Raw genomic sequence first — 141,875 nt, 5'->3', positions numbered from 1 at the left:
TGTGGTAGTCACTGCCCAGATGACATCGCATTTCCTTGTAGTGCACAGGAGAGTTCCTGAAGATGTAAAGGAAAAATCAACTGAAAAATGATATCTGATGCTGGCAGTGAAAGATGCTTGCTTGGATGGAGGTGAGGGGTGTGTGTGTGTGTGTGTGTGTGTGCGCACGTGTGTGTGAAATAATTTTATTACATCCTCACTAGATTTGATGATATAATTTTTTTTTTTTTTGACAGTCTCATTATGTCGCCCTCGGTAGAGTGCCATGGCATCACAGCTCACAGCAACTTCAAACTCTTGGGCTTAAATTATTCTCTTGCCTCAGCCTCCCAAGTAGCTGGGACTACAGGTGCCTGCCACAATCCTGGCTATTTTGTTATTGTTGTTGTTGTAGTTGTCATTGTTGTTTGTTACGCTGGGGCTGGGTTTGAACCCACCAGCTCCAGTGTATGTGGCTGGTGCCGTAGCCACTGAGCTACCGAGCCTGATGATATAATTATTGTTGGATTTTTAAAATTTACATTTTCCTATGGGTAATACATTCACCTGGTCAAATATCAAAACAATATAAAAAGGTTTATGTTTAGATATCTTATGCCCTCACATCACCATCTAGCCCCAACCTTTTCTTTTCTTTTGTAGAGACAGAGTCTCACTTTATTGCCATTGGTAGAGTGCCCTGGCGTCACATGGCTCACAGCAACCTCCAACTCCTGGGCTTAGGCGATTCTCTTGCCTCAGCCTCCTGAGTAGCTGACACTACAGGCGCCCACCACAACGCCTGGTTACTTTTTTGTTGCAGTTTGTCCAGGGCTGGGTTCGAACCCGCCACCCTTGGTATATGGGGCTGGCACCCTACCCCCATCCTTTTCTACTTTACCCTCTGCAGAGAAACACTTTAGTCATTAAATGTGAATCTTTCCAGTGTTTATTTATGTAAGAGAAAATATCCATTAATACATATTCTTTTTTTTTCTCGAGACAGAGTCTCACTTTGTTGCCCTCAGTAGAGTGCTATGGCATCACAGTTCACAGCAACCTTCAGCTCTTGGGCTTAGGAGATTCTCTTGCCTCAGCCTCCTAAGTAGCTGGGATTACAGGTGCTTAGTACAACACCCGGCTATTTTTTTGTTGTTGTTGCAGTTTGGCCGGGGCCGAATTTGAACCTGCCACCATTGGTATATGGGACCAGCACCCTACTCACTGAGACACAGGTGCCGCCCCATTAATACATATTCTTATTTCCACCTGTTTCTTATTAAAACAGGTAGCATGGGTTTTTTTGTTTGTTTGTTTGTTTTTGAGACAGAGTCTCACTGTGTTGCCCTCATCACAGCTCACAGCAACCTCCAGCTCTTGGGCTGCAACAACAAAACAGCCAGGCATTGTGGTGGGTGCCTGTGGTCCCAGCTACTTGGGAGATTGAGGCAGGAGAAACCCAAGAGTTTGAGGTTCCTGTGAACTGTGATGCCACAACACTCTACTGAGGGCCACACAGTTAGACTCTGTCTCAAAAAAAAAAAAAACAATCTTATAATAAATATACTTTATCTCATAGTAAATAAAGTATAATATAGTAATACAGTAAATAACTTCATCAGTAAATAAAATTTTTAAAACCAAATCATATAGTAAATACACATCATTTTGTCCATATTCAGGCATATCTGTCAGATACATTCTCAGAAATCATATGTACATTTGTAATTTTAGTGGATTTTTCCAGATTCCCTTCTATGGAGGAGGTGCCATTTTGCACCCAGACCAGCTAAGTGGGAGCATGTCTGTTTTCCCAGTCTCAAAGAGTATGTTTTCAGCCTTTTGAATTTTTGCCAACCTGATAAGTGAGAAATGTGATTTCAGTGTTGTTCAGATTTGGATATTTCTTATTATGAGTGAAGCTGAACATTTTTTCATATGTTTAAGGGTAATTTGTGTAACTTTTCCTGAAAACTATGTGCATGGTCTTTTTTGTACTTGTCTATTGAATTACTGGACTTTGACTTCTTCTTTTTTTTTTTTTTCCGGTAGAGAGTCTCACTTTATGGCCCTCGGTAGAGTGCTGTGGCCTCACACAGCTCACAGCAACCTCCAACTCCCAGGCTTAAGCGATTCTCTTGCCTCAGCCTCCCAAGTAGCTGGGACTACAGGCGCCCGCCACAACACCCGGCTATTTTTTTTGGTTGCAGTTCGCCGGGGCCGGGTTTGAACCTGCCACCCTCGGTATATGGGGCGGCGCCTTACCGACTGAGCCACAGGCACCACCCCGGACTTTGACTTCTTGATTACTGGAGGTTCTTTGTTATTAGAGATATTGACCTATGTAATAGGAATTGCAAGTATTTTCTAAACAAATTTGAGAATGCAGTAATCAGTTTAATTGAGATAACATTTACATATAATAAAAAATACTCATTTTAAGGGTACAGTTAGATGAGTGTAGAGGAATATGTACACACTTGTAACCAGCATCACAATTAAGATGTATAGTATTTTCTTTTTTTTTTGTAGAGACAGAGTCTCACTTTATCGCCCTCCGTAGAGTGCTGTGGCGTCACAGCTCACAGCAACCTCCAGCTCTTGGGCTTAGGCGATTCTCTTGCCTCAGCCTCCTGAGTAGCTGGGACTACAGGCACCCGCCACAACAACCGGCTATTTTTTGGTTGCAGTTTGGCCGGGGCTGGGTTTGAACCCGCCACCCTCCGTATATGGGGCCGGTGCCGCCCTGTTTTCTTTTTTTTTTTTTTTGAGACAAAGTCCCACTGTGTCACCCTCAGTAGATTTCTGTGGCATCACAGCTCACAGCAACCTCAAACTCTTGGGCTCAAGCGATCCTCTTGCCTCAGCCTCTCAAGTGGGACTACAGGCACCTGCTCTAACACCCAGTTATTTTTTGTTGCAACCTGGCCCAGGCCCGGTTCAAACCTGCCACCTTTGGTGTATGTGGCTGGCGCCATAACGACTGTGCTACAGGCACCGAGCCTGTTTTGTTTTATTTATTTATTTATTTTTGAGACAGAGCCTCAAGCTGTCGCCCTCGGTAGAGTAACGTGACGCCACAGCTCACAGCCATCTCCAACTCCTGAGCTTAAGCAATTCTCTTGCCTCAGCCTCCCAAGTAGCTGGGAGTACAGGCGCCCTGCTATTTTTTTTTTTTTTTTTTGTAGAGACAGAGTCTCACCGTACCACCCTTGGTAGAGTGCTGTGGCATCACACAGCTCACAGCAACCTCCAGCTCTCGGGCTTACATGATTCTCTTCCCTCAGCCTCCCGAGTAGCTGGGACTACAGGCGCCTGCCACAACGCCCGGCTATTTTTTTGTTGCAGTTTGGCTGGGGCTGGGTTTGAACCCACCACCCTCGTTATATGGGGCCGACCCCCTACTCACTAAGCCACAGGCGCCGCCCACGCCCTACTATTTTTTGGTTGTAGTTGTCATTGATGATCGACAGGCCCAGGCTGGATTCGAATCTGCCAGGTCTGGTGTATGTGGCTGGCACCTTAGCTGCTTGAGCTATAGTCGCGGAGCTGCTATTTTGTTTTCTTAACAGTATCCATTAAATGACAGCTTTAAATTTTCCTAAAATCCATTTTATAATTTTTTTCTTTTATGATATGTGCTTTTTTGTGTCTTATGTAAAAAGTATTTATCTACAGCAAGGTTGTAGGTTTCTTTCTATGTTTTATAATTCAGCCTTTACATTTAGTTTATTATCCATTTTTAAGTAACGGGCCAGCTATTGAGAGATCATTCACATACCATAAATGTCACCATTTTAAAGAGTACAATTCAATGGTTTTAGTATGTTCAGAGAGCACACTCATTTTAGAACATTTTTGTCATCCTAAAAATAAACCCCATACTCATTAGTAGGCACCCAGCTTCCCCTCCCCCTAGCTCATGCAATCACTAACCTGCTTTCTTTCTTTTCTTTCTTTCTTTCTTTTTTTTTTTTTTAGACAGTCTCACTTTGTTGCCCTGGGTAGAGTGCCATGGTGTCATAGCCTACAGCAACCTCAGATTCCTGGGCTCAAGAGTAGCTTACAGCAACCTCAAATTCCTGGGCTTAAGCAATCCTCTTGCCTCAGCCTCCCAAGTATCTGGGACTACAGGCACCCGCCATAATGTGTGGCTACTTTTTTTTTGTTTGTTTGAGACACAGTCTCACTTTGTTGCCCTGGGTAGTGTCATGGCCTAATAGCTCACAGCAACCTCAAACTCTTGGGCTCAAGCGATTCTCTTGCCTCAGCCTCCAAAGTAGCTGGGACTACAGGCGCCCACCACACCCAGCTATTTTTAGAGACGTGGTCTTACTCTGGCTCAGGCTTGTCTCAAACCCATGAACTCAGACAATCCACCCACCTCAGCCTCCCAAGTGCTAGGATTACAGTCATAAACCACCATGCCCGGCCATACTGGCTATTTGTTTTAGAGATGGGGTCTCACTCTTCTTTTTTTTTTTTTTTTGTAGAGACAGAGTTTCACTTTATTGCCCTCGGTGGAGTGCCGTGGCATCACACAGCTCACAGCAACCTCCAACTCCTCGGCTTAGGCGACTCTCCTGCCTCAGCCTCCCGAGTAGCTGGGACCACAGGCGCCCGCCACAACGCCCGGCTATTTTTTTTTTGTTGTTGTTGCAGTTTGGCCGGGGCTGGGTTTGAACCCGCCACCCTCGGCATATGGGGCCGGCGCCCTGCTCACTGAGCCACAGGCGCCGCCCGAGGTCTCACTCTTGTCAGGTTGGTAACCCACTTTCTCTGGTGATTTTCCCATTCCAGACAATTCATAAAAATGGAATCATGCAATACTCATATGTAGCCGACTTTTTCTCTTAGCCTAAAGTTTTTGATGCTTTCCATGTAGCATGCATCAATACTTCATTCCTTCATTCATTTTTATTGTTGTATAATATTCCATTGCATGGATGTACTATATCTTGTTTATCCATTCATGAGTTGATGGACATTTGTTTCCACATTTTGACTGTTAGGAATCACCTATGAACATTCACGTACAAGTTTTTGTGTGACCATATGTTTTAATTCTTCTTGTACATACAAGAGAGTAGAATTGCTGGGTGAAATGGTTGCTCTATGTTTTACTTTTTGAGTGACTGTCAAACTGTTTTTCACAGTGTCTGTACCATTTTACATTCCCATCAGTAAAATGCAGTACACGAGGGTCCAATGTCTTTATATCCTTGCCAACACTTGTTAGTTACCATTTTAAAAAGTCTCAGCCATCATAGCGAGTGTGGGGCAGTATCACACTGTGGTTTTGATTTGCATTTCCCGGATAACTAACGATGTTGAGTGTCTTTTCACGTACTTATTGGCCATTTGTATATCTTTGGGAAAATGTTTCTTCAAGTGTTTTGCCTATTTTTAAACTAGTTTTTTATTATTAGATTGTAAGAATTCATTATATATTCTGGAAATAATCAGCCTCTATTAAACATATGATTTGCGATTATTTTCTTCCATTCAATGAATTGACTTTATACTTTTTTTTTTGAGATAGAGTCTCACTTTGTTGCCCCAAACTGGAATGCCGATGCATCACCCTAGCTCACAGCAACCTCAAAATCCTGGGTCCAAGTGATCCTCCTGCCTCAGCTTTCTCAGTAGCTGGGACTACAGGTGCCCACCACAATACCCAGGTAATTTTTCTATTTTTAGTAGAGACAGGTGTCTCACTCTTGCTCAGGCTGGTCTCAAATTCCCAAGCTTTAGGGATCCTCCTGCATCAGCCTTCCAGAGTGCTAGGATTACAGGCATGAGCCACTGTGCCTGGCCAAGAATTGTCAATTTGGATGATAGTTTCTTTTTTCTTTTTTCTTTTTTTTTGAGACAGAGTCTCACTATGTTGCACTCAGTAGAGTGCTATGGCATCGCAGCTCACAGTAACCTCAAACTCTTGGGCTTAAGCAATTCTCTTGCCTCAGCCTCCCAAGTAGCTGGGGCTACAGGTGCTCTCCACAGTACTCGGCTATTTTTTGTTGTTTTTGCAGTTGTCATTGTTGTTCAGCTGGCCCGGGCTGGGCTCAAACCCGCCAGCCTCAGTGCATGCGGCTGACGCTGTAACCACTGTGCTATGGGTGCAGAGCCTTGGATGATATTTTCAAAGAACCAACTTTTGGTTTTGTCGATTCTCCCTATTATTATTATTATTATTATTATTTTGAGACAGAGCCTTATTCTATCTCACAGACTATATTGCCATGGCCTCAGCCTACCTCACAGCAACCTCAAACTTTTAAATTATTTTTTATTAAATCATAACTTTGTACATTGATGCATTTATAGGGTTCAGGGTACTGCTTTGATATACAATGTGAAATGCTTACATTGGACTAAGTAACACATCCATCACAATTATACTCATTTCTTTTTTTTTTTTTTTTTGTGGTTTTTGGCCAGGGCTGGGTTTGAACCCGCCACCTCCGGCATATGGGACGGGCGCCCTACTCCTTGAGCCACAAGGCGCCGCCCCTATACTTATTTCTTAATAGGTTAGAAAAGTACCATTGCATCATGTACATTAGGTGAGGTCCCCCCAATACCCTCCCTTCTCCCATATGCCCCTCCCATGCCCTCTCTCTCCTCTTCCCTTCTACTTTTGGACTATAGTTATGTTTTGCCATTAGTATGAGTGTGTAGGTGGTTATATATTGATTCATAGTAGTATAGAGTACATTGGATACTTTTTTTTCCCTTTTTTTTTTTTTTTTTTTTGCAGTTTTTGGCCAGGGCTGGGCTTGAACCCACCACCTCAGGCATATGGGGCCAGCACCCTACTCCTTTGAGCCACGTTCTTGAGATACTTTACCAAGAATATGTTCCAGCTCCATCCAGATAAACATAAAAGATGTGAAGTTTCCATCTTTTTTATGGCTGCATAGTATTCCATGGTGTACATATACCACAATTTGTTAATCCATTCATGGGTTGATGGGCACTTGGGCTGTTTCCATGTCTTGGCAATTATGAATTGGGCTGCAATAAACATTCTGGTACAAATGTCTTTGTTGTAAAATGATTTTTGATCATCTGGTTATATACCTAGGAGAGGAATTGCAGGATCGAATGGTAGGTCTACTTTTAGTTCCTTGAGTGTTCTCCAAACTTCTTTCCAAAAAGGTCATATTAGCTTGCATTCCCACCAGCAGTGTAGAAGTGTTCCCTTCTCTCTGCATCCAAGCCAACATCTGTAGTTTTGGGATTTTGTGATGTGGGCTAATCTTACTGGAGTTAGATGATATCTCAAAGTGGTTTTAATTTGCATTTCTCTGATGATTAAGGATTATAAGCATTTTTTCATGTGTTTGTAGGCCATGTGCCTGTCTTCATCAGAGAAGTTTCTGTTCAAGTCCCTTGCCCACACAGAAATGGGGTTATTTATTCTTTTCTTATTGATTAGTTTGAGTTCTCTGTAGATTCTAGTTATCAGACCTTTGTCGGATGCATAACCTGCAAAAATCTTCTCCCATTCTGAAGGATGTCTGTTTGCTTTACTTACTGTGCTCTTGGCTGTGCAAAAGCTTTTTAGTTTGATCAGATCCCAGTAATGGATTTTTGGTTTTGCTTCAATTGCCTGGGGGGGTTCTCCTCATAAAATATTCTCCCAGGCCACTTTCTTCAAGTGTTTTCCCTGCACTCTCTTCTAGTATTTTTATAGTTTCATGTCTTCGGTTCAAATCTTTTATCCAGTGAGAATCAATTTTTGTTAATGGTGAAAGGTGGGGGTCCAGTTTCAGTCTTCTACAGGTCATCAGCCAGTTCACCCAGCACCGTTTGTTAAATAGGGAGTCTTTCCCTGACTGAATATTTGTGATAGACTTGTCAAAGATCAAATGGTGATAAGTATGGGTGGCGCCTGTGGCTCAGTGAGTAGGGCGCTGGCCCCATATACCGAGGGTGGCAGGTTCAAACAAGGCCCTGGCCAAACTGCAACAACAACAACAAAAAATAGCTGGGTGTTGTGGCAGGCACCTGTAATCCCAGCTACTTGGGAGGCTGAGACAAGAGAATTGCCTAAGCCCAAGAGCTGGAGGTTGCTGTGAGCTGTGATGCCGTGGCACTCTACCAAGGGCAACAAAGTGAGACAGAGTCTCAAAAAAATGGCGATAAGTAGCTGGTTTCATTTCTTGGTTCTCTATTCTGTTCCATAAATCTACTGCTCTGTTTTTGTGCCAGTACCATGCTGTTTTGATCACTATACATTTATAGTATAGCCTAAAGTCTGGTAATGTGATACCTCCTGATTTGTTCTTATTTCTGAGTCGTGTATTTGCTATTCGAGGTTTTTTCTGATTCCATATACAATAAAGTACTATTTTTTTCAAGTTCTTTAAAGTATGACAATGGTGCTTTTTTAATTTTTCTATTTTTTGTAGAGATGGGGTCTTTTTTTTTTTTTCTTTTTCTTTTTGTAGAGACAGAGTCTCACTTCATGGCCCTCAGTGGAGTGCCATGGCATCACACAGCTCACAGCAACCTCCAACTCCTGGGCCCAAGCCACTCTCCTGCCTCAGCTCCTGAGTAGCTGAGACCACAGGCGCCCGCCACAACGCCCAGCTGCTTTTTTTTGGTTGCAGTTCAGCCGGGGCGGGGCTTGAACCTGCCACCCTAGGTATATGGGGCCAGCGCCCCACCCACTGAGCCACAGGCGCTGCCCAAGAGATGGGGTCTTGCTCTTGCTCCAGCTGGTCTGGAAATCCTGGGCTCGAGTGATTCCCCTGCTTTGGCCTCCCAGCCTCTCTGAGCCTGGCCTTTTACTATTTTTCTTTCCTTTTTTTTTTTTTTTTTTGAGACAAAGTCTTACTTTGTCATCCTTCGTAGAGTGCTATGGCAACATAGCTCACAGCAACCTCAAACTCCTTAGGCTCAAGTGATTCTCTTGCCTCAGTATCCTGAGTAGTTGTGACTACAAGTATGCACCAAGACTTCAGATTAGTTTTCCTGTTCTTTTTTTCTTTCTTTCTTTTTTTTTTTTTTTTGAGACAGAGTCTCAAGCTGTCACCCTTGGTAAAGTGCTGTGGAGTCACAGCTCACAGCAACCTCAAACTCTTGGGCTTAAGCAATTCTCTTGCCTCAGCCTCCCAAGTATCTGGGACTACAGGTGCCTGCCACAACAGCCAGCTATTTTTAGAGACGAGGCCTCACTTTGGCTCAGGCTGGTCTCAAATTTGTGATCAGCCAGCTCAGGCTGGTCTCAGGCAATCCACCCACCTTGGCCTCCCAGAGTGCTAGCATTACAGGTGTGAGCCACCGAGCCTGTGCCCTAAAATGTTCTTTTTCTAACCCTGGGTGGGGTGGCTCACACCTGTAATCTTAGCCCTCTGGGAGGCTGAAGTTGGTAGATTGCCTGAGCTCAGGAGTTCATGACCAGCATGAGCCAGAGAGAGACCCTGTGTCTAAAAATAGCTGGGCATTGTGGAGGGCACCTGTAGTCACAGGCTACTGGGGAGGCTGAGGCAAGAGAATCTCTTAAGCCCAAGAATTTGAGGTTGTTGTGAACTTTGATGCTAGGGCACTCTACCAAGCGAGACTCTTTAAAAAAAAAAAAAGCTATCCTGGGGACTGCATTTAATGTAAAACAAATCATTTTGAATTAATACCAACTTAATTTCACTAACATGTAACAATTGTGCTCTGGTAAATCTCCAGTCCATCTCTTATCTTTTTCTTGTTTTTTTTTTTTTTTTTTTTTTTATGAGACAGAGACTCTGTCACCGTTGGTAGAGTGCTGTGGTGTCATCATAGCTCACAGCAACCTCAAACTCTTGGGCGCAAGTGATCTTTTGGCTTCAGCTTCCCAAGTAGCTGGGAATACAGGTACTGAGTTTGAACCCGCCAGCTCTGGTGTATATGGCTGGCGCCCTAACCGCTGAGCTAGAGACGCTGAGCCTTTCTCGCTGTTCTAATACCAGGGTCCCTCCTCCATGTCCCTTAGCTAAGTGTTGTTAACGAAGACAAAGAGCACCCCGGAAGGCCCTCGACGCACAGGCCCACCCTTCTGCCACCTGGAACAGAGTCTCTGCAGGCAGCCCTCCTAGGGACTCTGCAAAACCTCCCTGGGCACACCTCAACCCCCACCTACCACCTCACCCCAGCGCAGGACGCCCTGGGAGTTTGCGGCATTAGAGCTATCTGAACTCATACAGCAATATTCAAATGTCGCCTTTTCCCCTGGGCCCCTCGGTTGGAACCAGTTATTCCTTGCACTTGGAGAAACTAATTACGTCTATTGTTGGAACGATTAATTTGTTATCCATGTGACTGTTCCACTGTGGATTCCTGGAAGGCAAGGACTATTTCATGTACCTCTTTCCAACTTTAGCTCAAAAAGCAACTTGCTCCGAAGGGGAAGCGACTCCCCTCCTCTCACCAACCCAGCCTCGACCCCGCCGGGACCCCCCCCCCCATCCCTTGATCCCTTGGCTGGGGCAGCTTCCTTGCTGAGGCGGTATCTTCTTCCAGAGGCGCCGCAGCGCCGCCCAGCGGCAAGCTGGCTGTACAAGGCTAGCCGCGGAAGGCCCTTCGCCTCACGCTCTGCGGGTTAGGACCACTTAACCCAGAGGTTGAAGAAGACTAATAATGTCTCACTCTTGTACTCCACAGTCAAGGTCAAAGTGGGTGGGAGAAGCACGCCAGTGCTTTTGGGGGTTTGGGGCACAGGGGAATCGTCTGAATGTAATGCGATATCTGCCTGATGCTCGTGAGATTCCTCTCCTTGTCTTCTGATCTTCTCCCTTCCCAATCTAAATCCACTTCCCAGGCTCAGCTGGGACACCACCTTCTTCCCTCACCTCTGATATATACACACCCACAACTATCTAGTTTCTGAAGCTCAGATTCAAGCCTCACCCTTGCACATATCTGCGGTGAGACTGTGGGCTCGTTATTAACTTCACCCTGCTTTAGTGTCTCATCTGTAAAATGAGGGATAACAATAGTACCTGCCCCAGTGGGTTGTCAGGAATAAATGAGTTCACCCAGGTAGAGCACGTGGAGGAATGGTGCCTGTTTAGTTTCTACTGTTATTCCTTGGTCAGTTACACTGTCTGGTGTCTGGGCCATGTTGCATTTTATCCTCACTGCACTGGCCATGGTAGGAACACAAAAGGCATTGCACCTGCCCAATACATGGGGACCAGCAGCCCTTGATTTGGGTCTCAGGGGGACAGTGGGGAACAGGACAGAGCACACAAGATCTGTCATGAGAAGACCCTCATCCAAGTCCTGGCTGAGACACTTTCTCACTGTGTGACCCAGGGCATGTCCCACTCTTTTCTGGTCTCAGTTTCCTCATTAAGAAGTCCAGGGAGCTGGGCTAGACAGTTACAAGGCTGTTTTTATCCTCCTGGGGCTCCAGGACTCCTGACCTCAGAAGATGACCTAGTTTTTCCTCCCTGGGCCTCGTCCTCAAGCCTTTTCCTCAGATTGGCAAGCCTTTTAGTTGCAGGATAAAGCTTCCCTGTTCAGGGAGACAGATAAGAGCTGTGTTCCAGTGTCCAGACAGGAAACAGTGCTGTTGGCCTGAGAGCAGGAGGAGCCACCGTGGGATGAGAGGCAGGGAGGGAGGAGAACTTGCTTCCCCAGGAAGGATGTGCCCATCATAGGGTAAAGCCATCCAGCAGGGACATCTCAGGCCTGGCTCAGATGGAGAGCAGATAGGAGGTCCCAGCTCTGCAAAGAGGGAGGTAGGGCCATCACTGCACACCAGGGGAGACTGATGGTGAGAGGGGAGGGCAGCAGGGACACTGTCAGCTTCCTGCTTTTGCATCTGAGTCCAGGCAACAAATATGTGCTATTGTTTGTTCCCAATAGTGTGAGAAGTGACTTTGAAGACAAGAAATAAGCAATTCTTCTCCAGGGGAGGGGGGCAGTCCTGCTCTCTGGGAAGAATGCCAGAATATCAAATAGGAGTGAAAAGGCTTTCAAACTAATAAATCTAGAATTTTAATAAAATTAACAACCAAATATAAAGTTCGGCCAGTTCTCTCAGAGTTGCACAAAAGCTGGAGTGAGAAAGTACTATAGTACGGTCCTTGGTTTAAATCTGGAGAAGAGTATAAATTGTCATTGAGTTCACACCTGTAATCCAGCACTCTGGGAGGCCAAGGCAGGTGGATTGCCTGTGCTCAGGAGTTAGAGACCAGCCTGAGCAAGACTGAAACACCTGTTTCTATTAAAAATAGAAAAACTAGGCTTGGTGCCTGTGGCTCAAGCAGCTAAGGCGCCAGCCACATACACCTGAGCTGGTGGATTCGAATCCAGCCTGGGCCCACCGAACAACAATGATGGCTGCAACTAAAAAATAGCTGGGTGTTGTGGTGGGCACCTGTAGTCCCAGCTACTTGGGAGGCGGAGGCAGGAGAATCGCTTGAGCCCAGGAGTTGGAGGTTGCTGTGAGCTATGATGCCATAGCACTCTACTGAGGGCCACATAGTGAGACTTTGTCTCAAAAAAAAAAAAAACACAAAAAGTTGTCATTGGGCCCCTGGACTTCCTTGGCAGCTGCTAAAGGCCCACAAGAGTGTGGTTGGAACAAGTGATGTGTGTAGGTTGGCAGTCCATATTAGGGTCCAAACTCTCACTGCTCTGTGAGGTGGCCCTTTGCAATGATGCTTGTGCTTATCTTAAAAATTTCACTTTTAAGACTCTCTCCTAAAGAAATAACAGTGATTGGGTGGCGCCTATGGCTCAAAGGAGTAGGGCGCCGGCCCCATATGCCAGAGGTGGCGGTTTCAAACCCAGCCCAGCCAGAAATTGCAAAAAAAAAAAGAAAAAGAAAAAACAGTGATTATCATTATTGCTCAATAAAAAAAAAGAAAACAATAAAAAAATAGAAAGAACAGTGAATGTGCACCAAGATTTATTTATAAGGGAATTTAGCACAGCCTTCTTGGTGATGGTGAAAAGTAGGAATTCCTGGGAAGGTATTAAAATGGAAGTGAGGAAGAATTGTATGGGGAGTTTGCATATGATTTGGTAGAAGGTCCAGTGACCTTTATTTGCTTATTTGTATTTGTTTGCCTTTCCAAATTTTCTGCAGTAAAGATAAATGATTTTTATGATCAGGCAAATAACTTATTTTTTTAGCGATCTTGCTCTTTACCCAGCTGGAGAGCAATAGTGTGACCAGAGCTCATGGCAGCCTCAAACTGCTGGTGGGGGGAAGGTTAAGTGATCCTCCTACCTTAGTATCAGGCTCCCATAGCTAGGACTACAGGTGGCACCATCACATCCAGCAATTTTTTCTTTTAGAAATGGGGTCTCCGGTGGTGCTTGTGGGTCAGTGGGTAGGGTGCCTGCCCCATATACCGAGGGTGGCGGGTTCAACCGCAGCCCCAGCCAAACTGCAACAAAAAAATAGCCAGGCTTTCTGGCGGGCACCTGTGGTCCCAGCTACTGGAGAGGCTGAGGCAGGAGAATCGCCTAAGCCCAGGAATGGAGGTTGCCATGAGCTGTGACGCCATACCACTCTACCGATGGTGATAAAGTAAGACTCTGTCTTTAAAAAAAAAAAAGAAAGATAGCCGGGCGTTGTGGTGGGCACCTGTAGTCCCAGCTACTCGGGAGGCTGAGGCAAGAGAATCGCTTAAGCCCAGGAGTTGGAGGTTGCTGTGAGCTGTGTGAGGCCACGGCACTCTACCGAGGGCCATAAAGTGAGACTCTGTCTCTACAAAAAAAAAAAAAAAGAAAGAAATGGGGTGTCACTATTTTGCCCAGGCTGATCTCAAACTCCTGGTCTCAAGCAATCATCCCTCAATAGCCTCCCAAAGTGCTGGATTACAGGCATGAGCCACCACACCCGCTAGGCAAATAACTATTATTATTATTTTTTTTTAGTACAGAAAGAGTTTCACGTTATGGCCCTGGGTAGAGTGCCATGGCATCACACAGCTCCCAGCAACCTCCAACTCCTGGGCTTAAGCGATTCTCTTGCTTCAGCCTCCCGACTACAGGCTCCCGCCACAACGCCTGGCTATTTTTTTGTTGCAGTTCGGCTGGGGCTGGGTTTGAACCCGCCACCCTCGGCATATGGGGCCAGCACCTTACCGACTGAGCCACAGTTGCCACCCAGCAAATAACTATTAAAAATAATTTACCTATGGCTAATGTCAACCAATCAAGAATGTAATTAAGCCTTACCGAAAAAGCTCATCATTAAATTATCTGTAATTCAGATATAACAAATATCCAGTGACCATCCTAGGGACCAACTTGCTTTTTATCTACCCTCTCCTTTTATTCTCACATACTCACCTGAGGTTGGTATTATTATTTTCAATTTACCAATGAGGACTCAGGCTCAGTGAGTAAATGACTTGGCCAAGGTAATGTGACAGGTTTAAGGGAGAGAGACAATCTTTTGTCAGTGAGTTGAAGATTTGGACCTGAACTTTTGAGCAGCAGAGATGTTTGTTAGAAGAGCTTAGGTGCATCTGAGAACATTCCAGAAAAATAAAAAGAACCTCAAGCATAATGCAAGCATATTCCCCAAATAGGGCGGTTTCCAAGGTGTTGGCAGTTTCCAAGGTGTCCTGGGTACATTTGCTCTAGCGCACTGGGTGTGGCACCAGTAGTTGCCCAACAGGGAGTGTTTTTCTTGCACATTTGAATATCATGAAAGTATTTATTTTCCCAGCTCAAATGCAACATGATCTGTCATTGCCTGTCCTCTTTTCTACCTATGCCTTCTTTCATCACAGACTACATTGATGTATCCAAATGAGAGGTCAGCTCCATAACCAAAAATACGAATGTTAAAAATTTCTGTTCATGTGTTAGTTTCAGGTGGACAGGCTTGACTTGGATAAGGCAGAAGGAGACAGAGATGACTCTACAGCTAAAAACAGAATGACAAACCCTTGGGAACCATCTCAAACTGCATTCCCTACACAGTCTTTAGACTTCAATAAAAGTAAGTGTGTGAGGGTGGCGCCTGTGGCTCAGTGAGTAGGGCGCCGGCCCCACATGCCGAGGGTGGTGGGTTCAAACCCAGCCCAGGCCAAACTGCAACAAAAAAATAGCCGGGCGTTGTGGCGGGCGCCTGTAGTCCCAGCTACTCGGGAGGCTGAGGCAGGAGAATCACATAAGCCCAAGAGTTAGAGGTTGCTGTCAGCCGTGTGACGCCACGGCACTGTACCCAAGGGCAGTACAGTGAGACTCTGTCTCTACAAAAAAAAAAAAAATAATAATAATAATAATAAAATAAAAATAAAAATAAAAAAAAAGTAAGTGTGGGAGCTCGGTGCTGGTGGCTCAAGCGGATAAAGCGCCAGCCACACACACCTGAGCTGGCAGGTTCGAATCCAGCCTGGGCCAGTCAAAGAACAATAATGGCTGCAACAAAAAATTGCCGGGTGCTGTGGCAGGCGCCTATAGTCCCAGTTACTTGGGAAGCAGAGGCAAGAGAATCGCTTGAGCCCAGGAGTTGGAGGTTGCTGTGAGCTGTGATGCCACAGCACTCTACCCGGGGCGACAGCTTGAGGCTCTGTCTCCAAAAAAAAAAAGTGAGACTCTGTCTCAAAAAATAAATAAATAAATAAAAATAAACTAAGTGTGTGGGAGAAGACATTAAGAATATTTGTTTAGGTGAGAGAGGAGAGGAGAAAGCCCTATAAGATGAAAACTGGTGGGACTCCCTCCTGGCAAATGCCCAGTCATTGCAGAGGGCTGATAAGGGGACAGCTGAGTTTCTCCTGGAAACCAGAGTACATAGATATAGTCCAAAGTAGCATTTCTGATGCCTTTGTTTAAATTCTTTTTTTTTTTTTTTTTTTTTTTTTTTTTTGTGGTTTTTTTTTTGGCCGGGGCTGGGTTTGAACCTGCCACCTCCGGCATATGGGACCGGCGCCCTACTCACTGAGCCACAGGCGCCGCCCCAACCTTTGTTTAAATTCTATTTACTTATTTATTTATTTTGAGACAGAATCTTTCTTGCCCTCAGTAGAGTGCCATGGCGTCATAGCTCACAGCAACCTCTAACTCTTGGGCTCAAGTGGTCCTCTTGCCTCAGCCTCCCAAGCAGCTGGGACTACAGGTGCCTGCCACAATGCCTGGCTATTTTTTTTTTTTTTTTTGTAGAGACAGAGTTTCACTTTACTGCCCTCGGTAGAGTGCCGTGGCATCACACAGCTCACAGCAACCTCCAACTCCTGGGCTTAGGCGATTCTCCTGCCTCAGCCTCCCGAGTAGCTGGGACTACAGGCGCCCACCACAACGCCCGGTTATTTTTTTGTTGCGGTTTGGCCGGGGCTAGGTTTGAACCTGCCACCCTTGGCATATGGGGCCAGCGCCCTGCTCACTGAGCCACAGGCGCCACCCAGTGCCTGGCTATTTTTTAGAGACAGGGTCTTGCTCAGGCTGGTCTAGAACTCTTGAGCTCAGGTGATCCACCCACCTTGGCCTCCCAGAGTGCTAGGATTACAGGCATGAGCCACTGCACCCAGTCCTTTTAAATTTTAAGATACATTTTAAATAATGTATTTTATGTAAGCATATAATCACAGAGTCAAAAAGTTGGAAAATAGAGAAAAGAAAAATCACACACACAATCCAATGCCTAAAGTAACCACTGTTTACACAAATTAGCATTTTTTTTTTTTTTTTTTTTTTGAGATAGTCTCACCTCATTGTCCTCGGTAAAGCACTATGGAGACACAGCTCACAGCAACCTCAAACTCTTGGGCTTAAGTGATTCTCTTGTTTCAGCCTCCCAGGAGCTGGGACTACAAGTGCCTACTGCAATGCCTGGCTGTTTTTTTGTTGCAGTTGTCATTGTTGTTTAGCAGGTCCAGGCCAGGCTCGAACCCGCCACCCTCGGTGTATGTGGCCAGCACCCTACTCACTGAGCTATGGGCACTGAGCCACAGTATTCTTTCTTTCTTTTTTTTTTTTTGAGACAGAGTCTCACTACATTGCCCGTGGTAAAGTGCCATGGTGTCACAGCTCACAGCAACCTCAAACTCTTGGGCTTAAGTGATTCTCCTGTCTCAGCCTCCCAAGTAGATGGGACTATAGGTGCCTGGCCACAACTCCCAGTTATTTTTTGTTGCAGTTGTCATTGTCATTTAAGCTGGCTCGGGCTGGGTTTGAACCCACTGCCCTTGGTGTATGTGCCCGGCACCGTAACCACTGTGCTGCAGGCACCAAGCCCACAATGTAGCATCTTAACAGCCAAACATACCTATTCCTGTTCCCCCGTCGTGGTACCTGGGTTTGAAACCAGGCTCTGTTACTTACGGGCTGCATGATTTTGGATAGGTTATCTCATGTCTGATTTCTGGCAACTGTCTACTGAGATTGTGTGTCCTGTTCTGGCTGGAAAGAAGTGAGATAGGGGTGGGGAATGCCCTGGGGGTGGAGGCAACCAGCAGGTGTATGATGAGGGAGACCTGCGTGCAGATTGTGGAGCTGCCATGTATTACCAGTTGGTCTAATTTAGGATGCTCAACCTTAGCACTATTTATATGTGGGGCTGGATAATTCTGTGCTGTGGGGGCTGTCTTGTGCCTTGTGGGATGCTTAGTAGTATCCATGGCTTCTATTCATTAGATATCCATAGAGCACCCCTTCCCCAGTAGTGACAACAAATGTATCTCCAGTCATAACCGAATATCCCATGTTTGAGAACCATGGGTTGAGTGGTAAGATTGTGAGGTCTGTTTTTTTCTTTTTTTCTTTTTGTTTTTTGAGACAGTCTCACTTTGTCACTCTGCATAGAGTGCTCTGGCATCATAGCTCACAGCAACCTTGGATTCTTGGGCTCAAATGATACTCTTGCCTCAGCCTCCCAAGTAGCTGGGACTACAGGCTCACCACTACGCCTGGCTATTTTTAGAGACAGTCTCACTGTTGCTCAGGCTGGTCTTAAACCTGTGAGCTTAGGCAATCCACCCACCTCAGCCTCCCAAGTTCTGGGATTACAGGTGTGAGCCACTGAGGCTGGCCTGTGAGGTCCTTTTTTAAGTGGCCATGCAAGGATGGAAAGAGCATGGTGACAATGACCATATTCAAGAAAAGCAGCCGAGGTGGTGGATTGCTTGAGCTCAGGAGTTCAAGACCAGCTTGAACAAGAGTGAGACCCTGTCTCTAAAAATAGTCAGGTATGGGCAGCGCCTGTGGCTCAGTGAGTAGGGTGCCGGCCCCATATATCAAGGGTTACAGGCTCAAACCTGGCCCTGGCCTAAACTGCAACAAAAAAATAACTGGACGTTGTGGCGGGAGCCTGTGGTCCCAGATACTTGGGAGGTTGAGGTGGGAGAATCACCTAAGCCCAGGAGCTGGAGGTTGCTGTGAGCTGTGATGCCATAGCACTCTACCCAGAGAGACATAGTGAAACAGAGTTGTTTTTCTTTTTTACCAAAAAGAAAAAGAAAAGCTGCTTGAGGCACGTTTTCACTCAGGCCATTAATGACAAAACTTAGACCCTTAAGAGCACTTCCCAAGAGGACTATTCTGGTAGCCCAGGGACTACAGGTCAAGGCAGAAAGAAATTAAGCACATACTCCTCTCACTGAGTGGGAGCAGAGAAGTAACCCAATGAGAACTCTGCAGGGATCTGCAAGTCTGGTGGCACTCCCTGTTCCCTGGATCCCTTTTATGTTCCCTCTCTTTCCCTTGAAACACTCTCCAGGCCCAGAGCTGAGCAGGAAGGAGGAGGCTCCCTTAGTGGTGAGTCAATACCCACTCTGAGCAGGAGTAAGGGCTGCTCCCTGCACTCCTACCCGCTTCTCAGGGTATCTGCAGCTCCCACTGCCAGCCCTGGGAGTGAAGCACAAATCCCTTGATAGCTTCACCTGTCAGGGGCATATGACTTCTTCCCTGATGTCAGCCATGCCATGCGGCACTGGGGGTTTTCCAAGTGGATGTTTCTCCAGATGGGGAGCAGGGGTCACTCCTCTGGTGGACTCCAAGTGGGTAAGAAACCAGGGACGGGGTGAGACTGTTGAAAAGATGAAGAGTGAGGTTGGGGGTGCGAGTCGGGAAGGGCACCTAGATAATGAAGTCACATGAGGTAGGGCTGGGGTTAGGACCCAAGCTGTGCTCGGGTGAGGGTGGCAGGACCTGGCTCTGACGGGGCGATGTCAGATCCTTGGGGAAGGCCAGCTTTACCAAGAGACCCCCAGGGTGCTGGGTGCCAATTTGCCACTGCTTTGAAAAGCGCCGCTTCGTTGGGGTGCAAAGTTGGGAGGCAGAGGGTGGAGCTCCCTCTCACACTTCCCTGGGCTACCCTTCTCCCGAAAATCTCAGGGTCCAAGAGCAGAATTTCCTCCACCGCTCCAGGTTGGGGCTGGCCTTTGTATCGTAAATCTGTCTTTTCAGGGTTGGGCTGGAATGGGCGCTAGGAGCTTTTGAATGCCTGTGCGCGGCCCGAGCTCAGAGTCCCCAGGCGCTGCGGCCGGCGCTCCAGCGCACCCTGTGGGACAGGGCACCATTGGGTTGCTGTCGCCCCATTCCCCCAGCCCACTTCACGGTCCTCGCCCCGGCCATGAGTGTGCAGGTGAAGACCATCCTCCCCGGAGACAGGCGTAGCCGCCCGCAGCCCTTCCAGCAGTGCGAGGTGCTGTCCTCGGTGGCGCGCCGGGAGGTTGGACGTTCACCGCTTCCGCCACCGGCCCTGAGCGGTCGCCTTCTGGCTGAACGACGGGAGCTGGGGGAGCGACGCTGGCTGAGCGTCCCTCTCCACCACCTAGGGCCGGATCTGCGCTGGTCTGGTCTCGGACGTGAAGTTGCTGAAGACCGAAGAGCAGCGACGCGCGCGAGCCCTGGACCGGAGCAGATGCGCGCTCGCCTCACTCGGCTGCAGCTGCTCCCCTTCTCCATCGTGTTCCTTACTTGGACTCCCTCCAAGGCACCGTGGTGCTGGTTCCGCTTTTATTTTGTCTTGTTCATGAGAAAGATGCGGGCTCACAGCACAGTGATCAGAGAGTAGAAATTTGAGGGACAAAGACTCTTTTTTTTGACAAAAAATGTCGATGCTGTAGCCACTGAGGAGCTGCTGAGGGTCGTGGGGGAAAGTATTTGTCCTGAAAGAAAGATGTCTTTGGGCGTATTAATTGCCCTGCCCAAATGTTCTCATTGCAGTGTGACCACATCACCAGCAGCTGTCTTCTGTGTTGCTGTCTCACTTACCGAAATTCAGAAGTGCTTGTATATTCAAGACATTCCCAATTATAAGATTTTTGGCTGATGGAAATACATTAAATTTCTTTTCTTTCTTTCTTTCTTTTTTTTTTTTTTTTGAGACAGAGTCTCAAGCTGTTGCCCTGGGTAGAGTGCCATGGCATCATAGCTCACAGCAACCTCCAACTCCTAGGTTCAAGCGATCCTCTTGCCTCAGTTTTTCTATTTTAGTAGAGACAAGGTCTCGCTTTTGCTCAGACTGGTCTTGAATTCTTGAGTGCAAGCAATCCACCCACCTCAGCCTCCTAGAGTGCTAGGATTACAGGCATGAGCCACCATGCCTGGCCGTAAATACATTAAATTTCAGGCCTGGCATTAGTCAGAGTCCTGGCAGGAATAGGCTGGTGCAAACTGGGAAATTTGAGGTGACTTTGATCAGAGACTGTTTAGGAAGATTCGAAGATTCGGGCATGAGTTGAGGAAACCAGCAAGGACAATTGCAATGTGTTAGGTGCTCTGCTGGGATTCCGAGGAGGCAGCTATTGGGAGGGTTGGGGGGATGCACAGCACCCTGTCAGTGCACATGAGAGTGCCCTCCTTCCCTTCTACCTCCTTGGCCTGGAAGGGTAATAGGGAAGTGGTTACTGTGGTGCTGACTCCCCTGCAGACCAGGCACTGAGGGACTGAGAGTGTAGATTGGCATCTGTTGCAGTAACCTGAGGCCAGAGTTTAGAGGGACTCCATTGCGCCTGCTCTGGGGTGCAGTGCTGAAAGCAGCTCCCTGATCAGTTCAGAGGCCTGTTGTGGTGGAGGAGTCCCCTCACAGTTTGGGTTTCACACTGGGGGAGCGTGGAGTCTGAGGGATCTCTTTCCCAACCCTTCCCCAAGTCTGAGGGCTTTACCCTCTCCCTATACCTTCTGATCTCTTGAATGGATCACTCTGCTTATTTCCCCCCTGCTTTGGGTGTCTCTGGTCACTTCTCTGATGATTCACAATGTTTTCTGTGTATGGTACCAGTTCAATCTTCTTACCCAGTATTGATCTGTTCAAGATTTTTTTTTTTTTTTTTTGCAGTTTCTGGCCAGGGCTGTTTGTTTGTCTAAGAAAGACTTTATTCCCCTTCATGCATGAAACTTATTTTTGCAGGATACTAAGTTCTTGGTTGACAGTTATTCTGTTTCAGAACACTGAAGATAGGACCTCAGTCCCTTCTGGTTTGTTTAATTTCTGTTGAGAAGTCTGCTGTTAGTTTGATAGGTTTCCCTTTATAAATTATTTGATGGCTTTATCTCACTGCTCCTATGATTCTTGTCTTTCAGGTTGAATTTGGCTAGTCTCATGACTACCTGCAACAGCAAAATCATTTTTTATTTTTTTATTTTTTGACACAGAGACTCACTATGTCACCCTTGGTAGAGTGCCATGGCGTCACAGCTCCCAGCAACCTCAAACTCTTGGGCTTAAGTGATTCTCTTGCCTCAGCCTCCCAAGTAGCTGGGACTACAGGCCCAAATAGCCCAAAACAACACCTGGCTATTTTGTTCTTGTTGTTGTCATTGTTGTTTAGCAGACCTGGGCTGGGTTCAAACCCGCCAGCCCCAGTGCATGTGGCTGGCGCCCTAACCACTGAGCTATGGGCACCAAGCCAGTGATATCCTTTTTGCAATGAGCTTCCCAGATGTTCTTTGCACTTCTTATATCAGATGTCTAAATCTCTAGTAAGACCAGGAATGTTTTCCTCAATTTTTCCCTCTAGAAGGTTTTCCACACTTTTTACATGTTCTTTTTCTCCTTCTGGAGAGGGAGGTTTGTATGTTTTATTTAGTCTCATATTACTTGGAGACTTTGTTCATTTCTTTTAATTGTTTTTTATTTGTTTTTGCCTGAAGGGGGTCAATTCCAAAGTCTTGTCTTCAAGCTCTGAAATTCTTTCCTCTGCTTGGTCTAGTCTATTCTTAAAACTTCACACTACATTTTATAATTCCTTAAATGAGTCTTTCATGTCTGGAAGTTCTGTCATTTAAAAACACCTATCTCTTTAGTGAATTTATTGTTCATGTCCCTAATTATATTTTTCAGTTTCTTTGTGTTGGTTTTAGCTTTCTCCTGGATCTCATTAAGATTACTTGGAATCCATATTTTGAATTCTTTCTCTGTCATTTCAAAAATTTTTCTTTTGGTTGGCAGCTATTGCTGGAGAGCTTTTATGATCCTTTAGGGGTATCAAAATAGCCTGATTTTTCATACTGCCTGAGTTCTTATTCTGGTTCCTTCTCATCTGGAGAAACCATCAATTCTTATTTTTGCATTTACTTTTATTTGGATGGTATTTTTTTTTTTTTTTGACAAGGCCTCGCTCTGTTACCTGGAGTACAGTGTTATCATAGTTCACTGCAACTTCAAACTTCTGGACTCAAGCAATCCTCCTTCCTCAGCCTCCCAAGTAGCTGAGACTACAGGTGTATGCCAGTATGCCCAACTAAATTTTGTGTTTTTGTAGAGGCAGGGTCTCACTAGGTGCTCAGGCTGATCTTGAACTCCTGGCCTCAAGCAATCCTCCGGCCTTAGCCTCCCACATATTACAATTACAGGTGTGAGCTGCTGAGACTGGCCTGGATGGGGCTATTTTATTTTTCCCCTTGAGGGTGTGAATATAATATGTTATGATTGGTTGTTTGGCTTTTATTTTGGATGCTTTCAAGAGCCTAGACTCTGTATGTGTTTCTTGGTCATAGATAGCCTTTATGTGCTGGCTTTCTCAGATGTTCATTGTCATAAAGATGTCCTGGGCATAGGAGTAGACTCACTGTCTTCTGCAGTACTAGCATTGCAGAGGCCTCAGGAAGCTTGTCTCATTCTCCAGCATTAATAGCAGGTATTAAAGTGGGTTGTGCAGGGCCAGTAGGTGACACTTGCAGGTAAGAGCCAGCTATAGCAGAAACCAGTGAGTATGTGTTTGAACTTTACCATGAAGAATTCTCTGTTGTCTCTGGCAGCTGACTAGTCTATGGCAGGAAAGCAGTTTACTTCCCTATCACACCCCTATCCTAAGGCTATGACTCCCAATTCTGTCAAACCCTGAATCTACCTCCAGATCACAGTGTCACTGAGATCTGCAGAAAAAACACCTTTCTGATAGCCCTCTACATAAATGATTTCAGAGCAGAACCTCTTTCCTCAGCAAAAAGAGATGGTTTTGCAGCTTGACTGTTCTCCTCTGTTGGGAACACAAGCTGCTCCATGCAGAGAGGGAGAGGTACACTGCCTTTCATCTCATGCAGGTGAATACCCACTGCAGTGTTGCTGGGAATTTGGGTCAGCTGGACCTCAGACCCCTGCAGAACAGTTCAGAACAGTTCACAACCTGGCATTGGTTGTGGAATAGGTTAGGTAATCCTGAGTCCCCAGGCCCCCGGATAGTATGCTTAAATCCTAGGGGGATCAGATTGAGAATGCACTGGTGAACTTGTCCTCAGGCTTCCCTGAGTTCAGGTGCTGCCTGTGATAAGGAGAGGCAGGAGGATCTCCTGGCCTGGCAGAATTAAGCCTAATGTTAGTTGGAATTTTACCCACTTCTGGTAATGCTAGGACCTTATACTCTTTTAACTTCATTTATCACACACACACACTTTCTGTGCTATCATTGTGATATATTTTAATTCTACATTTCTTTTAAAACCCATAAGACATTAGTAATGTGGTCTTTTAGTTTCATTAGAATTACCCACACAGCTTCTATTTCTCTGCTTTTCATCTCTTCCTGTATCTCCAGTTTTTCTTCTGGAATCATTTTCCTCTATCTGAAGTGCACTGTTCTTCCTTCAATGTTTTCTTCTGAAAGCAAATTCTTTTGTAGTTGTTTTCCTAAAAATGTGTTTATTTAACCACCATTCTCTGTTTTTTCTTTTTGGGGGGGGGGACAGAGTCTCACTTTGTTGCCCTCAGTAGAGTGCTGTGGCATCATAGCTCACAACAACCTCAAACTCTTGGGCTTACGCAAGTAGCTGGGACTACAGGTGCCTGCTGCAATGCCCAGGTATTTTTAGAGATAAGGTCTCGCTGTGGCTCAGGCTGGTCTTGAACCTGCAAGCTCAGGCAATCCACCCATCTGGACCTCCCAAGTGCTAGGATTACATGCGTGAGCGATCGTGCCTAGCTTATCCTTCATTCTTGAAAGGTATTTTTACTAAATGTAGAATTCTACACTGCTAGTTCTTTTCTTTTATTTTTTTCTTTCTTTTTCTTTTCTTTTTTTTTTTTTTGAGACAGAGTTTTGAGCTGTCACCCTGGGTAGAGTGCTGTGGTGTTGTAGCTCACAGCAACCTCCAACTTGGGTTCAAGCTATCCTCTTGCCTCATTTTCTTTTCTTTTCTTTTTTTTTTTTTTTTTGAGACAGAATCTCAAGCTGTCGCCCTGGGTAGAGTGCCGTGCTATAACAGCTCACAGCACCCTCAAACTCTTGGGCTTAAGCGATTATCTTGCCTCAGCCTCCCAAGTAGCGGGGACTACAGGCACCCACCACAACGCCCAGCTATTTTTGCTATTGTTGTTGTTGCAGTTGTCATTGTTGTTTTAGCTGGCCCAGGCCAGGTTTTTGTTGTTGTTATTGTTGTTGTTGTTTGCAGTTTTTGACTGGGTTTTAACCCTCCACCTCTGGCATATGGGGCCAGTGCCCTACCCCTTTGAGCCACAGGCACCACCCCCAGGCCAGGTTTGAACCTACCAGCCTCAGTGTATGTGGCCTGTGCCCTAACCACTTAGCTATGGGTGCCTCCCAGTTTTTCTATTTTTAGTAGAGACAGGGTCTCCCTTTTGAGGCTGGTCTCTAATTCGTGAGCTCAAGCAATCCACCCACCTCAGTCTCCCAGAGTGCTAGGATTACAAGTGTGAGCCATTGAGCCCTGCCTGCTAGTTCTTTTCTTTCATTACATTAAAGATAGAATTTCACATGTATTGTGTGTTCTTTTTTTTTTTTTTGTAGAGACAGAGTCTCACTTTATCACCCTCAGTAGAGTGCTGTGACGTCACACGGCTCACAGCAACCTCCAACTCCTGGGCCCAAGCGATTCTCCTGCCTCAGCCTCCTGAGCAGCTGGGACTACAGGCACCCACCACACGCCCAGCCATTTTGTTGTTGTTGTTGCAGTTTGGGTTTGAACCCTCAGCCCTACCCACTGAGCCACAGCACCACCCTGTATTGTGTATTCTTTATAGTTCCTCTTAAGACATCAACTGTCAGTCTGTTTATTCCTCTGAAGGCAATCTATTTTTTCCCTTTACTTATATTTAAGATTTTGTCTCTATCTTTGGTTTTCTGTACTCTTACAATGAAACATGCTGCTATGATTTATTTTAACCCTATAATACGTGTGATTTGGGAGCTTGTTGAACCTTTGAATTGATATCTTGCAACATCATTTCTGCATCATGTCCTTGCATTATCAGTTCTGGAAGTGTTATTCATTCTCTCTCCAAATATTGCTTTTGCTCCTTTCTTTCTCTCTTTTTCTGAAATTCTTTTTTTTTTTTTTTTTTTTTATAGAGACAGAGTCTCACTTTATAGCCCTCGGTAGAGTGCCGTGGCATCACACAGCTCACAGCAACCTTCAACTCCTGGGCTTCAGTGATTCTCTTGCCTCAGCCTCCCGAGTAGCTGGGACTACAGGCACCTGCCACAACGCCCAGCTATTTTTTGGTTGCAGTTAAGCCGGGGCCGGGTTTGAACCCGCCACCCTCGGTATATGGGGCCGGCGCCTTACCCACTGAGCCACAGGCACCGCCCCTCTTTCTGAAATTCTAATTAATGTTTAGTTCTTACTGTGTCCAGTATGTCTCTAACTCTCCCTTTTGTATTTGTCATGCATTTGTCTATCTGTGTACCATTCTGGATGAACTCTTCTAACTTCTACTCTGCTTTTAGATTCATCCTTTGAGTTCTTACTTTGTGTTATTATATTTTTCAGTTCCTGAATCTTTAATTTACGTTTTTGTAATTATATTTTTTTTGCCAAAAATTTTAAGTTTAGTTTTTATCCCTATGAGCATAGTAAGATAATTTTTTTTTTTAATCTATGAGTGGTAGTTCCATTATCTGGGTATTTTGGAGTCTCCTTCTGTTTTCTATTGGTTATGATGACTCTTGTTCTTATTTTTTTTAATTTATTTTTTATTTCAAATTAATCTGAGGGTACAAATTTTTAGGTTACATTGTTCTCGCTTCCAGAGTAAAGTTGTTTGTAGAGCCCTTCACCCGGGGGCATGTTATACACCCTCACTAATTATTTTATCTCCTCTTATGCTTGGTTATCTTTGATTGTGTTGGAAATTATATTTGAAAAATTTATTGGAGTAATTTTAAGATGAGGGTGACATCATCTGTCCTCTGAAAGGATATAATATATAAGAGTATTAACAATCCAGGACCACTGTAATCCATTTTAGTATTTGAGGTTTTGCTGAATCACCCAGATTCCTTGAAACTAGACTACAGTAAAGGGGAAGGCAAGTTTACTTTCAGTTTACTTTTGCTTGCAAGATGCAAGCAATTAGGATTGTCCAATGGGGTGTTTTTTCAGACTTAGCTCTGCCTTAGAAAGCCCTAGATTCCAATTTATGTGCCCCTAGACGCCTCCATCTTTTAACCACCTCTTTTTTTTTTTTTTTTTTTTTTTTTGGTTTTTGGCTGGGGCTAGGTTTGAACCTGCCACCTCTGGCATATGGGACCGGCGCCCTACCCCTTGAGCCACAGGCACCGCCCTTAACCACCTCTTATGTTTGACAAAACTGACCCAAATGTTGACTTCTCCTCTCTGGACTGAGAAGGGGAGGGAAAGAGTAGAACAAGGAGTTCAATCTGTAACTGACTGTGAGCGATCCAGTGAGATAACTCACTACCTTCAGATCAGCCATGATTTTTATATCTTCTATATTTCTATAGGCCCTTGACGATAATTGGCAAAATAATTCCCTGCTATTTATTAGTTTTTGATGTTTTTAGAAAGACGCTTTTTATATTCCATATGGATTATTTTAGTTGTCATTGCTGGGAAGGTAGTTCTGAATTATCTAGTTTACCATATCTGATTATGAACTTTCTCTACTACCTTTAAAATGAAACTATACCTTGGTATCTCGCTAGAGGATTGATGAATTCAGGAAGACCGATAGAATAGATAATCTAAAATCATAGATTACAAAATAGACTGATTTTGTGTATTTTTCTTGTAATTCAATACTGTGGCTCTTAATTTTGTACATAATCCTTTGTTCCAGAATTTCTGTTCCTAGAAAGCTGGTCTATGGTAATAATTTAATTATGGATATTTGAAATTATTCTTTTTTTTTTTTAGTAGAATCTTTTTTAGTCAGAAAAAAAAAAAAAACTCCAAACAAAAAAGTTTTCCAACCACACACAGCTGTTCATCCAGCCCCCACCCCCAGCCCATGTGGTTTGGCAGCAATAAGGGGTGTAGGGTAATGGCCCCCCCAATAAAAATGGTGTATGTGTGTACAGGAAGGAGAAGGGTGCAAAATCTGTGAGGAATGGTGGGGGAAAGGGACAGACAGTACTGGGAAGGCCGCAGGTGGGAGGCCATTTCGTAACATTTCTTTTTTTTTTTTTTGTAGAGACAGTGTTTCACTTTATTGTCCTCGGGTAGAGTGCCGTGGAGTCACACGGCTCACAGCAACCTCTAACTCTTGGGCTTAGGCTTCTCTTGCCTCAGCCTCCCGAGCAGCTGGGACTATAGGCGCCCACAACGCCCGGCTATTTTTTTGTTGCAGTTTGGCCGGGGCTGGGTTTGAACCCGCCACCCTCGGCATATCGGGCCGGCGCCCTGCTCACTGAGCCACAGGCGCCGCCCTTCATAACATTTCTTGTTAATCATACCGCCATGGACACCTTCTTTGCGCACCAGCAGGACTAGCGTCTTGGCAGTCATGGTGACACCGGTGCTCTTGGTATGAAGATCCATGGTAAATTCCCCATCCTGCAGCAGCGAGTCCTGGATCACAGAACATTTCTGTCCCCCAGTGTCAGCCCATTCAAAAAAAACTTGACCGATCTTTGCCAACCAGAACACCAACCTCAGCTGGCGTGATGTGGACGAAGGTTTTCCCAGGGACCGCGGCCCAAACAAGGGCCAGTCCTTGTAGCCCATGATGGCTGCGTCCTGACAGGTCCCCTCCGCCACGTGGTTGTCGATGTAGGCAGTCAACCTGGCCGTGGCGCTGCTGTTGGGGCCATGGGCTGGACTCGGGCTGCCTGGTGCTGGCAGGTGGCGGGGAGGCAGAGAGCTCAGGGCATGGTCTGAGGTCGGAACCACGGTTCTGCTAGCTGTGCAGCAGCCTTCGCTCCGCCACCTTTTTTTTTTTTTTTTGAGACAGAGTCTCACCCTGTGGCTCCGGGAAGAGTGCTGTGGTGTCACAGGTCACAGTAACTTTAAACTCCTGAGTTTTGGGGATCCTCTTGCCTCAGCCTCTTGAGTAGCTGGGACTACAGGCACCTGCCACAAGTCCCGGCTAGTTTCTCTTTTTCTTTTCTTTTTTCTTTTTCTTTCTTTCTTTCCTTATATATATATATATATTTTTTTTTTTTTTTTTTTTGAGACAGAGTCTCAAGTTGTTGCCCTGGGTAGAGTGCTGTGGCGTCATAGCTCACAGCAACTTCAAACTCAGACTCAAGCGATCCTCTTGCCTCAGTTTTTCTATTTTTACTAGAGACGGAGGTCTCACTTTTGCTCAGGCTGGTCTCAAACTCGTGAACTCAACCTATCCACCCACCTGGGCCTCCCAGAGCCACTGCACCTGGCCAGTTTTTTCTTTTTCTTTTTCTTTCTTTTTTTTTTTTGAGACAGAGCCTCAAGCTGTAAGCCTGCGTAGAGTGCTATGGTGTCACAGCTCACAGCAAGCTCCAACTCCTGGGCTCAAGTGAGTCTCCTGCCTCCGCCTCCCAAATAGCTGGGACTATAGGCGCCCGCCACAATGCCTAGCTATTTTTTGGTTGCAGCCCTCATTGTTGTTTGGCAGGCCGGGCTGGATTCGAACCCTACAGGTCAGGTGTATGTGGCTGGCACCTTAGCCGCTTGAGCCACAGGCGCCAAGCCCAGTTTTTCTTTAGTAGAGATGGGGATCTCACTCTTGCTCAGGCTGGTCTCAAATTCCTGAGCTCAAGCAATCCACCCGCCTCAGTCTCCCAAAGTGCTAGGATTACAGGCAAAATTATTCATTTTTAAGTAAATTTGTAATAGAATTGATAATTAATAGCAGACTAGTTAAAATAAAATACGCTTTCCCCATAGGATATTGTCCAGTCATTAATAATATAGGATAATGCCTAATGTCACAGAGAAATAGTCACACTGTATTGAGAAATGAAAATGATATGACTTTTCATATATTTACATACTCTAGAAATATCACCAGAAATATATTCACTAAAATGCTAAAAGTGGTTATCTCCAGGTGGTGAGATAACTAGTGATTTTATCTACTGCTTTTTGCTTTTCTATATTTTTGTAATTTTCAAAAAAATAAACATTCATTGCTTTTGTAACAGAAAGTGAATTACAAAATAAAAAGTTATAAGTGAAACCAAATGTTTATATTTTTGTGTTAGAAAGTTTATCAATATAAACAGCACAATTTAGATTGAAGAAGTATTTGTGAACATCTAGTACATGTCAGCCTCTTTCATGCTATATTTTCATTCATGCTTATAAGGGCTCAAGGTTTGGTCACAAATGCAATAAGGGAGAGCAAAAGCAATCTGGACTCTGTTCAGAAAGAAGTCAAGTGAACAGATTGATTGATTCAGGGAGAATGATGTGATTTTTATAGTCAGCAAATCCCTCCAACATACTAAAGTCCAGATAATGGACGAGGTAAGTTTCCCCTAGCACTGTAATTCCCCCTAATGGGATGAATTTTGAGTTATAAAAATGACACAAATATTGTATAAAAAATGGGAAACTTGAGGATGGGAAAATAATAGCAATATTCATATACTCTACTACAACAACAGTTAATTTCTTGGAGTATATCACAGCAATATTCATATACTCTACTACAACAATAGTTAATTTCTTGGAGTATGCAGGCAATTGGATTATTGATCTCAGCTATCTGCTTTCCGTCTTTCTCTGTAAGAGGATAATACATGCTCTCTGCACTGTCTTCCCAAAGGTAGAATATAGCTCCTTGACCTCCTCGGGCCAATGGAGTGTGGACAGGAGTAAAATAACACCATAGCTGAGTCAAAATGTTAAGAAACATTGGATGGTTTGGTGCTTTTCTTGCTTCTTTTTCTTTGCCATAAGAACGACATGTCCTAAAAAGAGGCTGCTCCTTCAGCCTAGTCCTAGAATAAGACCATGCTGGAAGCAAAACTACCACCACTGATTCACAGATACCAACATGCAATGTGAATGAGAAATAATGTATATTAAAGTAAGCTGGGGAGATTGGGAGGGATGTTAATTATCACAGCAAAGCTGAAATCATTTCCTCAAAAATACAATAGCAACTCTCTTAACTAAGCTCTATTTAACCGACTCTCCAGTTGACACAGTTGTTCTCTTTTTTTGTTTCCTTAAAATATATTGACAATGCCCAAGGTACACTGATCATCCAAGATTTAGGTAGCCAAGTCTCCAGCTTGAGTGCTCACTGCTGTCTGATTAACTGACCAACTACAAGTCCTGATCCAAATTAAGACAAATGAGAGGGCTGTGGTATAAGTTAGTTTGAGGTTCTGAAGTGGTTGGCTGTGCCTCAGTATCACGTACTTGTCAGGGGAAGGAGCTTGGGAGGGAAGCTGCCAAAGACCAAATCCCTACTATTTAGTATATATGTGACTTTGGCCCAATTACTAACACAGACACCAATATTTGGAATGCAGTAGTGAGACACCAATTATTAGTTTTCAGAGAATCTTTTAGAGAAGAGGAATCTAGTCCTTACAATGCCTCCCACATTATAGGATGTTCTCTAAATTTCTCAGTTTCAGAATCAAATTTTGCAAATATTTAATTTTATTTGTTTTGTTTTCTATTATGGAGGATGTGTACTTAAAAGTAGAGGGAGTGGGGCGGCTCCTGTGGCTTAATGAGTAGGGCGCTCTCCCCATATACTGAGGGTGGCAGGTTCGAACCCAGCCCCAGCCAAACTGCAACAAAAAGACAAAAAGTAGCCAGGCGTATAGCGGGTGTTGTGGCGGGCGCCTGTAGTCCCAGCTGCTCGGGAGGCTGAGGCAAGAGAATCGCGTAAGCCCAAGAGTTAGAGGTTGCTGTGAGCTGTGTGACACCACGGCACTCTACCCGAGGGCGGTACAGTGAGACTCTGTCTCTACAAAGAAAAAAAAAAAAAAGTAGCCGGGTGTTGGGGCAGGCAACTCGGGAGGCTGAGGCAAGAGAATTGCCTAAGCCCAAGAGCTGGAGATTGCTGTGAGCTGTGACACCACAGCACTCTACCGAGGGTGACAAACTAGACTCTGTCTCTCAAAAACAAAGTAAAGAGAGTGGTATAACCCTCTACACGACTGAATAATTATCAATGGGGTCAACCTTGTTTCCTCTTTAATGTCCCCAGGTCCCAAGCACATGTGTACTTTCTTCCTGTCCTCTCTTCAACACCCGTACTGGATTATTTTAAAGAAAATACTAGACATTATATAAATGTAAGAGAAGGACTCTTTTTAACATAATCACCATACTATTATCTCATTTTAAAAATAAACGATGATTCCTTAAAAACATCTAATAACTAGCCAGGTATCAAATTTCCCAAATGTTGGTTCACGTCACACATTCCGTTGATATGACTCTTAAATTTCTTTTAATTTATCAGAGTTCTCCTTCTTTTACTTTTTTCTTTTTTTTTTTTTAATTTTTTTTATTGTTGCAGTTGGCCAGGGTTGGGTTTGAACTCACCACCCTCAGTATATGGGGCCAGCACCCCACTCACTGAACCACAGGCACTACCCATTCTTTTTTTTTAACATGAGCAATTCATTCAGATCCTTTGCCCATAACCTAATCTTTTGTGACCATGGCGTGAATCCAAGGGTCATTAGCTTTTCTCACCCTTTAGTGAACAGCACTTTGGGTGTCCCCTTGGTGCTACACCAGCCTCACGCCTCCACTGAGTGGTCGAGCAGATCCCCATTTCCACCTGCAGTAACTGTGCCATCTGAAAGTTTATTTCCTTGAGACCTTTGTGATTGTAAATAGGGAATTGGATTTCTCCAAGCTTTTTGGTCTTGTTGTTCTTCAGAAATGCGTTTTTTAAAAAACATGTTGGATGACTCAACAAGAGGCTCTAGGAGTGATAAAGACACTGGGGTCCATGACCTATGTAGAAATTTTAGAGATAAAATTGTTGCAGAAAATGTGGAATGGATAAAAGCAACATGTATAAACGGAAATATTATTTCTACATGTAGTCGAAAGTGTAACTAAATTCATACATTAGCTATACAAAGATGTAATTACTTCTTCTACATCTCATAAGTTTTGCATATTTATGAGAAACTAATTAGACAAATACAGTCACTGGGTTCTGTAAGGTGCTTTCTTTCCAGTTACAGGACAGCTTTGTACTGAAATGAGAAGGCCCTGTCTCCCCCGTCCTCCTGTATTTTGTCTCTGATTTTGTGAACTCACTGTACCTCCTACTGCCCTTGATCAGGTCTCTCACCTGTTCCACACAAAGATCTCTGAATATGCTATGGATTTGTCCCTTGTTGTTGGCAATCCCTAGGTACCACCAGCCCCCCTCTTATCTGAATCTCTGCCGGCTTCTTACTGATTCACTTTCCCTGGCTGCACAAACCCTTCATGCCACATGGGCACAATTGCTGACAGGTAAATACAAGTGAGGAAGAGAAGGCAAATACCACTCCTGCCACCTCAGACCTTAAGAGTCAGGAAATTAAGCTCCTTTTCATTTCCTCCCTTGGCCAGGAGTGATGCTCCAGTGGCTTCTGCTTGGTTTTTCCTCTTAGACTTTTTCTTTAAGTCAGGGAGCAATTCCAGGGCCATGAGGCCATCTGTTCCACCTACACATCCAGAAACTGGGGAGATGACCCTGATGATTTCTGCTCCGTTGGGCCTATTGTTGACTTGAGTCAAAGCTTCTATTGTCAGACCAGGTGCAGGGGCTCATATCTGTAATCTTAGCACTCTGGGAGGCCACAGCGGGTGTATTGCTTGAGCTCAGGAGTTCGAGAACAGACTGAGCAAAAGAGTGAGACTCCATCTCTACAAAAAAATAGAAAAATTAGCTAGGTGTGGTGGCATGTGCCTATGTCCCAACTACTCAGGAAGCTGAGGCAAGTGGATTGCTTGAGCCCAGGAGTTTGAGGTTGTTGCGAGCTATAATTAAAACACCGCACTCAGCCAAGGCAACAGAGCAAGACTCTGTCTTAAAAAAACAAAATGAAACAAAAACCTTCTGTTATCACCTGACGCTGTCAAGGCCCTAACTGGTGGGCTAAGTTGGGGTGGTCTGGGTATCAAGGAATTTATCTCAGAGCCAGGGTTAATTGTAACAGAAAATTAGGGGGATTACTCTTTAACTGACACAGTTACCTGGCAAAATCACCATAGGTTCCTTTGTTGGCAACTAGGACAAAGATGTACAGTATGTATTTGTGCTGTTAAAGCTCATCAGGGTCATGGCCGGGCGCAGTGGCTCATGTCTGTAATCCCAGCATGCTGGGAGGCTGAGGCAGGTGGATTGCCCGAGTTCACAATTTCCAGACCAGCCTGAGCTAGAGCGAGACCCCATCTCTAAAAACAATAGCCAGGTTTGTGGAGGGCACCTGTAGTTCCAGCTACTTGGGAGGTTGAGGCAAGAGAATCTCTTGAGCCCAAAAGTTTAGGTTGCTGTGAGCTATGATGCCACAGCACCAAGGAAAACAAAGACTGTGTCTCCAATAAAAAAACAGTGAGACCCCATCTCTACTGAAAATAGAGAAATTAGCCAGCCATCATCACCAGCACCTTTAGTTCCAGCTCCTCTGTAGGCTGAGGCAGGAAAATTGCTTGAACTCAGGAGTTTGAGGTTGCTGTCACGGCGCCTGTGGCTCAGTCGGTAAGGCGCCGTCCCCATATACCAGGGGTGGCGGTTTCAAACCCGGCCCCGGCCAAACTGCAACCAAAAAATAGCCGGGCGTAGTGGCGGGCGCCTGTAGTCCCAGCTGCTCTGGAGGCTGAGGCAGGAGAATCGCTTAAGCCCAGGAGTTGGAGGTTGCTGTGAGCTGTGTGAGGCCATGGCACTCTACCAAGGGCCATAAAGTGAGACTCTGTCTCTACAAAAAAAAAAAAGAAGTAGCATCTTGCCACTTCTTTTTTTTTTTTTGTAGAGACAGAGTCTCACTGTACTGCCCTCGGGTAGAGTGCCGTGGCGTCACACGGCTCACAGCAACCTCTTAACTCCTGGGCTTACGCGACTCTCTTGCCTCAGCCTCCCGAGCAGCTAGGACTACAGGCGCCCTCCACAACGCCTGGCTATTTTTTGGTTGCAGTTTGGCCGGGGCTGGGCTTGAACCCGCCACCCTCGGCATATGGGGCTGGCGCCCCACTCACTGAGCCACAGGCGCCGCCCGCATCTTGCCACTTCTTACTTCCACTGTGGTCTGCTGATACCATGGCATTCAAGCCTAGGCAACAGAGTGAGACTCTAAAAAAATCATTCAACTGGGTCATAAAATATTCTTGAATTTTTGTCCATGCTTTGAGGTGATAGTTGAAGGAATTGATTTTGTCATCATGTTCTAAGTTACACATTTGGAAGCAATGATCCTATCCTGGGTTGCCTGAATTCCTCACACCCCTCATACCAATGTATGGAAGATAATGTTTTCTTCTAGAATCTTGACCTCATTTGAACACTTAATTTTATTTGGCTAGAAGCAAGAACTCAATCAACTATTTTGTAACTAGATACAAAAAGATGCTAGATAGCACCGTGGAATATGAATGAGAATTTCACTGCCAGATTATCATGGCTACATGATTGCGGAAAACTTTCTCTTCCTTGGGGTTCTTGAGCCCTCAGCCCATTCTTTTTCACCCTTTCTGTGTCATTTAAGATTCCTAGGCAGCACCCGTAGCTCAGTGGGTAGGGCACCAGCCACATACACCAAGATTGGTGGATTCAAACACACCCGGGCCAGCTAAAACAATGACAACTGCAATAACAACAACAACAACAACAACAACAATAGCCTGGCCTTGGAGTGGGTGCTTGTAGTCCCAGCTACTTGGGAGGCTGAGGCAAGAGAATCACTTAAGCCCTAGAGTTTGAGGTTTCTGTGGGTTGTGACTCCATGGCACTCTACCCAGGGTGACAGCTTGAGACTCTGTCTCAAAAAAAAAAAAAAAAGGATTCCTAGGCACAAGAAACAATAGCCAACTCTGGATAATTGAATCCAAGTATATTTACTAATTGTAGGGATAATCAATGCTTTCAAAATAGATGTGTTTGTGAATGGAAGGGACCAAAAGAGCTACGGAGGATGAAGAAGGAAAGAGGAAGTGTAGCCAAATGTCCACTGCTGCCACAGCTAGCCTGGCTGTGCTTACAATACCAGCTGCATTTTCAGGCTCAGGATAGAAACCTGATTGATTGAACTGAGGTCCTATGTCCAGCATCTTAATCATAATTTTTTAACTTTCATTAACAGAACAAAAACCAAATATATTTTCTATAGGCATCCAAGAGCCCTTATGCCAATATGCATAGTGACTCTCTGAGAGACAGAAGTGGTGTCTGGCATTTCCCACACTTACGAACAGGTGGCAAAACTGAAGTGAGGAAGTAATTAGACTTTTCCTTCCACACTAGGCCTCTCTCTAGATGCCTCCCTACATGGAATAGTTCTGCCCAGCATGCACTTGCAGAACTGTCAGGAGGTGCAGAAATGAGCAATGGATGCTTCTCCCTTTAGCTTATACAAGTGTCCCACATTTCCTAAAATGGGCTCCCATGCCCTGTGGAGGCCAGCATTCATCTAGGACAAGCTGTTCTGCCCCAGATTATCCAGAATCCTTGCCCAATTCTGATACTCTGGCTTCCAACCTTGCCACTAGTCTTTCCTTAGCCTTATCTCACCCCTTATAACTGAGACTTGAAATTGAACTTTTCACTTCCACGGTGGTCCATTGAATAACTAGTCCCAACTCTTCAACTATTCCTGCATCTATATTCCTGCTGGGCCTCATTTGGAGGAGTTAAAAATCTCCAAATCTGACTGTGGACTTATCTGTCTCCTTTATTTCTGTCCTTTTGTTTTTGAGTCAATATGTTTTGAAGCTTTGTAATTAGGTACATATATATTTAAGATTGTCACATCTTCATGATTAATTAACCATTTTATTTTATTTTATTTTTGAGACAGAGGCTCAAGCTGTCGCCTTTGGTAGAGTGCCATGGCATCACAGCTCACAGCAACCTCCAACTCCTGGGCTCAAGTGAGTCTCCTGCCTCCCCCTCCCAAGTAGCTGGGACTATAGGTCCCAGCCACACCCCCGGCTATTTTTTGGTTGCAGCCGTCATTGCTATTTGGCAAGCCCGGGCTGGATTGGAACCCGCCAGTTCCAGAGGTACGTGGCTGGTGCCTCAGCCACTTGAACCACAGGCGCCGAGCCAATTAACCCTTTTATTAATGTGAAATGTTCCTCTTTCTCTATGGTAATACTCTTTATCCTAAGATCTCTTTGTCTGATAATAGCATAGCTATGCCAGTTTTTTTAATGATCATCAGGGTGTTTTTTTTTTGTTGTTGTTTGTTTGTTTTACTGAGACAGTCTCACTTTGTCACCCTGGGTAGAGTGCCATGGCATCACAGCTCACAGCAACCTTCAACTCCTGGGCTCAAGCGATTCTCTTGCCTCCGCCTCCCAAGTAGTTGGGACTACAGGTGCCTGCCACAATGCCCGGCTGTTTTTTGGTTGCAGCAGCCGTCATTGTTTGGCGGGCTCAGGCTGGATTTGAACCGCCAGCTCAGGTGTCTGTGGCTGGTGCCTTAGCCGCTGAGCCATCCTTTTTTTTTTTAAAGCAGCTGCGCTGAGAATGAGCTGCGTGTGGTTGGTGCGCTAAGACACACACTGCCTGCGTAACTACAGGACCTGACGGATGACGCCCTCCACACCACGCTGCTTCTTGGCGGGTTTTAATAGTGAGAAATGGATGGATGTCTACGTTTGTGTGCATGCAGCACTCTCTGCCCCAGGTCCAGGGACTTTCCCCTAGGCAGAAGAACGGGTTCTCTTTTGTTGAGTCTCCATATCTCTCCTGAATTCCTGTCTCTTCCCTTTTTATAAGTGCATATTTATTTTTTCCATACATTTTTTACTATGTTTATAGTACTCATTTTAAATTTATGAAGGGCAGCATCATCTTCCTCATGCCATCTATTCCTCTTCAAAGCCCAGCCCCACTCCCTGCTCCTGCAGACCCCTGTCTTTGTGGCATCAGCAGTTACTGAATTGAAGAGAGACCCCTCCCCTTTTATGGACTCAGAGGTGCCTGAGGCTCACGTCCAGGCCCTGGATCCTAGCCTCTCTGGGGTACTATGCGGAGGCAGGGGCAAGAACACCCATGAAAGAGAGAAATGCAGTCCAGCTTTCTTTCATAAGATTGAAAACAAAACACTCTGCTTGGCTCCTGTAGCACAGTGGTTTCTGTGCCAGCCACATACACTGAGGCTGCCGGGTTCAAAACCGGTCTGGACCTGCTGAGGCAACAATGACAATTGCAACAAAAAATAGCCGGGCATTGTAGTGGGCGCCTGTAGTCTCAGCTACTTGGGAGGCTGATTCAAGAGAATCGCTTAAGCCCAAGAGTTTGAGGTTGCTGTGAGCTGTGATGCCACGGCATTCTACCCAGGTGACAGCTTAAGACTCTGTCTCAAACAAAAAAAAAAAAAAGGAAAGAAAGAAAACAAAACACTCAGGGCTCCCAGGCCTGGATTCTTACTCACAAGGAAATATCACCTGTGCACAGCAAGTCTATAAAGATCAGAAACCTGAGCCCAGGGAAGCTCTAGTTCAGGGCTGGGCTGTTGGGGAGAGGAGCCCAAAGCTCCAATTTGCTTTTCAGTTAGTCCTGGGATTTGGGGAGGGAATGGGGTATGCTTTAAAACTTTTAGATTTTAGGCTCATGATCAAATAATGTGTTTCAAGTCCCCAATTAAGGACATGTGTTCTAATTTGGCTTCTGCTTTTCCCTTTAGTGCAGTCTAAGCTGCTGCTGAACACAGGGGCCGTGCTGGGTGGAGGGACTGCCCTGTGAGGGGAAACTGGGGAGAGTGGGAAAGATCAGCCTCAGAGCAGGAATCCAGACCCCCTGGTAGGCTCATGCCCTGATGCCTGCTGCAGGCACTTTGGAAACCAACTTTGATGCATGAAAGTGTTTACGGAGGGACTCCCAGGTCATGGATTGCTGTAATCAATGGAACCGTCTTCATAGACACTCCCTCACCCAGTCACTAATAAAGTGGGCCACAAAAGCAATAGTAAAAATTCAGCCTATTGATTAATTAACCATTTTTAGAAGACAAAGCAGAATGCAGATATCCCACAAAGACTGGCAGCACTGCCTGGGATCAGCAATTCCATACATTATGCCAAATGCTGTCCCCACCTTTGCTTCCACAGCATTTAGAAAAGGGGAAAGACCTTAAAATACACAGCCTCCTATTGCATCTCAGTGGAAAAAAGAGTTTTTCCTCTGCTCTCACACACAATCAACACAAAAGATGTCTCTGACCAAAAGATGTTCCTCCACACACCAAGCAGGAACCAATTCTGTATCGTAGCTGCCAGCTGGATGTCCTCCAACCACTCTAGAGACAGCAGATTCCCATGGGTTGAGGGCTCAGTCCTCCAAGACTGCCCCCTACTTCCAATGTCAAGATGTTTTCCCTGTGCTTCTAACTGGTTAGCTATAAATTAGAACTCCCACAACCCCCTGCTTGAGTTTTCCAGCAGCTTGAGTTCTGTTTGAGCTCACAGAACTCAGGGAAACACTTACTTACATTTACCAGTTTATTATAACAGCTATTACAAAGGATACAGATAAAGAGATCTACAGGGAGAAATGGGGGCAAAGGGAACAGAGCTTCCGTGACTGCCCAAATGTGCTTCCCTCCAGAAACCTCCACACATTCAGCTACCTGAAAGATCACCAAACCCGGTCCTTTGAGGGGGGGGTTCTTATGGAAGTTTCATCATGTAGTCATGATTGATTAAACCACCAGCCATTGGTAATCAACTTAACGTTCAGCCCAAGGATTAGGGGAGCGCAGCTGAAAGTTCCAACCTTCTAATCCCACCTTGGTCTTTCTGGTGACCAGCCCCCATTCTGAAGTTACCCAGGGGGCTGCTGTCCACCAGTCAGCTCAATACTATACATAAAAGCATCACCTTGGAGATTCCAAGGATTTATATGGCTGGAAAAAGGATGAAGACCAAATACGTATTTCACAATATCATAGTATCTCAGAGCAACAACCAAAGTGGGAACTTCCGGGTTAAAGTGGCAGATGGAATGTACATATTTAACTTCGTTCTCTTTCAAAAATGTCCATTAAAATCACAGTTAATAGACCCTTCTAAGGTATAATCCCCCCCCTCAAAGGTGGGGAGAACAGCCGAAGAAGCAACACCAGAACACATCTAGATTCTAGAAGTAGGCTGTTAAGTGAAAACTAACTCAGTGTTCCCAAGAGAGCCAAGTCCTGTACCAGCAACAGGAACAACCACAAACCAGCTGTAGTCACCAAATGAAGAGGCAGGGTCCTCCCTAGGCTGAGGGGAGGGAAGAAGGAAGCCTTCCCAGCAACTATTTAAGCAGCAGCTCAGTCCCCAGACATCCTCCCCATCCCAGTGGAAGATTGCTGGCTATCCTCTGAGGAGGATAAATTAGGAGGTCTCTGCTCTGGGGGACATCAGAGAAAGGTGAGCAGAGGGCGCTGAACCAAAACAGGGGGTTTATAAATGCCGAGATACATCCCTCCCCATTTAGCTCTGCTGTGGAACACGGACATCAGGGTCCCCCAACGTAACCCTATGAAGAAGTGAGGACAGGAGATTCACCCAATGCCTAGCTCCACGGGAGAACAGTACCAGCACACTCCCCATGACCACCGGGGCCCCATGTGATGGGGTCCAAGGGCAAGTTTGGGCTCCCCTGAGGTTGTCTGGGAGGGCTTAGGCAGTGGTTCTCAATCTTCCTGATGCTGCGACCCTTTAATACAGTTCCTGTATTAAAATACGCATTTTTCCCAGAACATGGGGACTCTTAAGCATCTTGACTTCTGCTTTGGAGCTTTAGCTGGCAACAGGAAAAGTCCATTTCTACATCTTCTAAACAAGATTTGGCAGCATAGTCCTTTTATTTATAATTATGAAGATAAATAGCAAAAGAAATACTAATGGGTCGGAAGCAGTCTCTCCCGAGAAGTGCAACTGGAAAGTGGGAGAGAGGGTATGGGGAACTGGTTTTCATGTAAGCCTCTCAATGCTGTTTTATTTTTATAGGATGTGCTTGGGGCCAGGTGTGGTGGCTCATGCCTGTAATCCTAGCACTCTGGGAGGCCAAGGAGAGTGTATCGCCTGAGCTCACAAGTTTGAGGCCAGCTTGAGCAAGAGTGAGACACCCACCTCTACTAGAAATAGAAAAACTAGCTGGGTGTTGTGGTGGGCACCGTGGCGGGCACCTATAGTCCCAGCCACTTGGGAGGCCGAGGCAAGAGGATCACTTGAGCCCAAGAGTTTGAGGTTGCTGTGAGCTATGATACTACAACACTCTACCCAGGGTAACAGAGTGAGACTCTGTCTCAAAAGAAAATAAAAAATAAATAAATAAAGGATGTGCTTGGACCAATTAGATTACAAATAAAAACTACAAAACAAACCCAGAATTCCCTTCCCCTAACTCGAGCTCCTTAAGCCCATCACATGGTAACTCATCCCTGCCCAGGATACAGAGTCTGGGTGGGGACACCTGGGCAGGGGCTGTGGGAGTGGTAGCTCTTCACATTCAGGTGAAGTTGTAGGCTTCTGGTCCTTGAGAGAAGCTGTGAAATTTTTGCTACCAGAATGAGGATTCCAGCTCGGCGCCTGTGGCTCAAGCGGCTAAGGTGCCAGCTACATACACCTGAGCTGGCAGGTTCCAATCCAGCCCAGGCCCGCCAAACAACAATGACGGCTGCAACCAAAAAATAGCCAGGCATTGTGGCAGGCGCCTGTAGTCCCAGCTACTTGGGAGGCAGAGGCAGGAGAATCGCTTGAGCCCAGGAGTTGGAGGTTGCTGTGAGCTGTGATGCTACGGCACTCTACCCAGGGCGACAATTTGAGGCTCTGTCTCAAAAAAAAAAAAGAATGAGGATTCTAGGAAGCTTTTAGGGAATCAGAGAAAGGTGGAACCTCCTGGTGGGGATCACAGGCTCTCAGCGTGAAGACAGCAGAGGGCAGGGCTGTGCTGGAGGGTCCACATTCTGGGGCTGAGTTGGGCCTCCATCCTCTTTGTGTCAAACTAGGAGGGGTAGCCCCAGGCATTGGAAGTCACCCTGTGCCTGGGCAGCTGCTTCTTGGTCTGTGTTTTCTTGGCCCCGCTCAGCCTTCTGGGTAGACTCCCCAGGCCTGCAGTGAAGACTGCTCCTGTCCCTCCAAGGAGGCTCTGTCCCATTCACCTCACCAGCTCAGGCTCTGCCTTGGGGGGCATGTGCCATCCTCCAGGGTCCCTGGTCTCCAGACTGCCCAGGCCTGCTACAGAGTCTCTGCCCCCACAGGATATTGGTCAGCTCTGCTAGCTGCATGGAATTGCAGTTTATCTGGGGAAATAGAAAGGCAGAAGTTACAGCCAGGTCCCAGGGCTCAGGAGTCTGGAGGGAAGATGGGGCTTCAAGGACCAGGCAGGTCTTGTCACACTCAGGTAGCCTGGGGCTGACTTGGGGGACCTAAGCAAAGCCAAGCAACTGGGCTTGCAGGCTGGAGTCTAGGTGTGGAAGGGGCAGGTCTTAAGACACCCCCCACTCAGGCAGCCCTTGGGGGAACACAAAGGATGCTACGTCCAGCCCCACCCCAACTGTGGCTCTGAACATCCCCCTGCCTCATTCTTCTATGAGCTAGAAACTCAAAACCTTTTCTGTGCCACAGACCGCTTTGGAGTCCTGTGTGGCCTAAAGGGACCTTTCCAGGTGTACTCATGCATAAGGTGAAATAGATAGGACTACAGAGGAAATCAATGACATTGAAATATCACTACCAAAATAGTAAATAGTTAATTTGTGATTGAGCATATATGCTTCTTCATTAATAAATCAACCACAGAATCTGGTGGCAGGTCTAAACAGGACTATGATTTTGAAGTGGTGATAAAATAAATATAGCAAATTATCTGCAACAGCTCTACCACCATATAGAAGTAATAGCAATTTCCATTGGTCACAAAGTCATGAGTAATACTTCTATGGGGGGGTTTGCTCACATTCATAATGAAGGGAAAAGCTAGATTTCAGCTAGAGGTTAGTGGGAATGACAATATCGTTTTTTTCTCTCCCAAGTTCATGGATTCCCTAAACTCTACCCAGAGACCCCAGGCCTCACTTGGTCCCTCCACCTCATGGCTTCTGCTCTGATTCTTCTCTGCCTATACCACCAGGAGCCTGGATCCCCCATCACCACCCCTTTTCAGGGGCTCAGACAGACCTGGCAGAGGCCTGAATCCAGACCATGGTCCTCATGGAAGGTGGGAGAGCTTGTGCCTGGGCTCAGCTGCAAAGCAGCACTAACAACCAGTACAGAGATGGAGCCAGGAGCCAAAGGACCAGAAACAAGTGGGAGTTGGAGTGGGGAAGCCCTTGCAGGTCTGTACAGGTGACAGGTGTGTGGGCAGCCAGGACTGGCATAAAGATGCAGGTCAGGTGCTTGTGACTTTATGTTAGGCAGCTTTTAATAAAAATCCCAAGGCCTAGGCCACCCCTTAGACCAAATAAATCAGAGTCTGGGGGTGGGCTCTAAGTGCTATAAATTTTTAAATTCCCAGGTAATCACAACAACCTGGGCGGGGGGGGACGGTGTTGTACAAACATCAGAGCCTCAAGCTTCCTTGGGAAGATGTTGCCTCTCTGGATTTGGCAGACCCTACAAGTTTAGGTGAGGTCTGGACACAGGACTCTATACGCTATTTTTTTTTTTTGAGACAGAGTCTCACTGTTGCCCCCATTAGAGTGCTGTACTGTCACAGCTCAGAGCAACCTCAAACTCATGGGCTTAAGTGATTCTCTTGCCTCAGCCTCTCTAGGAGCTGGGACTACAGGCACCCACTACAATGCCTGGCTATTTTTTTTGGTTGCATTTGTCATTGTTGTTTAGCAGGCCCCAGCTGGGCTCGAGCCCACCGGCCTCGGTGTATGTGGCTGGCGCCCTACTCACTGGAATACAGGCACCGAGTCCTTTGTACGCTTTCTTTTGGAGCCACTGGGAGCCCTGTGAAGCAGGTTTTGATATTTCCCCCTGTGGATGAGGAAGCCATCTCAGAGATGTATGGTTATTTATCACTTCCTGCCTCCCTGCAAATAGTGTCAAGGCTGGCATACCAAGCAAGGTCAACCTGACCATGGGAGCCCTGAAGGGAGGTGGGATTGGCACTGTTTACAGTTTTGGGGTTTTGCCCACCAAGCTGACACGTCTGCCGTTGCAAATTCAAAAGCAGGACTTTCATTCAGATCTCTGTAGCACCACACAGCCATGCTAATATAAACGAGGGCTTGTGGGGTAGTCACAGAACAGACCCTGAGACACAGTACTGTACCAGAATTGGTCTTCACTAAGAATGTCTCTGGTGTTGGCTGTAGATTTCCATCCTGCCTCATTTGTCTTTTGTATCTTTCCTGTCTGAGAGGTCACACATTGCTCTGGGCTGTCATAAATAGAAGTAGGTGACTTCCTCCCTTCCTCTCTCCCTCAGACAAATGTCCCACTTTGTAGGGAATGACTCAGACAGTTGGTTACAATCAGATAAAACATTCCGAGGAAAAAAATTGCTGTTTCAACATGTTGCCAAAAGGTCAAGAAAGTATCTAATCACTGGGCCTATGCACCTCTCTCTGTGTACCCTAATTATCTGTGCACAAACAAGGAAATGTCAGAGGCTCTAAGGAATGAATTTCTTTTTTCAAGTCCAATAGCAAGCATTCTGCTGGGAGTGCCCAAGGTATGTGAAATACAAGACCACCCACTTGCTGGGGTTTCTTTTACACCCACATACCTCTCTTGGGTGTGTAGTCAATTTTCAAGTTAAAAGTTTGTTCTTTTGGCCTTGCTCATGTATATGATGGCCTTTCTGTTTCCTAGTTCCTCTCTCTCATCTGATGCCCTTAAAGAAACTTACTAAAGGCAGAATACAAATGTCTACATACAATAACTAAGAAAATGCCATGAAGGCTACGTTGAACAGTTTGATGAGAATATTTCAGATTGTATCTGAAACCAGCACATTGTACCCCTTGATTGCACTAATGTACACAGCTATGACTTAACAATAAAAAAAGAAAAAAGAAGCTTCCAGCAAAGGGAGGAACAGGCTGCTTACTAGAGCATGACTGTGTCATCCGTCTTGATTATACATCAAGCTGGCCGAGGGCAGTGGCTGTGTCTAAGGCCAGCTTGGGGTATGGCATGCTGCTGCAGGAGTATAACAAATGCATGTCACTCAGACGGGTATGACACTGGTGCCCCTCAGACCAGACTCACTGAAACCCCATATGGACCAGGCAGGACAAGCAAGAGTCAGCCCTGGGTGCCCAGAGTCAGCACCCCAGGCCAGGAATTGAGGTGCCACGGTAGGAAACTAGGAGGACCATAGGTGCCCAAATAGGGCCATAAAACGTCCTCGTCATGCTGTGCAGACTCTCTGTCCCAGTATCTGTCCTCCTTGGGACCATGCCCCCCTCCCCACCGTCTGGCCCCTCTGGTAGTGCAGGCTGCGTGGGACCGAGCACCCCCTAGTATAAGTGAGGATGGGGAGGAGCCATGGAGAGGAGAGTTAGGCCATAATGGGCATGGGGGCGGGGGCGATGGCTTCCCCAGGCCCAGAGCAGGGAAAAGGACAGAGCTGTAGTGCTGTTCCGTAGAGTAAAGCAGCAGCAAAGTAAGGATTTTCTGAGTTTCTGTGTTTCCAACCCTTCTCCCCAGGCCAGGGAGCAGAGGGTCCCATCAAGAGGGTTTGCCAGATGAGGGAGGCCCCAGGTGAGCTGTTGGCCTGGTGCCCATAGAACTATGCTTGTCGAGACATTTAATATTCCCCTGGTACCAGCTCCCGGGAGTTTCCCAGGAGTCTCTGGGTAACCTGATAGCCTCTTCCAGCCCCAGGATAAGGAAACTGATGCTCAGAAGTGGATGGGATTGGTGTGGTATGGGACTGGCTGCAGTGCTGCCTGCTGGGATGGGCTGGGCCAGAGGGCAAGGGCACCTGCCTCCCTAGACCTTGGGTGCTGTGGCTGGAAATACAGAAACACGGGGACCAGGAGCCTTCTGCCCTCTGGCTTTTCTATCAGCTTTTTTTGCAAGGGCTTTCAGGGGTTTTCTACAAACGTCAGGAATTCTGGGGCTTGTAGGGCCTGTAAGTAAAGGCACCATCAGTTGTGCGGGGGGCTAGGGGTGCCCTGAGCAGTGTCCATGATGGCTCGTTGGTTCCAATCTCCCAAAAGGTGGCTATGTGTCTGCTGTGGGCTCTCCACTGAGAGTTCCTAACTCCTGCCTGGTCTGACATTAGACAACTCCCTCCCTGCTCCCACCAGTTCCTCCCCCGTCTGGCCCTCCACCTTCTGGGCAGCTCTGGAGCCGCCTGCTGCTATGGCCTTGCTGCTCCCCTGAGGGTGAGGGGCAGGAAAGCTTTTCCCACCTTCAGCCTTGCCAAAGAGGTGCAAAGAGCAGGCAGAGTCAGGGCAGTGCTATGGGTGAGGACTGTGGGAACAACTGTGTACAACTTGGGCCTCTTAGGTCTCCTTGGAGTGGCAGGTGGGGGACAAGTGTGATTACCCATAGACTCTTAGGCCGGGCTGAGCAGAAGGGTGGACACCATAAAGGCTGGCCAGCAGAGAGGCACCACTGCTGCCCACACAAGAGCACCTGCAGGTGACCTGAGTGGGCTGACCTGCAGGCCACGGTGCAGGGGGTGTCCACACACTCTACTGGCTGTGGTAGTAGGTGGGGATGGTAGAGGGAAAAGCTTGTGTGGGGGGACATGTGCTCTGTTCCCCATCCCCTGTTCTGCCTTCTGTCACAGGGAACTGCATCTCTCCAGCCCCCATAGGGGGCTTCTAGGTGGGCTGGACCATGGGGAGGCACCTATAGAAAACAGAAGGCCAGAGAGGGGACAGTGTGAGCCCTGCTTTGCTCACCACATGCCTTTCTAGCAGCTGTTAACCCTTGTGAGGGCCCTCCCTCTGTGGCACCCTGCTGGACAACCCCAGCCCTGAAATCACAGCAACCCCTTTATCCTGTGGCCATTCCAGCTTGGAGGTGGCTGTGTCTCCACTGTCATTAATCTTTGTGTTGCCTCAGTGTTCCCTTCAAACTGGCTCTCCCACCACCTGTTACCAACAACGGAAGTCCTAAGGAGAGTCTGGACCAGCTCCTCTCCCCTATATTATGCAGATGGATCCCCTGAGTCAGTAGTTCTGGAGACTCTGGAGCTTCTAGAAAAGCTCCAATTGACACTGATGTGGCCAGTCCTTAGACCACACTTTGAGAAGCAAGAACCGGGGAGATTTTGATTTTCTTAACACAATGTGTCAGGCACTCTGCTGCGCAGCGAGCTGCAAAGGTGAACAAAACAGACCTATTTGCATTCCAGGGAGGCACACAGAGAGATGACAGTCACTATAATGGACATCATTGGTGACTGTTCCAAAGGATGGCCAGAATGGTCTTCACAAGGTAGTGTTTGAGCTGAGACCCAGAGCAGGGGCCAGGGGAAGGTTTCAGGGGCAGTGTGTAATCAGAGGGACCGTGTGCTTTCAGTGGGCTGAAAGGAAGCCAGCCTGGCCACTGCCACACACACACCATCTAGTGCTCAGCATGACTGCTCATTCCTAGAACAAGGGCAGGTCCCTGGGGGACCCTTAGTCCCAAAGAGGGGTCCTGCCCCATGCACATGAACACTAAGAGGGGATTGCATGCCTCTTCCTGTTAGCCCAGCCTATTTTAGTTTCCATTCCATAGTCCCAGATGATGTTGTAATGTCCCCTTCGCCCACTACCCACACTAGGGCTCTGGCTTTGCCTTCAGTGTGGGGTTCTCTGACGGGAATTTTTGTTTCCTTTAGGGCTTCAGCAGGAGCAGGAGCTGCAAAGGAGGGACTAAAGTAAATGGGGAACCAGGGAGAGAGAGGGGTGTGGGTGCCCCACCCTGCTCTCAGAAGGGGGTCTCTAGGACTGTAGGACGAACTGGCACTGAGAGCTCAGGTCAGCCTGCCCTCAGAACTGGACTGGGAGAGGAGGAGATACCCAGGTCTGTCTCTAGGTACTGGCTGGGGTGGGCACTGGCTAGGGTGAGGGCTGTGAGGACCCCTTCCCACCTGTTCCATTGCTAAAATTTGTGGATGGCACAGGCCCATGGGACAGTCCTGGGGTGGTCAGGAAGGGCATGAAGAGGCTGCTCCCCACCCTGGGCCAAGCCTGGAGGAGAGCGGGAGTGTTTGGGGAAGAGCCACTGGTGCCTTGGAGGACAGGAGCTGCCTGGTCCAAGGAGTGTGATGGAAGGCCACAGGTTTCCCCACCTCAAACTGGCTTGTATCCAGGATAGCTTAGGCAGCAGTGGCCGGGGGGGGGGGGGGGGGGACAGTTGGAAGCTGAAGATGCCTGTGCAGCCCTCCTTGCTCATTTGGATGGCATGCTCCAGGCAAGGGAGCTGCCAGGCAGCGGTGGGAGCAGAGGTGGGGAGTACAGGGCCTTAGGGGATCTCCCAGGAGGAAGCATTGAGGAGATTTCAGTATCACCTGTCGCCCATGACAGATCAGTATCAACCTGTGTAGTATAAGCCGTAGAGAAAGGACACTATCAAGGGAGCCTCGGGCCCCTGAAGGCGCCAGGTGCAGGAGACTCAATTCCTGGGGCTTTGCTGAGGTGCTGCATTGAGGCTCGTGGCCCCCTGGATGTGTGAACTCCCTCCCCATCTGTCTACCTCACAAACACTTCCCTGGACTCCCTGCGCCATCTATGTCACCTGCATCTTCTCTTAATTGGCAGATCATAAAGTGGAGTTAGTTGTTAGACAGGACTTTGTATCAACTCAGAATTGCTCCCAGCAGAGAAAAACTAGAAAACTCTCATATTCAAAAGCAAGCAACTGGCACATCCACACTGACCTTAAGGGCACGAAGCACGGCCAATCCCTCAGCCTTACCCAGCCCTCAGTGTGAACCAAAGGCCTGAAATAAAAGAGGCTCAGGAGCAAATTTATCTGAGGGTTGGCATTTGCTGGGAGTGCTACTTCCCCTCTCTGAGTGAGGTACCCCCCTCTCCAGTCCTCCTGGGGCTCTAGGAGAACCATCCTACTTGGGAGACCCCTAGAAGAGGAGCTGGCTTGTCTATCCACTCGAGGGCTCCACACATCTCAGCACTGTGTCTCAGTACACTGCCCCCAAGTAGGATGTCCCTGGAAGCCCCACAGACCCCTGCCCAGTCAGCCTCCCTCCTCCTGCAGGCCTGCAGCAGGCCCAGCCAGAGCAGTCCCCCCTAAAAAGAGTGTGCCCAGCTGAGGTCAGATGGTCCTTGATTGAACTCACAGAGATGTCAAGGGCATGGTGAGCTCAAGCCCTCTCCAGCTCCAGGCTCATTGCTTCCAGCTCCTGCTGCCTCCTGTAATAGAGGTATGGGCCCAGGCATCCCCTCTCCCTCTGACATTCAGTCATCTGCTACCAGGCCTACAAGATCTGGGTGAGTTCCTAGGTCTCTTCCAGTGTTTTGGGGTTTTATTTTATTTATTTGTTTTATTCTTTATACTTCAACTAAAAAGTTAACATAAAAAAAAACGGGAAACAAAAATTGCCTCTTGATCTGATCTCACCCTGACTAATCCTTTTCATTTGTGAACGGGGTGACCAGCCTCGGTTCTGTGCAGGGTGGTTGTGAGGATTCCATGGACAGGTGTGGGAAGGGACAGGCTGGGCTGCATAGGCCTGCCTATCCACAGACAGATGAAGGGGACCGGGGGTGGCCGAGGCTGCTTATGATGAGCTCAGGAAACAAACAGAGCAAAGACTGGTCAGAGGGGAGGGTGAAGTCTTCTACCCAATGTCCAGGAGCCCAAGGCCAGCAATGTCCCCTGAAACACATTGGCATTTGCTGGGAGTGCTACTCTAGCACACTCTGACACACACATTCACACTACCATCATCAGACCTTTGTGGACAGACTTTTGACTGAGCATGTGCAACTCCCGCGCCACTACTTAAAGGTAGGGATGAACCCGGTGGCTGTGAGTCACCATAATTGTGACACTCCTTTGCACTTCACTGGACACAGAGCTGCTCTAGGCTGGGAGCAGGCAGTGGGTCGAGCAGGGAGCTGCTGATGGAGGGAGGGCAGTAGTCTGTGCACAGCTGAAGTCTTGAGCTCATCATGCTCTTGACTTCTCTGTGAGCTCAAGCAAGGACCACCTGACCTCAGAATGAACCTTCCTTCAGCACCAAGAGTCCCACCAAGCCCAGCACAGGCATCCAGCTGTGTGGCCACCCCAGCCCCACCCAGCAGGTGGGACAGCTCTCAGACCAGCATCTCCAGCGTGGGCCAGCTGCAGCCAGTGAGCCCCACGGTAAGCTTGGGCAAGCATTTGCATGCACAGAGCCTTCCCTTTCCCCTTCCTGGTCCCTACCTTGGGCATACACAGGGACTTTGACAGAGGGATGGGAAAGGGCTGAGCTTTGCGTGGGGCCCTGGGCACATTAATGGGCCTCTCTGAGCCTGCCCAACACACAGAGGATGACAGAAGAGAGTGCAAGCAATGTCTTTCCCGCCTGAGAGCATCCAAGGACTAAAAAGGCCAGCCCTAAAGACAAGGACTGGAATGGGCAGACCTTGGCTGCATCCATTCCCTTCAGAGGTTGGTCGGATGCTCCCTGGAGCCTTTCGGAGAGGTGGGCATAGCCTAGGCCTCTGGATTTGTCAAGTCCACAGTGAAGTGCTAAGTGAAGTGCAAAGTGCTGATCCTAACCAGGAACCAGGCCATATACCATCAAGCCCACTGTTACCTGAGAGAGCTGAAGGCACCCTCAGATCCTGCGTTGTTGCCCCAGGCCTTGGACAGTATGAGAATTCTCCTGTAATTATAGGAGTCCCTAGGGCGGAACAGAGACCAGGCTATCCTCTCTTCTCCATTAGGAAGGAAGAGTAGGAGAGGTCATTAAATACCTTTTAGCACCTCTTTAGGTCATAACCTCCCTTGTGTGACCCTGAGAGGCCTAAGCTTTCTTTGTAAATGTAATTCTTTCCCCCTCTTATCTTAAGCATCAAGGTTAGCTATACTATGGGGAATGCAACCTTTCCTTTAAAGCTTGGTAGGGGATGGGACTCTTGAAAAGAGAGGCTCCCCCCAACTCTACCACCCCAGTGCATCTAGAGAGGCCCTAATGCCATTGACTATCTTAGGCATTTGGAATGGGGAGGATGCACCCAGGAGCATCCTTGGCTCTGGCTTGTCCCCAAGGAAAGATAGGGTTACCCAAGCCATGCCCCTGCTTGCCAGGCACATGTCTGCCCGTCCACTAGGCAGGATGGGCAGACTTCACTAGCTGATTTGAATCCACTCCTAGAAGCCTCATGTCTCTGTGCCATTGGTATAGGAGCTTGGGATCAACTTTAGAAAGACCTGTACTTCCATTCTGCTTGGCCACGTGCCAGCTCTGTGGGCGAGTAGCTTTGCCACTGACGGTCATTTTCCTACCTGCCCTAGGATTCCTGTTGGGAATCCTAACTCTGCTATCTCAGGTCTGTTTGAAGGTGACAAGGATAATGCCATTCCTTCATTTCTCTGTCTCTCCACAGGCAGCTGGGGCTCAGGCTGCCAGTTGGATCCCCTTCCCCACGGTTGATGTTCCAGACCACGCCCACTATACCCTGGGCACGGTGATCTTGCTGGTGGGGCTCACAGGGATGCTGGGCAATCTGACAGTCATCTACACCTTCTGCAGGTGGCTTGTTGGTGTCTCTGGGCCCAGGGCATTGAGGGTGGCAGCTATGCCAAGACAGGGCAGAACATAAAATACCAGCTCTGGTCATGGCACTGTTGAGGCCAGATGGGGAGGGCTGGGCCACACCAGCAATTGTCTCAGGCCTAGGTTTTCCTCAAGCTGGAGAAAAGGCAAAAAAAATGGTGCAGGAAAGCTTAAATGGCACATCCCAGTTGGGGCCCCAGCACACCCTCTGTGGAGGGCAGGTGTCTGCCTATCTGCCCTGCTCTCACCTGCCCTGGGGGCATCCTCCCTCTGCCTTGAAGACACCCTTGGGTACTAGGATCCTTAAGGCCCTCAAACACCCCTGGCAACCACTCCACACTGCCCTCCCCTCTGTCCCCCTAGAGCAGTGATTTTCTTTTTTTTGTAGAGACAGTCTCACTGTACCGCCCTCGGTAGAGTGCCGTGGCGTCACACGGCTCACAGCAACCTCTAACTCTTGGGCTTACGCGATTCTCTTGTCTCAGCCTCCCGAGCAGCTGGGACTACAGGCGCCCGCCACAACGCCCGGCTATTTTTTTTGTTGCAGTCTGGCTGGGGCTGGGTTTGAACCCGCCACCCTCGGCATATGCGGCCGGCGCCCTACTCACTGAGCCACAGGCACTGCCCAGAGCAGTGATTTTCAAATGATGTGCCGTGGCATACTGGTGTGCTTTGAGAGGATCTTAGGTATGCCACGAAAATTTTTAAAGATCATTAATTAAATTATTTTTGAAAGAAGTTCAAAACACAGTGAGTATAATCTTTTTTTCACCTTTTTTTTTTTTTTTTGCAGTTTTTGGCCAGGGCTGGGTTTGAACCCCAAAGGAGTGTGGGGCCAGTGCCCTACTCCTTTGAGCCACAGGCGTCGCCCTCACCCTTTTTTTCATTAACATAATTTAAGTGTGCTGTGGAAGTTTAAGTATTAGTTCAAGTATGTCATGAGATAAAAAAGTTTAAAAATACTGCCCTAGATGCAAGCGGAGAAGTGAGCACAGACCCCAGAGCGCCACACACCTCAGGGTCACACAGCCTCCAGCTCTACCACCTACTGGTTGAAGGATAGGCACCTCATTTCTTTGAGTTCACTTTTCTTATCAGCGAAAATGGAGCTGTGATCTGTGATTTACTTCATGGAATCACCGTGGTGACTCAGTAAGTTCACATATGCGCATTGCCCCGAAAATGAGTATTCCCATCCTTGCTGTGTCACTTACTGAGTTTTATGAGCTGAAGCAAGTCACTTTACAAGGGGGTGGCTCAGGAAAGGCTGGAGAAAAGGCAATTTTCTTATCTGGAAAATGGGGACCTTGGTGTCTCCCTCAGGAAAAAGCAAAGATGGATGATGACAGGAGACACAGTTGGTGACAGTACCTTACCTGAAGTACACCATTGTCAGCTCCTCTGCTCCTTGTCACCCCCAGGGGTGAGGACTGCAGAAACAGCTGTGCTGGGCAGGCCCAGTCAGATGTGACTCTAGAACAGTGGTTCTCAACCTTCCTACTGCCGCGATGTATTTTCATTGTTACAGAGGGGTCGGGACCCACAGGTTGAGAACCGCTGCTCTAGAAGATGGAGGCGGGAGGGGTGCCTGAGAAGGAGGCAGGCATGAGAAGAGAAGCCTCTGGAAGGCACAATAAGGGCACACAGAAGAAGGAACCTGGGGTGATACCACTAGGGAGACTGTGACCTGGAGTTATTCTGTGAAATGAGGTTTGTCCAAGGATAATGGGTGATTCTCGCAGAGAGCATCCCAGGGCAAGAAGAGGATATGGCCCAAACCCAAGAACCAGGTTTTGGAGAGGCAGTGTGGTCCCACTTCATTCTGAGGGACCGCCTTAGAGACACCTTGGGGGTTCTCAGCCCACACCTCTGGGGTTAACAGTTGTTTAGCTGCTACCTGCTGGACAATGAGACAAGTCTGTGCCCCAGCAACTCGTGTCTGTCTGCATACATGTGTGTTTAGTGCCTGTGTATATGCATGTGTAGGCGTGTGGCACATGTGTGCACATGTGTGGCTGAGGGGTGAGAAAAGCTCCCTACAGCCCCAGAGGTGCTAGGAAGCACCTCCTAACACCTTCCAACTCTCACAGGAGCAGAGGCCTCCGGACACCTGCCAACATGTTCGTTATCAACCTCGCAGTCAGTGACTTCCTCATGTCCGCCACCCAGGCCCCTGTCTTCTTCGCCAGCAGCCTCTATAAGCAGTGGCTCTTCGGGGAGACAGGTAGATATGTGGGGCTCCCTTTAGCTAGAGAGAGAAGAGCTTTGATGGGGGTTTCCACAGTGGAGGGTGGCCCAGATGAGGGGATTTACTCTTCTCAGACTGTGAGTGGGTAGCTGCCTCAATCATATGAGTGAGCAAGAAGGGAAAACTTGGGTTCTGGTCCTGAGGCCTCCACCAGCCTCGGACAGATGTGGCGAGTGGACAGGGTGGAGAGTGCTTGGGCCCACTCTTCCTGCGAGGTGAAGGCCAGAGCTGAGTACACGCCATCCCCAGACCCAGGCTCCAGAGGACTCAGGGCCGGGGCTGTGCCCACAGGCTGTGAGTTCTATGCCTTCTGTGGAGCTCTTTTTGGCATCTCCTCCATGATCACCCTGACGGCTATTGCCCTGGACCGCTACCTCGTGATCACGCGCCCGCTGGCCACTGTCGGTGTGGCGTCCAAGAGGCGGGCAGCACTTGTCCTGCTGGGTGTCTGGCTCTACTCCCTGGCCTGGAGTCTGCCACCCTTCTTTGGCTGGAGTGAGTGGGCTGGTGGAATTGGGAGAGGGGAGGGGAAGCTGGGAGGGGCATGTTGAAGGGGAAGTAGGTAGATGAGGGTCAGCCAGCTGGAAGGGGGGCCCAGGGACCACCTGAATCTCAAGTCAGATAGATATTCAAGGGACAGGACTGGCAGCAGGGGCAACTGAGGCTGCCCTCTCAGGGTCCAAAGGATCACCTTGGACAGACAGTGTCCAAATACAGAGGGTTTCTGTGGGTGGGATGAAGTGACAAAGTCAGACTAAGCAGAGGCTGGGGTGTGAGATCTCCAGAAAGGTGAGCAGCAAGGTGCCAGCTCTTCTGGGGCAAGCCAGGCCGCTGGCTGAATGCTCAGTGAGCCTGACTCTGGGGTTCTGATGGGGTCCCTCCTTCAATCCTGCAAAAATGCATGGCAGTGGGCTTTGCCTGCAATCTCCTGAGCTGGTGCCCATGTCAGAACCAGCTTGGAAAGGTCCTTCCATGTCCCCGAGGCTTCCTCGCTGCACTGGGCAGGGTTGGGGCTTGGGCCAGGGCTTGGTTTGGGCACGCCAAATCCCACATACAACAAAGCCCCTGTTGGATAAGGAGCCCTACTCAGCGCTGCCCCAGAGACTGAGTGACCCCCTGGCTCCCAGGCGCCTACGTGCCCGAGGGGCTGCTGACATCTTGTTCCTGGGACTACATGAGCTTCACGCCGTCTGTCCGCACCTACACAATGCTTCTCTGTTGCTTCGTGTTCTTCCTCCCCCTGCTCATCATCATCTACTGCTACATCTTCATCTTTAGGGCCATCCGAGAGACAGGACGGTAAGAGTGGGCTTGGAGGAGAGGTTAGGCAACCCCTGCCCCACCACTCACATCTGAGCTCTCTCCAGGAGAGCACAGACAAGCTGGGATGGGGTGCCTGGGGAAGGCTCAGGACACAAGGCCTTCCAAAGGGGTGCTATAAGGCATGGCTGAGAGGAGGCAGCTGAAGCCCAATGTCATGGAGAATTTTCTAGAAGTTAGAGCTGTCGGTGCTGGAAGGAATGACCCCCTCCCCAGAGTGCCCCCAGGGATGGTCCAGAAAGGCTCCACAGTGGTAGCTGTGACCCTGGCACTCCCTGCAACCCGAATGGGGTCAGACCCAGACTATGTGCCCTTTCTAGGGCTCTCCAGACCTTCGGGGCCTGCAAGGGCAGCAGTGAGTCCCCGCAGCAACGGCAGCGGCTGCAGAATGAGTGGAAGATGGCCAAAATCACACTGCTGATCATCCTCTTCTTTGTGCTCTCCTGGGCTCCCTACACTACTGTGGCTCTGGTGGCCTTCGCTGGGTAAGAAGAGGCTAAGGGGCAGGGAGGTGGGAACACTGGGCAACTTCTCCTTCCCAGCCCAACCTAGACCAGCCACCCTCATACCCTAGCTCCAGCCTCACAGCTTTTTTTTCTTTGGGTAAGATGCCTGACCCTAGGGTGGGAGGCTGCCTAGTTCCCAGAGGCTCTAGGCCACAGGCAGCGGGAGCGCTGGGCCATGCCTGGATTTGGCCTGAGGACCTGCCAGCCTCCTTGGGAACACACAGTTCTCCCATGGTTTGGGTTCCCTATTTGCCCGGACTGTGGGCTCAAAGCAGGGGTGCTGCCTACCCCCAGGAGTGGGTCCCCAAGAGTTGACCTCTCATCTTTTGTGAATTGAATCTGGGGGCTTTGACAACTTTGGCAGCAGAGATGTAAACTAGACTTCAGCAGCACTTCTAAGACAGTGAGAGTTATTAAACCTTTCAGATACTTGTATAGGAAAGCCTCTCCCTGTCAGGCCCTGCTGTGGAGTTTCTGTACAAGCCTCCGGGGAGCAGTAGGCTTCAGGGCTGGGGTGGGGTGTGGGAAGAGATGGGCAGAGTCCAGGGCCATAGGGGGAAGGGGAGGGATTGCCAGAAAGACAGGCTCCAGGGGAGAATGGACCTGGCCAACCTTCCCCAGGCCTGGCACATCTTCCTCAGAGCAGTGCCCTCAACCACCCCCACTTCCCTCCTCAGATTGTAACTTACCCTGTCCTCCCATGGGGCTGACTTAGCTGTGCTGATATGGGCTGGGCCAGGGTTTAGGCCTTGGCAGGGCCTGGCCCAGAGGAAGAAGGTTTGTCGGGAAGGCCAGCTTGTCAGGGGGACCACACCTTCTCTGCCTAGGTATGCACATGTCCTGACGCCCTACATGAACTCTGTGCCAGCTGTCATCGCCAAGGCCTCTGCCATCCACAACCCTATCATTTACGCCATCACCCACCCCAAGTACAGGTGGGTCACTCTTCTAGGCTCCAGGGCCACACCCCCTTCTGGGGGTGGAGGTTGCCAGCCTTCCTATCTATCTCTTGCACGTGTGGTGAGTGGTAGCTGCTAGCAGCTGGGAGCAGCCAGAGGCAGCTGGTGGGGTCTGGAGTTCCCAGGTGGCTCAGCCTGGAGAGACATCAGGCTCCCTGGGCAATGTCCATCCTAACTGTGGGCTCTTTGGAGCCAGGGTGTGGGACAGCCAGGATGGCTGATTAGCAGCACTGACCATATAAAGTCAAGTATGCCAGATGGCAATGATATCCTGGAGAGATCGCAGCAGGGAGCACTTGGCTGTGCCTCAAGGGCCCTGGTGGAGCCCTGCAGTGGTTCTGGGCCAGTGCTCACTCTGCTGATGACAATCCAGCAAGGCCATCTCTCACTCAGTTCTTTCTTTTGCCTGGTGGTGTCAGTCACTCACCACCCTCCAGAAAGCCAGCCCACACTGAGGCTGCTCAGGAGCGTCCCTGGTCTCTGGTCATTTCCTGAGATATGGCTTGGGTCAGCCACTTGAGGGCTGGAGCTGGCATCCACCTGGCTAAACTCATTACACAGGCTGCCCTCTATTCCTAGTGCCCAGCATTCCAGCCTTATCACTTCCCTCAGCTCCCAGTGTCTTTCCATGTCCTTAAAACCCTAGAGTTTGGAAACTCCCCTCGTCCCCAGGGGCTCTGTCTCCCACATGAGCCTCATCTCTGTCTGTCCATCTGTTCCTACTCTCTATGGCTGTCACCCTAACCTGATGTGTGGACTTTGCAGGGTAGCTATTGCCCAGCACCTCCCCTGCCTAGGGTTGCTGCTGGGCGTGTCACGCCAACACAGTCGCCCTCATCCCAGCTACCGCTCCACCCACCACTTGACCCTAAGCAGCCAGGCCTCGGAACTCAATTGGATCTCTGGATGTAGGCGCCAGGAGTCACTGGGCTCTGAGAGTGAGGTGGTAAGGATTCTGGGCCCTCACAGGCTCACCCCTGACCATGCCTTCCTCAACTGACTCCCAGGCTTGGGGATAAGAGGCATGGGCCTGGCAGGCTGCCTCTACAACTTGGGGATCCACAGGACAGTGGGCCTCTAGCAGAAAGAGCTCCTCCTCACACCCCATGGTGATTCCCACCTTATCCTCTTCCCCAACAGGAGCTGTCACTGAGACTAGAAAGAGCGGGGTGTGGGGCAGGGGAGGGCAGGACTGGGGCTTCTTTAACTCCAGGCCATCTCATTTCCATGCAGACATTATCCTTACAGCCACAGCCTGAAAAGATTAGCGTTTCTGGCCCTAGATGGACCTCAAGAGACACAGGCAAAAGTTATTAATAGCTCAGGGCCCCTCGTTCTCAGCATTCAGTCCCCTCATCCTGGGAGCCTTAAAGGGCCCACTGGATGCAGTATAAGGAGGGTTGTCCCTTTAACCTCAGCTTATGGCATCCTCACTGTGTGAGCTTGGGCAAGTCTCTTACCCCCTCTGAGCCTTCATGTCCTTCTCTGAAAGGGAAAACATTTGTCTCTACATCTCACTCTGGACAGGGGTCAGTGTGTGTGTATCCATGGATTGGTGCTGACCCCACAGTTGCTATTAGCCCTGGGACCCCCCAACCTGGCAGCCCTCCCTGGGCCTGCTGCTGCCCCCAGATGTTCTCAAGAAAGCTCCCTGCACCATGGGCACCTATCCCCAGCCACACTCGGGTTCCTCCATTGTTCTGCCCACTCGCACTCTAGGGACCTCACCAAGAGCAGCTGCTGACTGACCGCCAGTGATCTTCCCCCTTAGCCCCCATCCCTGGAGGTCCCAGTTGAGAAGCTGAGGCAGGAGCTTTCAGGGGTCCCTGAAAGTGAACGATGAGGAGTAAATCTAATTTGTCGACAAAGGCCTCAACCCTCATGAAGACCATCTGTCTACCAAGAAATATAAACATCCTCATAGTGGGGGGGGGGCGGTATGTGCAGGTGTGCGGGCAGGCACATGAGTGCACACACACACACCCTGGCACAGTCATGCACAATTAGCAGGGCTTCCGTGCAAATGATGTCCTGGGCCTCCCGGGATGAATTATCTATGGGGAGGATAGAGCTTTCAAGTCCATCGGGGGAGTGGCAGGAGCAAAGCTGGGGGTTGTCCCCTCACTTCACAAGTACTCTCCACCTCCTCTAGGGCTGGACAGACATGGAGGCAGCAGCTACATGGGGGGCCGCCTTGCAAGTGAGTGGGCGGTGCCCCTACGGTCAGGGCCTGGAGGACATGGAAGGCAAGAGCCCTCTTAGGCCTCAGGGACCAGAAACCAAGACTCCAGGGAAGGTGATTGGGCCCAGGGCCTGCCAATCTGTAAAGGGGTGGGGAATAAAGCAAGTAGCCCTGGGAGTAGCCAGGAAAGGAGGGGTTGTTCCTAGTATCCTCTGGGTATCGCCCCTTCTCCTCCCCTTGCCCACCTGGGGAGCTCTGTGGTTCCAAGATGCGGGACCTGGGTATGGTCTGTGACTATCTTGGGTGTGTCTGTGTGTGACTGTGTGACTCTGACAATGCATGCATGTAGCAGGTGGTACTGTTGGCAATGTTGTACCATGACAAATGGACAGCATGTGTGTGTGTCCCTGGAGGAAGTATGATCTACAGCCAGTGGAGCATAACCCCTGTATGTGTGTGACCATGAGACTCACATACACTCTCTGTCACCGTGACATCCTAGGACATGTGACCAAGCATGCCCCAGTGGGTCTGCTCTAAGCTGTGAATGACTGAGTGAGGGTGTTGTGTGCCTCTCTGTGTGATTTCAAAGTTGGATATTCCTGGAGAGGAAGGGTCTACAAGCTGTGTGTGCTCACCATGAATGCCCTGTGATCAGGATGTCACCCAGAGTACTTGTGGCTATTAAAAGAAGGCCAGCTGTCAGCCCAAGTGCCTATGGAATGGAATGTTGATGGCGATTAGAGAAGGCCATATTCTGGAACACTGGAAATGCCATATGCACAGGCCCCAGGCAGCCTTTTCCCTCAGCTGATAGCTCCTCGCCCTACTCCTCCTCTCACACCCACACAACATCCTAGGTCAGCTTCTGGGCTCTCACTCAGGCTTCCCCAGCCAGCCTGAGACCAAAGGCACATTCCTGCCTTCCTTCCCTAGTGCTGTGTCCCTGTGTGTTTAAGAGAGGGGGACTCTGTTGCCTGAAGCTGGGGAGATTTTGCCTCTCCCAGTGTTCTCCCCAGGGGGCACTGCTCTCTGTTCTGGAGCCTGGGCACTATGCACAATCACTAAGTCCAGGACAAAGGCCTGGCAATGACCTCTAGGCTGGCCAGGCAATGATGAAAGGCACAGTGCTGGTCCTGGAAGAGTGCTGGGCTGGGGCAGGACATGGGCAGGGAGGGCCACCCATCAACAGTCAGCAGACATGTGTGGTAAGCACTGCCATGGGGTGGGGGATGAGCACACAGGGTCCTGAAGGCAGAGGCAAGTCCCAAGGCTCCCGAGGGGCGGGGGAGGTGAAGGGGCAATGGAGGTGCGGGTGGGGTGGTGGAGTATTGAGTCCTTCGAGCCAAGGAACAGCCTGTGGGAGTGCAGGGGACACAGGGAAGGGTGATCAGCATGTCCCAACATGGGATGTCTCTGTGATCCTGGGGACTGGCAGTGGAACATAGCAGAAGGGAAGAAGGCAGAAAGTGGTAGGAGCAATCCCAATCGCTGACTGGCCTGAGGGGTTTCCAGACCTGACCTGGGACAGGGAGCCCTGCCAGGGGTTGAATCAGCTTTGCAGGGTGAAGACCAGAGGAAGCTCATGCCCTGACACAGGCAAGGAATGACTCATTTAAGGGCAGAGGAGAAGCCAGAAGATTGGATGGTAGGGTAAGGGTGAATTCAATCCAGACCCCATGAGTCCAAAAGCCTGAGACTCGTACCAGGGGACACTTTGCAGGCAGCTTTGGGTATTGCTGGCTCCTACTCCAAGATGTGGTCTCTGGGAAAGCCCATCCCAGATCCCACATGCAACCTGGCCCTTCCACACAACTTCCCTTCACCTCTTGGTGACTCAGGGTGTGGCAGGTCATCAGGAGGCTGCTCCCAGTGGGGTGATCCTCAGGCTAACCAGACATGTGCTGTTTGTTTGCAGACCAAGGGGCTGCTCCCCAGCCTGGACCCCAGGATGTAGGATACCCATTGGTTCCTCCTTGCTTCTGGGACATGTCCAGCACCCTCATACATGCAGACCCAGAATTACCCTGTAAGTCTTCAGACCTTGGAAGTGGCCCTGTTACCTGTGCTGTGCTGGACTCACGGCCCCAGTCCCATGTCCTCTCCTAGCTGGCTACGTGCTCTGCACCCACCTCCCAGCTCAGCAGCTGCACCCCAGGCTCAGCGCACAGGGTGTGTGCCCAGGCTCTCCCTCTTCCAGGAGTCATCTGCCCCTCCTCAAATACTGTGTGCTGCAATTGTCCAGGCAACAACAATGGTGATGGCTCTGGGGGACACACCAGCTATTTATAAGTGAAGCATCTTGGCCAGCCTCTGTGCCCAGGCTGGGCATGTCACTGGCACAGGAAGGCCAGTCCTGTGTCTCTCACTGCCAGAAGTTGAAGCTGAGCACAGACCTCACTTTGTGCACTGGAAACCCCCACCTTGGGCTTCTTCCCTCAGCATATGTCCCCACTGCAGCCCACACTGCTGGTCCTGTAGCCATTTGTAGCCACACACTCCCATAGGCACCTATTTATATGCACACCCCGCACATGCATCTGTAATTTGTTTCAAATTCATGGTTGAAATTGATCCCAGGGCTGTGTGGCTCTGACAGGGCATAGGAAAATAAAAAACAGAGAAGGTCTCCTTGGACAAACATGGCCTCTTCCTGTTGGTGCTACCATGGGAGAGAGACCCAGACCTAGTCTTCAATGCTTCCAGCAGCTTTGCTTCCTCCCTTTCCTCTGTCCCCTACCTTTGGACTCTCACTCTGAAAACCCACCTCAAACTGCAGAGGGCACAAAGAGAAGGGAGAAAAGCCAGGTTGGCCCCTATCCCCACTTCCCAATGAGCTGCCGAGCCACGCCCAGCTGTGGGTACCAGCTGCTCTCTGACTGGCCTTGGTCTCCTGTGGGAGGCAGATGGAGGGAGGCCAGCCCTCCCCTTTAAGAGCATCCTCCTGCTACCCCTCCCTTTCCCCAGAGGTGAGCATTAGACAGGGGCCAGAGTCCAGAGAAAGAGCCTGCAGCTCCAGGTATGGCCTTCCCCAGTTCATTCTCCCCACGCAGTCATGCCCTGCTCCTAGGTATTCCCCAGCCAACGGGACAGGCACCCCTAAGACAGGGGATAAGGCTGGTGCTAGGAATGGATGGCAGTGGCCTTGCAGGGGGAGTCAGGGAATGGTTTGGGGGAGGGACATGGGTGCTTGTCCTGAGCTGCTGGCTTCCTGAACTAGGACAGACTGGGCTGCATGACGCAGGACAGAAGAGGTGGTGAAGTGAGAGAACACAGGTTGCTCCCTGCCTGCTTCCACTTGATATTTTTGTGACCTTGGACAAGTTACCAAATGACCCCATAATTTGGGCTGTCCTGCCACGCACCTTATGTGTACCAGGACCCAGTTATGAGGCTGTAGAGCCGGCAGCTGGGAAATTACTCACAGGCCTTCACTGACTCCTCAGGGGCCAGCAAGCAGCCAACCCAGTTGCCTTCCCTGAGCCTCAGTCTCCCTAGCCAGGGAGCCAGGGTGGGCCTTGATCTATTTCTGTACCACACAGGGACTGAGGTCTTTCTTGGGAAATGGCTTGATCCAAAGATCACACTAGCAGGAGTCCTGAGGGGCTGGGGCTCCTACCCACAACATGCTTGTCTCTGGGGTATGGGTTGAACATGCCACACACTCTTTCCCCTCCCTGCCCCTTCTGGCCTCATATCCTAGCAGCTGAGCAAATGGCATCTCCTTCTCTCCTCCCTGCCCCTGCCATTCCTGCGCAAAGGGCACAGGGGCCTGGCCTGCAGCACTGGCAGCTGGAGCTTTCCATGCTGCTGTCAAGTTTTCCAGGGCACAAATGAGACAGGAAAGCCAGGAATAAATGGGCTAGGCGTCCAGGAGGTGGGGGAGGTAGCAATGGACCTGTCCCAGACCTGTCTTCAGACCCTGTGCCAAGGGTGTAGGCAAGGGCCCAGTCCCCTGGGGCCACAGCATTGGGTGGTATGTGCAAACTCCTGGGATCCCATTATCTGGCATGAGTTCCATAGGAAAGAGCCTGGGTCCACCCCCCCGTGTGACCTGGGGAAAGTCAGTTAACCTCCCTGAGTAGTCTCTTGCAGGCCAAGGAGGCAACCTCTCAGGGTTCAAAGGGATAATGACATGAAAGGCTCCACACTGAACTTGGCGATACCCAGAGCTTATTGCTATTATACGATCATTTTTACAGCCCCAAAACTCTGGGCCAATCACATGTCTCCTAAACTGAAGACTTTTCCAGAACAGCTGGAGGCTCAGCTCAATCCTAGACACTTTCAGGGTCTCACATGGATAAGGCACAACCTCTGAGTTCTCATCAGAAAGCACAGGGCAGAAAAGCCCCTCCCTGGGGGCTCAGTGCACCATCTTCTGGGCAAGGTGATGGGTACCACTGAGCAGAGGAGCAAGTATCTGGGCTCTCCAGAGGGCAGAGGGGACCACAGCATTGTCACCAACCTGCCCGGTCCCCCCTGCCTACCCCCTAGGGGGTGCTGGGTGCTGGACACTCCTCCCCAGGGGCTATATTAGCCATGTGAGTCACAGTGGACGGCTGGGAGGCTGCGGGCGGGCGGGGACAGTGTAGGGTTACAGTCCATTTATGGGCGCAGCCGAGGGCAGATATCAGTGTCGATGGCATTCCCTCCCAGCTATTCTTAGGAGCCTCTCAGGAGCTCCACACAGCCTGGTGTGCAGCAAGGGACTGAGCAGGCAAGGCTGGGGGTCTGGGGAAGGGGCAGAGGTGTGGGCTGGGGTGACGGGGTGTGTGAGTGCCCTCTCACTCAGCTCCTTCTATCCTTTGTCCGCAGAGGCGGCCGCTGTCAGCACCAGTATGTCTTACAGTGTGACCCTGACTGGGCCTGGGCCCTGGGGCTTTCGTCTGCAAGGGGGCAAGGACTTCAACATGCCCCTCACTATCTCCCGGGTGAGTGCACACTGCCCCACAGCCTGGCACCTGAAGGGGTGGGGCACGCTCAGAAGAGGGCGTGTGTCTGTCTGTCTGTCTTCTCTGAGGCTCTCAGAAAGCAGAACATGCCTCATCCTCAGTATGGGGGCCAGGGCCGGGCTGGTCCCCTGGTCTCAGCCTCAGCTGCTTGCCCACCTGAGGTAGCTGGCCTGTTATAAGTGCCAGACACCACGGGCAGGTGGCCCGTGTTTTGAGCAGAGAAGGAAATGTTTCCAGCATGGGCAGACAGGCAGCTGGACAGAGAGCATAGCACCTTCCTAAATCCTTCCCTGGTAGGGTGGGCTCAGGGTGCCCCCAAGCCTGGAGCATCTCCCCAGAAGTGGGAAGCTGCTTTGGGAAGAGAAGATTTCTAACATGGAGAGGGCAGGTGACGGGCAGGTGAATGGATGGACACCTGGCTGCCCTGCTGTCGTGGTGTGGGTCTGGGCTGGGCCGGTTACTGGGTTCCAGCACTCACTCCAGCCCAGACCTCCTCCCGCTGCTGAGGAACCTACACTGTCTAGCTCACGAGTCTGGGCCTTCCTCCCTGCCCAAACTCCTTCTAATTCATCATAGCTTGCTTTGCCAGCCTGTCTGTCTCATGTCTTGTTCCTACCACACGGGCCTAGGCACACGGTCTGTGATTAGGAAACAGCACTGCCTGACTGGGATCCACAAGCAGCTGGAGATGGCCATGCCCAGAGAGGCAGGAAGTTAGACATGCTCAGGAAGGAGCTCTCTGGTGTTCAAACCACCTCTGCAGCCCTAGCACCTCCTAGACCAGCGGTTCTCATCCTGTTCCCCTTTGTTCCATTTGTAACAACGCGGCAATTAAGAAGGTTGAGAACCACTGTCCTAGACCATAGTAGGTACTCAGTCAGTGTTTGTCAAAAAAGGAAACCCCCCTGCAGTCACTGGCAAGCTGGGGCTGAGGGCTCTGAGTTTCAGGGTGAACTATGGGACACTCAAGGGGCAAAGGCAACCCCTATCTGGCTGCTGAGCCCTGGCAGTGCTAGTCTGGGCACAAGGGGACAGAGTGAGGCCCCCAAGCTATAACTGGAGGGTGGTAAGTGTGGCAGTGGTATCTGGTTACTGCCCACCAAAGGAACAAGGAGACAGTTTCTTCCCCAGGGCAGCAGAGACTGGACATGGGCCTGGGGCCTGAAGGATGGTTGTTGGGGAAGGCAGTAAGGTGGATGGCAGGCCTGGCCTGGAAGGTGCTTGGCAGAGGGACCAGGGAACCGGGCAGAGGGGCCAGGGAACCGGGCAGAGGGTTAGGGGCCAATGCCCCCACTGGAGGAGCAGTCTTGGCTTTGGAGTTTGGGGTTCCATTTATACTTTGGGAGACCCCAAGAAGTGAATGTTCAACCAAGGGATGCCTTGGGAGCCTTGTAACAGCTATAGGGGCCATATTCCTCCAGGCTGGGTGCTGGTCTGGCCTCTACTCTTCAGCTGGAGGTATGTCTCCACCCCTCTAGAAAACACAAGGTCCCATACTAAAAGGACACCCAGAGACTTGCACACTTTGCTTGGTGATGGTGACATGTGGGTGTTTGAACTCCACTGGATACTCCTCACCCTGCACTCCCCAACCCTGCACCTACAGGTCTCCTGCCTGTACAAGGCCTCTACCTTCATTCTCACAGGTCCATGACCTCCTGTACTTGGGATTGAACACACCTCTTCTCCAGCCCTACTGTCCTTGAGCCCACCTGGTGCTCCCTGCCCCATCCGTGTGGGTGCAAATTAGCCACCGGGCTCAGTGGCACTCAGGATAGCCAGTGACCTCACTCAGGGCCTATGTGCTATCTGGCCCCAGCCAGCCAGGGGCTTAAATGGCAGCATAGAGGCCTTAAGCTAGATAGCAGAAGGAATGTCCTTACTGAGGGACCGGGTGTGTTGGGATGTACTGGATCCAATGACTGGGGGGAACTTTTAAAAATAGAACCTGAAGCTCAGGCAAGGCACTGGGGGATGGGCGTTAGTGCCTCTAGGCTTCTCTCAGGGACACGCCCCAAATCACCTAAGCAGGCTGGGCTGACTACTGGAGCCCTTCCTAGGACTTGGAGCCCCTTGATGAATTCCTCTGCTGGAGCCACTAACACGCTGGGCTCAGACGTCCCAGGCTTGGATGTTGTTGTCCAGGCAGGCCCCGTGGATAAACAGGGATAACAGGCACTTTCAGGGCTGTGATATTTCCTAAAGGGGCTCACAAATTCTCCCACAACAGGGACATCCCTCTCAAGGGAGTGTGGGACCACAGCTTTCTGGAGGACCCCCAGCTTCTACCTCAGTCCCTTTCCACCTACCACCTCGGGCCAAGCATCCTGCCTGAGTCTGTGTGTCACAGGGCACCAGAGGCAGAGGTACTGTGATGAGGGACTAGCAGAAGCAGAGCTTGTTCCTTCTCAGCGGGATCCTGCTGCCCTGGCTGCAATCACTGCAAGTCTGAGAAGGGGCAGAGACCACCAGAGACCATTGCCCCACTGAGCCCAGCAGCCCAATGCTCACGTTTGCTCAATTGAACAGAAGTGGCCATGGGTGGAACTCCTGTGTCCCTCTCACCCCTCTGACTCAGAACTAGGAGAAAGGCACTGAGTAGGACCTGTCCCCTTTCAGGAGCTGGCCACCTCCCGGATGTGTGGCTCCTGTACCTAGCCCAACCCTCCCATGGCTCATGGCATCAACTGTGGGGCAGTGGTAGCCCCACAAATTTTCCCTTCAGTGGGTCTCAACTGGAGGGCACACATACAAGGGGGCTCAGGAAGGAGACTGGGAGCGGAGGGTAGAGGGGAAGGGCCTTTATTTATCCTGGACAGGTGTGGCTGGGCCTGCAACATGAGCTGCCCTCTCATCCAACCTCCCCCACCCTGCTAGTTCTCCAGGGAGTGGGGAGGTTGGGAGCAGCTTCAACAGCCCAGACCCCACCTCCTTTATGGAAGAGGCAGGTACTTTTGTTCAGTTCTGTTACTTTCAGCTGCATCACCTTAGACAAGTCAGTTTACCTGCTCAGCCTTAGTTCTCTCACCCTTAACATGAGGGTGGTCCTCGTGCGTCAGAATGCTGACAGGCACCTGTGGGATGCGATCCCCCTGCCCTTCACGGGGCTGTTGTGAGGTGGGGGGAGTGATATGACTGAGCCTAGGCCCAGCCTGCCTCTCCTCTCTGCTGGGGGCCACCACCCTCCCTCCTCACCAAGCCTACCACTGCTCCTCTGCTGGTTCTGGTTCCAGTATTTATCAGACTCTTCCAGGTACAGTGGGGACAGAGGGTCTCAGGGGTGGGGCGGGAGGGCAGGCATAGACTATTCTGGGGTAGCTGTGCTGGCAATTCCTGGAATTTTAAGGCTGCTGGAGCACAAAGTGCTGGGTTTTGGGCAGCACTTAGCAGTGCTGACAGGCCGTGCTGCTGTTTATAGCCCCACTGAAGGTCAGGCAAACCTCTGAGGGCTCCGTGGTGCCGGGCCTGGTCTCCCCCCAGCATCCATCTGTCAGCAGGGGAAGATAGCAGGCAAGGACTCACAGCTGGGAAATGCATTACTAGAGGTCCCCCAGGCCAGGTCCTCCCTACTGCCAGAGCTGTCTCTGACCCTATGAGGGCTCTGATGGGAGCAGACTTGAGGCTAGCTGGGTCCTCAGAGGCCCCTGGGCCAGGATACAAGGCAAAGGCAGCTACAATGGCAGCCCCAGCTCCGTGGACTGAAGGCACCATGGGGCAGCCTGGGAGATGGCCCCTCAATTCCTTGAGTCTCCTTCCCCGTCTCTATGGGCACCCTTATGTGGGGGTTCCCCTGACCACAAAGGTCCCCCATCCCACTCCCCAAGCCTTCCTACTCCCAAACAGCTTCTCTGCCCCTTTGGAGCCAGGCTCCACCACTACCCAGGAACTATCCTAGTGGGCATTAAGTGGGCCTCGCTGGGGCTCCCTGAAAGCCAGCATCTGTGAGGGCATTTTACTGGCCACTCTCAGGACACAGCTGGGACTATGGTCCTAGACAGGAGGAGGAAGGCAGTAGAGACTCAGAGGGCGAGGTGAGGTGTGACCAGCTGAAGAGGGGGCCATGACCCCTGGCTTTGGACACAGGGATGCTGTTGCTATGTGTGGAGCGATGGGGGCCAAAGGCAGATGGATGCATGTGAAGGCTGGGGAGATGGTAGGAGCAGGACCTACAGGTCACTTCTCAGAAAGATCTGGAAGCAAAGAAAGGAGAGAAACACAGCAGGAGCCAGTTGGAGCCACCGTCAGGAAGAGGCCTTTAGCTTATTTATTGGCCAGGGGAAGACAAGATTCTAGTGAGAGGGTGAGAGATGGGACAAGGCCTCAGGGGAGGCCAGATGGGAAGGGAGCAAGCCTGGCAAGAAAGTAATTTAATCATGTGATGTTAAAATGCACTTGGGGCTCCCCTGGGGTGTCAGCCTAGGAGGGAGAAGGAGGTGCTGAAGATGCCCCCAGCCTGAGCATCAGCCATCTGCCCTTAGCACCCACCCCCACAGCTACACTGGCAGATCTAGAAGGGATAGGCAGGCAGGGGCCTGTCTGGTTGGGAGGACCAGGAGTGACAGAGCTATACTCCCTGCTGCCAGAGAACTGGGGAAATAAGAGCTGAGGGCATGGGTGACCCTGGAGCCCCCACTGGTCCCCCCTGGGACCCTGGGCAGAAGCTTTCTTCCCTCCCCCTGATACTCAGGCCCCTCAGACAGCAGTCTGGCTCAGAACTGGTTGGTCAGGGCTGGCCCCTCACCTTCCATCCTCTGCCAGCTCCGGATCTTGTTTCCTGTGGAGCCTGGGGATGTGACCTGCCAATCTCAGCCCCTCTGGCACTGTCTGAGGGTAGCTCTTTCACTTCCTTGGTTTGGAACTTGCCTGAAACTTTCTCAGCCCCACACCCTTCTTATATAATACCCCATTTAATAGGGTAATCCCCACAATCCCAAGAGAAAGGCATTGTGGCTCTTTTGAGACTAGAAAGCTTAGAGGCTAGCACTGTGACCTGAGGTCCGGCTCATGTCAAAGTCCACACTCCTCCTTTGTTCCCTGCTGAGCACACATAGGTGACTCTGGCACCAGCTCTCTCTGGACCAACCTCTGGGGTACCCTAAGACTGGGGCCCAGCAAGGCAGAAAGGCTCCTGGGGGTCAGGTGGTCAATCCTGGCTTCCAAAATCCTGGAACCTGTCTCAGGCATTTTGGAGATAGAAGCTTAGCATCCTGTGAGGATGAAAGGGGACCAAAGTTCCCAAATGAAAGGGGACCATTTAGCTGGACAAGACCAAAAAGTGAAGCAGGAACGCAACACTCATTCAAAAGAAATATTTAAGGCCAGGTGGAGTTGCTCCTAGCAGGAGGCCAAGACAAGTGGATTGCTTGAGCTCAGGAGTTGGATATCAGCCTGAGCAAGTGTGAGACCCCAACTGTAAAAGTATCTGGACATTGTGGCAGGCGCCTGTAGTCCTAGCTACTCAGGAGGCTAAGGCAAGAAGATCACTTCAGCCCAGGAGTTTGAGATGGCTGTGAGCTACTATGACACCACGGTACTCAACCCAAGGGCGACTAAGTGAGACTCTGTCTCAAAAAGAAAGAAAGAAAGAAAGGCTCGGTGCCCATAGCACAGTGGTTATGGCACCAGTCACATACACTGAAGTTGCCAGGTTCAAATCTAGCCTGGGCCTGCTAAACAACAATGACAACTGCAACAACAACAACCAAAAATAGCCGGGTGTTGTGGCAGGCGCCTGTAGTCCCAGCTACTTGGGAGGCTGAGGCAAGAGGATCACTTGAGAGCAAGAGATAGAGGTTCCTGTGAGCTGTGACGCCACAACACTCTACCAAGGGCGTCTTAGTGAGACTCTGCCTCAAAAAAAAAAAAAGAAAGAAAGAAAGCAAAAATGAAAGAAAGAAAAAGAAAAGAAAGAAAAGAAAGGGTAAAAAAAAAAAAAACGGGCTAGGCGTAGTGGCTTATACCTATAATCCTAGCACTCTGGGAGGCCAAGGTAGGTGGATTACCTTAGCTCAGGAGTTTGAGACCAACCTAAGCAAGAGTGAGACTGCATCTCTAAAAAATAGCTGGACTTGTGGCAGGTGTCTATAGTCCCAGCTACTTGGGAGGCTGAGGCAAGAGGATTACTTGAGCCCAAGAGTTTCAGGTTGTTGTGAGCTGTGATGCCACGGCATTCTACAAAGGATGACAAAGTGAGACTCTGTAACAACAACAACAAAGCAGAGACATTTAAGTGCTCAATATGGACTAGAATAGAAAGATCTTTTAAAAAAGAAAAGAAGAGAGAAAAGAGAAGAGAAGAGGCAAAACGCTTCCAAAGATTGGGATACTTTGGATCCTTTCTGGGACACCGCAGACAGAGAGAGGAAGATAGGGTCTGTCTGATGCTATCAGGGACATGGAGGCATCATGTCTGGTCTGCACTTTTCATGAGCCCTGGGCTCTGGGCTAGGGTCTGAGGGTACTGACCCTGACCTCTGCCCTAGCCCAGGCAGACTGTTCCTGCCATGGAGGGAGGACATCTGATGGCCCTTGGTCATCCTTAGGGTCTCTGCCTTCCTCCCTATAAGAGGATATCAGCATCCCAGCCCCCACCCCGAAGGGGTCAGGCCCTGCTCAGGACAGCCAAAGGCCAGGCCAGCCAAACTCTGATGAGCAGACACAGCTGTAGGGGAGGTGACAGGGGCAGGCAGGAGCTTGGCAGCTCCCTTCTGGAAGGTTTGGCCACTGACCAGGTACTGGGAGGCTGAGCCCAGTATCACCCAGCCCACACCTGAGGATGACAGGGACCAGAGACAAGGATTGATGCTACCTGGCCCACAACTGAAACATGTCCCTGAGGCAGCTCCAAAGGGGGGTCATTCAGATGGCCCCATAATAACCCCTCACTGATCTGGTTCCAGACTCTGTTGACCATCATTCTGGTCCCCTTGCTCCCCCTTGTCATCATGATCTTCTGGGCACAACTCCTCTCCTTCCTGGCAGTGTCTCCTCTGTGGCCAAAGACTCCAACCTTCTGCAGCAGCCCACCTAGCTTGTGGGCCAGGGTGACAACCTCTTCTTTGCAGATGGGTAGAATCCTCTGGGGGTATCCTGCTGTGGGAAGCCTTGTAGTGGGGTGTCTTGATGTGGGCTTGTTCCACCATGGGGCAACCTGTCATGGGAGATCCCTGTGGGGCATTCACTAGGACAGTACAGGCATTTGTTACAAAATTCACCCTGACTGCGAGCACACTAGGTTCTCCAGCTTTCTTTGAAATACCTTCGAAAGGCTGGGTGTCCATAACTCACTGGTTAGGACACCAGCCACATGCTCTGGGGCTAGAAAGTTCGATCCTGGCCCAGGCCTGCTAAACAAACAACAACAAAAAATAGCCAGGCGTTGTGGTGGGCACCTGTAGTCCCAGCTGCTTGGGAGGCTGAGGCAAGAGAATTGCTTGAGCCCAACAGTTTGAGGTTGCTGTGAGCTATGAAGCCATGGCACTCTATCGAGGGTGACAAAGTAAAAAAGAAAGAAAGAAAGAAATACCTTCAACATGAGATAGATTGATGGGTGCACAGGGGAACCCATGTGTGATAAACAAGTTGAGTGATATATTATGATACAACCATGTGGTGGGTATTTGGGTATTCACTTTAGAATTCTTCCAACTTTTTCTGTTTGAAAATGTCTGTAATAAAATGTTGGGGTACAGGAAGCTACAGAAAGGGGATTTTCTGCAGACAGGCCTGGCTGGGCAGCTCAGCTTGCCCTCAGGGGTCTCTCAGCCTTGAAAAGTGTTGTTTTCCTTTAGTATTGTAATTTCTTACCTTTTGTTCAACCTCTACACTCAAAGACAGCAACATACTCCTGTCATCAGTAAAGGTCCATATGGCGATGAGTTTGGGATAAGGGATATGTATATTTTGAGAAATCCCAAGTAGCTCTAAGATGCCCCTATAGAACTGGGAGAGCAGGCTGGACTTTGCAAGCCACACACTGTGGCTTCCTGACAATTCAGCCATTTTCTCACCTCATCTCAGAAAATTCAGGGGCTGGAGGAGGGGTGCCCTGAACATAAGGTATCCAGCATTTAAGAGGGTACCACAGCCCCTAGGGCTGAAACATCAGGTTGATGGCAATGGAGAGGGCTCGCCTGGTCTTGCCATTGGTCACCCATGTAGTACAGGGCAATATTGCTGTGACTGGTAGTGCAGTCACACAGAAACAATTTAGTTCCTGCCCCCCTCCCATAGAACCCCTCTGGGAATGAACAAGAGACTGGTGACTATAGGGTATCCTGGTTTGAAAGGGGGTTTCCCCATGAGGGGCTTGGCAGAAGGCTTCTGTCCATGTCTGTAAGTCCAGGACCTGGCCACGGGCTCACCCGGGCTTGACACCTGGTGCAAGGGACTGTCCCCAGGTCCTTTCTAGGCTCCTTCTAGGACAGCTCTCAGGCCCTGGCCAAAATCTGGCTTCTGCCAGCATTAGGAGCTGGCCTGGTCCCTGGGTCATAGCCAGAAAGATGACTGGGATGTGCCCAGAGAAGCCAGTACTTCTGGCTTCTCTGGGCACATCCATGTTGGAGCAGCAAAGCCAAGGGACACTCTCTAGCCACAGTGTGTGGGGATGCTCCACAGCCTCCTCTTTCCTATGATGTCCCTGGGGGTGGATCCTGGGAGCCTGCATAACATTCCTTGTGATGTTATGGGTGGGGGCTCCACTATGATGTGGTGAGGTCAGGTCATAAGATAGTTCTAGGTTTATCAGCAGGGCTGGGCATTCCATGCAATGTCAGAGAGGGTAGGTCAGGAATCTCCACAACACTCTAGCAGGCATCTCTAGGGGTGGGGCTGCTAATGTCACTAGCGGAGGCCATCAAACCATTTTCAGATGTCACTAGGCCCTTTGGAATTTTGCATCTCATATGATATCGCTGTGGGCAGGGCTATTACTGGAAGCCAGGCATGCAGAATTTGGCATTTGTGAATGATGGCAATGGGAGTTGCTTCCTAAATAATGTCCCAGGGGTGTGACCTTCCTGAGATTTCATAGGAAGTTCCCAGGGTGGTGTCTCAATGGCATTCTGTATAATCACACTGGAAATGGGGACTTCAGACTCTAACATTCTGTAATGTCATCAGGGTGCAAGATTTGGAAGCTGGTCCCCAAATCTGTACTTTCTCTTTTGGAGGTATGAAGCTGGCTACAAATTCCTAAGCGCTGCCCCAGTTCCCAGCTGACTTTGCTCATCCAGGGAGGGTTGTCAGCTCCCTCAGCCCTCTGCACACCTGCTGCGGTAGCACAAAGCACCTGGCACTAGGGTGCTTTTGGGTGGGTGCATTTTTCCTGCCTGCAATTGTCTCAGGGGTGTGCTGAGTCTTAGCTTCTGTGTCTCCCTTACCTCCCTGGGTTTGCAGGGTGCAGGAGTTATAGTAGGCTAACCAGTGTTACAAACAGTCCCCAAATCATCATGACTGAGCACAACAAAAAGTACTTATTCATGCAATGTCCAAAACAGTTCTTAATTACTCTCCTCTAAGCAGTGACTCGGGATCCAGGTCCCTTCCAGTTCTAGCAACTTAGCTGTCTTCCTCTTTCTGTTCTGCATCCAGTCAGCCAACAAGCAGAGAGTGCGGGATCACAATGATGATTGCTAGGGGCAGACCTGGAAGTGGCATGCGTTGCTCCCACCCTCATTCCACAGAGCTAGTCTCACAGCTGCAGTCAAATGCAAAGTGCTAGGAAATGTGGTTGCCATGTACCAGGAACTAGGTTTGGTGAGCAGCTGATACTGGCCATAGTGAATGGAGGACAAAATGACAGCCTGTATTGGATGCTTGCCTGTGACTCTTCCCTAAGGACTGTCTGGTCCTCAGGACCACCTCCTTATGCTTACCCCACCTCTGCTGTCCAATCAGATCACTCCAGGCAGCAAAGCGGCTGAGTCCCAGATGAGCCAGGGTGACCTCGTGATGGCCATTGACGGCGTCAACACAGACACCATGACCCACCTGGAGGCTCAGAACAAGATCAAGTCTGCCAGCTACAACCTGAGCCTCACCCTGCAGAAGTAGGTGGGAGCTCTCCAGAGCAGGGGGCGGGGGATCGGGTGTGGGTTTTGGGGGTCCAAAGCACAAGTTGTCTCATAGTAGTTGCATGGGCTTAGCCCTGTGCTGTAGAACTGTACAAGAAGGTAAGGACAGCCCTGAATCAAAGGCAGAACCAGGCCCAAGTCATTGTCAAGCACCTAGAAGCAGATGTTCCAGCCTCACTGTACAGATGAACTTCAAATGAAGCTCAGTGAGGGTGAGTGATGCTGCCAGCATGTTAGGCCTAGAAGCCAGGGTCCTCTTGCTTTCTCTTTGCCCAAGCAGCCTCCGAGGGACATGGCAGGGCCCTTAGGTGTCAAGCAAAGTGCCCAAGAGCCATTTCTCCATCCTGGTCAGGCCCAGGGTCTGCTTGAGAGACCCAGCCCATGTTCTTTCTCTTTTCTTGCCAGCCTGCTCAGGCAGGAGTTCCTAGCCGTGGGGGAGACCTCCTCACTCAGTCCCATTTTTGGTTTCTCTAGGTCAAAGCGTCCTGTTTCCATCTCCACAACTGCACCCCCGGTCCATTCCCCTCTGCCGGTGATCCCCCACCAAAAGGTAGGTGCTGACTGTCAGGGATGGGGTCCACTCTGAGCAGTGGTTCCTGGACTGCAGCCTGTGGCCTGCCTGCCTGATCTTTGGCTAGCCCAACTGGGATGACACGGAGGAATCAGGACTGCCCTATCCCTGTTCCTGTAGTGGCTGACTCTAGGGAAGTGGCACAAGCCCTCAGGAGCGGTGTTCAAGCCACCCATGAAACACTGAATGTGGCAGTTCTTGCCTGGGTGCTGGGTTAATAGGAAGCCAGCATGGACAGCGCTATTCTCAGGAGAAGGGTTGTCCTCCTGGCCAGGCAGGGGATAAGCTCCCAGAAGGCTCTGACCCTCATCTTCCCACAGGATAGAGGGAACCCCACAGTCCTTTCTCAGGGATTGGAGCCAGCAGGCTTGGCTTGGCTTCTGTTCAGAGCTTTGCATTCTGCCCAGCTAAATGCTAGCCCCCAGACCAATAGCTATGAGCCTCCCCTATTTCTCCAACAGCACCCTTCCCCTCTAGGTGCTCCATCCAGTGCCTATGGGGACAGGGAGTGGCTAAACATTCATACTAACGCATCTGTTTCAGATCCATAGAGAAGCACCGTGGCGCGTGAGGCCTCTAACTACTCTCTTCTCTCTCCCCTGCATGGCGCTGCTCTGTGCCAGGACCCTGCTCTGGACATGAACGGCAGCCTGATGGCATCCAGCCCCAGCCCCGAGGAAAGGGCCTGCCCAGGCACCCCAAGCACCCCGGAGCTCAGACCCACCTTTAGTCCTGTCTTCTCCCAGCCCTGCACCTTCTCCTCACATACAGAGGCTTCTGACCCCAGCCCTCCACGGGCCACCCTGGAGGCCAAGACTAGCCTGGAGGGGGCCCAGGACCCACTGGGCCCCAAAGTCCTACGGGGCTCAAGCCAGGCGAGGCAATATAACAACCCCATTGGCCTGTACTCGGCAGAGACCCTCAGGGAGATGGCTCAGATGTACCAGATGAGCCTCCGAGGGAAGGCCTTGGGTGCTGGACTTCTAGGAGGGTAGGTAACAGGCACGCAGCTCTCCACTGGTGGTCTAGGGCCACCTGGGTTCTTGGTGCTCAGCAGAGGCCTGGTCAGGTAGTCAGAATGAGGAGCTGGTACCAATCCAGCAAGGCCCAGGCCCAGGTCCAAGAAGAGGCACAGGCTCAGAGCAATGGGAACAGTGATCCTACCAACATTTGCCTTGAGCTGAGCAGACCATTGCTTCACATAAGCACCCTGGGGTGACGTGTGGGATTTTGCAGAGGAGGAAACTGAGGCTCAGAGAAGGTTAAGTCATGGTCCAGTTGTCTGATTGCTAAGTGGCCAAACTGGGCCTGAGTGCAGGAGACTCTGGCTTCCAAATGTTTCACACTAGGTCCCCCGCTTCAGGAGCTGTGGGGCAAGGACACAGGCTGGAAGGGCAAGTTCTCTCTTGGACTGGGAGTAGTCTGGGAAGGCTGCCTAGAGAAGGCAGTGCCTGCACTGTGTCTGGAAAGACTCAGCAATGGTGTCAAGGGGGTGGGCTTGTAGGACTGACCCTGGTCAGAATGTGGCAACAGAAAAGCAGGGCCCTGAGGAGAAAGGGACTGTGGAGGACAGCAACCGTGCCCCTTGCAATCTAGCTGCTGGGACTCTACAAGCACGGGAGTTAAAAGGACAAGAAGCCACCTGTGTCTCAGTGAGTGGGGCGCCAATCCCATATACCGAGGGTGGTGGGTTCAAACCCGACCCCGGCCAAACTGCAACAAAAAATAGCCAGGCGTTGTGGCGGGTGCCTGTGGTCCCAGCTACTGGGGAGGCAGAGGCAAGAGAATCGCCTAAGCCCAACCTAAGCTGGAGGTTGCTGTGAGCTGTGATGCCACAGCACTCTACTGAGGGTGACAAAGTGAGACTCTGTCTCTACAAAAAAAAAAAAAAAAAAGGACAAGAAGCCAGGGCATCATGAGAGCCTGAGGGAAGGGAGCCCCACACTGAGCACGTCTTAGCTTCTAAGTACTTCCCACTTGTCTCGTTTTAACTTCTACTATTGTTCTGTGTAAACCGCATGATTATCTCTGGGTGCTAAGGACAGAGCAAGCTGAGTTCAGGCACTAGAGCCTAGTTCAGGGCTCCTCACTTGTACACTGGGAGAAATCACACTGCCCACGTGTCAGGATTTGGGGAAGGATAAAGAAGACAGAGCACGTAAAGCACTGAGTTCTATTCTGTCAGGCGGTGTCACATAGAAGAGCCAGAGGAGGGACCTGGTCATGCTGAGCCAAGTCCACACCTTTCCCTTCACCCTTCAGAGGCTCCTGTGCCCCCACCAGGTCACTGCTCCCTAGAGATCTCCTGCTTCACCAGCTCTTCAGCTTTTGGGGGGCCCTTGAGTAGAGCAGGCCTCTGGCACTCCAAGGCATCCCTGACCCAAGGTGGCAGAGCCATATATATCCTTCCCTCTAGGGTTCCCTAGTGAAGGGCTTTTGCCAGAAACTTAGGGAATGGTGGAACGAAGATGGCTTCTTTGTCCTACCTCTCTTGGACTGTAGGTCTTCCTGGTCCTTTCTGGGACTGGCCCAAGGTAGGGATATTGGCCTCTGATGGCATGGCCACCCATGAGGACCACCTGCAGTGATGATTAATGGCTCCCTTTACTAAGCCTTTACTCTGGGCTGGGGGCCAGCTAACAGTCCACATGCTTTAACTCTCAGCAACTCCAAAAGTGGCCCTTATTTCCCCTGTCTTTCAGCTGAAAAGTCTAAGCTCAGAGAGGGTGAATGATTTACCCAAGATCACACAGTTAGTGGCAGACTAGACTAGTGCCTGACTCCACCCTGCATTGAGACAGGGACTTATCTACCTGCTGGGGAAGTCAGGGGCCAGCCCTACTCCTAGTTCCCATGACTCCTGCGGTACGTTCCCACTGGTGCCCGGGCTGCCCAGAACCTGATGAATGTGTAAATTATTACCTGAGAGAACAGCGGAGTCCAAGTTTTATCCAAGGGACAATCGGAGGGAGTGCTGTGGATGTTTCTCTAAAGTAAAGGCTGATGTTGCTGTCCCTGGGCAGTGCTGGCAAGAGGGGCTGGGAGCATTTAACCTGGGCTAGCCCAGGGCAGCCTCTGCTGGGCCAAGGCCACCAGGCCACCACCTTGCAAGTCTAATCCCCATATCTGTTTGTGGAATTTTTATCCCGTGCTGAGGGCTTTAGCCTCAGGATCCCGTTTATCTGCACAGTCCTCCTGTGCGGTGAGCACTACCATCTCAATTTAATGAATGAGGAAACTGAGGTTAAGACAGGTGGGGAAGTTGTCCAGCACTGTGGAGCTAGGAAGATACAGGTCAGAATTTGAACTCTGTCCTGTCTGTCTCTAAAAGGAAGCCCCTTCCCCTCCTCTGTCTCCTGGGCACCTTGCAGCACAATTCTTTGGCAGGTTATATCCTCCTGGGAGGGTTGGAGAGGGACAGATATGATACAATGGCCTGGGCAACCCGGCAACCTCCTTCTCATCCTCTGGGGCCGGCGTCAAGGGGTGGGGTCCCTCAGGACACTCAGTGCAAGGGCCACTGGGCAGGTCTCACATCTTGGGTTCATCTTCCTCAAGACCTGGGCACTGTTTCCTCTCTGAGATGTGTCTACTGCCACCATCCCTGCCCTGGGTCTCAGGGTGGAGAGAGGAGGCTGAGCTGGGGGCAGGAATCAAAACCAAAGAAGGAGCTAGCAGCCCCCTCCGGCCAGGCCAACACTGCCCTCTGCAGGGGGCACTGGGCTGGGCTGGACAAGATCTGACCCTGCAGCTGTCAGCGCTGGCCAAAAATGGAGAAGGAATGATGCTCCATGCTGGCCCTGTCCTAATATAGCTCCACTTGCAGCTATTTTGAGCCTGGGAGCACAGAGGGAATTTTATCAGCTCTGAGACAGTGGCAGGTCTGGGGCCAAGCGGGGCCACCACACAGGTCTCTGGAGTCGGGGATCCCTGACTTTACCTCAGCTCCCAAGGGTTCTGGGTGTGGGACAGCCAGATCCAGGACAACTGGGGCTCAGGCTCCCTGACCCTAAGCCCATGGTAAGCAGATCCCAGGAAGGTGGCAGGGTTTGGGATAGAGCCCACCACCTTCCACATTGTCACTTTCTCAGGCTTCACGCAGGCCCACTGGCCATAGAGTCTGCCACTGCAGGGAATATGCATTTAAAGAAACCTGTACATATATGCATATGTACAGACAAGGCTTCCCCCACGGAGTCTGTGTTCCAAGAAGCTTTGTCTGAGATGAGAATGAGAGGCAGGGTCTCTCTGTGGTGTCCAAGCTGGGCTGCCTCTGCTGACTCACACTTCTCCCTGGGCCTCCTCTCTCCTGCTTCCTGCCCCACTGCCAGTCCACAGGCCTTTAGGAGTGATCCCTGGGGACTGCACCACTGCCTACCCTTGTGCCCCAGGACGAATGGCCAGGGCTTACTGCCATGTACCCCCAGCACTACTGCAACGCCTGCTCCCGAAGCAGAACTCCAGAGCTGCTCTCATGAAACAAGGATTAAGTCCAGAGTTGCTGTCTGCAGAAGGCACCTGGGTCCCAGCCCTCTCCATAATAGTCACAGGCGGTCCTGTCCATCCCCAGCTTCCTCTCTGGGGCCTGTAACTGGCTGGATGTGGAGGATTCATGTATGCAGTGGGAATGCCCATGAAGATGGACAAGAAAACTCTTTTCTCTGGCAAAGCTGAGGATGCTAGGGGCTGCCAAGGGTGAAATGCTGCTGTGTCAGATGGAGAATTCCAACTCTGAGCTGGGTCCCCTCCTCACTCCTGACTCCCTAGCCAGTGCTGCGTTTCTGCCTCCATAATAACCAGTCTGAGAGCTCAACCTGCCCCTAGCAGGAGCCTTGCTCTGATCACCCTGTCTTCTTTGCTCTTTCTCTCCTCCCCAGGTGGTAGCCAACTCTCCAGCCAAGTTAGTATCAAAGGACAGCATGTGTGTGCGCTTGCGTGCCAATGTCAGCATGCATCTGCGTGTGGACAGCGTGTAATGTTGGCATGTGTGTGCCTGAGTGCATGTGTGAGTGGGGGTGTATTTGTGCCCCTGGGTAAGCCTGCATGTGTGTGAAGCTGGAGTGTGGAACAAAGGCATTTGGGGGTGGGAGCGGGGGCCCGAGTGGATGATTTTATTCCCCAATTCCTGCTGTTGCTGCTTTAAGGCTCGCAGGCTATGCGGTGGGAGACACGGGACACGGTGCTGCCACTGGGCCTGTATGAGCCTAAAGTCCTTTCTGTCCTGGCAGGACCCCTCAGAAGGGCTGCTCCTAGCCAGTCATGGTGGCTTATGCCTATAATCCTAGCACTCTGGGAGGCCAAGGCAGGTGGATTGCGTGAGCTCAAGAGTTCGAGACCCCATCTCTACAAAAAATATAAACACCAGCTGGGTGTTGTGGCAGGCACCCACAGTCCCAGCTGATACTCAGGAGGCTGAGACAATGATCGCTTGAGCCCAGGAGTTTGAGGTTGCTGTGAGCTATGACACCATAGCACTCTACTGAGGGTAACAAAGTGAGACTCCATCTCAAAAAAAAAAAAAAAAAAAAATCTTGTCTTGCCTGGGGGCACAGCCACCCATGGGGAGGAAGAGCCTCCTGTGAGTAAAGTCTGGTGGGTCACACAGTGTGCTGAACTTGGGGGCACTGGGCAGCCACAGTCCCGCTTGGAGGAAGAAGCATTGAAGTGCCCTGAAGCATCTGGAAGAGCAGAGCCCCAGGCCACAGAGGGGGTGGGCTGCAGGAAGGGCCCCTTCTTGGAAGAACCTCGCTCAGAAGCCCTGCAGGTGCCCAGTGAGGCAGCTTCTTGCCTTCCCAGCATTATGGACTCAGCTTTGGCTGCCACAGCCTCTCACACATGGCTCAGTGCCTGTCCTGATCCCCAACTCCCCTTCTTCCCCTGCTGTGTGTGTGGGGAGAGATCTCTCCATGCCTGCACCCTCCTCCCCTGTAAACACCCTGGGAAGCAGCCCAGGCTGAGCCAGTCCCCACAGGGGACCTGGGAGAGCCCAGCTGGGCCACAAAAGCCTCCCACACTGGGCTATGGGGAGGGTGCTGAGTGCTGAGGGTTTTTCTGACCAGCCCAGACCACCCAGAGTCAGCAGGGGTGCCTCAGGTACCCTGTGTGGGATCGGGGCCATGGCTTTGGGAGATCTCTCTCAAAACCCACCACCAGCAGCCCTTGCCTTGACCATCCATGTAACCACCACCTGTGTTGCCCTTTTCTTCTCCCCGTCCTTGCCTATCCTCACATGCCCCTCCCCAGTGCCAACTACCAGGAACGCTTCAACCCCAGTGCCCTGAAGGACTCAGCCCTGTCCACCCACAAGCCCATTGAGGTGAAGGGGCTGGGCGGCAAGGCCACCATCATCCATGCACAGTACAACACACCCATCAGCATGTACTCTCAGGATGCCATCATGGACGCCATCGCTGGGCAGGCTCAGGCCCAGGGCAGTGACTTCAGTGGGTAAGCACCTCCCCATCTGCACCATGCTGAGTGCCTCTGCCACACACCGGGGCTCATCATCTGCAGAACCCAGGCGACCAGGCCATCAGGACCAGCTTTCTTCCCTCACCCTGGGCCTCCTAGAGGCTCTTGGAGGGGAGCCAGCCTTTGCCAGGGCCTTCCAGAACATGACTGTCCTCTCTTCAGAAACTATCTTATGGTCAGCTTTAAGAGAAGGGTGGAGAAACATAGAATATGGTGGTGTTTTTCACAGCCTCTGCACTTTCCCAGGCTCTGTGAGGGGGCTGGCTTAGGAAGAGATTTCAGCAATTCTCTTAACAGGGATCACATTCTGGAAGCCCCCATCTTCTCACGACTAAGCCCTTCTTTAGGGAAGGCTGGGGGGTTGCCATGTTTTTCTTGCAATGACAGTCCATTCAAACATGTGGCTGGGTTTCTGGTTTGGGAAGGGGCCGAGGACTAACCACCAGAGGTGCTATTGGCAGTCAATCCCACCCGTGGGTACCTCCCTTCTCTTGATCCCAGGAAGCCTGGCCTCAGGGCAGTGGGATTTAAGACATCCTTGGTTCCTGAAATTTGCCCTTTAGCCATGGTTGGGGAATTGAAAGAGTGAGTAGGATAAGAGGAGGCTGAAAATCATTTGTGGATGAAAAATGCTAATAGTGCAAACATTAATGGGCCCTCTCTCTGTCTCTGCCTTCCTCCATGTCTCTCTCCCTCTGTCTGTGTCTTCCTTGTCTGTCTCTCTTCCTCTCTCTCTCAGCTGTTTCCTCTCTTACACACACACACACACACACACAGTCCCTTGCTGTTTTCTACTGGGAAAGCATTGAATTGCGGAACTGGCATCTCTTTGGGCATTACCTTATCCCTGTGTCAGGATCCCCAGCAAGTCAAGGCAAAAAGTCTTAAAATGACAGCTATACTTTTTTTTTTGAAGCTAGGCGGACAGATGTTGTAAGAGGGATAGAGGGTTAAAACGTCACTGATAACCCCTACCATGCTTGGCCATTCCAGAACCAGGCATTATGGCCACCATGCTGCACACAGGTTCTAAAGGGCAGACTCCAGAGGCCAAAGGATGAAAGGTGGGCGTGGGCTTCATAGGCGGTCTGTCCTGGGGAGCCTGGTGCCCTGTTGGTATCGCAGTACTACCTCACGGCCACCAGGGGGCAGAGGTCACCTGTCCTGGAGCCCCACGTCTCAAACCCCTCGGGCTTTTTTGCGTAACTCTGGGCGCTGTGGATTTATTTAATTCCATCATTCAAAGCAGGAAAAATGACCGCGCAAGCGCAAGTTTAAAAACTCAGCCATTAGCTGGTATGTACCCAGAATAACAAGGGTGCCTGACTAAGCCCAAGAGCTAACGGGGATTTCCTGTTGACATTTCTTTGCCACGTGTGCTCTTAAAAGTGGTTGCAGTCGCCAAAGAGAAGTTCAGAGGGAAATAATGGAAGAATTACTCTTCACTAACTATATTTGCTGCACCATGAGAAGACTGCAATCATTTGGTTTTACCATTTAAGTCTTCTCAGAAGACCTTTCCCGTCTCCCTGCTGTCCCCTACCCTTCCTTCCGTTTACCCTTCCCTTGCGTGCCAGGAAAGGGTCACCCTTTCCCCTCCCTTTTAATTTTAGCAGCCATGCTGGGTTGCCGCCGCGGTGCCAGTGGGTAACCTTCTTGGCCATAACGCGCTCCCGGTTCTGCTGTTAATTTCCTTGGTTCCTTCCTCACTGACAGTTTTCTTTTTCTCTTTCTCTTTTTCCTTCACCCACCCCACTCCCATAACTCATTTCTGATCCTAACCCTGCTCTCTTGTGCGCGCCACCCTCTGCCATCCCATGATGGACGCGCACTCACGGCTGGGTTTCCCTCTGCTTGGCAGGGCGTCACCGCTGGCGTAAGTAGACCGCGCGGTGTGTGTCCCATCGTCCGTCGTCTGTCTAGTTGCGGGATGGTGTGTGGGTTTGGTGGGATGTGTCTGAGGATCCGTGGGCTCTCCACGTTTTTCCTCACACCCACCTCACAGCCAAACGCCACCCCCTGCAGCCTGTGCAGGCAAGTACTTGTCACTGTGGCCGCAGAGATGGCAGAGTAACAACACTCACACTGTCCTCCCACCCCCAGGCTGGGTTTGCATCCCTGTGTTCTCCCTGTCATGCTTCAGAGTGGGTTCCTCTAGCCTTTCCCGTCTGCGGGGGACAGCATAGACCTGAATGTTAGAATCCACACTTGGCTGTTACTCAGGGCTAGAGGCTGACCAGGTGACCTCTGAGAGGCCACTCCCCAGAATCCTCACAGGAGGTGAACATGTAGGAGCCAGTGCCTACCATGGCCACCCACCAGAGGTGAAAAATGAGTCAGATTTGGGGGCAATGCATAGTGGTGACCTTGCATTGCCCCCAGTGGGAATGCCAGAGTTGACCTTGATGTTGCAGTGACCACGGAGTGCTTTCTGTGGCAAGAAGAACAGGCTAGGAGCAGGTCCAGAAAGTGGCCTCGACCCGGGGTTCCTGGACTCTAGAGCCTGTTTCATACTCTCCTGACATGTTCTCCCTAAGACTCGGGGACTTGAAAAGATAGTCCCTCACTGACTCCCAGTCTCTGCTGCACCAGCAACACAAGTCCTTGGCCTTTGCAGTTTGTGGGAAGTGATTCCAGCAATTTTGACTCCCAAGGGACTCAGTCCAGGCAGCTTTCTTGAGCCCTTGGAGCTGAGAAAGGCACAAGCAAGCTCCTCCTGGGCATGTCCCAGGGAAATGGTCTGCTCTCTAGGTTACAAAGCCCAGAGTAGATAGGCTCAAGGGTAGGGCTTGGGACCACACTTTTCCTCTCACATGGTATAATCAGTGCTCCTCTTCCCTCTCTTCCTGGTGGGCCAGGAGCCAAGACCAGGGATATCAAGTTGTGCCTTCCTTTTCCATCTCACCTAAAGACCTCAGAGCCCCTGGGACTACTCCCTATACCAAAAATGGCCTCCCCCAGCAAGAGTGAGTTTCCTCCCTCTCCTTTGCTCCTCCCTGGCTGGAATCTGCTCGTTTTTCCCTTCTGATCCCAATCACAGGCCGCCAGTACCTGTAGCTCTCTAGGCCAGGGTAGAGCCTTTGGGGACATAGGGACAGCTCTACCCAACTTGGATCACCTTTCTGTACCTCTGTTCTTATAGCCCATCCTGAGCCAGACACAGGACACCAGTCCTGGGAGATGAGGCCAGTTGTCTGTCCAGCTCCTCCTTAGATGGTAGAAGACATGGGCACTGGAAAGATGTCTCTCCCAGCCAGCTGGCCCTCTGGAGAGCAGGGGGAGGCAGGCAGGAAGATGCTGGACAGGATGGATCTGGGCTGGGCCATGTCACAGAGCATCTGGATCTTTGTAAGGCCCCAGTGGGCAGAAATGGCCTTCTTGAGCCTTTGCAACTATGGAGAGCCTGATGGAAAAGAGAGTAGCCTAAAATCTGGGAAGCCTGGATCTAGCTCATTGGGACCCCTACCTGCCATAACCTGGACCTAGCCGGCTAGTCTCTCTGAACCTCAGTTTCACTATGTATGTTATTTTTTATTTTATTTTTTTATTTTTTTTTTTTTTTTGTGGTTTTTGGCCGGGGCTGGGTTTGAACCCGCCACCTCCGGCATATGGGACTGGCCCCCTACTCCTTGAGCCACAGGCGCCACCCACTATGTCTGTTATTGCTGCAAGCTTTGCCCGAGCTTTCCATAACCTTTGAGAGGGTGGATTGGGCAGCCTAGATCCTCTGGCCCCCATGGCCAGGATTAGTGGATGTCTATGAAGCTTTTGACCATTGTGCCCTACTGTCTGATCAGGCTGGGAGGTACTAGACTCTAGAGACTTTGGGGTCCCACAAGCTCTGATCTGAGATTCACTTATTCAGCTAAGAGTTTTGAGCACCTAGCATGACACAGACCACGGGAGTCTAAGAGAAGGTCAGGAGCCCCCTCAAAGACCATGCTGCCCTGGGGCAGAGGACCAGTGGCCATCTCTATGGCTCCACTCCCTACTCCCCCAGGACAGAAACCCCACTGTTCCTCTAGGCCACACTGCAGGCTGCAGGGGCCTGGCTGCAGTGTCTCCCACACTGCCTCCCAGCGGTGTCTGCCAGCTCGCAGCTGAGCCCAGAGCCCACCGACCTCATCCAGGACAGTCATGGCATTGGTAACTCCCTGTTTGCATCCACAGGTGTGACAAGGGCAGGGGATGGTCCCTGAGGAAGCCTCTGGGTCCCCCAAATGGCCTGTTCTCACCCATATCCACACTCAGGGCATACTTAGAAAGGTCAAAATTACTTCAGGAAGACCTCTTTGGTTTCCTCCTTCCTTAAAGGGAATCCAGGAGTGGGGGTGTCTTCAGGTCTGGGCCTGGAGTAGTTCTGGGGAGGGCAGACTGGAGGGACTTGAGGCCCCAATCCTCTGGGGGTGAGAGGAATCACTGCCTCACCGGGACCATCCCGAGCACTGAGAACCCAGGCCTTGCCCACGTCTTGGGTTCTCAGATAGTAGCGGGTAAAGGCCAAGTGGACACAGAACCCTGGGGGGCACCAACAGTCACGTGTGGGCCACGGAACACAGTGGGGGAGGGCCGGCTCCAGTCTCACCCTCGCCCACAGCCTCATCTGCATTGCAGGAGCCTTCCTGTCAAAGACCTCACCGTGGACAGTGCCTCTCCTGTATACCAGGCTGTGATTAAGAACCAGAACAAGCCAGAAGATGAGGCTGACGAGTGGGCCCGTCGCTCCTCCAACCTGCAGTCTCGCTCCTTCCGCATCCTGGCCCAGATGACGGGGACGGAATTCAGTGAGTGAGGGCTGCTTGGGATGGGCACAGAGTAGGGAGGGGTGAGGGTGGCTTGCAGGGCCTGAGCTCAGCTGCTCAGTTTTGAGGCCCATGGAAGCTGAGGAGTCCAGCAGCCTTTTGGGGTTGTTAGTGGCTGGCAGAGCTCCTTTGGGCCCTCGGGCAGGCGGGTGTCCAATGACAGCAGCCATCTACTGCAGTCCCACCCGTACCAGTGGGCAGCAGGCTGGGGGTGCAACTCCCAGAAGAAATGACTTCCTGGGGCTGAGATGAGAGGACAGACCTCTGACCCATCCCAATACCATGGCCCCGGCCCAGCTCATGGCCTCTCCTGTCCACAATTGACAAGCTGGGGGCAGGGACTCCTGGGACTGGGTTGCTCTGTCAGCTCTTCCCCATGCCCCTGCTGGTGCCCTGACTAGCGCCTTTCTATCCACAGTGCAAGACCCGGATGAAGAAGCTCTGCGGAGATCAAGGTAAGTGCCTGGACTCGGGCTCTGTGGCCTTGCCCTCTAGCCCCAAACTTCCCCAACCAGCCCCCAGGCCACAGGCCTCATGGAAGGAGCCTCTCAAGTTCATGGACTTGGAAAGCCTGGCCCGAAAAGGGCCCCAGCAGATGCTGGCTTGAGGCAGCCATCCTGGGTCAGTGAGTCTCTATGCCCCTGCCCCAGGCTACAGGAGTGAAGACTCTGGGCTCTCCTGGCTCCCTCCCCGGGCAGGGGGCAGGGCTGCTTTGACCTTTGCTGGGCTGTTGAGAATGAGGGCATCTCTCCCTGTGCAGGCACCAGGCTGGCCACCTTGCCTGCCCACTCATCTCAGGGCCTATCCCCCTGTGAGTCTAAAGGCTGGGCACTGGGAAGCAGGCACATGGGAGGCCATGCTGGGCATGGACACCTGACCCCTGGACTCACCTGTCCAGACCTCCATTGAGGTACCAGTTCTATAAATTGCTCAAAGCACAACAGCTGCTGAAAGGAAGGACAAGCCCTCGACATGAGGAGGGCTTGTGCAGAACTGAGGGTGTCAAGGAGTGGTTTCCCCATCAGTGGCAGGTCTGAGGCCACAGCCACTAACCTACCATCATAGCCCATCAGGTGCTCATAGGTCTGGGCATGCAGGAGGCATGCTGCACTAGAACCCACTGGAACCCACTTGGGCCTTCCATGGTGAGGCAGGGCCTCAGTGTGATTGTACATACACTTCCAATACCAAATGTCTGCATGCTCTTCCCAGCAGAGTGTGTCTTGGGCCAGCGCTTCCTGGGGCAGCCTCTGTGTGAGGGGCTGGGGCTCAGAGGTGCTCTCCCACCCTGGGCCAAGCTTTAAGTACTTGCTAACCAGCGCGTAGTGGCCACAGGACATGCAGAGAGTAAGACTCGAGCCAGCTTGGTCTTGATGTAGATCTTATTTTTGAAACTGTGTTTTTGCCAATCTGAGTTGCTGGGCATCCAGGCCTAAAGTGTGATCCTCCCAGGCCTGCATGGAGTGGCATGCAGCCCCAGCAATGGTTCTTAACACTTCAGCGCCTGCAATGCATCTAAACAGAGTCGGAGATGAGATGATGTTTGATTTATCGCAAAAGCTAAGATCTAGCTATTTTAAGTGAGACCGAACTCTCAGCTGCCTCTGCTCCCATGCCGCGCTGTACCTACGCGCTATTCCCCTATTTGTCTGACGCTCCTCTTTGAAGCCACATGTACACATGCTTCTGTGAACAATGTAGATATTCCCAAAGATTTGACAGAGGGGTCTTGACATCACACACCCAGAGCAAAATGGCTTTAAAAACCCAGGTCCCTTCCACTAAGTGCTCAGGCAGGGGCCTTTCTCCTCTCTTCCACGAGATAAGAGCTTTGTTTTTCTGGACCCATCTACCCCCTTCTGGTTGCTTCATGTTCCTCTTCCCTTCAGTGTGCAGGGTGGTCCCACTAAGCATAGGTCTCATTACCCAGATGTCATTAGAAGACATGGTGTGGGTAGATTACTGCAAAGTTATTAAGTGAGGAAACAGGAGGACAGCATGAAAGGTAGTCTCCAGGCCTCCTCTTGGCCTTCCTCTTCCCTCCTTCCAGAAGCATCTCTTGAAGCTTGTTTGCCTGATCTGGTAGATATGTGAAGGGAGGGGAGGAAAGTCCTTTCTGCAGCCCCTAACTCCATAGGAGCTTGGTTTGGCCCCTAACTCCACAGGGGCAAAAGGCAGCAGATCTTGAGTACTCTGGCGCAACTTTCATAGCCTCTCCCTGGCTACTATAGGGTTTCATCGTAAGAAAATCTGAAAAGGTGGCCTAAGAGGAGGCTCTGGCCTCCTTTCTCCCTCAGGTCCAGGTAGCTACATCCCCCTCAGCCCCTCCCTCTGGGTTCTGGGGCCCTGCAGTGGAGGCTCTGGCCAGGGATGGAGAGGCTCCTTTTCCTGACTTTAATTTCTGGAGAGGTATCCTCATAGCAGAGCCACCCGTGTCATGAATCCCCAAGCAGCCAGTTCATGGACCTGGGGTGGGGGTGGGGTATGCAGGGGGTATAGGAGTTCACTTCTGTTTGTGATTAAAGCCTGAAGAAAGGACTGTGGCTACCCGCCACACCTGGGGCCATTGAGCAGAAAGAAGCACCCTTATTCCCCACCCTGGTCAAGGCTGGTCAGGGCTCTTGCTCCTTGGGAGCCTGACCACACTTCTATTAGTCCCCAATCCCAAGCTGGAAGTTGCACCCCACATCCTGCTGACCCTCTGGCTGCAATACTTAGATGCTGGCTCAGGGCCCTCCCTGAGATGGTACTGCCTCTTTCTCTTTCTCCTCCTAAATTAGCATCACTCCCAGTGAAGGTTTTAAGGGCTTCTCATGAAGCTGAGTTTCCCCAGGGAGGCTTCCCTGCAAACTCTTCCAAGTCTCTTACTCCCGCACAGCCTGAGTTTGCCAAGCCTGTGCATGGGGACAGCCTCAACAGTAGTCTCACGCCCATGTGGAGGTGCATTCCCCTTCTTGTTGCTGTGCAGTGAGAAAGTTGTCAGGAATGTCAAGTGAGTAGTGTCAGGCATTCTATACCAGGCAGGGGACAGGTGACGTCAAGGACAGGTGTGAATCTGCATGTCAAGCAGACCTTACAAACTCTTACTTCTGTCAGTGCCTTGCCCTCAAGTCCCACCTCTGCAGAATCTCAGAGCTGCTCACAGCCCTCCTGTCCTCTAGGGTCCTGGCTCCCAGTGGTGTCCTTGGTGTCTGGTAGCATGTAACTTCCTTCTGAGGCTCCAGTGCCCATCTGCTGGCCAGCCCAAGGCAGAGTCTAATCTCCAGGAACCCTGTCTTTACAGGTAGGGGGGACTTGAACAGCCCAGGCATCTACCATGGACTAGGCTGCCCTCCCTAGAGGCACCCTGGCACCTTGGGAAACGGGGCTAGCTTGAATATCAGCCTCCTGTCTGTTTCCACAGGGGAGCTCCTCCAGTAGGTATAGGTGATGCTGTGGCTCCCAGGTGCCATCTCAGGTAGCCAAATTAGTGCCTCCATCCCACGAACAGAGCCCTTAATCTCAGACTGGTCACCACCACTTCACTCCAGCACCCTGATGGCTCAGAAGGTTGGACCCATGTTGCATAGCTGTGATACAGATAGGGATGAGGCCAAGCCTGGCTCTGTCCTTGGCAAGACTTGAATCTGCAAGGCATCTGGATCTCACTGCTTGGGTGTACCCATTCTGGAGGCCCCCAGTGTGTGACCTAGACATGCACAACTGCCTACAAGTAACCCAGACATGCACAACTGCCTACAAGCGTGCTCACCTGGCTAAAGAACTCTGCATGTCTCCTTCACCCCAAGTGTTGAGGAGCAATGTTAATTTTAGTGAAGAGTTCCTGGAGGAGTTGAAGGTGAGGGCTGCTTCATCATACCCTACTTCCAGAACAATGTGAAGATGTCCCCACGTCCCTTCTCTATCTGGCAGCAATGGAATGCTGAGGCTCGCAGGCTCCTCCTCCCCACAGCCTTACTGGGGGCATCCACACCCTCTTCCCTCCAGAATGCATCCTCTAGGGCTGCCCCCCTCTGGCTGCAATACTTAGATGCTAGCTCAGGGCCCTCCCTGAGATGGGACCCTGGTAAAAAGGCAGTGACAAGGGTTACCTGTGTTTTGTAGATTTTTAGCTCCTGGTATTCAGCCCCACTAGCAAGTTTTAAAACCACAACTAGAGGGCGGTGCCTGTGGCTCAGTCGGTAGGGCGCCGGCCCCATATACCGAGGGTGACGGGTTCAAACCCAGCCCCGGCCAAACTGCAACCAAAAAATAGCCGGGCGTTGTGGCGGGTGCCTGTAGTCCCAGCTAGTCGGGAGGCTGAGGCAAGAGAATCGCGTAAGCCCAGGAGTTGGAGGTTGCTGTGAGCTGTGTAAGGCCACGGCACTCTACCAAGGGCCATAAAGTGAGACTCTGTCTCTACAAAAAAAAAAACACAACTAGAGAGCCCAAGACACCCCAGCGTCACCACCTGACCAGCCCTCACGGGGACCGAGGGTTTTCTTCCTTTCTCTGGCTCTCCTGTCTCTCCTTCCCTGTCTCTTGTGCCTTCCTCTCCTTGCTCCTTTCTTTAGCTAGCTAAGGATTTCTAAACAGCTACACGCAGAGCAGCTTATGAGACTTGTCAGCTGTTCCAGAATGGTCCCCGACCCTGTCACTAAGCACTGATGACAACTGTCACCCAGCCACCACAGGCCTCACTAGGACTGAGGATTTACAGGCAAACTGGCATGTCTGATCTTGCACTGTGCCCTGGGTAGTCTCTGTGGGATGTCAAGACTGTAGAGCCGTCAACAGGGTAGTGCGGACCCTGCCATGGGTCTTTGCTCATGTTGTCTCTACCCCTTCACGCCAGCCTCAGAAAGGCAGATATGTGGCAAGGTAAGACGGTACCTAGCACTTAGATTGTGGTCCTGTTGCTGAGTTTCTGTGTAGCTTTAGGCCATTCATGTGATGTTTCTGGGCCTCAGTTTCCTTCTGGTATGAGGAAAGGTCGGATTAGATCAGTGGTTTTCAAATATGTTAGCAATGGGCCCCTTTTGTCAGTCTCTCACAGAGACATAATATGCAAGGAGTAGAGTGAGGGTCTGGCTGGTGACGCAGATGCAGGAGAGTGGACCTCTGTGTGTGTGGGGATGCAGGAACCGGTCCCTGATGACTGTGACTATGCAGAAATGTAAGACCAGCACTGCCACACCTTCTGATCTTCAAAGGCCTAAAGTTAATCTTCCTGATTTTCATATGCTGGCAATTCTTTTCTTAATTAAATGTCTTATTTTGAGATAATTCCACATTCACATGCAGTTGTGAGAAAAACAGAGAGATCCTATGTGCCTTTTACCCAGTTCCCGTGTGGTAACATCCTGCAAAACTAAAACACAGCATCTCCACAAGGATGTGGATATTGACACAGTCAAGACACAGTACATTCCATCAGCCTCAGCATCCTCCCTGCTGCTGTTCCACGCCCCCCCCCTCCAGTGTTTACCCCCTCTTTAACCTCTGACAGTCACTAATTTGTTATCCATTCTCCATTTCTATAATTTCATCCTTTCAACAATGTTACATTAATGGAACCATGCAGCATGTAACCATTTTAGATTGGCTTTTTTCAATAAGCATAATTCCCTTGGGGATTCATCCAAGTTGTTGAGTGTCTCAACAGTTCATCTGTTCCTTTTAATTGCTGAGTAGCATCCCATAGTATGGATATAGTAATTAATTTTCTTTTTTTGAGACAAGCGTGTCTCACTCTGTTGCCCAGGCTAGAGTGCTATGGCATCGACCTAGCTCACAGCAATCTCAAACTCCTAACAAGCAATCCTTCTGCCTCAGCCTCCCGAGTAGCTGAGACTACAGGCCCCCACCACAGCGCCCAGCTAATCTTTTCTATGTTTACTAGAGACAGGGTCTTGCTCTTGCTCAGGCTGGTTTTAAACTCTTGAGCTCAAGGGATCCTCCCACCTTGGCCTCCCAGAGTGCTAGGATTACAGACATGAGCCACTGCACCCAGCCAGCAATTAATTTTTAAATTGAGTTTTAAACACTGTACAGGTTAAACACATTGTGCGTGTGGCTGGTTGTGGCCCCTTGGCTGCCAGGTGACACCTCTGGTATGGAGGATCTTGGCAGCCCTTTCAGCCAGAGCAGCTAGGATTCCGGCGTTGGCGGCACTAGCCTTTCCCAGGTGCAGTCTCCTCCGTTTCACGTGTCTGCCGCTGCTTGTCTGTTCTTTACTTGCCCTCAGCCGAGCAGGTGTGGGTTGAGCCCCCAGAGGTCCCACTAGCAGGAAGCAGCAGAAAATCCTGGCCCTCTGTATCTGTGACAATGGTCCTGTGAGTATGTGAGTGCACGCATGTGCCTGGGCTGTGCTCAGGCCTGGGTGGGCTGGGGCAGGCAATGGTGTGAGAAGACTTCTCTCTGGGGACAGTGAAGGCTTGGCGAGGCCAGGGCAGCACAGGAAGGTGGCAGGTCTGCCCACTAAACCTTGTCACAGGACGTAGGCGTTCCTCCTTCTCAATGCCCAGCTAGGGGACAGAGATCATTCTAGGTACACCTGCCTATTTGGTTCAGTCCTGAGAGCCCACAGCCAAAGCAGCTCTGCCCAGCCACATGGGCCAGGGAGCCCCATCTTTGCCCAGCCTGCCCCCATCCCCATTAGCCAGGCCCCTTTTCCATAGCCCCTACTCCTTCAAGGAATGGGCTTTAGTCCCTTCATCCTGGTCCCTGGGACTCTGGCCTGACCACCTAGAAAGTACCCCCTGGATAGCAAAGTTTCTCCAGGCCCACGTCCTCCCTCCCATGTCCTCCACCCCAGCTGCTTTCAGACAGGGGAATGGTGAACACATCCCCTAACCCCTTTCATTCTTCCTCTTTTCTCTGTCTTTCTGTCTCTCTCTGTCTCTGTCTCTTTCTCTCTCTGTGCCACAGGGAAAGGTTTGAAACGGAACGTAACAGCCCACGTTTTGCCAAATTGCGCAACTGGCACCATGGCCTTTCAGCCCAAATCCTTAATGTTAAAAGCTAAAAGGCTGCCTGGAATCTCCCCACCCCAACAGGCTGGACTCCCTCCCTCCTTCCCCCCACACAGATCTGGCATGTGACCCCCACGGTGATGCTTGACGATGTATAGCTGTGTTGGGGGTACCTTTGATAGCCAACTGCAGCACCCTGCCCTCACAGGTCTGATGCCAGGGCCCAGTGACACTGAGCTCTGCACCACCACCACCACCCCACAGTGCAACCATCATTGCTTTCAAATAGCCAGAGTTCCTATCCCCTGCACAGAGACTTAGCTGCAGATCAGAGAGGGCATGATGGGGTTTGCTGGTTAAACACCCCAGAACCAAGGGAAATGGAATATGCTGCTGCCAAATTTCCCACCACCCTCAGCTTCTGGCCTTGTGCCATCCTGGAATGAGTTGCCCATAGATCAAGGCCCTGGGAAGAGGCCAATCCCTGGCCCCCGGAACCCAAGGCAGCCTGGAACAGGGCTCTCTGCAGAGTAAGTGGAAGCACTAGGGTAGAAGAGGCAGAGACTCCTCCTAGCTGTGGTGAGATCGGGGCATGTGCCTTCCTTTCTGTACCATGTGTGCTGGCTCCATAGTTCTCTCTCCTGTACATATATGCATGCTTGTTCTGAAATAAAGAGGATTTGAAGTGAACCAAACCAAGCCCTAGTCATGCTGTGCCTGCGTGTGTCCCGCCCAAGAGGGGCTGTGAAGGTAGCATCTGGGACCCAGAGAGGACAGGCACCACCAGTGGGGGGCAGCAGTGCCCACCAGGCCCCAGACCCAGTGCCGTTCTGCTGCTTTCCTACCCTGCAGGGAGGGATGGCAGGTGCGAACCCGAACCCACGTGGCCTGCAGGCAGCCTTAGTCTCCTACAAGCAGTGAGTATAGGGGATACCCGGATGTCCCCTCTTCTCCTACACCCAACCAGCTGCCACCACCAAGCCGAGCCATCATCCTTCAGAAAACACGCTGCAGGCCCCTTTCCCAGGAAGGCGCTACTTATGCTCAGTCCTGGTCCAGGAGGTGAGAGAAGGTTTTTCTTGGGCACACCTAGGCAGACCTGGCAGAGTCTTTCTCAAGCAGCAGAAGGCCTTCCACTGGGTCTTGTTCCTTGGCCCACCTCAGCTTGTCCTAGTAAGGGTTAGTCAGGTTAGCAGTGGCCAAAAAGATTCCAGCCAGGCTTGCTGAGCTGTGAGCCACTAATTAAAGCTCCATCCACCTGTCTACCTATCAACCTGTCCCTGATTACATGGAATCGCAGTGAGAATATTTGCACTTAGCAAATAAAAGGCAGATGCTGAGGCCCAATCCCCTGGATTGCCTTGCTTCCTCTGTGGCTGGACTGGGCCAGTGCCCTGCTCCCACTCCTGCTGTCTGGGCACAGCTTTCTCTCCACCTCCAGGAGCCTTAGTTCTCCTACCACCTGAGAATCCACAAAGAGAAATAAGGGTGCACCTGCTTTTGTTTAGCATCCTAGAGCATACCCATATTCAGCTGACCTTTTACTGAGGACTTGCAAGGCCCAAGGATGGGTGTGGGGCAAGAGGATGCAGACAGAGACAGTTCCTAGGCAGTGGGTACCCTGAGGATGGCAAAGGACCTGATCCAAGCACTAAGAGTTGGTGGGGTCTCAGACCCCTGTCCCCAATCCCTGGCCCATTGAAGCCTGCTTGGAGTCATCCAGTTGGAGCCCTAGAAGGCTCTGGTTTGCTTTCTAGTCTACATGGTGCCTTCCCAGTTACCCTAGGCCCCTGTATGTAGTGCTTGGGTGCCCCCAGGCAGGGGGCCCATGGAAAGTCCTCAGTGTAAGCAGAAGAGATGTCCTCACTCAGCATCCCATGTCTGTGGGCATTTGTTAAAACACCTACCCTAGTCTGTGAGTACTAAAAGTACCATAAAGGGCTAACGTGGCTGTGACCACAATGCAAGGTCAATCTCATAGGGTACAGAGACAGGGAGTATCCTTCCAGCTGGAGGATTGGAGGCTTCCAGGAAGAAAGATTAGTGTGTTTGATCTTTAGGCATGGTAAGAGTTGGGGTGTGTGCAGATAGGGAAGGCTGGACAGACACTCAGCGCAGAAGGTACAGAGGTGCTGATGAGAAGAAGTACACCGAGTTAATCATTTTGGTTGGAATGGAGCGAATGCAGATGATGCCATGACGGTAGTGGACCAGATCTAGAACTGTAGGCCATGGGATTTTTTTTTTTTTATTGTTGGGGATTCATTGAGGGTACAATAAGCCAGGTTACATTGATTGCAATTGTTAGGTAAAGTCCCTCTTGCAATCATGTCTTGCCCCCATAAAGTGTGACACACACCAAGGCCCCACCCCCCTCCCTCCGTCCCTCAGGCCATGGGATTTTGAATCTATTCTAAAGTCAAAGTAGAACAGGCAAAAGTTGAAAGGCATCGTCCACACTGCAGTTGATGAGGTGTCCTTCACATGAACCACAATATCAACATGGCCTTGGAACTGTGGTACAGTTCTGGGGCAAAACAACATGGCCAGGGCTCTCCTGAGTAATGGTCACCAGCCAGCAGGGGGAATATAGACTAGGTAGACGGCAGTGTGAATAATTTCAAGACTAACCATATGACTAGCATTCTGACATCCAATCAATGGAGATCTTAATTTTCCACCATCATAACACGAAAAGCATCATCACCCCACTAATGACAGCAACTCCCTTCAGCACCATCAATGCCAATCACAACGCCCCCATCACCACAAACAGTTCCAACCTGAGCTCAGTGACCACAAGCCCAAGACCCAGTACCACCACCAATACCATCAGCATCCTTTCCAGATATACCACTGTCATCAACCAAACCCCATTCCCATGACCAAGGGCCACGGCAACAGAGCAGGGGCACAGGGTCTACACGTTCCACCTTGTGGCTAACCAGGTTGAGGGAAGAGACGAGATGAAAAGGGAACTATAATCAGGCTGTGTTTCTCCTTCTGGCCACACCCTCTTCTCATGCTGCTGTGAGCATCTGAGTCTAGTTTGGTTTGGTTTGGTTTATGCTTAGATGTTTAAACTGCGTAAGACCAAGGCAGGAAGCACCTGTAGAATCCAAGACCAGGGTAAGATGATCTCACGGGCACTGAAGCCAGGACCAAGAAAGTTTTCTCCAGTACTTGTTCTCTGGTGCTCCTTTTTGTGGATTTAAGGGGGGCCCATGGAACTTCAGGCAGGGACTGACCTGGAACAAGAACTCAAGATCCTTCAGGATTTCCTTTGAAGCCTCCTCTACCTACCGCCCTAGACCCTTGCTGCTTGGTGTCTGGAGACGGTGGCCCTAAAGAGGATGTCACTCAGCAAGAACCCCAAGCAACAGGCTCATATGCATGCCCGTGTATACCTGGTGTGATCTTTTTCCTAGTCCTGTGGTTGGTAGGGAATTTCCCTAAGGCACACATCCAGTTCCAACTTTATTCCATGGAGTCCAGGGTTCATTTGGAGCTATGGCTGGGAGAGCAGCAGGTAAGCTGGTCTGACAGTGAATTGGAGCAAAGGAGACAGACAAAGCCAACTTCCTGTTCACCCTGCAGAATACTGTCCCCAGCCTGTCCATTTCCTTCTCTTGTCCTTTCTTCCCAGTGGCCCATTGGTAGTGTGGGATAGGCCAGGGAGAGGCAGATGAAGACGGCCAGTGCCAGCTTGGGCCTTCCAAAGCTATACCTGTCGACGCTGAAAGGAGGGTCTGAGCAACGGGCTCAGTAGTATGGCTAAAGTGCCGGAGGCTTCTTCTTTGACATGGCCGCATTCACAGAGGATGAGAAAGTGAAGGGCCTCATGGAACCGCCAGGGCAAGGGCCAGGCAATGCTACAGGCTCATGAGCTGAGCTGCCCAAGGCCTCCTCACAGAGCACCAAGGCCATGGAAGGCCTGGACAGGACATAGCCACTGCCCTTCCCTATCCTGGATGCTCCCCACACAGTTGAGGAGAAGAATGGAGCTCCCTCCCACGAGATAGTCAACCCTCAACCTTGCCAATCCTCCAGCTCTCTTCTTCTCTGACCCTCTCATGATATTTAATGCCTTTCTCCACAATACACCTCACTGGATGGAGGGTAGAATTCGGCAATGCTTTGGTAAATAGCATTCCTATTGAGGGAAGACCTCTGTAGCACCTGCTGCTGCTCCAAGCATGGTCCCTGGACCAGCAGCATCAGAACCACCCAGGAGCTTGTTGGACAATGTAGATTCTCAGCACTGCCACCAACCTATTCAACTCGAAGCTGCTTTGTGAAACAAGACCCCCAGGTAGTAAATGTGCACATCGAAGTTTGAGAAGTGTTATAGTGCTTAGGGCTCAAGCCCTCCTTTACCAGTAGGCTGCTGTGTGATGTTTTAACAGAGATGCATTCTCTCTGGACCTCAGCTTCCTCATCTGTAAAATGAGGTTCATGATCCTAAACACCAGAGAGGTTGCAAAGATAAACTGGAGTGATGGGGTAATGCTCGTACTCTGGTAAGCACTCAGTAGAGAGAAGTATTGTTAGTCTAATTATTTCCAATAAGAATAGTGCCTGTTATTGAAGAAAGATTCTACTTGGCTGATCATAAAAAAAAGCTTCTTTCTTCCTCCATGAGGTTCTAGTTAAGGCTTCAAATTGAAAGGACCCTAGATCAGATTCTGCCGTTCCTATTGATAAGTTCTAGGACCTTGGACAATTGAAATCCCTCTGTTTCCATTTCCTCATCTATTAATACCCACATAGAGGGCTGTTGTGGTGAATTTAAGACATAATGCCTGGCACACAGTATGAAGTCAATGAAAGAATTGCACGGCGTAGGACAGAGAATTATTCCCACTTTACAGGCCGTGCATTTATCCTTTCACTATTGTTACAAATGCAAATATAAATCAAAGAGCAAAGAATGTGCCTTTCTTTGCTTCCCTGTAATTTAATTTTTATTCTCTGCCTCATTTCACATGTAGCCGAAATCTAATCCCATTGACCCAGGCTCTGACTGCTCTTATCTTCCTGGTCCTGGAAAGAGACACTTACAGAAAGCCAAGACATTTGGGTGTGGATATGTGGGGACCTGGTCCTTGGTCATGGTCTACCTGCATGGGCATCTGCTGGAATGTCCTCATCCCATCTGGTCATGCTGATTCACGCTAGCAGAGTAGTACCTGTCTTGTTCTCAGTTACAAAGTATTTTAAATGTGCTCAGAGCCATAGTCCATGCCACTCTTGAGTGTGTATGAAACTCCTGTGGTGCTCAGGTCACACAGAGGCATGGGGGTCTTCCAAATGTCTTACTTCTGCCTGGCCTCTCACCTTGGGCATAGGGAACCCTGGAGTGCTGCTGCCGCCCAGGGTTTATCCTGAAAAGGGGCACAGGAGTCTCTATTCTTGATTTCCATGCCACATTGCCTCCTTCCTGTCCAGGTAACCTTGACGTGCCTGGCTTGGTAGCTTTCATCCGCTTGCATGGTCAGTGCCCTGCATTCCATGGAGACTAAAGCCCAGGTTCTCACACTCCAGAGCCTAAGGAGTGCATGCCCCCTGATCAATGAAGGACGAAAGGAAAACAGAATGGAAGAGGAACCTGGGCTGATAATTCAATCTACTTTTCTACCACATTGTGTTTTGCTGAGAAAGAAAAATTAGGAAGCACAGAAAAATGGGGGGCAGGGGATCCTGGGAAAATCCTCCAGGATTGAGAATGTTTTTTTTCTGTTTGTTTGCTTGGTTTATTTTTGAGACAGAATCTTACATTATTGCCCCAGGCTAGAATTCTAATGGCATCAGCCTAGCTCACAGCAACCTCAAACTTGGTTAATTTTTCTGTTTTTTGTTTGTTTGTTTGTTTTTGAGATGGAGTCTCACTTTGTTACTCTCGGTAGAATGCCATGGCATCACAGCTCACACCAACCTCCAGCTCTTGGGCTTAGGTGATTCTCTTGCCTCAGCCTCCAGAGTAGCTGGGACTACAGGCGCCTGCCACAATGCCTGACTTTTTTTGTTGTTGCAGTTTGGCCAGGGCTGGGTTTGAACCCACCACCCTCAGTATATGGGGCCGGCGCCCTACCCACTGAGCCACAGGCACTGCCCTAATTTTTCTATTTTTCAGTGGAGATGGGGATTCACTATTGCTCAGGCTAGTCTAAAACCCTTGATCTCAAGTAAGCTAGCTATCTCAGCCTCCCAGAGTGCTAGAATTATAGGTGTGAGCCACTACACCCAGCTGATTGAGAATGTTTTTGACGTTATCAGGACCCTACCTGTGGTCTAAGCTTTCCTTCCAGGATCCTGGTGGCAACATGTGGGTAGCTTCTGCCCAGCCTGCCTCTGCCACGGCCTCCACTCCCATTCAAAGGGACCCCACAGAGTCCTGAGACCTCCTGACCTGTTGTTTCTTTCGGTCCGCTTCATCAGCACCCCTATTGAGCATGCTCCAGTGTGCACCAGCCAGGCTGCCACCCCGCTGCCACCTGCTTCTGCCCAGCCGCCTGCTGCTGCCTCTCCCAGCACAGCCTCGCCACCCCATGCTGCCACTACCTCTGCTGCAACCCCTGCCTCAAGCCCTGTGGACAGTCCAAGGTAACTGCCCCCAGGTGTTGGCCCTAACATTAGGGAAGGGAGGCAGGAAAGGCACAGGTTTGTGTCTGTCTGTCTGTGTCCGAGGTAGTTAGGACCCTAGGACCAGCACTGCTTGGTGCACACTGTAAAGAGGAAGCCAGGGTATATTTCAGTGCAGTGCACAACCTTTGTCTGGACGCTACTCTAGTGAGAAAGGAAAAATTCTCTCTCTCTCTTACACACACACACTTAGATAATAAAGGAAGGAAGTCTTTGTTCCCGGAACTAGGATTAAGGAGAATGAAAGTCATGCATGTGGGCTGGGGAAATTAAGGACGGGTCCAGGGCGGCGCCTGTGGCTCAAAGGAGTAGAGCACTGGCCCCATATGCCTGAGGTAGGGGGTTCAAACCCAGCCCAGGCCAAAAACTGCAAAAAAAAAAAAAAAAAGGACGGGTCCATGGAGGAGGGAGCCTTGAGCTGGGCACAAAGGCAGGTCAGATTTGGTCAGAAAGAAGTTAGCTGCTAACTTGCCCACATCCCTACCCTCTCTTTTCTTTTTTTTTTTTTTTGAGACAGAATCTCACTGTTGCCCTCTGTAGAGTGCTGTGGCTTCACAGCCTCACAGCAACCTCAAACTCTTGGGCTTAAGCAATTCTCTTGCCTCAGTCTCCCAAGTAGCTGGGACTACAGGTACCTGCCACAACGCCCAGCTATTTTGTTGTTGTTGTTGAGTTGTCATTGTTTTAGCTGGCCCGGGCCCGGTTCTAACCTGCCAGCCTCGGTGCACCTGCCTCGGTATATGTGACCGGTGCCCTACCCACAAAGCTACGGCAGCCTCCCCCTTTCTTTTCTTGATGGAGAAGCGTGCTAACTCCAGAGGCACCTGGCATGGTGGGGTTTAAATCTCTGCTCCACAATTTACTGTCTGTAACCTCTCTAAACTTCAGTTTCTTCATCTGTTAAGATATTTAACAAACGTCTATTTTATAGTGTCATGACAGAAAAAAGTGTGCATAAAACATCTAGCACATACAAAAGACACAAGTATTGGCTCGGCGCCTGTAGCACAGTGGTTATAGCACCAGCCACATACACCAAGGCTGGTGGGTTCGAATCCGGCCTAGGCCAGCTAAATCACAATGAGAACTGCAATAAAACAAAACAAAACAAAAAGCCATGCATTGTGGTGGGCGCCTGTACTCCCACCTACTTGGGAGGCTGAGGCAAGAGAATTGCTTACACCCAAGACTTTGAGGTTGCTGTGAGCTATGATGTCACAGCACTCTACCGAGAAAGACTTAGTGAGCCTCTGTGTCAAAAAAAAAGACACATGGGTGGCGCCTGTGGCTCAGTCGGTAAGGCGCCGGCCCCATATACCGAGGGTGGCGGGTTCAAACCCGGCCCCGGCTGAACTGCAAAACCAAAAAAAAAATAGCTGGGCGTTGTGGTGGGCGCCTATAGTCCCAGCTACTCGGGAGGCTGAGGCAAGAGAATTGCTTCAGCCCAGGAGTTGGAGGTTGCTGTGAGCTGTGTGAAGCCATGGCACTCTACCGAGGGCGATAAAGTGAGACTGTCTCTACAAAAAAAAAAAAAAAAAAGACACAAGTATTGGGAGTTCCTACATCCCAGCATACCCAGAAAGGCAGAGACCAAAGGCCAGGGGAAGAGAAAGGGGCATAGAGGGAAGGCTGGACAAGTCAGTCTACAGTCTACAGGTAGTACAACAGGCTGGACAGGCCCAGCTCTCTGGAGCTGTCCTGTTGGCGTTGGGGTCACAGTGTGGCTTTCCCAGCCTTTCACACTGCTCCCTAAGGTTTTACTGGACAGGACATGCCTCTCCAAGTCAGGGTACAGCCTGAGGAGGAACTGACGTGGGCAAAGTGGCCTGCACACCTATGTGTGGTCCCCATCCCAGCCTTCACATGGCCCATGTGGCACTAAGCCCAGCCTTTCCCCAGCCCAACCTCAAGGGTGAACCTGGGACTGGGGAGATTTACCAAGAATCCCTCTCCATGCCAGAATCTGTGCACATAAGGGCTTTGTTACCTGCACCAAAAAGAAACTCTGAGCAGGGCAAGAAAAGACCTGGTTGTTGCATGAGAAGGAGCCTCCCAATCTAAATGGGGGAGCTCTAAGTGCTGGAGCCCTGGGGGCAGTCCAGCCTCATCCCTGAGGCCTCAACCGTGGAGAGCTCCTGGAGCCACTGGGATGCCCTCAGCAGGGTGTGCCCTTCCTTCTTTGCCTTGCCAGAGAGCTAGGGCCTGAGTGGAACTTGGAGAGGGGCCCAAAGGGCTGCCCTGCAGGAAAGGGACTGGAACAGAGGGCTTGGGGTTACATTCTGAGCCCAGTTGCCTCTCCACCTTACACACGTGCAAGGGGAGCTGGGCTAGAGGGAGTCCATGAGAGTGTACCCCCTCCCTGCCCCCAAGCCTTTCACTGTAGCATGGCCTTGGAATTCTCATGGCGTATCCTAAGCCTCCGCTTCCTCTCCCAACATTATTCCCTGGGATAGCTCCTGGGATGCTGGCAAAGCATCGGCCACCGGTGGAAGAGTCCAGCTCAAACCCACTGACCCTTGACCCTCTCCCACCACAGTGGATTCCAGGCACTTCTTGGACACTCTCCTCCTCTTCCATGGAGGACCCCACTCCACTGCCCTTAGCACAGGGATCTACTCAGAGAAGGGAAGGTGGGTCCAGGGGGGAGAGACAGTGTCCTTAGCCAGAAACTCACCAGCTTCACAAGGCAAATCTGCACAGCCCCCAAGCTGATTCCTCAAGGCACATTTTATCTCTGCCTTGTCTGCGCAGCTCTGCAGACCCCTCTAGATCCACTCAGGAGCTTGCCAATGAGTTCTATCCCAGGGTCATCTCCCTCTCAAAGGAAGGGTAGGCTGAGCCTTCTCCCTCTCTGAGCACTCCCTCACCCTACTCCACTCAGCAGAGATGAGCAGGCCCCAGGCCCAGGGAAGACGGGTAGAAGGAAGGCAGGAAGCCAAGGTGTGGGTGCGGGTGGCAAGCAGTGTATTTCCAGGAGTCAGTAACCCATTTTCCCTGTGTGTGGTCATGTGGTCCCCTTTTGGATCTGAAAGATGCAGGGCCACACAGGGATAGACCAGGGGTATGTTCTGTAAGGTGTCCCTTAGTTTTCAATGAAGAAAGGAGTTTCACAAACAAATGTAATTGGGAAATAGAGGATCAAACAAGGTTAAACAGGATGCTGAACTGCAGGAATTCTTGGAGCCTTCAGCATCTCCTGAGGGCAATGAACTAAGACACTTTTCCATCTCTTTGGTCCCATGGTCCTTGGACCACAGAGGGGCAAAGGCAACTCTAGGCTCCTTGACAGCTAACCCAGTCAGAAGAGGGGGCAATAGGAATCCTGTGCAGAAGAGGGGCAGTATGGATGTGTTGGGGGGAGCTCTCAGGGGCCTTCTAGCTTCTCACCAGCCCTCCCTGGAGCATTCTTGGCTAGAAACCCATTCTTTGCTGCTCTAGCTAGCAACAATAGAAAAGGGTAGGTGGAGGAAGCCAGGTGGCCTGAGGCTGTGAGGTGCACCACAGTTGGTGCCCCGCAAGGTGGAGGGGTTGGGGTAGCTCTGACCACTTCATCTCCCTGCTCTCTCCTGCCTCGCTGCTGTCCACAGGCCCACCCAGCAGTGAAGGGTTTGCCTTGTATCCTGTCTGGCTGCTGGCTTTCCTCTCTATATATAAAAGCAGTGGCACCAGACACCCAAGGAACAACTTCCTCCCCTCAAAGACTCCTGGTTTTGCCTTCACAGCCTCTGGCAGCTCCCCAGGGACATCTCTGTCAGGTGTCCTTCTCACGAGGCTCCTAAAGATCAGGGAGCCAGCCTGCTTGACTGTAGGCCCCAGGACCCAGTTGGGGCTGTCTTTCTTGCTGTAACTCTTCCCCCATTGGTTCCAGGCCCCAGACCTCTTCCTACAGCCCCGCAGCAGCCACCTCTCCAGTACCTGCCACCCATACCAGCTACAGCGAGGGGCCAGCGGCCCCTGCACCCAAGCCCCGGGTTGTCACCACTGCCAGCATCCGGCCTTCTGTCTACCAACCAGGTGAGAGGCAGAGGGGGAGGGGAGGCTGTTCAGGCTGTACGTGAGCTCTAGGAATTGGAAAAGCAAAGGGTCAGCTCCAAAGCCGCAGAGGATGGTGGCCAGCAAGACCATGCTAATAAGGCTTAGCCCTCTCCTGCTACCCTTGGGCCAGAATCCTCTGGAGCCTGTGTCTGGCCTTGGGAGCTATCTGGGCAGTATAAGGCAAGAATGGAGCCTCCCAGCTCTTAGGAAGAGGATGCTGCTAGCTGGAGATTTCTAGCTTAAGCTGAAGGAAGAAGGGGCTTAGAGGGCGGAGTTGTTCCTTCATGAGTGTGGGTCTGGCACAAGGTGGAGTTACAGACAGCTATAACAGAAATGTTGTGGGCTTTGAACAGACCTGCTGCATCACAGTGTGACCCAGGACGAGCTGCTCAACCTGTCTGGTCTTTTGTTTCCTCAGCTGAGATCAGATAAATGGAGGTATGGGGAACATGGGATGAGACAGTGTGAGCTGCGGGGTGGGAGACAGAGGCAAGCACTCATTGGTGGTCTTTTGTTTCTCTCTGGGTCTCTGGGCTCCAAGGCCCAACTCTCATCAGTGCCCAGCCTCCTCTCATAGGGGTGAGCTCAGCCCCATGGCCCCTCCTTTCCTAGGCAAAGTTGAGCCTGCTTCCAGAGCCTGCGGGTTATTCTCAGCTGACATGCAGCCCACCTTCCCCTGCCAGCCATTGCTCAAAGAAACTAAGGGCTCTTGAGCAGGTGATTTCCCAGAGTGGTGGAAGGTACTATTGTCCTGGTGTATAGGATGTGCACCCACAGCAGGTGGCATCTAGGGCCCGAGTCTGGACACCATCCCCTCCTTCCCACTGGATTATAACTCAACTCCAGTCTGTGGTGGATTCTCTCCACTGTATGTACCTGACTCAGGCTTGACACAGACAAGATGGTCAGCAAAGTCATAAGGAATAAAGGAATAAATGAATGGATGAATGCTGGGGAGGAATGGACAGACAGGTGGGGGACACGGGTGGGAGAGGCTGTGAGCAGTGTGTTCTGTCCTCTGGCAGCTAGACACACAGGAGCCATAGGTCACATGGATTCCCAGAGGAGTCTTCTGGTGCCTGTTATGCAAATGGATAAGATAGGGTTTCAGGTGGGCAAATACTTTTCTTTTTTTTCTTTTTAGAGACTGAGTCTCACTTTGTCACCCTCCATAGAATGCTATGGCATCACAGCTCACAGCAACTTCCAGCTCTTGGGCTTAGGTAATTCTCTTGCCTCAGCCTCCCAAGTAGCTGGGACTACAGGCGCCCGCCACAACGCCCGGCTATTTTTTGGTTGCAGTTTGGCCGGGGCCGGGTTTGAACCCACCACCCTCCGTATATGGGGCCAGCGCCCTACCAACTGGCTATTTTTTTGTTGTTGCAGTTTGGTTGGGGCTGGGTTTGAGCCCACCACCATCAGTATACGGGCTGGGGCCCAGCTCCCTGAGCCACAGGCGCCATCCGGCAAGTACTTTTCATTTAAAGCATTATACTTTCAACATATTTATCTTTATGGCCATCTTGAATTTACAGAAAACAATTATGATTTTCTATCTACAGTGCTAATGCAAACATTTCTTTCTCCTCAAAATTATTATACAGCCTTTTTATTACAAGAGCAGTTTTAGGTCCACTGAAGTTGCGGAGATTGCCTATATACCCGTCGCCCCACCCAGGCACAGCCTCCCAGTTACCCACATCCCCCACCAGACTAGGCTGTTTAAGACTGATGAAGTGAGGAAATTAACAGCTTGTTTAGGAAAGAATGGGGTAGATAATTCTAAGGGAGAGGAAGGAGGAGGAGGACAGAAGACACTTTGTTGTGTGAGCACAGCCATGGAAGTTCAGAGCAGAGCATACAAAGTCTAGGGTGTGCAGCATGTCCAGTTAAGACACAAGGAGAGACCCCAGGTGAATTTTTCTCTGGGGCTGCAACCCGAGGGAGATAAGACAGACAGCCCTGTTTTACAAAGCTCCCTCTGACAGCAGTGTTGGGTGTGGGCTGCAGAGCGGCTTTAGCATCAGACACACACAGGGGCCATAGAAGGCAAAGGGGGAGCTGACCAAATTTTCTCATCTAAGAAAACGAGGATGTTGCTATATACACCTCGTGTTTGTGGATGAAATGAAGCACCTAGCCGAGTGTCTGGCACACAAGAAATGCCCTTCTCTGTCCCCACAGGGGCAGGAACAGAAAGTTCTTAAGTTAAAACTACACAGGATGAGGTGACTTCAATGGTGACAAATCTCGAATGGAACAAGCGGAATGAAGCGATGGCCCCTCCGGCACGGGGACGCAGGCGGGAGCTGGAGAGGAGTTTGGGTGCTAAGCAGCGAGTCCTGGGAGGACATTTCCGTCCCGCCCCGGGCCCTTGGGGCACCTTCCGGGGCGGCTCCGCGCTGCATTGCCCCCGCCCTGGCCGCCGGCTGTCCCCAGCAGGCCCGCCAGGGGGCGGCACGGATCCGGGGGCGCGAGCTGCCTGCAGGCTGGGCGGCCCCGGGCCCCGCCTTCCGCAGCTGGGGCTGAGGCGGGCGAGACGTGCAGCAGCCCCGGGCCTCAGCGCGGTTCCCAGGCCGCGCAGACGTTAACTCATTCCTGCCTGGGGGCAAGGAGGCGGCGGGGCGGGCGTGCGCTGGAGCCGGCCTGCCTCCACCTCTCTCTCCTGGGGTGGCCTGGCTGCGGAGTGGGATCCGGGGGCGGCTGACAGGTGGCCCAGGGGGAAGCTGGCAGTGTCGGCTGTAATCCCCTGCCCGCCCCCCGGCCCGAGCGTCCGAGAGGGAGCTGTGTCCGCTTGAGGCCCTGAGCCCCCCGGCTGCAGCTCCCCGCGGGGCCTCCTCGGGGTCGAGGGCGGCGTTCGCAGCCCGGATCATATCGCTGGCGCCAGGCCTAGGCGGCCGCTTCCCCAGAACACCTGAAGCCGGCGGCGGGGGTGGGGGTACCGGGCGCGGCCGGGGACAGCCACATCTGCCCGTGGTCCGGGCGGCGGTCGCGGAGAGCCAGGCCCGGCCTGGAGTGAGTCAGAAATCACCTTGTTTAATTACACATTCCCGAGGCCGCGGAGTGCGATAGGGGCCTTTTGAACTCGCCAATTAGAGATGAAATATCACCTTCTAATTTGGACGGGCTTAATTCCATCACGCAGAAATAGCAACAGTCCCGAGGCTTCCGAGATGGAATATCAGGTCTCTCTCCCGGCAAGTCGGGGTGCCGCAGCCAGCCCGGCTGAAAGACGCAGAGCTGCCGCCTGACTCCCCTCGCCCAGCCGCTCCCGCTAGGAGTCGGGAGACTAGAAGCGGCAGGGGAATTGCCGAGAGGGTCTCTTCTCTGCTTGGGTGTAGCCCAGGCAAGGAAGCTGTGAAGCCGGGGTGTAGATTCGGGCCTGCTACTGTGAGACCTTCGTGTTCTGGGAGTTTAGGGAAGGGGGGTGGAGGGAGTCTGGGAGGCTTTCCGAATAGAGGGAAGCTTCCACTGCAAGGCAGAGAGAATAGGGTTGGTATTACTGGAGGGAGGCAGGGAAGGCGGGTAGGGAGGAGTTCTGTTTATTTGGAAGAGCCATGCTAAAGCCTCTTTCGCCACCTGGGGAGTGTCTAAACAGGGGTCTGGGGTTGAGTGGGGCTGCTTGAGGCTGGATGACTTTGAGGTAGTTCCTCTCCAACCTCAATTCCTCATCCGTAAAGTGGACTTAGAAATACTATCTGCCTCACTCCTTGGAAGGGACTGATGTGGAAGCAGTCATTTTGATGAGGGCAACAACATTCAATAAAAAAAATTTTTTTTAGTAGTCACATTTTAAAAAGTGAAAGGAAACAAGTGAAATTCATTTTCATAATTTTATTAACCCAGTATATTCAAAGTACTTCAAAATATAATCAATATAAAATAATTTTTTTTTTTTTTTTTTGTAGAGACAGAGTCTCACTTTATGGCCCTCAGTAGAGTGCCGTGGCCTCACACAGCTCACAGCAACCTCCAACTCCTGGGCTTACGCGATTCTCTTGCCTCAGCCTCCCAAGTAGCTGGGACTACAGGCGCCCGCCACAACGCCCGGCTATTTTTTGGTTGCAGTTTGGCCGGGGCCGGGTTTGAACCCACCACCCTCCGTATATGGGGCCAGCGCCCTACCAACTGAGCCACAGGCGCCGCCCTAAAATAATTATTAATGAGTCTTCAAGGTTGGATATGGTGGCTCTTGGCTGTAAGTAATCCTAGCACTCTGGGAGGCAGAGGAGGGTGGATTGCTTGATTTCACAAGTTCCAGACTAGCCTGAGCAGAAAGAAGCGAGACACCCCCCCCCCCCCAGCCACCCCAGATTCCATTTTTACTTAAAAAAAAAAAAAAAACAAACTAGGCGTTGTGGCAGCTGCCTGTAGTCCCAACTACTTAGGAGGCTGAGGCAAGAGGGTGGCTTGAGCCCAAGAGTTTGTGGTTGCTGTGAGTTATGACATCACAGCACTCTGCCAAGAGTGACAGAGTAGGGCGGCGCCTGTGGCTCAGTGAGTAGGGCGCCGGCCCCATATGCCGAGGGTGGCGGGTTCAAACCCAGCCCCGGCCAAACTGCAACAAAAAAATAGCCGGGCGTTGTGGCGGGTGCCTGTAGTCCCAGCTACACGGGAGGCTGAGGCAGGAGAATCGCCTAAGCCCAGGAGTTGGAGGTTGCTGTGAGCTGTGTGACGCCACGGCACTCTACCGAGGGCCATAAAGTGAGGCTCTGTCTCTACAAAAAAAAAGAAGAGTGACAGAGTAAGACTGTTTCCCAAAAAAAAAAAAAGTCTTCAAAATGGAGCATGTGCTTTATACTTAGTACTTCTCCACTCTGACTAACCACATGGGACTATGTATTAGACAGGACAGCACAGAATTAGGACTTTTGTTCTTAATGTTTTTAGCAGAGAACTATGCTTTATTAAAAAAAAAAAAAAGAAAGAAAGCAACTATTGTAACAACCCATTATACATAACAAAGAGGGATAAAGCTGCTCTGAAGTTTTACTAGATCACCTCTTCCAACCCCCCTCATGGCATTCCCAGAATCATTCCTCAAATTACCTCTGCCCCCAGAATTTTTGAGACCCTCTGCTCCAGGAACCAGGGAGCTATGCAAGGTCATTAGAGAGAGTGACAACACTTTACAAATTTACAAAATACATGCACTGTGTCACTCCTGGCCTGTCGTAGCTGTAAGGTAGACCGATGTCATGCATTCCACCACAGGAAAGTAGACTCAGTCCAGGCTATCTGACTTTGAGCTGTTCCATCTCCTTCCCTGAGCTCCCTCCATCTCACAGTCCACCTGGACTGGGCTTCCCAGATGACCACCAGGCCATGAGATAAGCTGACAGGACATGTGACCCTGAGACCCATCCTCACTCATATTTACTGACCCAGGTACTATGTCTTATCTTCACTTAATCCTCATAATAACCTTACGAGGTACTAAGAAATATTCCTGCCCTTTTTCTTTTTATTTATTTATTTTTTAGAGACAGTCTCACTTTATCGCCCTCGGTAGAGTGATGTGGCGTCACAGCTTACAGCAACCTCCAGCTCTTGGGCTTAGGCAATTTTCTTGCCTCGGCCTCCTGAGTAGCTGCGACCACAGGTGCCTGCCACAACGCCTGGCTATTTTTTGTTGCAGTTTGGCTGGGGCCAGGTGTATGGGGCTGGAGCCCTACTCACTGAGCCACAGGTGCCTCCCCAGTGCCCTTTTTAGATGAGGAACTAAGGCCCAGAAAGGTTAGGAAACTTGCCCAAGGTCACACAGCCAGGCTAGGGACCTGGAGCCAGGGCTCTTGATGGGTGAGCTATGGGCTAGAGCATGGGGTCTGTCACATGTTGAAAATAACTCCTCAATGATATGTTCACTGAGATTTTCTGGAAATTGGACTCATACTCTTTAGAGGCAGCTTGGGGTGATAGAAAGAGTGGTTTTTAGAGACTAACTCTGCCACTTACTGGCTCTGTCTGAGCCTCACTGGCCTCAAGTGCAAAGGGGGATAATATAGGACTGACTCAGAGGATCTGTTATGTCCCTAGTCTACCCCCCTGTAAGTGGGAGGAAGATTCCTTATGGAAAAGATTGTACCTTAGGGAGCTAATATCACTCCCAGGATGGCTCCAGGGCAGTGGAGGGTTTTATCTCTTAATACTTCAATAACATAGGCATGGTCCCCACTCACGCCCAGCAGAGAGGCTTGGGATAGAAGGGTGCAGAGCAGAAGCCACAGGTCACCCAAAGTGGCCCAGGGAACAGAAAAACCAGAGGCAGGATCAGAGATTTGAGAGCCCTGAGGAAGATCTTCCACTCCAGGTTGGCCCCTGTAGGGCTGCCACAATCCATCCTACCCAGGTTGAGCTCAGGAATGAGGAGGGAGGTTGCTCCAACACGCACCTGGGGCAGAGGTGAATGAGGCCTCTTTCCAAAGGGGCAGACTGTGAACTCAGGTGAGGCTTCTGGAACCTCCTTCACTGTAAAAGGAGGCCAGCTGGATCTTGTGTACTGGACATAGCTGGGTCTCCCTGGCTGGGTTTTGGGGGCCCATGCGTGATGATGCTGTGGGTAAGCAGCTGCAATGCTTTTTTTTTTTTTTGTTTTTTTTTTTTGTGGTTTTTGGCCGGGGCTGGGTTTGAACCTGCCACCTCTGGCATATGGGACCGGTGCCCTACTCCTTGAGCCACAGGCGCCACCCTGCAATGCTTTTTCTATGTTGTGATCCCAAAAAGGTTTTTTCTCTCAGAGAAGTGGAGGAGTCGTAGCAGAAGCCAGGCAGTGTGTGCTTCTTCATACATTCTAGCTCCCTTGGTAGCCTCTGACGGTCACTCAGTCACTCATACTTACTCTCAAGCTTCCACCAAAGTGATGTGGGGGAACAGGGATCCCCCAGGGGGAGCCATGGACCAAGTGAACAGCTACACCTAGACCAGTGGTTCTCAACCTTCCTAAAGCCGCGGCCCTTTAATACAGTTCATGACCTGTCACGACCCACAGGTTGAGAACCTCTGACCTAGGCTATGTCCCCCACCATCTCTGCCCAGGCTCACTCTGGATGACTACTTCAAGACGCCACACCCCAATCAAACCGAGACGAAATTTTCTCCCAATACAAATCATCCTAAACCGTTTTTCAAGAAAGCTATTATAGCGAAACTTGAAACCTGAACCCCAAACCCCAGCTGCTGGGTCATCTGCTTTGTGCCCTAAGTCTGAGCAAGGTCCAGGCTCAGCAGAGCATGCCAGTTGAGGCATTTCTGATGTAGGACTGAAAGCATCCTCCAGTCAAGCTGAGCTGACCCCCCCACCACCCTCTTCCTTGGCCCAGGCACAACCCCCCACTCCCAGTCTCATGTAGGTCTCTGTCTGCCAAGGCCTGGCTGGGCCCCACCCTGCACAGCTGTAGATATTTATAGCTGTATCCCTTCCTCAGCCCCAGCCAGCTCTGCTGCACTTGCTCTTTATCTTTCTGGGCTTCCTGCTGAGAATTCAAATCAAGAAGTTCAGAAACAAATCTCTTATAAAAATTGGAATTGTACTGCTTTCATATTAAAGTCACCTTTTGCAGATCTTTGGGGGTTGGAGAATTTGGGAGAATGAATTCCTGACACATTGTTCTTTGGGTATTTTTGACTTACAGTGCCTGCGACTACCTACAGCCCATCCCCAGGGGCCAACTACAGTTCAACTCCCTACACTCCTTCACCTGCCCCCACCTACTCTCCATCTCCCGCACCAGCTTATACTCCCTCTCCTGCCCCCAACTATAACCCTGCACCCTCAGCAACCTACAGCAGGGGAACTGCAGAGTCTGCCAGCCGTCCCCCCTGGGTGACAGATGACAGCTTCTCCCAGAAATTTGCTCCTGGCACCAGCACCACTTCCATCAGCAAACAGGCCTTGCCCAGGGAGAGCCCAGCTCAGGTACCTCCCCTTGCCAGGGGCACCATCCAGAGGGCTGAGCGCTTCCCAGCCAGCAGCAGGACTCCACTCTGTGGCCACTGCAACAGCATCATCCGGTATGGTCCCGCTACACCCCTGTGCTGGGTTGCTGGAAGGGTGGGCATGCAGGGTGCTTGACTACAGTCTGAGCTCTACAGGGGGGCATGGGGGGAGGCAGGTAGACAGAGAAAGCTGCATGCCTGGTACCCTCAGGTCCCTCTGGCTTGTAATCTGGTCTGACCTTCTCTGAGCTTTAGCTCTTGTAACTGTGTGACCACCCACTTTTCCTAGGGAGTTGGGAGGGTTGCATAAGATAAGTGGGAAAAGCTCCCAGCAGGGTATCTAGTGCCAGGAGCTCCCCTTTGGGCTAAGGCTGGGTTCTGGGAATCACCAGTCTTGTCAGTAGGTTTATTGGGCATGTTGCAAGCTGGCTGACTGTTGGTTTTGACCCAGCTTTCCTTTATGGTTGCTTCTGGGTCTTTCCACAAACAAGCCTCTCACTGCTCAGGGCTTTGGAGGGCACCTGCCACACCCAAATAGAAACCAGTCATTTCACACCTAAAAGCCAGGCATCGTGGGTGGTGGTGTTTGAATATGGTATGTTTGTATATATGTGTGTACATGTGTGGTGTAAGTTTATACATATGAAAAACACACTTTTATTTTAAAATAAAGTAATTGGGCGGCACCTGTGGCTCAAAGGAGTTGGGTGCCGGCCCCATATGCCGGAGGTGGCGGGTTCAAACTCAGCCCCGGCCAAAAACTGCAAAAATAAATAAATAAATAAATAAAATAAAGTAATTCATACACAGAGAAAATTTAGAAAATACAGACAAGTAAAATCTGGGATCTAAAAAATTACCAAAAGTCCCAATGTTCTGATTACTGCCTAGAACTAGACTATCCAGGTTTGTATTGTGAGTCTACCACTTACCAACCCTATGGCTTTGAACAAGTTGCTCTCTTTGTGCCTCATTTTCCTTATCTGAAAACTGGTATCATAAGAGTGCCTACTTCACTGGATTGCTGTGAAGCCTGAACAAGTTAATAAATGCAAAAGTCCTCTTGAGTAGTGCCTTGCACAAAGTAATCACTCAATAAATGTTAGCCACCTGCAGCAGCAGCATCATTGTTCTTATTATAATTATTAATACTCAGCTGAATTCTGTAATATGCTTACCCCATCCTCTCCAGGTGCCTGTGTCTGAGTTGTTTTCCTGGTGTTTCTTTTTCTGTAAGTGATGCAATAATGAACACCTTTCTGCCTGGAGCTTTTTCTGAATTCCACAGTGTTTCATTAGAATAGTCACAAAAGTTAGTTCTTGGGTAAAAGTTTGAACATCCTGGGAATGCTTAAAATATCTGGGTTCAAGCTTTGGGGGGCTCCCTTATTAGGTGCTATTCTTTGCTTCCCTAGGGGGCCCTTTCTGGTAGCCATGGGCCGCTCTTGGCATCCAGAAGAGTTCAACTGTGCCTACTGCAAGAACTCCCTGGCAGATGTGTGCTTTGTGGAGGAGCAGAACAATGTTTACTGTGAGCGGTGCTACGAACAGTTCTTTGCCCCCATCTGCGCCAAGTGCAAAACCAAAATCATGGGGGTAAGTGGGCAGCATCCCTCTGTTCTGACCTTTTCTTTTTCCTTAGCCCTAATCAACCTCTCCTTTCCCTCTAAGATTGTGGGGTCCCATTAGGAAGCCGAGAAGTTGCTGGTAACAGAGAGAAAGGAAATCCACTTTTATCCTAGAAGGGAGTTGGTTTGCCACCAACAAATTAGGGAATGAATGACCTTCAAGCAGGAGATGATTACATGCTTGTGCTGCACAGCTTGAAGAGGTGTGGAACTTCCGCAAAGCAAATGATTGTTTTGTAGCCTGACCTCACTGCTCACCTACCTGAGTGTGGCCTTGGCCCTTGGTGCCCTTTTGGTAAGGTGACAGTAGTAAGCAACACCTCTCTCCCAGGTTTAATGGGAGGAGTAAGCATCACAGCTTTATGAAAGAACACACAGGACCTGGCACCCAGCTGGATAGTGGGAAGCCCTCCTCTGCCACCCCGGGGTTTTTCTTCAGCATATACGATTTGCTTCCTAGGTTCTCCTGCTCTGCTCCCTGATGGGCTGTGCAGGCAGTGGCCAGGGAAAGTCCAGCCTGGCTCCTTCTCTCCCTTGGACCTTTCTGTCCTGAGCTCAAGCTCTTTCCCCCAGGAAGTGATGCATGCCCTGAGACAGACGTGGCATACCACCTGCTTTGTCTGTGCAGCTTGCAAGAAGCCTTTTGGGAACAGCCTCTTCCACATGGAGGATGGGGAGCCCTACTGTGAGAAAGGTAGGAACACCACCAGTCACGCAGCAAGCCTCCCCATCTGGGAGGAAGGGACAGGCACAGGGAATTAATTCTTGCCTATCTCCGTTCACATCTGACCATCAGAAGAACTTTATTTCTGGGAGAAAAGTTTGCTTTTTGTTTGTACTGGCAGAATGATGCTAATACTATATGAAGGAAGCTAAGTAAGCTATCCCCCTGCCCACGTGGTGGCAGCTTCCCTGGGCTGGGGCTGGGAGCAACGTCTGTAGTTTATTTCCCACATGCAGTCTCTTCTTCCTTCCCTGCATCAACAATGTGGATTACAAGTTTGCATCATGTAACCTGTTGGGAAACCTTTCAGGTCATTTTGGTTTGGAGACTACAAGGTCTAGTTTTTGAAAAAGCCTTGGCCCTGTACTTTATCCTGCATCTATTCCTGGCTCCACTTCAGGCTGGCTTTATAGCCCTGAGTGAGTTGCTAAACTTCTCCAAGCCTCACTTTCTTCATCAAACATCTGCCTTCCGGAGTTGTGGTGAGGATTAAACCAGAAAAGGCATGTAAAGTATTGAATGTACAAGGGACCCCTGCCCCTGCTCCTGCTTATCAGAGCTTGCTATTCCTTTAGATCCCTGTAATCTCAATGTCTGACTTTAGAGTTTCTCTGTACCCCAAGAATGCTGTACGTGGTATGTTATCTTAAAACATGGAGTAAATCATTGTTAAGTTCAGGAAACAAAGTAATTTATTAGACAGCTGGGAGTGCTGGCTAATAAATGAGCACTCGCTCGCTTATTCATAGCTGCCCCTTTTGGAAAGGATTGGAGGCAGGTTCTAACATAGGTAAGTAACATAGATATGAAGGTGCAGACTATACAATCAGAAAAGGGAATGCAGGCATGCTGATTTGGAAGAATAACAGAGCTGCAGCGACTGGGTGGCAAATTTGAGAGCAAAAAGAGAAACACAATAAGTTAGTTTACTTAAAATAAGAAAGGAGGCTGGGCCAGTCTGAGCAAGAGTGAGACCCCATCTCTACTAAAAATAGAAAAATTAGCCGGGCGTTGTGGCGGGCGCCTGCAGTCCCAGCTACTCGGGAGGCTGAGGCAAGAGAATCGCTTAAGCCCAGGAGCTGGAGGTTGCTGTGAGCTGTGTGACGCCACGGCACTCTACCCAGGGCCATAAAGTAAGACTCTGTCTCTACGGAAAAAAAAAAAAAAAGTAGAAAAATTAGCCAAGCATTGTAGTGGGCACCTGTAGTCCCAGCTACTTGGGAGGTTGAGGCAAGAGATCGCTTGAGCTCAACAGTTTGAGGTTGCTGTGAGCTATGATGCCCTAGCACCCAACTCAGGGTGACAGAGTGAGACACTGTCTCAAAAAAATAAATAAATAGGCTTGGCGCCTGTAGCTTAGCCACATACACCAAAGCTGGCAGGTTGGAATCCAGCCCAGGGTCGCCAAGCAACAATGACAACTGCAACCAAAAAATAGCCAGGCGTTGTGGTGAGTGCCCATAGTCCCAGCTACTTGGGAGGCTGAGGCAAGAGAATCAATTAAGCCCAAGAGTTGTATGTTGCTTATGAGCTATGACACCATGGCACTCTACTGAGGGTGACAAAGTGAGATTCTGTCTCAAAACATAAATAAATAAATAAGCAAAATAAAAAATAAAATCAGAAAGGAGAAAACATTCAGTTCCTCAAGGTAAAAAGTAAAACAAAATAAAACATCCCTGACAATAAATTATAAAAGAAACTTCTTGGGTTCTTATAGTGGGAAATTCTCTTTCCAGCTCTGAAGTTAGTTGCATGACTTTAAACAAATCACCTAGTTACTCTGTGCCTCAGTTTCCTTATCCATAAAGGGAGAAGATAACACCGTATTTTCCCTTCTTATGAACATATGATATTAGTTGGTGATTAATGAAAGTGCTATTAGGCTAATACAAACTGCTATTATTCTTTGATTAAAAGCATTATAATTTCCTAATCTGTGATAAACCACAATTTGTGTCAGAAGTTTATGAAGGAATAATAGAGTTCCACTATCAGCTGCCCCTCTTCAGAGCAACTCCCCCCAAAAGATTCTTTTTTTTTTTTTTGGCTGGGGCTGGTTTGAACCCGCCACCTCCGGCATATGGGACCGGCGCCCTACTCCTTGAGCCACAGGCGCCGCCCCCCCCAAAAAAAAGATTCTTTAAAATGGTGTTTGAGGAAGAAGACCCAGGAAGATTATCTATTGTTAGGAGAAGAAAGCAGATTTATCTTTAGACCAAGGTACCTGAAGAGACCCAAACTTGAATCCCAGTGGGCCACTAAGTGAGAATAGACAGGGAGCCCACCTCTTCTGGGTCTCTGTTTTCTAGACCACCTCCTTCAGAGGCTGTTGTAAGGGATAAGTCAGATAATGCAAGCAAAGTTCTTAGCAAAGCACCCACCATGGTACCTGGAAAATATGAGTGGGAACTGAAATGGCTCCAGGAGACCCATAGCTCTCCATGAAGTACATATACAATTTATTTCTTTAGGCAATGGGAATCATTGAAATGCTGTGGGGTTTCTTTGTTTTGTTTTGTTTTGAGACAGAGCCTCAAGCTATCACCCTGGGTAGAGTACCGTGGCATCACGGGTCACAGCAACCTCCAACTCTTGGGCTTAAGCGATTCTCTTGCCTCAGCCTCCCAAGTAGCTGGGACTACTGGAGCCCACCACAACACCCGGCTATTTTCTTTGGGGGTTGTCATTGTTTGGCAAGCCTGGGCTGGATTCGAACCCGCCACCTCCAGTGTATGTGGCTGGCACCTTAGCTGCTTGAGATACACGCGCTGAGCCCATTGAAATGTTCAAAGTAAGAAATTAACACAATCTAATTTTCATTTTAGAAGGAATACTAGAAGTTTAGTAAGTTTGTTGAAGGCAATAAAGAATGATATTCTTATGAACAAGGTAAAGAAAGGAGAGCCAGATGATCCAACAGTCAGGTAAAGTCAAGCTTGGCTCATTAATCTTAGAATTGGTAACATATACTGGAGTCAACCAGCAGGGAGGGCCCCAGTATCATCCTGTGGGACATTGTACTTTGCTTCTGACTTTGTTATCTTTTTTTTTTAATTGTTGTTAAAAAACACATAACATAAAATTTACCATCTTTTTTTTGCAGTTTTTTAGCCAGGACTGGGTTATCGGCCTAGGGGGCCAGCACCCTACTTCTTGAGCCACAGGCACCGCCCGCAATTTACCATCTTATCCACTTTTAAGGTGCAGTTCAGTAGTGTCAAATATGTTCACATTGCTGTAAAACAAATCTCCAGATCTTTTTCATCTTGCAAATCTGAAACTCTGTGCCTATTAAACAACTTCCTCTTTTCCCTCTATCCCAGCTCCTGGCACAATAGGTAAAATAGAATAACCACCATTCTATTTTATGTTTCTATGAATTTAACTACTATGGAAACCTCATAAAATATAAGTAGAATCATATAGTATTTGTTTTTTTGTAACTGGCTCATTTCACTTAGCATAATGTCCCCAAAGTTCATCCATGATATAGCATGTGTCAGAATTTCCTATCTTTTTATGGCTGAATAATATTTCATTGTATGAATAGACCACATTTTGTTTCTCCACTCTTTCACTGGACACTTGGTTTTGTTTTGTTTTGCAGTTTTTGGCTGGGGCCAGGTTTTGAACCCACCACCTCTGGTATATGGGGCTAGAGCCTTACTCCTTTGAGCCACAGGTGCTGCCCTACACTTGGGTTTCTTCTACCTCTTAGATGTTGTGAATAATACTGCTATGAAAATGAGCATGCAGGGCGGCGCCTGTGGCTCAAAGGGGTAGGGCCCCAGCTCCATATGCTGGAGGTGGCGGGTTCAAACCCAGCCTCGGCCAAAAAAAAAAAAAAAACTGCAAAAAGAAAATAAGCATGCAAATATCTCTTCAAGACCTTGTTTTCAGTCCTTTTGGATATATATCCAGGAGTGGGATCACTGGATTATACAGTAGTTTTATTTTTGTTTTTTAAAGGAACCTCCGTGCTGTTTTCCATGGTGGCTGCACCATTTTACAACCCCACCAACAAGACACAAGAGTTCCAATTTCTCTGCATGCACATGAACACTCTGTGATATTCTGATTTTATTTTTATTTATTTATTTTTGACACAGAGTTTACTTTGTCACCTTCAGTAGAGTACTATAGCATCATAGCTCACTACAATCTCAAACTCTTGGGCTCAAGCTATTCACTTGCCTCAGCCTCCAAAGTAGCTGGGACTACGGACACCTTCCACAATGTCCAGCTATTTTTAGAGATGGAATCTCACTCTCAGGCTGGTCTCAAACTCGTGAGCTCAGGCAATCCACCCACCTCAGCCTTCCAGAGTAGTAGGATTACATGCGTGAGCCACCTCACCCAGCCACTGGTTTTGTTTCTAAATAGTAGCCATACTAATGGGTGCATAGTGATAATCTCATTCTGATGCCTTCTCTTCATTTGTATCAGCATCTTGGAAGAGGACACCAAAGGGAGTCCTGTCAAATCTGCTGATTGAGCCACAATGATAAGGTCTAGACAGAAAAGGCTTCAGTTGGCTACAAGGATGATCTGACACTTTTATTTAAGATCTGCATATAAATAAGAGAAGTAAGAGGGTTAGCCCCTCATAGATAAGCCTGCACCTGAATGGTTCCCAAGCTTGGTAGGACATCACAATCCCTAGAAAGTCTTACAAACTAGAGAGAAGATAAATTTTCAGACCTACAGAAGTAGGTCCTACCCGGTGATTCTCATATGCGGTTAGGTTTGGGAATCAGAAGTATTTCTCAAGGTGTGGTCTCAGCACCAGCAGCATCAACATCACCTAAGAACTTGTGAGAAATGCAGCTCTTGCCAGGCAAGGTGGTTCACACCTATAATCCCAGCACTTAGGGAGGCTGAGGTGGGCAGATCACCTGAGCTCACGAGTTAGAGACCAGCTTGAGGTAGAGGGAGACCCCATCTCTAAAAATAGGTGGCATCATGGCGGGTGCCTGTAGTCCCAGCTACTCGGGAGGCTGAGGCAGAAGAATTGCTTGAGCCCAAGAGTTTGAGGTTGCTGTGAGCTATAATGCCAGGGCACTCTACGGGAGGCAATAAAGTGAGAGTCTGTCTCAAAAAAAAGGAAGGAAGGAAGGAGAGAGAGAGAAAGGAAAGAAAGGAAAGGAAGGAAAGGAAGGAAGGAAGGGAGGAAAAGAAGGAAGGAAGGACGACAGGCAGCTCTTCAGGCTCCACCACAGATCTGGTGAATGAGAAACTATGGGAGTGAAGCCTGGCAAACTTTGTTTTAAAAACTCTCCAGGCCAGGCACAGTAGCTCATGTCTGTAATCCTAGCACTCCAGAAGTCTGTGGTGGGAGAATCCCTTGAGCTCAGTTGTTGGAAACCAGCCTGAGCAAGAGTGGGACCTCATCTCTACTAAAAATAGAAGAATTAGTCAGGTGTTGTGGTGAGCACTTGTAGTTCCATCTACTTGGGAGGCTGGACAGGAGGATCACTTGAGCCCAAGAATTTGAGGTTTCAATGAGCTATGATGATGTCACTGTACTCTAGCCTGTACAACAGAGCAAGACCCTGTCTCCAAAAAACAAGACAGAGAGAGAGACATGGCTATTAAATGCAATATGTGATGCCAGATTGAATCCTCTCTTGGAAGGGGAAAAAATGCTTTAAATAAGAAAAAAAGGACTCAGTTGGGACAAATGACAAAAGATTAAAGTACTAGGCAATGCCTGTGGCTCTAAGGAGTAGGGCGCCAGCCCCATATACCCAAGGTAGTGGGTTCAAACCCAGCCCCAGCCAAAAAAAAAAAAAAAAAAAAAGCAAAAGATTTAAGTATTATAGCATAATCCTAGCAACTCTGGGAGGTCAAGCCAGGAGGATCACTTGAGCTCATGAGTTCAAGACTAGCCTGAGCAAGAGTGAAACCTCATCCATACTAAGAATAGAAAAATTAGCGGGCATAAAGGTAGGTACCTGTAGTCCTAGCTGCTCAGGAGGCTGAGGCAGGAGGATCACTTGAACCCAGGAGTTTGAGGTTGCTCTGAATTAGGCTGTTGCCATGGCACTCTAGCCTGGGCAACAAAGTGAGACTGTGTCTCAAAAATAAAACAAACGGAACACTCCCTGTGATTCTAATGTTTGAGAATGATTACTCTAGAAAACACAAAGCCTTTTTTCAACACACGGCATCTGTGATTTTATGGAAGGCTATCCTTTTACAATAGCAATAAAATCCATTAAATAACACATACAAGGGTATTAATTCAACCTTAGACAAAAAAGTCAAAGAAAATTAAAAAGAGTTAAAGGGAAAGTAAAGGAATGAATAAATAGATAAGGAGCTACATAATGCTCCTTGTGGGAAAGGCCTATGTTCAGACTTAATTCAATACCAATGATATTCTCTTTTTATAGAATAAATGAAGAAAAATATCAACTTTTTTTAATGTGTTAGGATCAGACTCATGCTACCAAACTCTCAAAGTGAAAATTCTCCATATTAAATTTAAAGCAGAAAAATTAATCCAGAGGCAAGACTAGAAATTCTAGAAACAGATTCAAACCATTGTTAGAGCTTAATCTGTGAAAAAGCCAACAAGAAAAGGAATCACTATTTAATCAGGTTATTTGAACCATGTCTTTGTCCATTCATCATTTATCCATGAAGCATGTGTTGAGCATGAACTCTGTGCCAGTTTCTATATAAGGTACTGAGAATAGAGGTGAGTATGGTAGGGTTTCTGCCTTCAAAAACCTCTAGCAAACTCAGCATCCTGTAATATGCCAGCATGTACGTGAACATTCAATGGAGATGATAGATGAATGGATGGAAGTCCTGAGAAGCCCTCAGGAAGGATGTCTCATCTCTCTTGGTTGGGGAAGAGGATGAAGACTTCCTAGAAAGAAGGTTAGCCCAAAGGATTGCAGAGACTCCAGAAGAGAAAGTAGAGAGGGTTTTCCAAGGCTTGGAGCTGGTTTATACAGAGGCATGGAGGTGGAAGAGCAAGCCCAGGACAGCTGGAAACTGACTGGGAGTGATGAGGGAGGAGTTAGAAGTGGGGTGCAGAGCTTGTCCTCAGGTGAATACAGGTCAGCTAATACCCACAACAGTAAGTTCCTACAGAGCACAGAGTAGAACTGTAAACCTGCCATAACTTTCTAAAGGAAGCAGAACAATGTTCTCTTTTTGTTGTTGTTGTTGCAGTTTTTGGCCAGGGCTGGGCTCGAACCCGCCACCCTCAGCATATAGGGCCAGCGCCCTACTCCTTGAGCCACAGGCACTGCCCCAAAAATGTACTCTTTAGCTCTGCTGAGGTTATACATTTCTGCCTACTGAAGAAACTGAGTATTCTATGATTGTTGGATAGGAATATGTAAGATCCATTTGCATGACAACCCATAATTAAGCGCAAAAAGGGAAGACGTGTTAGAAAAAACATACAAGTGGGCGGCGCCTGTGGCTCAGTGAGTAGGGCGCCAGCCCCATATGCCGAGGGTGGCGGGTTCAAACCCAGCCCCGGCCAAACTGCAACAAAAAAAAAAAAAAAATAGCCGGGCGTTGTGGCGGGCGCCTGTAGTCCCAGCTACTCGGGAGGCTGAGGCAAGAGAATCGCGTAAGCCCAAGAGTTAGAGGTTGCTGTGAGCCGTGTGACGCCACAGCACTCTACTCGAGGGCGGTACAGTGAGACCCTGTCTCTACAAAAAAAAAAGAAAAAACATACAAGTGATAAATGGAACTTATCAAAGCTCCATGGCTGGAGAAAGATAAGGAGCTGGAGATAGTACCAAGTCACGGCAGGATGATGAACTTTGGAGTCCATCAAGCCTGCTGCTGCTCCTTATGACTTGCGTAGTGGAACCATTTCAGTCAGTTTGCTCATCCTTAAAATGGAAATATTATCTCTTCACTGAGCTGGCATGAGGATTAAGCAGGAAACATGATAAGCACTCAAATTGAGTTTCTCTTCCCTCCTGTCATTTAAATAACAGCCAACATTTTTGAGTGTGCCAAATACTTCACTTACTTTATCTTATTTAAACAGTTCAACAACCCCATGAGTTTGGTACCATAATTGCTCCCATTTCCCAGATGAGAAAGTTGAGGCCCTGAGATGTTAGGTAATTTGTTCCAAGTTTGAACAACTCCTTCATAAAACTAGAATTTAACCCCGGCTCGCTCTTTCTGCAGAGTCCATGTGTGTAACCCCCCTGGCACGCTGCCTCTCAGCACGTGGCGTAAGTCAGTGAACAGACAGCTGTCTGCAAGGAGATGAACAGATAATCACTGTAAGAGAAAGCCAATTGTGGCAGAGCTGTGCAGAAAGGGTGGGGGCTTCATAAAAGGGATTGGGCTTCTCTAGAAGAATTTAGAGAAGTTCTATACAGGTAGTGTTATAGGAGTACTGCTAGTTTGGGCTAGAAAGGACAACTGCTATGGTGGGGGAGCAACAGCCCCAACCCACAGTTTCTCAGGAGAGGGTCTGGCTAGGCCCTTTACTTCTTTAGGTCTCAATTTTCTCATCTCTAAAACAAAACAGGGAGGCAGCTCCTGCAGTCATGAAGGACAGATGGGAGCTTGGTTGGGGGTGAGTAGCCTGCAGCATTTGCTGGTAGTTAATTTACCCCCCCCAATCCTAAACCTTTGCTCAGTGGATTAACAGGAAAGCCAGTGATGGTGAAACTTAAGTGGGGAATGGAATAAAAGGGCTACCTGGTATCTGTAGATGGCTATATGAACATGCAGCTTGCAGATAAGAAGAATACATAGATGGGGCATTGTTTGGACATCTGGGTGAAGTTATTATTATTTTTTTTGAGACACAGTTTCATTATGTCGTCCTCAGTAGTGTGCTGTGGCGTCACAGCTCACAGCAACCTCAAACTCTTGGGCTTAAGTGATTCTCTTGCCTCAGCTCCCAAGTCATTGGTACTAGAGGTGCCTGCTACAACCCCTGGCTATTTTTTTGTTATTGTTGTCATTGTTGTTTAAAAGGCCCTGGCCAGGTTCAAACTGCCAGTGTATGTGGCCGACGCCCTAACCACTGAGCTAGGGGTGCCAAGCCTAGGTGAAGTTTTTTTATTTTATTTATTTATTTTTTTGGTTGTTGGCCGGGGCTGGGTTTGAACCCACCACCTCCAGCATATGGGACCAGCACCCTACTCCTTGAGCCACAGGCGCCGCCCTAGGTGAAGTTTTAATAAGGTATAATAATGTCTTTTATATCAGAATTGTTGAAGAAGAGGAAGAAGATGTGGAAATGAGAGAATAGCATCTTTTCTGGGATATATATATATATATATATTTATATTTATAGACAATAAAAGTTTTTTTGGGGCTTGGCTCCTGTAGCTCAGAGGCTAGGGTGCCAGCCACATAACTGAAGGTGACAGGTTCAAGCCCAGACCGGGCCTGCCAAACAACAATGACAACTCCAACAAAAAAAAATAGCTGGGCATTGTAGTGGGTGCCTGTGGTCCCAGCTACTTGGCAGGCTGAGGCAAGAGAATTGCTTAAGCCCAAGAGTTTGAGGTTGCTGTGAGCTGTGATGCCATAGCACTCTATCGAGGGCGACATAGTGAGACTCTGTCTCAAAAAAAAAAAAAAGTTTTTATGTTTTTAAAAAAAAAACAAAACAAACAAGCAAAAAAAGTATTTCAATCTGTGAGGGATTCTGTGAACAGCAGGTTCATTCACTGATTGATTCATTCATTTCCTACCTATGCGTTGGGTATTGGCTGTGTTCCAGTCATTGTGCTAGAAATATATAAGGAAAATTGGGATGTAATCCATGACATTAAGGTACTTATAAATAAAACCATTTATATGAAAATGGTAAACTGCAAAGCATTATCATACAAATAATATTTAGTGCAGGCAGTCCCCAAGTTATAAACATCCAACTTGTACAACTCACACTTACGAATGGAGGCTATTACAGTAAGTTCCAGAGTTACAAATATCCAACTGACATATAACTCGCCCTTACAAATGGAGGCTACTATGTATTACGAGTAATAAGTAAATGCACATATTCCAACTTACATACAAATTCAACTTAAGAACAAACCTACAGGGTGGCGTCTGTGGCTCAAAGGAGTAGGGCACAGGCCCCATATGCTGGAGGTAGTGGGTTCAAACCCAGCCCTGGCTAAAAACTACAAAAAAAAAAAAAGAACAAACCTACAGAACCTATAACTCAGGGACTTCTTATACTATTATCTTGTTGGCTGGGGGTGGAGGATATGTACCAAGAAATTTGCAAATACCATTTATTTTATATATTTATTTATTTATTTATTTATTTACTTTTGAGACAGAGTCTCACTTTATCACCCTCGGTAGAGTGCTGTGGCATCACAGCTCACAGCAACCTCCAACTCCTGAGCTTAGGTTATTCTCTTGCCTCAGCCTCCCGAGTAGCTGGGACTACAGGTGCCTGCCACAACTCCCGGTCATTCCTTGTCGCAGTTTGGCCGGGGCTGGGTTTGAACCCACCACCCTCGGTATATGGGGCCAGTAACCTACTCACTGAGCCACAGGTGCCGCCCCACAAATACCATTATAATTGTGAAAAAAAAATGCCAAATGATTAAGAATGGCCAAGCAAGAACATTCTATAACTCATAAAAATGTTAAACCCTCATTTTTCCAAAATAAAAATAGCCATTTGGAAATGTGGACTTTTTTCTATTTGGGGATTGATCTGTCTGGGATATGAGATGATAGAAGCAGAAGAGACGATCACCATGCAGAAAGTTGATGACAATTCCAGAAAGTGTCTGCAAATCCAACCGGCACAAGGTGGTGGCTAAGCCTGAGTCTGCATAACATCAGTACAAATTATTTGAAAAGGAAAAAAGAAATCAGTCACACAATTGAACATTTTGTCTGTGCCATGATAAACAGGTTTCACCCACTGCCCCTGCCCACTGATTTAGGGGGTATCCTGGCCTGGGGTCAGTGTGGCCAGGATGTTTCTCACTGTCTTCACCCTGTCTTTCATTTCAGACTACATCAATCTGTTCAGCACCAAGTGTCATGGTTGTGATTTCCCTGTGGAGGCTGGCGACAAGTTTATTGAGGCCCTGGGGCATACTTGGCATGACACCTGCTTCATTTGCGCGGTATGTGGCTAGCCTGGGATTCTGACTAGGAGGGAGTGGGTGAGGGCCAGATAACCAAATCTCTATTTCCTTTGCAACTCTAGCATTCTAATATCCTGATCACTTTTAAAAGCTGGCAAATACCATGATGCCTCAATATGTCATGGTTGAACAAAGTTTTATTACTAATAACCAATGTGGTTTTGTGACTTTCCACTTCATTAAGGACAACAGAGTGTCCCAGGATTTGACCAACTGGCAGTTTTTCTTACCAGCATTGCTCTCAGTAGGCAGAGGCAGCAAATAATGCTTGGATTTAAAACAAGGGCTATCGCAGCTTCCTTTGGTTATTCATTGCTTCAGATACAATGAAGTGATCAGAGAGGCGCCTCCCCCAATTTTCATTCAGAACACTAGATTGGAGCTTATTGACTAATCCTATAAAAACCTATAAAAAGATAAAGTTACTTTTGATAGAACCTTTAGAAAGCAGGACTATTATCTTTTTTTTTTTTTTAATTAATTTATTTTTTGCAGTTTCTGGCTGGGGCTGGGTTTAAACCCACCACCTCTGGCATATGGGGCCAGGACCCTACTCCTTGAGCCACAGGCACCGCCCAGGACTATTATCTTATTTCCCTAAGTCGTCCTATTCTTGAAATATAGTTGCCAGGAGATGAGTCGCAGATTAACTATTAACTATGTGCAATTTCTTTCTGCTGACTGGCAGGTCATTTTAGTATGAGACTGGCGTTTTCCTTCTGAGGGCTTTGGGTTAGGGTGGGGACATAATGTCGAGACATTTATACTCTGAGTTAGAGGTTAAGAAACAGTCATCCCTGATAAGGGCCTATAATGTCAATCTGTAATTACCTAAATTTTCTTTGGGGAAATTAACATTCTACTACTATTTTTTTTAATCAGAGTTGCTCAAGGTAAATTTTGGGAATGTATGAAATGTCTGCACAATTTAAAATTGAATCCTGGGCGGTGCCTGTGGCTCAAGGAATAGGCTGCTGGCCCCTTATACCGGAGGTGGAGGGTTCAAACCCAGCCCTGGCCAAAAAAAAAAAAAAATTAAAATTGAGGGTGGCACCTGTGGCTCAGTGAGCATGGCGCCGGCCCCATGTACCGACTGTGGCGGGTTCAAACCTAGCCCAGCCAAACTGCAACAACAACAACAACAAAAAATAGCTGGGTGTTGTGGTGGATGCCTGTAGTCCCAGCTACTCAGGAGGCTGAGGCAAGAGAATCGGCTAAGCCCAAGAGCTGGAGGTTGCTGTGAGCTATGACGCGACAGCACTCTACCAAGGCTGACAAAATGAGACTGTCTCTAAAAAAAAAAAAAAAATTAAAATTGAATCCTTTTTAATAGACTTCTGATAGGACAAACCCTATTCATAAAGTTTACTGCCATATGCTTTTGGTTCTAAACTTCACTTCTATGCCCAGCCATTTGTGGGATGCATTGTTGCAGTTTTTGGCCAGGGCCAGGCTTGAACCCACCACCTCCAGGTACATGGGGCTGGCACCCTACTCTTTGAGCCACAGGTGCCACTGTGTGGGGTGCATTGTATTTACTCCATGTATTGGTTTGCTAGGGCTGCCATACAAAACACTAAAAACTGATAGCTTAAACAACGGAAATTTAATTCAAGAGGCTAGAAGTCCAAAATCAAGGTGTCGACAGGGGGCTGTGCTCTCTCTTCTAGCTTCTGGTGGTTGAACTCCAGTCTTTGCCTACACTGTCTCCAGACTGCTTTCCCTCTGTGTGCCTGTGGCTTCACATGCTGTTCTCTTCTTCTTATAAGGACCGTGGTTATACTGGATTTAAAGCCCACTTTCCTTCAGTATGATCTCATCTTAATTTACATTTTAATTGTATCCACAAAGACTGTATTCCAAATAAGGTCACTGCTGTGTCCCGGCGCTGGGTAGGCTGGAGGTACTGGGGGTTAGGACTTCAATATATGAATTTGGGGGGATACAATTCAACCCCTACTCTGACATTCCAAATCTGAACAGATTATCTAGTTGTCTTTTGGAATCCTTTAAATACATCAAGGCCTCCCCTCCAAAATGGGACAATGGTGTAAACATACTGACTTTGGGATTGTCCCCTGAAAAGCCATGGCTCAGCCAGGTACAACATAGGGCTCTCTGACCCTTATACTCAAGCCATGGCTTGTCTGGGCCTGCAAGTCTGGTTACCCAACTTTTAAAAGGATCCAAGGAACTTGGAGAAGGTCCAGGAAGACAGTGGCACAGAAGGCCTGTTCTCCAAGGGCAGGCTGGTAAGAGGTCCGTGTTGCATGCAGACGGAGCTGTGGCAAAGGTGAGCATGTGCTCCATCATGCCTGCCATGTTTGGCTAAAGTCATGACAGGACAAATCCTAGAGTGAGACCAGAAGAAGCAGTAAAGCTTAGGTGGTTCAGGCTGATATTACAAATAAGCTCCAGGGAAGTAAGTCTAGATGGGTATGACAGACCTATAGCACTGCTCAGCAGACCCACCCAAAGAAACTGGGCAGATTCTGTCCTCTGGAGAGTTGGCATGGAGGTTGTTAGGTCTTACTCCAGACCAGCCCATGTGGCACTCACTGCCGCATTAAGATACAGCAAAGTAGGCCAGGAGTGGTGGCTCATGCCTGTAATCCCAGCACTCTGAGAGGCCAAGATGGGAGGATTGCTGGAGTTCAGGAGTTCAAGACCAGCCTGAGCAAGAGCAAGATTCCATCTCTACTAAAATAGAAAAACTAGCTGGGAGTTGTGGTGGGAGCCTGTAGTCCCAGCTACTTGGGGGGCTGAGACATCAGGATTGCTTGAGTCCAATAGTCTGAGGTTGCTGTGAGCTATGATACCATGGCACTCTACCAAGAGTGAAACTCTGTCTCAAAAAGGTATAGCAAAGTGGAACATAGTTCTAATTTTTGGAAAGAAATCTTTTAATTGGAAAATTTTTAAGTCTTTCTATTTTTATTACTTTTAATGAGCACATGCTTTCCCGTAACTTAAAAAAAAAAAAAAACTTAGTGAGAAAGGAAGATTTGGACTAGTTCTCCCAGCTGATATGCTGTTTTTCTACAAGTTAGAAGTCAGGATAGCACGTTCTGATATCTAACTGAATGAATGATTCAGTTTACCAAATATTCCTGGAGTTTGGGGAGTACCAGATGTATTCTAGAACAAGTCTCTAACTTCAAGGAATCTAGAATGTTAAAAAAAAACAAAAACTAACAGATATGAACAATTAGAGGGCAGACCAAGACAGTATCTCCCAAGTCCAAAGCCATAAATGAAGGCTTATAGGCTGAGAAGCGTGGGGTGGATCAGGGTGAGGGCTGGGCTCCTGCCTGGCTTTGGCACTTAAGTGCCAATGGAAGGGATTTAGGTCCTACCTTAGTAGGGGGAAAATGTCTTGCCAATTCCCTCTTTTCCTCTAAGTCTATTTAGTTTCTCATCCTTCTCTGCTGGTATCCCTATAGCAGTCCCAAGGGCTGCTACATCTAGCCTAGTTGTTGCCTTAACTCTGTTGGCATTATAGTCTTCACTGTCCCTGGCCACCACTCCTCCACAGCCAGGCCCTGATACTACCTGGCCACAGAACATGGGGGACCATCCCAGCCATTGCCTCTTGCTGGGTGGGCTGGAGGCTTCCTCCACCATGAAGCCAGCCTGCACCAAGACACTGAGCGCAACTCCCTCTGAGGGTTCATATCTCCAACCCCATTTCACCCATGAGCCACCTCTGAGGCTCTGTCCCTTCTTCTTTCCTTTGTCTTCAGTCTCTTGACACCCTCCTCCCTAGCATGAGTCATCCGGAAGTTCTCACAAGTATCAGCACTGCCCCAGACTAAGTGGAGGTCTCCCAGCCAACATTGCAGTGCTGCGAGCACACTCTTTGCCAACCACTGCCGAGCTACCTCTCTGACTCCCCTGAAACCCATTCTCATCAGTTACATCTTGAGTGTCTACCTTTTTGGACAGGTCGCTAAGCTGTCTCTAGAAGCTTGAGGCTTCCACAAGACTCAACATCACTGTATCCACCTGGGATGTCTTCAAATCACTCTTTCAACTCATTGGCTTGCAGGGCCCATTGGTAGCCCTGTGGGACCCCAAGTATAACCTCCCAAACTGGGCATTCATGGCCTTGCACATGGGGCTGCCATGATGCCCCTTTCCTTTCCAGTTCTCTTATGGTGGACACATACTTACTGACCCAAGCTCAGCTCAGGAGAGGGATTTGTCTATCCCCATGACCACCTATATATGGGGACTCCACCCTACACTTCTCCTTCTGATGTCGGTATCCTGGATGTGGCTTCTGATTCTGCTCCCTGGCAGGGATCTTCAAGGTCCTCTCTGAGGCCAGCGCCCATCCCAGCCAATGTAACTTCCTGGATCACACTGCCATATTGATGTTGCCAACCCAAGGCGCAGCCTATGTATTAGTAGTCCACCACAGTCAGAGGGCCACCTCTGTACAGACCTGTAAGCCCAGAACAGTTTCAAATAAACCCAACTTCTTGGACCTAGCGTGGTGGCTCATGGCTTTAACCCCTCCCTCTGGGAAGCCAAGGCAGGTGGATTGCCTGAATTTACAGGTTCGAGACCAGCCTGAGCAAGAGCGAGACCCCATCTCTAAAAATAGCTGGACATTGTGGCAGGTGCCTGTAGTCCCAGCTCCTTGGGAGGCTGACAAGAGAATTTCTTGAGCCCAAGAGTTTGAGGTTGTTGTGAGCTGTGATGCCAGGGCACTCTACCAAGGATGACAAAGTAAGACTGTGTCTCAATAAATAAATAAATAAACACAACTTCTCTTTGTGTGAGATAAATTAGAATAGAACTAGAGTCTAACAGACCTAGACACAGATTCCCAGCTCTGCAACTTACTAGCTCTGTGACTTAAGCAAGACATTTGGGCTCTCTGAGCCCCAATTTTTTCAGTGGTATAAGAGGAGAAAGACTAACCCACCCCATACATTTTTTCTGAGAATTAAAGGAGCTTGCGTGTATAGAGTAAAAGGATCCTGCTTGATCCATGGAAGCCTCAACAAATATTACTTAGTTCCCATCTTTTTGGGATGTCACTAGCTTTAATCTATGTTCCTATGTTGTCATCATGGGTATATATCATTTTGTCTTCTTTTTTCCCTTGCACACCATATTTATTGTTTTTTCGTGGTGGCATTTCACTGGAAAAATGTACTATACAAATTTAATCATCTCCTTATTGAGAGCAGTTTTAGTAGTTTCCAGTTTCTAGTAGAGAACGTGTTGCTTTCTCATTCTGTGGAGTTGTTTCTGCAGGATAAAATTCTCCAGAGTGGCATTACTGGGTTACAGGGTAGGCACATCTTTCTGGCTCTTGTTCAGGGTTGCCACATCCTCCACAGAACACTGGGCTGATTCATGTGTCCCTAGCACTGCACAAGTAGGCTTCATTCCCTTGTGGCATTGCTGATTTTCAGTTGAATCCTTTCTTCCCCCTCTCTTTTTTTTTTTCTTTTTTTTTTTTGTAGAGACAGAGTCTCACTGCTGTACCGCCCTCGGGTAGAGTGCCGTGGCGTCACACGGCTCACAGCAACTTCCAACTCTTGGGCTTACGCGATTCTCTTGCCTCAGCCTCCCGAGTAGCTGGGACTACAGGCGCCCGCCACAATGCCCGGCTATTTTTTTGTTGTTGTTGTTGCAGTTTGGCCAGGGCTGGGCTTGAACCCGCCACCCTTGGCATATGGGGCCGGCGTCCTACTCACTGAGCCACAGGCGCCGCCCTCTTTTTTTTTTTTTTTTTTACTGTAATAATTTTAGTAAAGTTTATTTTGAGTGATAATAGTATATCTACTCAATGCAGCATTGAGTCACTCTTTCAATGGGCTATCTTTTCCCATCCTTTCACTCTCAGTCTATGTCTTTAGATCCAAAGTGGGTCCCTGTAGACATTATACAGATAAATCATTTTTAAATCTAATCTGTCAATCTATGGAGTTTAAATGGATAGTTTAATCTGTTAGAACTTACAGTGGTATGCCACAGAAAAAGTTTTTTGTTTGTTTGTTTACCAGAAGTAAGCACAGCCAGCTCAACTCCAATTACATATTGAAACTAGGACTTGGATACCATTGAATTCCTAATGAAAAGATGATGAATGTACTGTAAAAATATGACAAAGTGCCCATTTCTGATGGGAAATTTTAACAATCTATTGATATTAATTTTTCATGGATTTTCTGAATAAAAAAATAGTAACCACTGTAAGTTCTTCCCCCTCTCTTTGTGGTCAGAGTCATTTAAGGCTACAGGTGACAAGCCATTAAATTTTTTTGTTTTGGGCGGCGCCTGTGGCTCAGTGAGTAGGGCACCAGCCCCATATGCCGAGGGTGGCGGGTTCAAACCCAGCCCCGGCCAAACTGCAACCAAAAAATAGCCGGGCATTGTGGCGGGCACCTGTGGTCCCAGCTGCTCGGGAGGCTGGGGCAAGAGAATCGCTTAAGCCCAGGAGTTAAGAGGTTGCTGTGAGCCGTGTGACGCTACGGCACTCTACCCGAGGGCGGTACAGTGAGACTCTGTCTCTACAAAAAAAAAATTTTTTTGTTTTATTTATTTCGCTAGATTAATAGATACCAAGTAACCAGATCATACTTGTTAATAGTGACAAATAAAAAAGAAAAAAGGAGAAAGAATAGAAAAAAATAGATATCTAGTGGTATCTCAGGGCAGTTTTATTTATTTATTATTATTATTTTTTTATGAGACAAAGTCTTACTCTGTTGCCCTGGATAGAATGCCATGGCATCATCATAGCGCAAAACAACCTCAAACTCCTGCCTCAGCCTCTCAAGTAGCTGGGACGACAGGTGCCCACAATAATGCCCAGCTTGTTTTTCTTTTTTTTTTTTGTAGAGACAGAGTCTCACTTTATAGCCCTCGGCAGAGTGCCGTGGCATCACACAGCTCACAGCAACCTCCAACTCCTCAGTGATTCTCCTGCCTCAGCCTCCAAGTAGCTGGGACTACAGGCACCCGCCACAACGCCCAGCTATTTTTTGGTTGCAGTTCAGCCGGGGCCGGGTTTGAACCCACCACCCTCGGTATATGGGGCCGTCACCTTACCGACTGAGCCACAGGCGCCGCTCTTCTATTTTTTTTTTTTTTTTTAAGAGACAGAGTTTCACTTTATCATCCTTGGTAGAGTGCTGTGGTGTCACAGCTCACAGCAACCTCTAACTCTTGGGCTTAGTGATTCTCCTGCCTCAGCCTCCCGAGTAGCTGGTACTATAGGCGTCCGCCACAACACCCGGCTATAGTTTTTCTATTTTTTTTAGTAGAGATGTGGGGTTTTGCTCTTGCGCAGGCTGGTCTCAGACTCCTGAACTCAATCAATCCACTGGCTTCAGCCTCCCAGAGTGCTAGGATTACAGGTGTGAGCCACCTTGTTCAGCTTGATTTATTGTTTTTAATTATTATTTATTATTTTTTTTGTAGAGACAGAGTCTCACTTTATCACCCTTGGTAGAGTGCCGTGGCGTCACACAGCTCACAGCAACCTCCAACTCCTAGGCTTAGGCGATTCTCTTGCCTCAGCCTCCCAAGTAGCTGGGATTACAGGCGCCCGCCACAACGCCCGGCTATTTTTTTGTTGCAGTTTAGCCGGGGCTGGGTTTGAACCCACCACCCTCGGCATGTGGGGCCGGCACCCTACCCGCTGAGCCACAGGCGCCGCCCTATTGTTTTTAATTATTAATGAGAATAATCTTTTCTGCCATGTTTTTTAGTTTACTGATCATATTTCTTTAGATGTTAATCCCTTCTGTGTATATCAACTTGTGAACTTGTATTGGCTTCCTTTTTTTTTTGACAGAGCCTCAAGCTGTTGCCCTGGGTAGAGTGCTGTGACATCACAGCTCACAGCAACCTCCAACTCATGGGCTCAAATGATTCTCCTGCATCGGCCTCCCAAGTAGCTGGGATTACAGGCATCTGCCACAATGCCCAGCTATTTTTTGGTTGCAGCCATTATTGTTTGGCAGGCCCGGGCTATATTTGAACCCGCCAGCTCAGGTGTATGTGGCTGGCGCCTTAGCCGCTTGAACCACAGGCGCTGAGCCTGTATTGGCTTCTTATACATTTTGGATAGCATGAATTAGTTATATTCATGGTATATATTTTTTCTATTTCATGAAATTTGAGTTTTATTTTGTGTCTTTTTTGGAAGTCTGAATTTATATATAGTCCAATCCATCTACTCTGCTTGTGTTGTGGGGAGGACAGGCTATGGCTTTTCTCTGGGCTGCATGTGACAGGGCTTTTTCTTAAAGGGGTGACTAGAGGCTGGGGCACGGTGGCTCATATTTATAATCCCTGCACTTTGGGAGGCTGAAGCAGGAGGATCGCTTGAAACCAGTTCTAAGTTGCAGTATGCTGTAATCATACCACTGTACTCTGCCTGGATAACAGCAAGACCCTGTCTCAGAAAAACAAACAAAACAAAACAAAGACAAAACAGAGTGGGAGTTAAAGGGATGCCTGAAATTGTTTGCTGTGTCCCCCTACCACATGGGCTGGAGGGCCCTGTCTCAAGCAGTTTTGTTTTCTGTCCCAGGTCTGCCACGTGAATCTGGAAGGGCAGCCATTCTACTCCAAGAAGGACAGACCCCTGTGCCAGAAGCACGCACACGCCATCAACGTGTAAGGGGTGGAGGCGTCTGGTGCTGACAGGCAGAGCTGCTCTTGCTGCTGGCAACAAAGGATTCAAGGAGGCTGTTGTTTCTTTTGGGGGGAAGGGGAGAAGAGCAGAAGGGAGGAAGGGATTGAGCCCTTTTGAAGTATAATTTTAGTTTTTTGTTCAGTGCACAGATCGTGTATTTGCATAGTTCCAACTAGAAGCCAAATGAAGATTCAAAACCAAGCTAGTAATTAATCCAAGACTGGAATTGTACTTCAAACGTTTAGAACAGAATTCCAAGAACTCAAAGGTGAAAAACAAAAAGCAACTTTCCCAAAGTGATACACTTCCCTGCAGTCTCCAGAGTAGGGACAGAGGTCAGAGCAGTTATGGAGAATCTGAAGCATTCTGCAGAGTTCTTTAGAGCTCCCCTGGCAAACAAAATGAAGTGCCAAACAGTCTTTGCTGCAGGGTATTTTTAGAGCCATAGCTGAGAGCTTGTTAGCTAAGACCTATTCGGTTTTCCTCACCAAAAAAGGAAGTGTTGTTCCATTACTAGCATCATGGAGCTACCTCTGCACATTACACTTCGGACCTTGAACAAACTTGAAACGTTCTAAGGGGAGCCCTGATGTCCAAAGAAATGTCTTTGGGGAGCCACTGGGCAGTTGCTAGAGCTCCAGGTAGGGCTCTGGCGCACACTGTAGACAGCTGAGAACGATGGGCCCTTCAGCTACCCTCTTTCACTTTGAAACATCTAATTTCCCCAGAAGGCTTAGCTCCTTCTTGAATTGGGATGGGAAAGTGGAATTGGGTTTTTCCAGTTTTGCTTTGCAGTGTACGAGAGGAGATTTTTTAAAGCATTTGGGTTGTGTTTGGCCCTTTTTTTTTTTTTGCTTTAAGAGGTTTGTTAGCTTGAGTGTCCAGTCCTGTGCATGTATTTCACCCCCAGTCTGTGACTGTTCACTCATGACATCTTCCTCAGTACCCTCTATCTCAAGTGATTCAGTGGTCTATGGAAAAGAGATAGAGACAGTGTGTAAAACAGGATAGCAGAAAATGCTGACATGCCCAAACTCTGGGTGGGAAAAAGGAACTTTGCTCTCTGCCAACCTCAGTAAGAATGCACGGGGGTGGGGGGCAGGACCTCTCACCTTCAGGTCTGCACCCACCATCCTTTTCATATGTTCCTTTAAATGCAGTAGAATGATTATATACAATTGTGTTAAGTGCTGGAAGGAAAAAATGGACTGATTCATATGCATTTGCCATTTTGGCCAGTATTTTGGAAATGTTTGAGCTGAGTTAATCTAGCAATTATTTAAGTATTTATTGAAGTAGACTTGGGCCTTCAAACTTCTTTACAATATTAGTGACAGTTTGAGTTAGGTAAACATTTTAAAGCTGTTTGGTGATAAAGAGAGACACTTAATCCCTGAAGTTGGAAATGGGATAGTCACTTTCCTTTTTAGGGAGTACTGTTACTGTGCTCATTGAAAATGGCATTGAAGCAGGCAGTTTACAGGGATGTTTCTCCCTTGAGCACAATATGTAGGCACTCTTCCAATCACTGCTACCCTGTCCTCACTCTCGTTTGGGATTTTTCTCTTTGCACGTTTGAAATGTTTTATGGGAATGCATTTAGAACTCTTTTTCTTCTGAGAACCGAGACTTCCAGGGGACGTATCTCTTCTCCTCAGGAGAGAAGGGAGCCACAAACTGTGTCCCTAGCAGGAAGCCTGAATTTTTTCCAAGCATGAAGCCATCAACCTCCCCCAGGGAACACCAGAGAGAGCACACACCTACCACAGGACTGGGTTCTTACCACCTGTGATGCTGTAAGAAAGTGAATACAAAGTATCAGGCAGAGTAAAATCTGCTGGGACTGATGGAGAGTTGCAAACAAGTACCTTGCAGTATTCTCTTGTGTTTGGAAAGTTCAAATATACAGGGACAAGGCGGTTGCTGACTTTACAGAACTGCTCTAACTAGGTTTTCTACCAGAACGATCTATTAAATTATCTGGGACTGGTATTGAGGAAAGAAAGAAGAAAGTTCCCTAGAATTCAGTTTCCAAAATCTCTTTTTAGAAGTTTTACACACACACACACACACACTCCTTCAAATGGGTATCATTAAGAAGAAAAGTGAAGGGCGGTGCCTGTGGTTCAGTGAGTAGGGCGCTGGCCCCATATGCCGAGGGTGGCGGGTTCAAACCCAGCCCCGGCCAAACTGCAACAAAAAAATAGCCGGGTGTTGTGGCAGGCGCCTGTAGTCCCAGCTGCTCGGGAGGCTGAGACAAGAGAATCACGTAAGCCCAAGAGTTAGAGGTTGCTGTGAGCCGTATGACGCCACGGCACTCTACCCAAGGGTGGTACAGTGACACTCTGTCTCTACAAAAAAAAAAAAAGGAAAAGTGAAATATCTCCAAGGATAGTTTCATCATAGTCCTTTATCGAATTGGTATTTTTCCACATCTCAGAGCTAGTGTAGATTCTGAGGTACTTTTTTATTTATGGAAAAAATTCAGGACAAATTTTAAAAAATCATTTTTAAATGATTTTAGCAGGAAAAGGCAATAGTTTTGAGTGGGATTCACTCAGTGTCTATAAATACAATCAGGATTAAGATTGTATCTAGTTCAAATTAAGGTCATGGATATCCTTCAACACCAAACCACATGGTCTTTAATAGTCCATGGTAGGGCAAGCATATACTTTGGAGGTACCATTCTTGTCTTTTCATGGTTAACAGAAACTTAACATTTATAAACTTGACTTTTGCATCTGAGTGACTTATATCTGCAGTGTTTGTGTTAGGAATGTAGCTTTTATAATGTTAACTTTTCAACCCAGTTACTCTTGCTTTGGAGTTTTTTTGGTTAAGATTTCAGAAGTGAAATAGAGTGTGTTAGAGGTGTGCACAAAAAAATACTTTGCATGTTTTTTTGTCTGTGTGGTGAATTCTACCTTTTAGCAAAATAAAACCCCAAAAGGATATGCACATACAGAGCTTTCTGTGTAAAGTTTTTTCATGTGACATCAAAAGTAGCCTACTTCTATATGACCATGAGTAGAAGTTTGAGACAAAACAAAACATCTTATGGAGAATAAACTCACTTGCTATATTGCAGTTCAATCAGCTTGTTTAAACATCTTGTATGTCAATAATACAAATGTTTTAGATATGAAGGGACTTTACTAAGTAATAAACTAAAGACTACACCTTGCTTTGTATTTTCTGAAAGTTTTGCTTATTTAGCTACATGGTGGTCAACTATTTCTGCTCTTTTTTTGTTTGTTTGTTTTTTTGAGACAAAGTCTTACTCTGTCACCCTGGATAGAGTGAGAGAGTACCCTGGCATCATCATAGCTGACAGCAACCTCAATCTCTTGGGCTCAGGCAATCCTCTTTGCCTCAGCCTCCTGAGTAGTTGGGACTACAGGCACCTGCCACAATGCCCAGCTAGTTTTTTTATTTCTATTTTTAGTAGAAGTAGAAGTTCTACTAGTAGAAGTTCCTTGCTCAGGCTGGTCTCGAACTCCTGATATCAAGCAATTCACTCACCTCAGCTGCCCAGAGTGTTAGGATTACAGGTGTGAGCCACCATGCCCAGCTGTTTACTACCTTTTTTTTTTTTAAAATACTTATTCTCCTTTATTTTTTTATTTTTTTTATTTTTTTATTTTTGGCTGGGGCTGGGTTTGAACCCACCACCTCCAGCATATGGGACTGGCACCCCACCCGCTGAGCCACAGGCACCACCCTTTTTTTTTTTTTTTTTTTAAAGATGGGGTATCTTGCTCTTGCTCAGGCTGGTCTCAAACTCCTGTCCTCAAGTAATTCTCCTGTCTTGGCGTCCCAGAATGCTAGGATTATAGGAGTGAGCCACTGCACCCGGCCTAATTTATTTTTATTCTGCTAGAAATGGCTTTATTTCTTAAAAAGTTGTTATATTTCCTTTGATATCATTTGTTTTCAAGAAAGTTCAGTGTAAAACCCTCTCATGGCATTTAAAAAAAAAATAATAAAGATCCCTCTGAGGACGCTTTACTTAACAAAACAAATTCATTCTTTTTCAAGTTAGTCTGTTTCTAAGCATTACTTAAAAGTAAAGGGAAATTTTTCATAGCTTATTTGATTTTTAGCACCTGAATCAGGTTTTGAAACAGCTTTGCAATTAAAAAAAGAAATAAAATCTTATTATTTTAGTCCTTTTTAAAGACATAGTATTAAAAAAAATAGATAGCAGAGAAACAGGCTTATAGGATTATAACATTTAAAATTGGAAGGAATCTAAGAGATCATTTAGGCATTTTCCAGATTCAGGAACCAAGGCCCAGAAAGGGGAAGTGGCTTCCTCAGTGCACGCGACCAGCTGGGGGAGGCAGCCAGGTGCCAATGGAATACACTTGGACTTTGGCACAGTAAGACCAGTGTTTAGATGGAGGCTGTTTTATGCCATTTGAGTGATATTGAGAGAGTCTCTCTAAGCCTGTTTATCTACCTGGAAATGAAGGGTATGACACCTGCCTCACAGGGATATTTTGAGAACCAAGTGCAATAACTTTTGGAAGGAAAAGGCAATACAAATGTTGGTTGTAACCATCACCAGTAAAGGGGGGTCAAAACCCAAATTCCTTACTCCTTCATTTTCTTAACTTCTCCACCTTGCCGATCCAGAAAAAAATCCATGGGAAAACCAGCAAGCATAAATAATAGATAGTCCAGAAATATGAACCATACAAATTAGAATTTGGTATAATTAACTTGTACCAAAATTCCTCCCCTTTTCACTAAGGACCTGTGGGCAGAATAAATATTGTTTGTTCATTTGCTTATTCATATATTCTTTCAGCAAATATTTACTGAACCTCTACCAGGTGCCAGGCACTGCTCTGGATACTGACAATATGACAGTGCTGCTGTCATGGAACTTATAGTCTAATGGGTTGGAATCAGCCAAACAAGATAAATAACTAAAATATGTCAGATTAGTTCAATGGAAAAATATTTTGAGTATTTCAAGCTACTTTACAGGGTAACCCTGGCATCAAGCTGAACTTAGACTCATTAATGATAAAGACATGGCCTAAAGAATCAGCTCTGAGGCCAGGCATGGTGGCTCACGCCCGTAATCCTAGCACTGTGGAAGCCAAGACAGGAGGATCATTTGGGTTCAGGAGTTTGAGACCAGCCTGAGCAAGAGTGAGACTCCATCTCCACTAAAACAATAGAAAAATTATGAGGGGCTCGTCTACAAATGGAACTTTATCCTGGAAGTGAGAACAATGTAACCTAAATATTGTACCCTCATATTAATTTGAATAAAGTTTGAAAGAAAAAGAAAAATTAGCCAGGTGTTGTGGTGGGCGCCCATAGTCCCCACTACTTACGAGGCTGAGGTAGGAGAGTCACTTGAACCCAAGAGTTTGAGGTTATTGTAAAACTAGGTTTACACTACTGCACTCTAGCCCAGGAACAGAGGCTGAGGTAGGAGAGTCACTTGAACCCAAGAGTTTGAGGTTATTATATATATATATATATATTTTTTTTTTTTTTTGTAGAGACAGAGTCTCACTTTATGGCCCTCGGTAGAGTGCCGTGGCCTCACACGGCTCACAGCAACCTCCAACTCCTGGGCTTAAGCGATTCTCTTGCCTCAGCCTCCCGAGTAGCTGGGACTACAGGCGCCCGCCACAACGCCTGGTTATTTTTTGGTTGCAGTTTGGCCGGGGCCGAGTTTGAACCTGCCACCCTCGGTATATGGGGCCGGCGCCTTACCGACTGAGCCACAGGCGCCACCCGAGTTTGAGGTTATTACAAAACTAGGTTTACACTACTGCACTCTAGCCCAGGAACAGAGTGAGACTCGGTCTCAAAAAAAAGAGCTGGGCACAGTGGCTCACGCCTATATTCTTAGCATTCTGGGTAGCTGAGGCTGGTGGATTGCCTGAGCTCAGGAGTTCAAGCAAAGCCAGACTATCTCTGCTACAAATAGAAAAACTATGCTGGGCCTGGTGTCTCACATCTGAAATTCTAGCACTCTGGGAGGTTGAGGCCAGTGGATTGCTTGAGCTCAGGAGTTTAAGAACCCCTGAACAAGACTGAGACCACCCAGGGGCGGCACCTGTGGCTCAAAGGGATAGGGCGCCAATCCCATATGCTGGAGGTGGTGGGTTCAAACCCAGCCTTAGCCAAAAACCACCAAAAAAAAAAAAAAAAAGACTGAGACCACCCTAAGCAAGATCGAGACCCTGTCTCTACTAAAATAAATAAATAAATAAATAAATAGCCAGCTGGGTGTGGTGACTCCCAATCCTAGCACTTGGGAGACTCAGGTGGGTAGATTGCCTGAGCTTACAGGTTGGAGACCAGCCTGAGCCGGTCTCAAGCAAGACCTCATTTCCAAAAATAGCTGGGCATTGTGGTGGGCACCTGTAGTCCCAGATACTCAGGAGGTGGAGGCAAGAGAATCGCTTGAGCCCAAGAGTTTGAGGTTGCTATGAGCTATGATGCCAAAGCACTCTACCCAAGGTGACAGAGTGAGACTCTGTCTCAAAAAAAAAAAAAAAAAAAAAAATTGATTCTGGATCAAATAAGTTTAGGAAATTGCTGCATATGCTTATCGCCCTAGAAATCCCCAGTACACAAAGTGAGCTATGGTGCTCACTTCAGCAGCACATATACTAAAATTGGAATGATACAGAGAAGGTTAGCATGGCCCCCGCACAAGGATGACACTCAAATTTGTGAAGCCATATTTAAAAACGAACAAACAACAAAAACAAAAGTGAGCTATGTTTTCAATAAAGAAGCCTGTTTAACTAACACGAGCACAGAATATGGAACTCCAATTAGGAAACACTCACTCCATTTGGGAAAGGGCACTTCACATACTAGTTTAGGCTTTCCTGAGCTCTGGCTGTCCCAGGCCAATCACAATGTCAGTATCATCCTTCTGAAGAAATCCACTCATATACTAAACCCATTTGGACAGGTTGGGATGTATAGTTTTTCATGCCACAGACATTCCCTGCATAGCTAGTCTCCGTTGCAAATCTGGAGGATGACAGCACGGATAAGGATTCTACTTTTTTTTTTTTTTTTTTGAGACAGAGTCTCACTTGTTAACCCTCTAGAGTGCTTTAGCATCACAGCTCACAGCAACCTCCAAATCCTTGGTCTTAGGCGATTCTCTTGCCTCAGCCTCCAGAGTAGCTGGGACTACAGGCACCCGCCACAATGCCCGGCTATTTTTGTTGTTGTTGTTGCAGTTTGGCCGGGGCTGGGTTTGAACCTACTGCCCTCAGTATATGGGGCCGGCGCCTTACTGAGCCACAGGTGCCGAAACAGGTAATACATAATGAATACAATTTGAATTCATGAGAACCATAGGAAAATGAAACAAAATGATGTGCTTGTGGGGCTGAGGGCAGGCTGCTTTTGACTGGGTGGTCAGGAAAATTCTTTCTGTCTTTCTGAGGAGGTGACATTTGAGCTTAGCTCTGAATGATAAGAAGAAAAACACTGGGTGGCGCCTGTGGCTCAGTGAGTAGGGCGCCGGTCCCATATGCCGGAGGTGGCGGGTTCAAACCCAGCCCCCGCCAAAAACCACAAAAAAAAAAAAGAAGAAGAAAAACACTATGCCCAAGTTAGACACAGAGTGTACCAGACTGAGGGAAAAATAAATGTAAAGGATTTAAGGGGGAAAAAAAAAATAAAAGATTTAGGGGAACAATCTTGGCTCAGGGAGGGCCCAGGGCTTGGGAGGGCCCAGGGCTTGGGAGCAGAGGGGAGGGAAGGAAGGGAGGAGGCAGAGAGCACAGGGCCTTGGAAGCTGCTCTAAGACACCTCACAGAAGGCCTTCAAATGCCTACCAATTGCAAAGAGAGGAAATAAACAGTACAGAAAAAGAACCTGGCTTTTGACAGGAGAATATATTTTATTTTTCCTATAAGACTTTTCACTTGAAAAAATGTTCAAAGCTGCTTATCAAGTTCTGTATGAATACAACAAAACAGTCAAGGTCGTATACAATTGTCTATAGTCTGGGAAACTGTTCTGTGTTGTCATGACACAGTACTGTTTTCTGAACTATGGGAAACATGGACCTATGCTTGCACACACACCTACACAGATTGCACACATTGTTGTGGGGTTTTTTGTTTTTTGTTTTGTGAGACAGAGTTTTACTCTGTTGCCCTGGGTGGAACACTGTGGCGCCATTATAGCTCACAGCAACCTCAAACCCTTGGGCTTGAACAATCCTCTTGCTTCAGCCTCTGGAGTAGCCAGTACTACAGGAGCCTACCACAATGCCTGGCTAGTATTTTTCTATTTTTAGTAGAGACTAAAAAGGGGTCTCACTCTTGCTCAAGCTGGTCTCGAACTCCTGAGCTCAAGCAATCCACAGGCCTCGAGCCATCACACCCAGCCACATTGTTATGTTTTATTTCATTGTAATCATATTACACATGCTGTTTTGAGATTTGCTTTCTCTTAAAAACACCTTACTTTGTAACTACAAACTTTGCTGTCTGATCCCAGTTAAACCCCTATAAAATACATATGAAGGGTTATCTAAGAATGATGATTGTATTAGTCCTTTATGTGTTGCTATAAATACCTGAGGCTGGGTAATTTATAGAGAAAAGAGGTTTATGTGGCTCACGGTTCCACAGGCTGTTCAAGAAGCATGGAGCCAGCCTCTGCTTTTGGTGAGGACCTCAGGGAGCTTCTACTCATGGCAGAA

At 49.1% G+C, this 141,875-nt stretch overlaps 2 protein-coding genes, 1 non-coding gene and 1 pseudogene across 6 annotated transcripts; 3 read left to right on the top strand and 1 right to left on the bottom strand.

The window, feature by feature from the left end:
• Positions 1–20,646: 20,646 nt before the first annotated feature.
• Positions 20,647–33,742, bottom strand: LOC128581045 (profilin-1-like; annotated as a pseudogene).
• Positions 33,743–49,719: 15,977 nt separating this feature from the next.
• On the top strand, positions 49,720–60,536 carry OPN4 (opsin 4). Its single transcript, XM_053583817.1, has 10 exons — positions 49,720–49,965; positions 51,195–51,340; positions 53,455–53,588; positions 53,904–54,107; positions 54,740–54,911; positions 55,253–55,417; positions 56,266–56,373; positions 57,163–57,343; positions 58,550–58,693; positions 60,498–60,536. The coding sequence occupies exons 1-10, from the start codon at positions 49,822–49,824 to the stop codon at positions 60,534–60,536; spliced, it is 1,437 nt and encodes a 478-aa protein (XP_053439792.1). The 5' UTR covers positions 49,720–49,821.
• A 2,622-nt stretch (positions 60,537–63,158) lies between these two features.
• On the top strand, positions 63,159–136,127 carry LDB3 (LIM domain binding 3). Of its 4 annotated transcripts, none has more exons than XM_053583810.1 (15): positions 63,159–63,299; positions 63,398–63,513; positions 73,432–73,583; positions 74,082–74,157; positions 79,056–79,078; positions 80,422–80,625; positions 85,264–85,433; positions 85,870–85,906; positions 98,843–99,007; positions 102,915–103,060; positions 110,713–111,091; positions 112,432–112,612; positions 113,218–113,338; positions 124,361–124,476; positions 133,058–136,127. In XM_053583810.1, the coding sequence occupies exons 2-15, from the start codon at positions 63,421–63,423 to the stop codon at positions 133,145–133,147; spliced, it is 1,953 nt and encodes a 650-aa protein (XP_053439785.1). In that variant the 5' UTR covers positions 63,159–63,299; positions 63,398–63,420; the 3' UTR covers positions 133,148–136,127. The 4 variants fall into 4 exon arrangements, with proteins under 4 accessions (XP_053439785.1, XP_053439782.1, XP_053439783.1 ...); XM_053583807.1 differs by lacking the exon at positions 98,843–99,007 and adding an exon at positions 82,511–82,525; XM_053583808.1 differs by lacking the exon at positions 98,843–99,007 and having other exon boundaries at positions 63,184–63,299.
• A 3,658-nt stretch (positions 136,128–139,785) lies between these two features.
• On the top strand, positions 139,786–139,888 carry LOC128582747 (U6 spliceosomal RNA). The gene has a single exon (XR_008379193.1). It is a non-coding gene; the product is annotated as a U6 spliceosomal RNA (small nuclear RNA).
• The last annotated feature ends 1,987 nt before the right edge of the window (positions 139,889–141,875 follow it).

Source organism: Nycticebus coucang, chromosome 3 (assembly GCF_027406575.1).
Source record: "Nycticebus coucang isolate mNycCou1 chromosome 3, mNycCou1.pri, whole genome shotgun sequence".
Classification (NCBI taxonomy): Eukaryota; Metazoa; Chordata; class Mammalia; order Primates; family Lorisidae; genus Nycticebus; species Nycticebus coucang.
The sequence above is the reverse complement of the archived record's forward strand: the minus strand, read 5'-3'. Positions and strand labels throughout refer to the sequence as shown.

Coding starts and splice junctions, on each gene's coding strand:
- OPN4 (XM_053583817.1), top strand. CDS start 49,822: ATGAACCTTCCTTCAGCACCAAGAGTCCCACCAAGCCCAGCACAGGCA. Junction 49,966..51,194: donor TGCAGCCAGTGAGCCCCACG/GTAAGCTTGGGC, acceptor GTCTCTCCACAG/GCAGCTGGGGCTCAGGCTGC. Junction 54,912..55,252: donor GCCATCCGAGAGACAGGACG/GTAAGAGTGGGC, acceptor TGCCCTTTCTAG/GGCTCTCCAGACCTTCGGGG.
- LDB3 (XM_053583810.1), top strand. CDS start 63,421: ATGTCTTACAGTGTGACCCTGACTGGGCCTGGGCCCTGGGGCTTTCGT. Junction 85,434..85,869: donor GATGACGGGGACGGAATTCA/GTGAGTGAGGGC, acceptor TTCTATCCACAG/TGCAAGACCCGGATGAAGAA. Junction 99,008..102,914: donor AGCCCTGTGGACAGTCCAAG/GTAACTGCCCCC, acceptor CATTGGTTCCAG/GCCCCAGACCTCTTCCTACA.